The 139,140-nt window shown below is 35.4% G+C and overlaps 5 protein-coding genes and 1 long non-coding RNA gene across 13 annotated transcripts; 2 read left to right on the top strand and 4 right to left on the bottom strand.

The window, feature by feature from the left end:
• Positions 1-1,294: 1,294 nt before the first annotated feature.
• Positions 1,295-10,147, bottom strand: LOC138305106 (catalase-like). 2 transcript variants are annotated; one of them, XM_069245508.1, is made up of 12 exons: positions 9,971-10,147; positions 9,430-9,601; positions 6,449-6,559; positions 5,928-6,058; positions 5,724-5,774; positions 5,408-5,587; positions 4,851-5,042; positions 4,377-4,529; positions 3,834-3,972; positions 3,339-3,490; positions 2,705-2,866; positions 1,295-2,367 (listed from the first exon to the last, which is right to left on the bottom strand). In XM_069245508.1, the coding sequence occupies exons 1-12, from the start codon at positions 10,025-10,027 to the stop codon at positions 2,344-2,346; spliced, it is 1,524 nt and encodes a 507-aa protein (XP_069101609.1). In that variant the 5' UTR covers positions 10,028-10,147; the 3' UTR covers positions 1,295-2,343. The 2 variants fall into 2 exon arrangements, with proteins under 2 accessions (XP_069101609.1, XP_069101614.1); XM_069245513.1 differs by lacking the exon at positions 9,971-10,147 and adding an exon at positions 9,736-9,848.
• Positions 10,148-13,132: 2,985 nt separating this feature from the next.
• Positions 13,133-26,866, bottom strand: LOC138305097 (catalase-like). The gene is made up of 12 exons (XM_069245500.1): positions 26,708-26,866; positions 26,106-26,277; positions 19,679-19,789; positions 18,173-18,303; positions 17,721-17,771; positions 17,209-17,388; positions 16,432-16,623; positions 15,816-15,968; positions 15,219-15,354; positions 14,683-14,837; positions 14,237-14,398; positions 13,133-14,084 (listed from the first exon to the last, which is right to left on the bottom strand). Exons 1-11 carry the CDS (start codon positions 26,762-26,764, stop codon positions 14,237-14,239), a joined length of 1,500 nt encoding a protein of 499 aa, XP_069101601.1. The 5' UTR covers positions 26,765-26,866; the 3' UTR covers positions 13,133-14,084.
• An 11,726-nt stretch (positions 26,867-38,592) lies between these two features.
• LOC138305069 (kinesin-like protein KIF25) lies at positions 38,593-58,631 on the bottom strand. Of its 5 annotated transcripts, none has more exons than XM_069245483.1 (14): positions 58,500-58,631; positions 50,858-51,046; positions 50,294-50,536; positions 49,985-50,073; positions 48,565-48,607; positions 48,372-48,424; positions 48,023-48,097; positions 47,606-47,755; positions 47,147-47,308; positions 46,593-46,762; positions 45,091-45,105; positions 40,464-40,625; positions 39,878-40,033; positions 38,593-39,629 (listed from the first exon to the last, which is right to left on the bottom strand). In XM_069245483.1, the coding sequence occupies exons 1-14, from the start codon at positions 58,566-58,568 to the stop codon at positions 39,439-39,441; spliced, it is 1,767 nt and encodes a 588-aa protein (XP_069101584.1). In that variant the 5' UTR covers positions 58,569-58,631; the 3' UTR covers positions 38,593-39,438. The 5 variants fall into 5 exon arrangements, with proteins under 5 accessions (XP_069101584.1, XP_069101580.1, XP_069101575.1 ...); XM_069245479.1 differs by lacking the exon at positions 45,091-45,105 and adding an exon at positions 43,184-43,204; XM_069245474.1 differs by lacking the exon at positions 45,091-45,105 and adding an exon at positions 41,352-41,396.
• Positions 58,632-58,857: 226 nt separating this feature from the next.
• LOC138305052 (tubulin--tyrosine ligase-like protein 12) lies at positions 58,858-82,965 on the top strand. 3 transcript variants are annotated; one of them, XM_069245464.1, is made up of 15 exons: positions 58,986-59,123; positions 59,435-59,572; positions 61,577-61,740; positions 66,949-67,113; positions 67,974-68,010; positions 68,261-68,420; positions 69,510-69,643; positions 70,294-70,484; positions 73,806-74,024; positions 75,581-75,692; positions 77,252-77,403; positions 78,222-78,306; positions 78,901-78,969; positions 80,760-80,898; positions 81,094-82,965. In XM_069245464.1, the coding sequence occupies exons 3-15, from the start codon at positions 61,604-61,606 to the stop codon at positions 81,243-81,245; spliced, it is 1,752 nt and encodes a 583-aa protein (XP_069101565.1). In that variant the 5' UTR covers positions 58,986-59,123; positions 59,435-59,572; positions 61,577-61,603; the 3' UTR covers positions 81,246-82,965. The 3 variants fall into 3 exon arrangements, 2 of the variants coding, with proteins under 2 accessions (XP_069101561.1, XP_069101565.1); XR_011205658.1 differs by lacking the exons at positions 59,435-59,572; positions 81,094-82,965 and adding an exon at positions 80,345-80,506 and having other exon boundaries at positions 58,858-59,123; positions 80,760-80,899; XM_069245460.1 differs by lacking the exon at positions 59,435-59,572 and having other exon boundaries at positions 58,858-59,123.
• A 7,353-nt stretch (positions 82,966-90,318) lies between these two features.
• Positions 90,319-116,238, bottom strand: LOC138305043 (probable inactive protein kinase DDB_G0270444). The gene is made up of 5 exons (XM_069245453.1): positions 116,109-116,238; positions 95,324-95,440; positions 94,018-94,629; positions 93,138-93,766; positions 90,319-90,723 (listed from the first exon to the last, which is right to left on the bottom strand). Exons 2-5 carry the CDS (start codon positions 95,403-95,405, stop codon positions 90,706-90,708), a joined length of 1,341 nt encoding a protein of 446 aa, XP_069101554.1. The 5' UTR covers positions 95,406-95,440; positions 116,109-116,238; the 3' UTR covers positions 90,319-90,705.
• Positions 116,239-117,158: 920 nt separating this feature from the next.
• Positions 117,159-118,633, top strand: LOC138305037 (uncharacterized). The gene is made up of 2 exons (XR_011205657.1): positions 117,159-117,407; positions 118,255-118,633. It is a non-coding gene; the product is annotated as an uncharacterized lncRNA (long non-coding RNA).
• The last annotated feature ends 20,507 nt before the right edge of the window (positions 118,634-139,140 follow it).

Genomic DNA, 139,140 nt, shown 5'->3' with positions numbered 1-139,140 from the left:
ATTAGTACTAACGAGTCCCTGTGGTGACAATGACATCCCAGATATGATTATGTAAATGGTGCGTATCTAATTAGTACTAACGAGTCCCTGTGGTGACAATGACATCCCAGATATGATTACCGGTATGTAAATGGTGGGTATCTAATTAGTACTAACGAGTCCCTGTGGTGACAATGGCATCCCAGATATGATTACCGGTATGTAAATGGTGGGTATCTAATTAGTACTAACGAGTCCCTGTGGTGACAATGACATCCCAGATATGATTATGTAAATGGTGCGTATCTAATTAGTACTAACGAGTCCCTGTGGTGACAATGACATCCCAGATATGATTATGTAAATAGTGGGTATCTAATTAGTACTAACGAGTCCCTGTGGTGACAATGACATCCCAGATATGATTATGTAAATGGTGGGTATCTAATTAGTACTAACGAGTCCCTGTGGTGACAATGACATCCCAGATATGATTATGTAAATGGTGCGTATCTAATTAGTACTAACGAGTCCCTGTGGTGACAATGACATCCCAGATATGATTATGTAAATGGTGGGTATCTAATTAGTACTAACGAGTCCCTGTGGTGACAATGACATCCCAGATATGATTACCGGTATGTAAATGGTGGGTATCTAATTAGTACTAACGAGTCCCTGTGGTGACAATGGCATCCCAGATATGATTACCGGTATGTAAATGGTGGGTATCTAATTAGTACTAACGAGTCCCTGTGGTGACAATGACATCCCAGATATGATTATGTAAATGGTGCGTATCTAATTAGTACTAACGAGTCTCTGTGGTGACAATGACATCCCAGATATGATTATGTAAATGGTGGGTATCTAATTAGTACTAACGAGTCCCTGTGGTGACAATGACATCCCAGATATGATTATGTAAATGGTGGGTATCTAATTAGTACTAACGAGTCCCTGTGGTGACAATGACATCCCAGATATGATTATGTAAATAGTGGGTATCTAATTAGTACTAACGAGTCCCTGTGGTGACAATGACATCCCAGATATGATTATGTAAATGGTGGGTATCTAATTAGTACTAACGAGTCCCTGTGGTGACAATGACATCCCAGATATGATTATGTAAATAGTGGGTATCTAATTAGTACTTAGAGTCCCTGTGGTGACAATGACATCCCAGATATGATTATGTAAATAGTGGGTATCTAATAAGTACTAACGAGCCCCTGTGGCAACAATGTAAATAGTGGGTATCTAATTAGTACTAACGAGTCCCTGTGGTAACAATGACATCCAATAATAACACTTCTGATTATCAGTATTTTATTTTCTTAACATTAACATATATATTAATTATGATTAATATGGAATTGCTTTCATCACAGAATATCTCTGTATGCCCTGCTACACATGCTAATTACATCCAAGCCTTAATTCTCTGATGCCAAGTATAAAACCCAAGTAAATGTAGAAGCCACAAAGAAAACAAAATCATTTTAAAATGGACACATATACATCATTATAAAACAAAGTCATAATTTTAACAATCCATCGAGCTCTTGATGAATTTATACATCTCCATGTTTTTGCTTTGAAATATAGTATTGGTTCACTAACCAGAAATATGACTCATCGATGAAAATCTTAATCACAACAGATGCCTTGAAGCTGTTAAAAAATTCCAGAATGCTAAAAGTGAAACAAAAAGCAAACGTTTATGTACACTGCTATAAACTCTGACTACATTACATAGAATTGCATACTGTAGTATAAAATACATCCTGAGAGAAGATAATAGTCCATCCTCTGGTTGATATAAATCTTGACCTCTGACCTCTACCTAATCTATGTACTAGAGATACAGTTGTAAGCGAAGTAAGGACAATATCAAGGTCAGCTCACAATAAATATCAGTAGTGTCCTTGTAAAATATGTACTAGAGGAGTAGTACTGGGTACTTAATAAATTCTGCTTGTCTTCATAGAACACAATTATAGAATTTGATAGCACACTAATGATTTAACAGAGCCTGTAAGCAGTAGTGTTCAGTGTACATATATCAACATCATGTTCATTCAATATTGAATACACATTTTATGCTTCTTCCCCTGAAATTTCACTCAGCCAAAAGTTTTTTTCTGTGTAGAATTATACGAAAGCACTATAGTAGTTAATGAAACCCTATTTATCCCACTAATCAAATGACACAATTAAACACTGTTTGTGACTCATGATCTGTCACATTTAGTCATTATGTTTCGAAGATTTTTGACAGCGTAATCATCTCAGTCAATATGTAGGGCACAGACGGATTTCTTTTCTTGCAAAGTTTTGTCACGTGTCCTGATAATCTCTCTACAACTGGGCTGACATTCCGGACTGAAAAACAAGGAAAGACATGTAAATCCTTCATCAGAGCTAGACAATTGTTTTTACTCCATGAGATCACCGGTATCATAATAAAGTAATGACTAATTACAGTTGAAAAGAACAAACAGTAAAATCTTCAAAAGGACAGAGGAAAAGGACAGAGTTTAAGTAATCAAAACACAATCATGTTATAAGAAACACTTCAAGCACTAACTTGGTCTTATTATTCAAGTAAATATAAATCAAAGGAATCTTTGGTGTTGATGCTCCATCTTTCATACTTGTATGTCTCATTCAGTAAGCTATGTCAATACAAAGGATAAAGTGGAGTACCCTTTAAGTTTACCTGTTTTTTGTATGAGTCCAGCAGCTTCTGGATGCCACCGCCAAAGTCAGGATGGACTTGGGTGAAATTGTGGACCGTTCTCCGCTGGATGAATTCCTGGGCATTCCTTAAGTGACCTGCAATATTCTCCACCAAGCGACGGCGTTCCTCTGGTTTCAACACCTACAAAACAACAAATATTGCCTAAATCAGGAATACTAATTATGATTTAGATAATATTTCTAACATCAAATATAATTAGGAAGGCTACGGATGCATGTGACATGCATGAAAGTGGTGACACCATGTTTGGTTTTTTACTGCGTTTGTAACTGGTGACTATTTATGTATTTCATTGTTAGTTATCTCATAAATCATAATTGATATTACAGGTACAATGTATGATGAATTATTTAATAAATCTGGTTAGAAATACATACGAAAAAACATAAAAATATCTGTAAGACATATATGCTACTGCTTTCTTACATTTGGACAGGGTTGGACGTGAAGCAACATGACAAACAGGTTATTCAACATGTGCTCCGTCCCGTCTTTCAAGTTGGTGGCATAAACCTGAACATAATTTTTAATCACTTAGACCTTATTGATCACTAAATCATCTACATTTGAATGTTTAAGCAGAGTAACTAACCTTATTCCAGTAGACGGTGACCTGAGAGAAGTTGTCATCCTCGCCGGTCTCGTACCTCTGGACGTCCCCGGTAATGGAGAAGGAACTCTCCATAAATTGCTTGTTGTCCATAGGGCCAGAGAAACTGTTGGGGAAGTAGTTGGGTGCATTGCCTAGAAATAGATAGATGTTTATTACAATGTGACTGTGTTACAATAGCATCAACACAACAAAGTCAATCATGTGTTATGAAATCCTTATTAGCATAATGTAACATTGCATTGGATACTAATTCCTAAACATTTATTACAACTTAATCTCAAGATATAAACAAGACATTTTATGTCCAGTATTGCTTACGTGTTTATTGGTTATAGAGAACTCAAATTATGATTTAGGTTATTTTAACAACATATGAATTATGATATTCAACATAAAGAAATATGGATATTTTACTGAACAATAACATCTCACAATAAAAGCACTGTTATTCCAGATCCCATATATATAAAGTACCTTGGTTGTCTCCCACACACTGGGGACCATCTCGCTGGTAGTTCTTGGCCTTGGTGTTAAAAGGACAGTTGACAGCTAACTGGAGGTAGTTACTGCCAAGTCTGTGTCGGTGGGTGTCAGAGTAAGAAAACAAACGGCCCTGAAACATCAAATTATAGTCAGATAATAGTCAAAACATACAGCCCTGAAACATCAAATTATAATCAAATAATAGTCAAACAAACTGCCCTGAAACATCAAATTATAGTCAAATAAAAGTCAGACAAACAGGCCTGAAACATCAAATCAAAGCCAAACAAACGGTCATGAAACATCAAATTATAGTAAAAAAATCGGCCCTGAAACTTCAAATTATAGTCAAACAAACTGCCCTGAAACATCACATTATAGTCAAATAAAAGTCGGACAAACGGCCTGAACATCAAATAATAGTCAAACACATCAAATCAGATTCAGTCAGATTTCTTTAGCACTGGCTAGTAACAAATGTCTTCAATATAAAGTAAAGTATGTATTTATATTCACCTCTTCTTAACGTCTTACCTGTAACATCTTGTCCGGACTGGCCTCGATACCTGGGATCAAGTGGGCAGGAGAGAAAGCAATCTGTTCAACTTCAGCAAAATAATTCTTTGGATTTCTGTTTAACACCATTCGTCCAACAGGGATCAGAGGGAACTCACCTTGTGGCCAAATCTGAAACACACAACATGGTCAGATGAAATATCTGAAAATCTGAAATATACTATACAAGAAAGTCAGCTGTCAAAGAAGATTAAACCATGAACCCACACAGTCAAGTTTGCTGGTAGGCAGTAAAGTATTTTCACTTTATACATGTGGGAATGGACAACCTAGTCATCTTACAAAATGTTGGGAATTAAGCACAATAGGAGCCATATTATAATTAAAGTCAAAGAGACATCAGAGGTCAAAAGGTTATATTCCATGTTTCAGTTAAAGTTGTCTCCTATAATCACAGGTAAAAGGGTGGAGGTACTTAAAACAAAAACCTACCTTTGTGAGGTCAAAGGGGTTGTATCTGAATTTTTCTGCCTGCTCAAAGGTCATGACCTGTATGGACAATGACCACGAGGGGAAGTTACCCTCGGAGATGGCGTTAAAGAGATCACGGATGGCGTAATCCGGGTCATTCTTGGACAGCTCAGCAGCCTGGTCAGCCGTCAGGTTCTTAATGCCCTGGTCAGTCTGTTAAAGTACAATACAAAACACTAAGTAATCATGAGTAATTGTATGTATTTCCTTTTCAGAAGATTTTTAGTTTATTTTTTGTGTGTATAAGATACCGACTGGAAGAGAATCAAGAAGAAAATACTACACCAAAACTGATCATTATTTGTATGATGAAAATATGTACTGCTTATTAAACAGATAATTCTAGGAAACATCTTCAGTAAGTTACCATCATGATAACATTTCCTACCTGTTATATCTGCTACCTGTTCAATAATATCATTATCCTAGTGATGACAAGCTCTTAAGTAATGAGATCAATCATTATCTCTCTCTGACAAAATGTTAAAAAGGCTTTACGTAGCCTATTGACGGCTTACCTTGAAATGGAATTTACAGTAGACAGGTGTGCCTTCTTTGTTGACCATCTTGAAGGTATGACTTCCGTAGCCGTTCATTTTTCTGAAGCCATCGGGAGTTCCTCGGTCAGAGAATAAGAAGGAAACTTGATGTGTAGTCTCAGGTCGGAGGGAGATGAAATCCCAGAACATATCAGGGTCCTAGTTAAAGTAAGAGAAAACAAACTTACACACTGAAGAGAATAAACAGTTGCAGGGTTAAAGTCAAAATATTGAAACTCTATTATCAAATTGTTCACCTTGACAATACAATCAATAATACTTATCATATTCTTACCTTCAGATGAGTCTGAGGGTTTCTCTTCTGTGTGTGGATGAAATTGGGAAACTGAAAATAAAAGAACAAAATATATGAAGATCTATTTGACAGTGTAATAGAAGATTTTATTAGTTTTTTTCTCGTAAAAGTAATAATGCAACAATCAATAATCAAAACCTGCTCCTACAGGAATATTACAACTATTACAGAAGCACTACCTACCAACATGGGGTCACGGATGAAGAAGATTGGCGTGTTGTTGCCAACTAGATCCCAGTTTCCATCTTCTGAATAAAACTTGACAGCAAATCCCCTAGGGTCACGGGCAGAATCAGCAGAACCACTCTCTCCTCCTGCAAATGAAGTGAGGTAGACTTTTATTTTTATATAAAGTACATTGTTTGTCGCACTCATGGTATTTAAAAAGAACAATATTAATGAATGTGGAATGAAATTTGAATAAAAAGATATTCTTATTTATCATTCTACTCTATGTATCGTATTAAAACAATGCCCAAAATTTTAGAACAAAATGTTATCTTGACTATACATACCGGGTACCATATTTCCAATTATCCTGGGATGGGGGTTCAGAACAAGATGAAATTTAACACATTTGCTCATGCATATACATGTAATCTTTATGAAATAATCTTAATGTTTACGCTATATCATACTGGTAGTACTATGCATTGTGTGCCTATGAAACATTTTTTATATATGATACCAGCTGACTTACTTACCGACAGTAGAGAAACGGACACCAACTGGAGTCTTCTTGCCCACAAACTCAAATGGCTTGGCCTTGCAGTAATTGGAGATGTCATGTGTAACCTCGAAATATCCAAAGGCACCTGTCCAATCAAATGGTATATTATATTTACAAACTAATGTCTAATCATTAATGATATTATCAATATCATTTTCAAACTTATTTGTCTGTGTCGTTTTTCTTTTTGTTGTTGCTTCAAAAATAAAGGAGCACTTATACAGTTGAAAAAAAAATCATCTAATGTATTGATAGTGATTGAACCAGCTCTATGTGTATGACTCAGTACGCATGTTAATCTGAACCTAACCAGGGATAGAAACTAACTTTTTTAGTGTATTAGTCCAAAGGACTAGTAAAAATTTAATCTACTAGTCCTGTGGCATTGCTTCTAGTCCTGAGGCGGAAGGCCTCAGGTGAGTCTTGTAGTGACGAACAGCGAATCGCAAGGCGATTTGCCAGGGGGGTTGGTGTGAAAAGGGGGTCGGCGTCCCCCCCCTTTCTGCTGGGGTCTCCCCCTGAAAATAATTCAAAACCTAGATGCCCTGAGATGAGTTTTAGCATATTTTTACAGCAATACAAAACATTAAATAGAAAAGACAACTAGTCCACGGGACTAACAGACAGAAAATTTACTAGTCCTTCAGATTTTTAACTAGTCTCGGACTAAGGGACTAGTGTTAGTTTCTATCCCTGCTAACCAAATCAACTTGTGTAACTCTCTATCAAATACTGTGTAGTAATTTTTTTTTGTTATTGTTTTTTTTTGTGAGGGGGGGGGCATTTTTTAATATATTTTTGCTATCTTAACTAAAAACAAAAGTTAAATAGTGGTTTTAAAGCAATTCAACTTTCATGGTGTATATATGATTCAATAGTTTCTGAATATTTTGCCTATCATTTTTTCGCAATCATAGCAATGCTCTGTGGAACCACAAAAATATGATCCCCTCTGTTATAACTGGCTATACTGTAAGAGATGAATACCATTTGAATAAAAACTTAAAACAGTAGTGAAACCAGAAGTTAAGGCCATTAAAACACCATGTAATCAGGACTAGTCAAAGATACTGCATATATATATATACATGTTCATGTGAAGTGTAGGAACAAATACGGTAGACAAGATAGACTGTAGATAAGATATAACATAATGTCCAGTTACAAACTGTTTTACTAAAGGCTGATAATGATGAAATAATTCTTATATTTGTATGTTAATTCTTATGTCTTAGCTTTTCATTACCAGTAGTTTTACCAGGTGATGGTGAATAAACACAAATTGCCTATGATAAAACAGTGCTCCTTTTTATTTTTAAATTATCATAATTTTAAATTTGAAAAGAGAGTTGAACTGGAGAGAGTGTCTTCAATCTTGCTGATATGGTATGTAATTAACTCTAAATTAAGTTATTAAATAATTTGTAAGTTGACTTGTATAATGAAGTATAGTTACAAAACTTATTCAAAGTTCAGTTATCACAGTACACAGATACAGCTATATATAGTCATATCAGGGCTCATCCAGGTAAACAGGTGATACAAGGTCAAGGTCACTGTCCTCACTATGTATACCCAATTTATGTAACTCTATATCACCACATACAAAGTCGCTTACTTCACCAGATATTCAATATCTACTTTGGTAAAAAGTCGCTGAAGCATGACATCGGGTAGAAATTAAATCTACAATTTACTTATACACCTTCAGACCAGTTCATCCTTAGTTATATTGTTCAAAATATATATAGTGCTTGGAATTTTAGGGCGATAAGATTGTTTTCTAATGATTTATAAAAAATCATATGATATATCCAATCCTGAAACAACAAGATCTTGAAGAGGGGAGAATTTGGTACTTGTATGGGAACTCATGATGTGTATTTGGAAAAAAAATTCAGCCAATTCATTCATGTATATTATGATTACATTTGTACTACATTTTTATCAAAAATAATTTAACATACAAACATATACATCCCAAATCCCAATTGTGTCTGATGTTCAGAGCATATTTTTATTCATAATTAATGTATTTAAATGTGTTTCACACCTTTCTATGGCAAAAGATTGCCTTTGAAACAAGACTTCTGGTAGCAGCTGGTGGCTAGCTCAACGTAAGAGATGCATGCTCTATTTTGTCAGGAGCACTGAATAACATTTCTCATTGAAGTGCACAATAATGACTTAACAGTTTATTTCTGAGCTTTATGATAAAACACAATCCACCAATACTTTGTGGTGTCTCCAATCGATTATAATTATCACAGTGTGAAAAAGTCTGTGAATCCAATCATTAACAAAATTCTGATCATGATTTAAAACTGGCTGTGAGATAATATCTTTAAGATACAACTGTGAGATAATATCTTTGAAATACAACTGTGAGATAATGTCTTTGAGATACAACTGTGAGATAATATCTTTGGAATACAACTGTGAGATAATATCTTTGAGATACAACTGTGAGATAATGTCTTTGAGATACAACTGTGAGATAATATCTTTGAGATACAACTGTGAGATAATATCTTTGAAATACAACTGTGAGAATATCTTTGTGATATAGCTGTAGTGGGAACTCTTGTCTACTTATTTTATCGATAGTGCTGGCTTACTGAAACGATACAATACTTTTGAGCAAGAAACCCCTTCTGCAGAAATTCTAAACCAAACCTGCAGTTATCTCCCTTCCATTATGATTGGTGCTGTTCTGTAAGTAGCTATAAATATAGGGATACACATTTTTATATGCACACTGGCATGGTGTGACTTTACCAAATGCCAGAACCCTAAAGATGAACAATTTAGGATATATATCACAGTTTGATATGAGTGACCACTACTCCTATCAAGTTTTTGAGGTTTCGAGCCAGACGTCATATTTATAACCTCCAAATGTTGGACATTCTAATTCAAACAAAGGTGTATAAGTCACTAGGTGGAAATACTAACCTCCACCCTTAGCGTGGACAACTCTTTCTGGGATTCGCTCCCTATTGAAATGAGCCATTTCATCGGTGAAAGTGAAATCCTGGATAAGGACTGGCCCCCGCGGCCCTGCGGTTAGTGTGGCTGTCTTGGTGCCAACAGGGGCACCTGTTCCTGTGGTCAGGACATCAGGTTTCTAAAAATCAAAAATAGGTTAGTTTAAAGTTCAACAAGCCTATATTTCACCCATAGGTATTTAGTGCGTTGGTAAGTGAAAGACGCACTACAGACTAATATATAGAGATTATTTACAGTGGTTCTTTGACTTACCAGCGTGCTAAATACCTATGATTTCACCATAAACAAAACAGTAAAGTAAATTAGAATTGTGTTTGACACGTTCCTTGCACAATCATATAGCATATATGCCTGGACGATTTTACGCAGAAAATGGTAAATAAGGTTATGTAAGCCTACGTGTCTAACGGACTAGTTCACTGGTGCTGTCAGCTGTGTAGAGTAGGTCATCAACCTGCGTCCATGTGTTGTTTACTTTCTTACTTACCGATTGTGCTTTCTTGTATTCTGCCAGCTGATTCGTAGCTTTGTCTCTGTTTGCCATCTTTGCTGAATTATGTCAGACCGTGTTCTTGTGCAGAGTCGAAGTCCACAACCTTTTATGCAGTGGACAACTTAAGTAACACTGCTGATAATAATATCAACGCAGAGCAAGGGTCATTCCGAAGGCTTCCGAACGAAACTTTAAATCGTTTGAATGAAAAGTCAGATGACATCCGAAAGATATTAGAACTCTCCTATAAAGGAGGGACGATAATAGACCGGCTAGCCCCATTAAATATCTAGCAGACGAAATCGAACATCCAGACAAAAGGGATCGATAGCAAAACATAGATATACGTAACACACTGTAGATCAAAACAACAACTTACACTTATCAAGCCAGCTTCCCTCAGTTCAAATGACGTTTTATCAAAGCGGTCTAAATTCCGTAGAAGTTTTAAATCATTAGAAGACATGAGTCGTATCAAATTTTCAAAATCTGTTAGATGGTGGTTAATTGTACATCTTTATGACTATTAAAGAAATATTACGGAACACTGTAAAATGAAGTTGGTTTCATCCTCAATTTTATTACAAAATTTTTGTGCATAACCGCAGAGGACGGGGAATCTTTTTTACCCTACCAGCCTCAATTCCTAAACTGTTTTACTGTCATTATCTGACCTACTTATCTTAGTTGTAAAAAGGGCTTTGAATGTACCTTGTATCGATTTCTTGAATAATAGTTTCAGATTACGTTTAAACGTCCTACTAGGATTGGCATTTCCTTTATGACATTAGAAACATGGGAAAACCAAGAATACGTTCTATTTGCATGTATATTTTTACTGACAGCCAGTGCTTCTTTCACCAGGACGTTGATATCATTTTGTGAAATCCTTCTTAAATAGCATAAAGCTTGTGTATAAATTTACGAAACAATCTAAAGTAAGCTGCCCAAATTCAGCCCTGGGAGCTATTAATTTGCTCGAATGATGTTTTATCAAATAAGGAAAATGGGTCAAACAATGCCTTGTTCGAGTAAGCTCTTTTGTTAGCATTTGCTATCTTGCTATAATAATCAGCATACCAAATTCCAGTACAGTTGTTGACTGGGGTTGAGAGCAATGCAGATGATTTGTTAAACCCAAACACAAACTGTTAGTCTACCCAAAGGCCCAACAAATTATCTGTTGCCCGAAAAGCCAGTCGATGACTCCATTGACTCAAAACATATTTTGACGTCACTAACATTGTCCATGTGACTCCGGTCTTCATTTGTGGTATTTTTATCAACAGAGTTTATATAGAAACTATTTTATAGGGACATACCAATTAATATTATAGATTCTGTTATACAGATCTGCTCGTTTTTAAGTTTAAAAAAATTCTGATTTCACCAATATTAACTTTGGTTTTTGGTTTTATGATATTGACCGGTTAACGTCTAATCAACAACAAAGTTCTAAAGATGATGCGAGTGCGTATGTGTTTTGGAGACTGCGGTATGTTATAGGCACATTATTTTAACTTCCCTATGGGTTTTTTCTGAACCCTTATCACGGAACTTTAAAGAGGTAACATTTCATAATCTGGGATGAAAGTTCGGATATGACGTAATCAAAATGGGTGGAAAATAGAGAATTTGAACAAAAACGAAAAAATGACACGAGACCTATTTTTTCATTTATTAATCAAATGTGACAAATGAGAGACCAAAATGATGAGAAAGACGTCTATTGAATATTTGAGTATTTACCATCTCCAATGATTTTCACTTGTAAATATAAGTAGTCTGGGTCCGTTGGATTAACAATAAATAAAAAAGGTTTCAATGTTACATTAGATATTTTCTAGAAATTTTAGTTATATGAAAACCTAAGTTTGCAAATAAAAGAGCAATCGTAGTTTATAAAAATGTGTTTACCAAGTTCTACATTCTACGTATCAGGAAACATCCTTGGGAGAAGCGGAACAGAGTTTGTAAATCTTGGTTCTGACACTGGGAGAGGAGGGATTGGGCACAATAGGGGAAATAGAGGTACATGTATGTTTTTAATTGCTACTAGTCATAAAAAGCTCTATGGATTGTACAGAAACATCGTGGTGAGGGTGAGATGGGAAACAGAGGAAGTGAAAACCTCCCAGAAGGAGGGATGGGCCCTTGGGGGGGGGGGGGGGGGGGGGGGGTAAATCCTTTAAATATCTACTTGGCATAAAGTTATGCATCGGATGTAACCGGTCAGAAACATCATTTTGGGATAAGAAAAAAAAGTCTGTATACATACTACCTAGTAGTCGTGGTTCGTAACTTCCCCGTATTGGACAGAAGGGGGAAATAGAGGTAAGAATTCTTTAAAATCCTGTACTCATAGCATTGCTTGACTAGGAAAAACAGGTGAGCAATAAGGTCCTCAACGCTTCTTGTTCCATTTTCTTTAGTTTAAACCATTTTGTATTTTCAATTAAGTACATATAAATCACAACATATTATATCTCTAAGTACAAATGTCTATCGCGTACCTTTCTAAATCGACTAATCTCAGTGTTAGACGATACTTTTAAAACATATTTATTACAATGTCGCTAGGATTTTAAAAGAAATACCGACAAAATGTTTAAATATAAAACATATCTACAGACCATGCCGAACACATCTTTGTGTGATCAGCTTTACTTTAACACTGCAATCAACGTTTATAGCGAACTATTTTAACTTCCTGAGTTTTAGATAACTTCCAAAACTACTAAAAACCTAACGAGTGCAGGATTTTCATTTCAGAAATATTCGTCAGTGATGAAGATATTTTGGAGGTTTAATCTTGGACATCTTGAATTCAGACACGTCCAGTTTCTCAGCTGGGCGTTCAGTGAATATGTCCCGAAATTGCGTGAGTATTGAGTATCCTTTACGAAGACAATAGCACATCCCTGAATGTCTATTCTCTCTCCTTGCAATGTTTTACTAGCATTGTCTTCCATGCAATATTTCGTGGCTCTCCGAAAAAAGAAGGTTTTTGTAGAAGTTTTTCACGCTTGCTTTTCTAGTTATTCACAGGGCGACTGGTATACAGATATACATGTATGGGGATCAAATATATTGACCCAGGTAACCTACACTTGATGTGAGCTTGTTACATGTTTTAATGAAATATAAGAAAACGACTTATTCTGTTGCCGTAACCAACTGCTTTATTAACGTAAAATATATATTAAACATATCTAAAATCATACATCACCCTATTAATTCATAGATTTGTCATTTATCAATATTCGATTTATTTTTTTTCTCAATAAACTTATAAATATTTATTTGAAAATTCTTAATTACAATAACACGAGTTCGATAAACATACAAATATGTGGATAGACTACTGAGCCAGACAGTATTCATAAAACCAAAAAAGTATTCTGTGTAAGAGAAATTGAAAAAAAGTTAATACATTATCAAAACATATTTGGTGTGAAGTCCAATTGTACAGGTTATAACACTGTACCGAATCACATCATTGAATTTAGTGTAAGATATATTGCTTATAATTTACCAGATTTTCACTCGCGCGGTTAACATGGTAGTTTTGTTTCTTTAATTATACATACTTAATATAAACCAAGAGATAAATTTCATGTCTAAAATTCTACAATGCCTGAGCTTACTTACTTCAGCATATACAATTATTTGTGTTTAATTATGAAATATCGATATTAACAATTAATCTGCTTATATATAATGAAATGATGATGAAGTCATTCAATAAGGTACAACAATATTTTATAAATCTGTGTCCGTTATTCACAATGTTGCAAGAGAATATTTAACACAAACGAGTGCTAATCGTTTTTCTTTTAGTTTCTGAACAATACAAAAGACATTCAGAAATGTGTGGTGTACTTTGAGTCACTGTTAATAAAGTATATGTGCATCATACATATATAACATCCATATTTATACATTTTGGTGGTGATGAATCCTCAAACGGACTGTCAGTAAAACCATTCCTAGTCAGGATTGTTGTCAACAAAGTCCGCAGTCATTATCGGACTGTGACGAATCCTTAGTCAATAGTTAATCCACTATAATTATCATACACTGCTCTTGTACGGGAAATACCACCAACCTGAAATAGAGTGTTAGATTATCGATTAGACTGCACCTCAAACAAAATAATTGAAGCATGCTATAGATTTCATACACGCTGTAATTTATTCTTAGAATGTACAATGTCATGTAGTAAAGCAGGTCTAGTGGACCTTTTGTACAGATAACCACCTAGTTCTTGTAGGAGTCCAGCAGTTTCTGGATACCACCGCCGAAGTCAGGGTGAACCTGGGTAAAGTTGTGCACGGTTCTTCTCTGGAGGAACTCCTGGGCGTCCTTCAAATGACCTGCAATATTCTCCACCAAGCGACGGCGTTCCTCGGCAGTCAGCACCTACAGCCGGGGATAATTGGCAAGAGATAAGGACACATTGTAATAGAGAAGAAACAATGACATAGTGTTAGCATCAATGACAATAATTTTCAAGCCCAAAAACTTATGTTTAGATGTCTAAGAACAGAATGACAGTTGCCATGTTAGAATTCTTGCTGTGGCCTTGGGTATTGATGAGGGACTCGTTAAGACACCACGGAATTAAACCATTTTGACGCTACTTTATGGCCTTAAAACAAGAAACTATATACAGTGCAGATTAAATAACCTATAGATCATGATACCTTGTTCCAGAACGTCGTAACCTGGGAAAAATTGTCCTCGTCGCGAGTCTCGTATCGTTTAACGTCCCCACTGGAATTCTTAAAGGGACACTCGAGGTACTTGGGATCGTCCTGTGGGCCTGTGAAGCTATTAGGGAAGTAGTTTGGAGCGTTTCCTATAGCGAAATTAATTAACACACATTACCAAATGATTTTAAAATACAGTGTATGTATGGAAATCATTCTCGTAAAAAGCTCTGGGAAAATTTGCTTTTATTTTGCTTTTGGTTTTCGCAGTTCGTGTTCCCGAATTTCTGATGTGTGACGTTTCCCTTTCAATGTCCTAGCTTGTTACTTTTGATATACATGAACTCGTGCCCTGGGCATTATACATGCATATCAAATATTCTTTTATCTGATGTCCTTGTTCTGGTGTATGAGGATTTAGATATGCACTGGAGACATTTTACCTTTTAACCTTGTAACTCCTTTTGTGATTTTTTAATAATGGTAACATTCATCATCCCGTAACCACAAGTCTGTGTGTATAACAATACCTTGGTTGTCGAAGCACTGCGGTCCGTCCCGCTGGTAGTTCCTGGCGCTGGTTTTGTAGGGACAGTTGACAGGCAGTTGGAGGTAGTTACTTCCCAGTCGGTGTCGGTGGGTGTCCGAGTAAGAAAAGAGTCGACCCTGAAATATGTAAAATATGAAATGGTGAATCTACTCATTGATTAATCTATAAACACTTTGAAATATTTTGTTACTATATGCGCAATCATGATTCAAGTGGAATAACACAATTTGCCGAAGGATGCAGGTTGAGGAAGACTATGGATATCGTGTGGTCGACCGCGATGGGAGATCACGGGCTGTAAGTGCTGCTGTCTTTGATCCATTTCTTTGAGATTGTTATAGGTAAGACAGATTCGGTCGATGAAGCAGATAACGCTGTTTCAGAGCTGCAGCTTCTTTTGTTCTTGTACTTTAAATTACTAAAGATTTGCTGTAATTTTTTATATTTCATAAAAAACCAGAGTGTTTTCAGTTACAGTTAAACAAGATTCTAGTGATGCTTCTATTTTATCCTGCCTATTCGCTTCTATTTTATCTATCCCCTTTTAAACCAGAGGAGCTGACACCCGAGATCTCACCTGTAACATCTTGTCCGGACTAGCCTCGATACCCGGGATCATATGAGCAGGAGAGAAAGCGATCTGTTCCACATCCGCGAAGTAGTTTGTTGGATTTTTGTCCAGAACCATCTTTCCGACAGGAATCAAAGGGAAGTCTCCTTGTGGCCAAACCTTTAAAAACAGTCGATTGATATTCATTTTGATGTTCACTTAGCAATGATAGACATATTCCGATGCAGTGGAATTTTAATGTAATAAAGCTTAGCATTGACTCAAAGAAATTGAAATAAAAAGGAAAATGGAAACCATGATGTAAAAGAATATGAATGTTTTTTGTTTTGATTCTAAGGTGATGGAAGTCGTACCGTACATGTGTTAGACCTGATAAACAATACAGCAAACGCCACATTAGTGTACACAGATGACGCTGGGGACAGGCTTTAACAGGTAAGTGTTAGAAATAATACGAATTTTGGTTAAAACCTATTGAAAGAGATTGTGAAGTATTTCAGGTGAGCGGTTGATGATTTTGAATAAATGGATATAAAACTCCTAGTATCATAAATGTATCCTTTTTGCTGTAAACAAAATGTAAACTGGAAACTAGTTTTGGTAAATGGGATATAATAATCACCTTAGTCAGATCAAACGGATTGTATGAAACTTTCTCTGCCTCCTCAAAGGTCATGACCTGGATGAAGACTGACCAGGAGGGGAAGTTACCCTCAGAGATAGCGTTAAAGAGGTCACGGATGGCGTAATCCGGGTCGTTCTTGGACAGTTCAGCAGCCTGGTCAGCCATCAGGTTCTTAACGCCTTGGTCAGTCTGTCAAAGATTCAGGAAAAAATCACAGCTTAAGTAACTTTGTCTTATTTGGTCGATACTAAACCAGATTAATGTTCTACGACATATCCGATTACAATGTCTTGGCTACTTCTTTAGAGACGAACATTTTGTCACACATGTAGGCGTGCTATACGTGTAATTGTCATATATTCTATTAAACCCGAGCGGTAGTTTAACATCACATTTCCCCCCAGTATTCCGTCATGGAATAGGTATTCTAGGTATTCAATGGAACGCCATTATTTTGTGAGCGAAACTCGCGTCGTTTTCTCTGAAAAGTATGACGTGACGCTCGCAAACACATGGCGTCACAATCAAAACCCTCTCACATGGGCAGATAACTCTGTAATATGCAAATATAGAATATTTTAGTATAGACGGTCATTATCATCCAATAGCTACTTTTTTACAAAATCTTTATTCTGTAATTTTTTTAGTATTTGAGTATTTTTCTTTATTTTATTAGTTATCTGCATGCATAAAAGATAGCTTGGACTGACCATATTTTAGTTCCAATGTTGATATAACATTCCGGAAATATTTTGTTTTAGAAAGTCGGCTTACCTTGAAGACAAATTTGCAGTAAACAGGTTTGCTTTCCCCGTTGATCATCTTGAAGGTATGACTTCCATAACCATTCATTTTACGGTAACCGTCGGGAGTTCCTCGGTCAGAGAATAAGAAGGAAACTTGATGTGTAGTCTCAGGTCGGAGGGAGATGAAATCCCAGAACATATCAGGGTCCTAGTTAAAGTAAGAGGAAATTAAACTTGAACTTATCAGGATCATAGATAACTTAAGGCGAAATAAAAAGTCGTACACATAAAAATATTTCTCTATTCTTGTATGTGAAATAAGAAAATACACACATACTCGATATGAAACGATTTGTTTGAAGTAAGCACTGACAAAGAAATCATATCATTTGTTTAAGAAATGTTTACGCCTTATTGACAATGTGTTTGGGCTATAGGAGACAAATGTATTCTTTTGTTTGTCTCGTTTTGATTCTTGTGATGGTATGAAAGATATCTTACTCATCCGAGATTAAAACATAGTGAATGGTTACAACATACCTTCAGATGGGTCTGTGGGTTTCTTTTCTGTGTATGAATGAAACTTGGGAACTAGGGAAAAAGAAGACACATTTTATTCATGTATTGTATTATTTAGATGGACATATTTTTGTTAATTGAAATCACGGAATTATAAGCAAAGTGAACTTTTCTGAGTGTTGTTACTAGTAATAGGACAGTAGTTTGCAAAAGACAATAGAAATGGAAGAATACATCAAATATCTCTCTTATCATTGATTGGTTCTATTGATCATCATGTATTAAACTAACGATAAAATGATGATAGTAAATAAGAATCTGGTTATTTTCCCTTTGCTCTAGGTAAACCCATGCATAGCATTGATCTACTTCTTGTTAACCGAAGTCAAGAGACGAGCCCACATAAGACGACCCAGCGACGGACCAGCAGATTTAAACACACGGTTATATGGTAACTTGGGTGAAATACATACAAATATGGGGTCACGGATGAAGAAGATGGGCGTGTTATTGCCGACCAGATCCCAGTTGCCTTCCTCTGTGTAAAACTTGACAGCAAATCCCCGGGGGTCACGTGCAGTGTCAGCAGACCCACTCTCTCCTCCTAATAACAAGTAAGTCACATCATTTCAAATAATTTTTTTCCTTCACACTCGAACATATCCACATAGAAGCAACAGACACAAGTTAAATACCAATTTCCTTCTATCATGATACTAACCAATGACTCTATGACCGTTGCCAAAGAAATTGAAGATATTCCTTATTTCTTGATGAATAATTTATATTTCATCAAGTGGATGGAAACTTTGATATTTAATATTCTATTTATTTCATGTTACGTCTCTATTCTAGGTCTAACCTAATACCAGTAGTCTACATGTATTTCAATCAGACGCAATTTTCCGGCTTGCTAATATTGCTGCTTAACACATGCGGAACACTTCTAGGAAAAATAACATTGATGATCTTATGCAACACAATTAAGCTCAAACAATTAGAAATTAAAAGTTAGTAGGACAGACGCACGGAATATTATATTCTGGTTTGATATTAAAACGAACGATATTTTCACTGCAAATGCTGTATTCTGATTGGTCAATAGTAAGTGAAAATGTAAAAAGTGATATTTTTACTCTGGTGAAACATATCTCATATATTTTCACCATTAAACTTTATATTATACTCCGAAAAATGTAATAAAAATGTTCAACCTGCAAAATGAGTGTGGAATCTGGTTAATTTTTGTCGGTACTGGAGATAACAGTCATGATATTTTGACTCCAAACATTGTTTTTGTACACTAATTCCAAGCAGACATACTGTATTAATTTATAAACATACGCCCTGCAATCACCATAAAGACGACCGTATGAAAGGCCACCTATCACAACATGTATAGTGTTGACAATGCAACGGAAGTTTATCCATTATCAAGGTAACAATATGAAAACAATTTAGCGCTGGTAGATTAACATCAAAATAAATTTCTCTAATATGTTTGCAAATATATTTCTTCGATAAATCGTGAATGACGCGAGACTTATATAACAAAATAGCTGGGGAACATTATAGTTACTATAATGTATGGCAGACAATCTTGTTATAAAGTATATAAAGATAACAAATGAAAAACAGGAAGATTTGACAGTGGATAGTATCGCTATTCAAATAAGTATTTTGCTTACTTTTGTCAAGTAAGCTAACCATGTTGAAAATATAATTGCATCGTATGTCGTAAAGATAATGTTAGAAAGTTCTGAGAGCAGTACCGATATACAATAATGATCCGAATGGTTTTGATGAAGAGTTTTGAACCACACAAAGGATAAAATGTATTACAATAGTATCAAGTACATTTATATTCAATTTTTCTGTTTACCAATTTATTTTAAATACTACTAATAAGATATCTTGTTTTAAAAGTTTCATATTATATTCGCTATACACTAGCCTATTGTTTCAATGATGATACATACCCACTGTAGAGAATCGAACAGCTAATGGCGTCCTCTTGCCTACGGACTCAAAAAGCTTGGCCTTGCAGTACTTTGTAATGTCATGAGTGACCTCAAAATATCCAAACGCACCTATAGAAAACAGAGTGTAACTGTTAATAATTGATATACTGATTAGTATGTCTAGGAATGGTGTACATTGTATAATGTACATATAATATAACAATAAAGGTGCTTAGATGAAAGCACATTCAGGCTGACGTCTCCTAGAACTTTTATATGGATACTTCTACAAGGATTCCATCTTATTGCTGTAGCATTCAGTCTCTTAAACTTATTACAGTTTAATTATTGTTTTACAAGCTACATACTTATTCACGATTCAACAGTAATCCCTAGGATTATCCATAATACATATGTATTTTTGATCAAGTTCATTCTGCTTAACTGTACCAAAGGTCTGTGATTTTTAGGCTTGTGAAAGTATCAGTAGTTCAAACAGGGGACAAGACCTTCAAAATTGAAAACGTGTGACGATAACTTTTTCATATACATTTTACTAAATTTGTAGTATGGCGTTCTACAATATTTATTCATTGCTTACTCGATCGCCAATCAAAGACCTGCAGATACTTCCTTTGAATATTAGCAACACAGTCAACCACTGTGTACCTTTATACAATTCATCTGATGTACATCAAAGAATTAAATAACTTGTATCTTCTGTTGCCTCCACTTTAACTATGAGACAGTCCAGGGGTGGATATAACGTCAGTGATAGTAACCCGTGGAGTATTGAGGATGTATTTATGGATGGGTATGACAAAACAAAATTTTGCTATGCCGTGCTCCATCCCAGACACATATTTGCCTCGTGCAAAGACTTAAAAAACGACGTTATTGGTTACGTCACAAGTCGTGTTAACAGATAATTTGGACAAGAGCTAAGTAGTATGTAATACAGATATCACGGACTCCTATTACCCAGGTAACGGCTGTTGACTGAACCAATACTATTGCGATACAATTTTATACTATGCATGTGTAATATGACATGTTTACCTTTCATCCTTAGTTAGAGTCATAAATGGTATCATAAATAGCATATGGATAAACCCTGAGTATACATAAATCTAAAACACCAGTACGAGTAGTATGTATCAAAGTAGGACACTAAACAAATGATGTATTAGGTTAAACATATGTGACAATATAGTACGGGAGTAAAGAATGAGGGCGATGGTGAAGGTTTGTGTGATTTAAAAAAATGAGGGCTGTCGGGATGGTGCAGGTTTGTGTGAATTTCAAATTGAGGGCGATAGTGTAGGTTTTGTGTGAATTTAAAAAAAATGAAGCAGTCGGGATGGTGTAGGTTTTGTGCGATTTAAAAAAATGAGGGCTGTCGGGATGGAGTAGGTTTTGTGTGAATTTAAAAAAATGAGGGCTGCCGGGATGGTTCCGGTATGTGTGAATTTAAAAAAATGAGGGCAATAGTGTAGGTTTTTTGTGAATTAAAAAAAATGAGGGCAGTCGGGATGGTGTAGGTTTTGTGTGAATTAAAAAAATGAGGGCAGTCGGGATGGTGAAGGTTTTGTGCGAATTTAATAAAAAAAATGAGGGCAGCCGGGATAGTGTAGGTTTTGTGTGAATTTAAAAAAAATGAGGGCAGTCGGGATGGTGTAGGTTTTGTGCGATTTAAAAAATGAGGGCTGTCGGGATGGTGTAGGTTTTGTGTGAATTAAAAAAAATGAGGGCAGTCGGGATGGTGTAGGTTTTGTGTGTATTTAAAAAAAATGAGGGCTGTCGAGATGGTGTAGGTTTTGTGTGAATTTAATAAAAAAAATGAGGGCAGCCGGGATGGTGTTAAATTGTGTGAATTTCAAATTGAGGGCAATAGTGTAGGTTTTTTGTGAATTAAAAAAATGAGGGCAGTCGGGATGGTGTAGGTTTTGTGTGAATTAAAAAAATGAGGGCAGTCGGGATGGTGTAGGTTTTGTGTGAATTAAAAAAAATGAGAGCAGTCGGGATGGTGTAGGTTTTGTGTGTATGTAAAAAAATGAGGGCTGTCAAGATGGTGTAGGTTTTGTGTGAATTTATTAAAAAAATGAGGGCAGCCGGGATGGTGTTAAATTGTGTGAATTTAAAAAAATGAGGGCAGTCGGGATGGTGCAGGTTTTGAGTGAATTTAAAAATGAGGGCAGCCGGGATGGTGTAGGATTTGTGTGAATTTTAAAAAATGAGGGCAGTCGGGATGGTGTAGGCTTTGTGTGAATTTTAAAAATGAGGGCAGTCGGGATGGTGTAGGCTTTGTGCGGTTTAAAAAAATGAGGGCTGTCGGGATGGTTCCGGTTTGTGTGAATTTCAAATTGAGGGCAATAGTGTAGGTTTTGTGTGAATTAAAAAAATGAGGGCAGTCGGGATGGTGTAGGTTTTATGTGAATTAAAAAAATTAGGGCAGTCGGGATGGTGAAGGTTTTGTGCGAATTTAATAAAAAAAATGAGGGCAGCCGGGATAGTGTAGGTTTTGTGTGAATTTAAAAAAATGAGGGCAGTCGGGATGGTGTAGGTTTTGTGTGTATTTAAAAAAAATGAGGGCTGTCGAGATGGTGTAGGTTTTGTGTGAATTTCAAATTGAGGGCAATAGTGTAGTTTTTTTGTGAATTAAAAAAATGAGGGCAGTCGGGATGCTGTAGGTTTTGTGTGAATTAAAAAAATGAGGGCAGTCGGGATGGTGTAGGTTTTGTGTGAATTAAAAAAAATGAGGGCAGTCGGGATGGTGTAGGTTTTGTGTGTATTAAAAAAAATGAGGGCTGTCGAGATGGTTGTAGGTTTTGTGTGAATTTAATAAAAAAAAATGAGGGCAGCCGGGATGGTGTTAAATTGTGTGAATTTAAAAAAATGAGGGCAGTCGGGATGGTGCAGGTTTTGTGTGAATTTAAAAATGAGGGCAGCCGGGATGGTGTAGGTTTTGTGTGAATTTAAAAATGAGGGCAGTCGGGATGGTGTAGGATTTGTGTGAATTTTAAAAAATGAGGGCAGTCGGGATGGTGTAGGCTTTGTGTGAATTTTAAAAATGAGGGCATTCGGGATGGTGTAGGCTTTGTGTGAATTTTAAAAATGAGGTCAGTCGGAATTGTGTTGGTTTTGTGTGAATTTTAAAAATCGGCAATTTGTTAAAAAATTGTTGATAGATACAACCACTGATAATAAAAAGATATAACTCTATGCATGTTTCACGATGGAAAAGCATGTGATTAACTACGTAGCAGTTGATTATCATTCCTGTTACACACTTTTCAATGTATAAATACCTAAGCGGCTTCCGATTGGCTTTCAACTTCGGCTTTCAACTTCAACTTTCATAGTATATTTTTAATTGTATATATAACAGGTAGATGTTTATTTCAAGTATAATCACCAGAATGTTATCTCTGTATTGGGGTGTTATGTTTACAGTGGCTAGTTTTCCTGAAACAACTGATCATCACGGTATAAAGATAGAAGGGTTATGGGGATAACAAGTTCCCCAACACGTGACTGTTATTTATCATGTTGATCTAAACTTTCGTGAGTTAATTTTCAAATTTTGTAAAGACACTTGCGAAGGCTCGTGTCATTTGAAAATGAACTCGAATTTGATAAACATGATAAACATTAGTCACTTGTTAGGATGTTCTTTTTGACGTCTGACTTCGTGGAACAAGCGTTGAAAACAACTTGACCTACTATCTGATTATGTACTAAATGGTCCGAATTGAAAATTATACTGTAGGCAATGCCTGTGTCTGACTATGCATAGCTTACAGATAAAGATACTTTTTGTGGTACCGTATCAGTCTGTACTTGTTTACTGTTGGTACAACGATCTTCTAACTCAGCGTTTTCAGATTCTAGATCCATTTACGTTACTTTCGATATCGATATATTAAAAAACATACAAATGTCAAGCCAAGTTATCACCCAGCACTGTTAATTTACATACTAAGTATATACGCTACAAGGAAAATTTGTTCATAATTTTTCCTTCTGATGCTTATGTTTTATGGCAAGTCAAGTTATTATTTTTGAGGTTGTAATGATGATTATATACCGAAGAACCAACAAATGATGCCAGTAGTCCTTATATACAATTTTTCCCTTTATGAAATATCATATCATATTCCAATATATCATGCAGTATGTTTAAACCCACTATTGGATGAGCATTGCTTCATAAGTAAATGATGATCACTATATATACTGCTGAAATTTAATACGTGCCAGACCATCAACACACCCACCAGTTGCTCTGATCCGTATTTAACGCTTGGTCCCTCAGTCAAGCTAGATACAACAGTACAGTGATTTCTAATTAAGCATACAATTTCCATCGCATAACATGATTTGTCAGGCATCTAGATTTGTTAAGTTGCATATTAGCAGTGAACACCTCTTTGTGAGTCAATCAGTCATCTAGAAGATGTCATCATCAGAGTTACTCAAATAATTTTAAGGAATTAACCTAGAACCTAATTTAATCAGTACTATATAGGAATCAAACGCTTGGTCATTGAAGCATGAAATCATATTCAGGAGTTATTCGTAGCAAAAACTAGAAAAAATGCCAATATTTAATGATTTTCAAATCATCAAAATCGTTAAATGTTAACTAGTGTTGATTACCGCCATTGACCAAAACAACATTTTAGCAGTTGATGATCACCATGAAAAGATACATGTATTGCTTTATTCTTTTATTTATGTGAACGTAATGTTTCATTCTTACCAACTTTTCCTTATAGACACAAATGACTTTTAGTTAATGAATATGTAATTTTACCTATCTAACATATCTATAGATAAAGTTTACTGAGGCATGTGTTTTTCCAATGTACAATTGAATCCAATTTCAGGGCGGGATGTTAACACGCTGACAAATATTTATAGTAATTAAGATACAGCCCCGAAGGCTGCGAAATAGCAATGATCTAATTTTCACTTAACAAAAGGTCTTTATATCTTAGATGCTTTATAAATACGAGCTCACACCTGAAATAACTTCTGATAGGACTCGTAGTCTAACCAACCACAAAACCATAAAAGATAGATTTTCGGAGTAAAATATCTCCAAGACAAACATCGAATATGAATGAGCGAACTTAATTTGACAACTTCGTAAAACTCTAAATCTTACTCCGATTTTATTTGAATAATGTTACCTTGAATAACTTACATTTTATAACGTGTACATGTAACATGTCGATCTGTTAAGTATATTGATAGTATGTAATAAATTTTTGAGTTATGAACAATGCGAGACCTATATTTCATATTCTCCTTAACGCTTCTTACGGTAAATGTCCTTTATATTTGCTTTAATTCTTTTGTTTGACAGCATTTAATTAATTTTTACACTAGGGACGCAGAAATTCTTCATAATTTTCGGGCATAATGACATGGTTATCATTTGTAAAGTAAACAATCTTTCGTTTTCGTAAATGGAGCGTATCCAAAGTGACTTATGCATCTCGATATGCACGAGATACTTTGCACTGAGGAGTAATAGTCATTAAGAGATCTTATCTCCTAGAATGTACTGAAAAAACATTCTTATGTGACAAATGTGACGATTTTAGTGATAGAGCCAAAACTCAAATATCCTTCAAATATTATGTATTTAGAAATCAATTATATTTATTAATTAATTTTCGCAACGTTGACAAAACGTAAATGAAATTTTGCGGCTTATTTAAAATATATTTAATTTCTACGGACTTGCGCATGCTTGAAGTTCTAGCCTGACGAAGTAAGTTGATATATTCCAAGGATCTATCAAATCACACAATATACCAAACTATCGTCGAGTTATCATATATATTAATGAAAGCTAAAAAGCGTGTGTAATTAAATACCATCAAACTTTAATCTCACTTACGTCACTATTACACACCGGCTTGTCGCTGTTCAGATATATCTGTGTTATGTATTTTGAAGGATGATTCGGGAAACATGTGTTAGAGGCCCGCTTACTCTCTGTACAGGTGAACAGGCGATACAAAGCAAAGCAATTTACCCTTGTTACTTTACCTAAAGTTATTTCACTGCGTGTATAACCATGATGTCGTCAGGATTCATCGAATAAACATAATCACTCGAGTGTAAAAAAGAAAGCACTTTACGAATTTAACATCCTGCTATAAGCTCAAATGACGAAAAAAAAATATTGGTTATTGGGAAGCGACATTAATGTGTAAAACATGTAGCAAAAAAACATCCTTGTAACCTTTTGATGTTTTTTGCTCTGCTTTTCGTCAAGGACAAGCAATGTCATTGAAAAAACCCCAACAGAAATTAAATACTTCATAGCGTATCTAAAGCATATAAATGTTACCTAAAAATTTTGTTGATAAAAATCTTATATTTCAAATTGCGTTCTAAAATGAATCAGGGGTCGTGAAAGGTCACAGACCTGCTCCCTTAGCGTGGACGACTCGTTCTGGGATACGCTCCCTATTGAAATGAGCCATTTCGTCGGTGAAGGTGAAATCCTGGATAAGGACTGGCCCCCTCGGCCCTGCGGTTAGTGTGGCTGTTTTGGTCCCAATAGGGGCACCTGTTCCTGTGGTCAGAACATCAGGTTTCTGCAAAATAAAAAAAAAGTTTTATCTATTTTGCATACTTTAGTTTGGATCATCTCTTAATTTACAGTGAATAAAAAAAACAACAAAAATATATTGAATTTAGCAGTCCAACTTTCACTGGCTCCGATATATGATAGACATTCATCTATAATATCCAATGCTAGTATCAGGGAGTCTAAAGAAACTCGTACGTGTGTTACACCAGGCCATCTACCAGAATAAAAAAGTCTGGTGTCTTACTTCATCACATGATAAACTTGCTAACAGTAAGAAAATAATGATGAAGTTGGTAGCTAATAATAAGTTTGTTAACATTCAGTAATTCTACTCCGCTATTATATCATTAGTTACCTGACATTTCTATCTATTATAACGTTCAAATGTTGCTTTGAACAAAACAGTCTATTTTACTGATGATTTATACACATACCGGTTTTGATTTCCTGAAATCATTCAGTTGTTCCGTAGCTCTGTCTCGGTTCGCCATCTTTACTTTGCTTCTGTCAGGCCCTGAATTACGCCCGTCCAGTGTCGCAGCCGCTAAAGTAAATGATAAAAAGTTTATTACTATTCATTGCTATATGACTCTGTTTCGTGCTATTTTTAGCTCCCAACCAGTGTCGCAGTGTATTCATCCATTTCAGGATCCTGGTGTATTAGTTTAAGATTAGAAATGTTTCTTTCTTCTAGAATTATACAAATACGGCAGCACATATGAGAATGCACATTTTGTATTTTAACAGATCAAGCAACGTTTGAACAGCTGTCATCGTGTCTGTAAGACGTTCGTCCATCTGTAAACGGTATTTATTGTTTGTTCTTCTATTGAAGGTGAGGAAGATAAGAGTATGGAAGATAAGACATACAGACACTAAGTTTCAGATGAAGTCTGATCTTCTGAGAAATACAAAATGACAAATAAGTGGAACGAGATAGTAACCAGATAAACCTGCGGTAATGGACTTGATTCTGATATCCCTCCAGCTCGAGCAACAATTAGACAAAGTTGGGTATGAGCACTATGAACACCTTACCAAGTCCAGTAACATGCTTCCTGCTCTAAAGGATAGTATAACTGAACTCTACCAAGTCCAATAACACGCTTTCTGCTCTAACCGAACTCTACCAAGTCCGATAACATGTTTCCTGCTCTATAGGATAGTATAACTAAAATTCCTACCAAACTTTTACCGTGTAGCAAAATAAATCTCTTTCTCCAATTCAACAGTTTGATTTACCCTTTTTCACGATTGTGTAGCTACCAAGCAAAAGAAATGAATGCATTTATTTCTTTAAAAATTCTAAAACATTTCTTGAAGCTGGTTAAAAGCATCTCCACAACCTATTGATATGCATGCTGTATCGAACGTTATCACTTCATTTCAAAGTTGCACGTTAAACTCCTGCTTGGGGACACCGATGGAATGGCGAGTAAAAGAAGATATAATTGACGTTAATTCCAATCGAAGCACATGTCTTAATTTCACTATGCATTTACTCTAAGTCAAACTAATTATCAATCACTAAACAATCAATGCATCATTTTAATCATCCATCCTATGAGTCGAAGCATGAGTTATTTTACAGTATGGTAAGTGTACGGTGATACCAGTAAGTATGAGTTATTTTACAGTATGGTAAGTGTACGGTGATACCAGTAAGTATGAGTTATTTTACAGTATGGTAAGTGTACGGTGATACCAGTAAGTATGAGTTATTTTACAGTAAAGTGTACGGTGATACCAGTAAGTATGAGTTATTTTACAGTATGGTAAGTGTACGGTGATACCAGTAAGCATATGAGTTATTTTACAGTATGGTAAGTGTACGGTGATACCAGTAAGCATGAGTTATTTTACAGTATGGTAAGTGTACGGTGATACCAGTAAGCATGAGTTATTTTACAGTATGGTAAGTGTACGGTGATACCAGTAAGTTTGAGTTATTTTACAGTATGGTAAGTACACGGTGATACCAGTAAGTATGAGTTATTTTACAGTATGGTAAGTGTACGGTGATACCAGTAAGTATGAGTTATTTTACAGTATGGTAAGTGTACGGTGATACCAGTAAGTATGAGTTATTTTACAGTGTGGTAAGTGTACGGTGATACCAGTAAGTATGAGTTATTTTACAGTATGATAAGTGTAAGGTGATGCCAGTAAGTATGCGTAGTTTACAGCGTGGTATGTTATTGTGTTGATGTATAGACTCTAAAAGCATCTCTATACACTGAGAAAACATATCCGGGTACAAAGTCTAGCCACCCAGGTATCTACTTTCACTATAAGAAATGCTATGACAGCTTCTAGATGTTTACCTCTTGAAACAACAAGTAGGTGTTTTAATAATGCATAGCAACCATCACATGACTCGTATTTGAAGCATTCTTAAATTGTAAATTATGATATACATTGATGTGAGTTAAGGTCCTTAAAATGTGGAGCCCCGAATCTGGTGTAATATTTAAAGTACATGTCACTTTTATGTTCCTTAATGAAGGGTAGTAGTTCAAACCGAGGAGAGGGATGATACATCATTCGTTTTCAGTCTATTATTAACGCAGGCTGTGTAAGTGTAAGATGCCAGGTGTTTACCTCATGGCCCGGCATTTTAATTGTTTCTTATAATTTTAATTACTTACTGTATGTGGCCTATGAATAAGACATTTGACAATCTACTTGTGTTATCTACTCAAAGATAACATTTCTTGTTGATTAATTCGTTGTAACACATGTTTGAAGCGGAAATGAGAATGCAACCATTGAAAATATTGTGGATGATATTCTTTGTTGGTCAGTTAGTCTAATGTCATGTATGTGTTTAATCTCCTTGTGTCAATTTTGTAAGCTACTGATGTAAAAGTTAAGAAAGATTTCAAAAGCAGTGATTAATGTCATTGAACATCACTTGAAAAGTAAAGCTATTTGTATAATTCATAATTGTAAGCTGTTGTATTTACATGATAAGCTGTATCTTTTATATATTGTTTTTTTTTTCAGATGTCATTCAACTTCGAAGTAGGCTGTCATTATGCTGTTGAGTTATAATATTGATTAATACATTGTTTTAAGAGTTGGTTGCATTAAATTTTATCTTCAACTACTATTTGAGTACCAGATGTACCATCAGTACATATATATAGGATTTCTGTGAGTAGAGAAGTCGGGTGTTACACAACTGCCAACAACCTTTATGGTTTCTTATAAGTGACATTAAAATTAACTTTGTATCTCGTCATCTGAACTTCCCATTCACGACTTTTTTAACATTTGCCCCGAGGCATCATAACTTACTATCGATAATTTAGCGAAAATGTATATTGTGTAGGTTATTCTAAAACTCAGTCCATTACATTTCCTATAACAGACATCTGGCAATAGACATCATGAGTACTAGTAATTGGTTTCTATATACTGATTTTTAGCTCACCTAGCCCGAAGGGCGGGTGAGCCTATGTCATGGCGCGGCGTACGTCGTCCGTCCGTCAACATTTCGTTTACATCGCTACTAGTCATAGAGTTCTGCATGGATTGTAACCAAATTTGGCCAGAAACATCCTTGAGGAAAGGGGAACAGAACCTGTATAAATTTTGGCTCTGACCCCCCGGGGGCCGGAGGGACGGGGCCCAATAGTGACATTTGAAAATCAAAGTACTGTAAGTACTGAAGGAGGTGTTATTCAAAATCATGAAAAAGACATGTAATTTTCACAATTTCAAAACTATATGGTATTTTGTTAATTAAGATAAAGCATAGAACAGCTTCCTCAAAGTCCATGCACATACCGGTATTCTCCAATGATCTTATCCCAAAGGAAGTGTTCAATGCTGCAAATTATGGCAAACATTGCATCAGGTTTCTTAAGTTAACTGTCATGCTTTATATTTTCTAGACGTAATGTTTGAAATAAATTCCATGACAAAATATCTATAAGTAACAGTTTGCCTTTTACTAATACTGCACTAGGCTTTTCCGTCGGTTGTTTTATACTTGAAATACTTCACCAGTCATATATACTGACCTTTTCTACCATCTGTTTTCATAACCATGCCCTTTTAAGTCTTTCGCTAAACTCCTTGGATGTTTCTATACCTTTGTTATTTTTATATATACATTACAAAGATTCATTGTGATTGAAAGAAAATACAATGGTTCAATAGAACGCATTGGTCACTTGCTACCTGGTATTTTCGATCTATTAATGCTACCATCTAAGTATAAGATCCAAAGGACAATGGTCAATATACTGTATAAAAAGTCATGAATATAAAAATACATGTACTAGTTTTTTTTTTAATTCATACAAGGTCACATATAAGGACAAAGTTGGATTCACTTAAAGAGACATGAACCTAAATAAATTGTAAAATTGAGTAAAATATATATTTAAGACGCATCAGATACCTTACGAAGTAAAATGTATCAAATAATTATAATGGAAATTCCATCTTTCTGTATTTTGAACCGGCCCGGTCGAATTTTGCAGACTGCAGTGTGATAAAAAAAGTAGTGTTGAACTTTAGTGACCTCCCAAATGCACTGCATAAATTAAATGAACGTAAACAAAATGGTGGGTCGAAAACGTGGGTGAAGCTAACACAAACGAATTTCGATAGAAAACAGAGTATATCAAGAGTCAGTAACGTGCGCGATTGGGAAAGTAGGTACATATAAATGGATCGTTGTAATGCAAGAGACAGAAGCAACTTTCCAGTTAATACTTGCGTGATGTACATATATGTGCAATTAAGTCAAGAACCTCCCCGTCATATGAAAAGTCTCGTTTGAATTCTGACTTATCATTGAAGTACGCTAAATACAAATTGTTTTATTACTAATATTAACAAATATGGCTTCTACTTCATATGTCAACGATCGTAAATTAGAAAATCGATCAACTTAAAATGTGGAAAACTAATATTCATTATCGTGTCAGCAAGTTTGTTGTTCATTATAATCTCGCTTTCGACCAGGTTTCGTTTTTGTGTTCCCAAAATAGAATATGACGGTCTATTTTTATCATTTTTGGGGTAGGTATTCCCCACATTTTCCTGTCGTTTTAGATAACCAATCATTGTAATAAAATATTCAAGAAACATCTGAAAACCATATCTGAGCATACAGAACAACTTATTTTAGGTTCATGTCCCTTTAATACCAGTCCTCTTAGCTATAATATTGACAGGAAGTTGTTACAAATAGCTTATTTGAACCCCGTGACTTATTTGAACCCCGTGACTTTGAATAAAGGTCAATGCATTTGATTCAATTTTTGGACATACTTTAAAGCCCCATTCTTTGTATTAAATTTTACAGTTCTAATAATGTATAAGATCATCTGCACTAATGACAAGAAGTCAGTTCAAAGTATTTGGCTATTTTATTCATCCCCTGCAGTCTAATTCAATGGGTTTAATCAGAGATATTCCGAAACGTTTGTTTTCGCGAAAAATTTGAATATTAATACGTATCGGGATACCTCTGACTAAACCCATTGAATTACATTGCAGGGGAAGTCACTCTAATCGCTCTTCACTAGAACGTTGCTTTCGATGTCACAAGTCAGAAAGCGCCGGTAATTTTGGATTAAAATATTGCGTTTGAATATATAGACATCGTTTATATGCTTTTGCATGGTATGTATGTGATTATGGATTATCGGAGGACTGATGCGTGACTATGACTCTAGGAAAAAAGGTATACTATTGTGAAAAAAAATAACTTTAATCGAGGTGGGGGTAAAAAATCCAATATGGCGACTGTCGTCCCTTTCTCTGTTTTATAGTAAATATCCCGATTTTTAAATAATTTTTCAAATCTCGTATTTTTTGGAAAATATCCAAAGGCCTGTCATATATACTCATCAGTCCATCCTCCAAATACAAAAAAAATGTATGACAACGTCCATTTCCATTGAGTTGGCCCCCTGTGGCCATTTCCTCTCAAAATTCGTTCTTTAAGGCCTATGGAAGCTATGATATCTATTTACAATAAGCTAGGTGACTATAGTGTATCACATTAAATCATATAAATGATTTGGTTTTGTAATCGCAAGGATACATACTGCGGAAGTTAGGATTGTGTTTACTTCATCTCGCACTTCAGCTGAAGAAATATAAACAACCTGATAGAACAGTTACCGTAATGTAAGCTACCGTGATGTAAACGTTGACTATAACTGTTACAACATAACTGTAGATATTTAATTTTGGAAAAAATATTGCAGTTTTTCCTCAGTCATGGTTGCAGAAACTGTCGCCGCGCATGCGTCAAGTAGAATGAATACCGGCGATATAAAAACACATTTAGGGTACTGATGAAGTGAATCGGATTGCTTTTGCTAATAATCAAGTTTATTATTTACAATCAGATTCAAATTTTATAAGCAAATAGACTACAATACTAGATCTAGCACTACGCTTGTACTAGACACTGGCCGGTTCACTGTTATAAGTCAGAAGTCAAATATTTATATAATACCGTATTTCCCGGAGAATAAGTTGCGACTTTTCCCCCCTTAAATTCGGGATCGCTACCTATACACCAGTGAGACTTATCTGTGGACGAAAACCAAAATCTGACGATGTTTTTGAATTATTTCTACGTCATGATCCACACGTGAAAATCGTAAGTTTTACTCGCCGCTTTAGTAAAGTTATACATCATAAAAAAATCGCCGTAAAAGTGTTTAAAAGATATAATATGTAATGAAAATATAATAAAGATGACAATAATTACGTACCAAATGCATTTTCAATCGTACAATTGTTTAATTCACGGAAAAACGGCCAACTGAAGCGTGGTTGTTTACTATCACAACACAATGGCGGACTGAACTCGCTATCGATTTTCTGTGGGTTTGTTATCGAGATAATAATATTTAAACGTCAAAAATGATCAAATATCAAATTAAAGGTTTAATATATTATTTAAATATTATGTTTGGACAAGAAATGTTCGCAGACACCAAGAAAATGGTCTTCTGAATGACTGCTAACTTGCACACGTCTTACACAGTTATATGTCAACAGGTGTATTTCCCGGAATCCTGTCGTCGTGATATCAATGAAATAATCAGCAATCAAGTTATACATGTAAATAACATGTAATATAGAACATAATATCAATTTTATAAGCATCCCACTGTCGTAAAAAGCATCTTTTAATCAATCTCTGCAGCGTCAAACCCCACGACGTCATATCCGGAAGTTTACAAAAATAAAAGCTTGGGTATTGCATTATGGATCAGCTTACACTCTAAACAAAGTCGATAATACAGTAACTCTTTACACAAAGACATATTTTATACACATGATATATCAAAATAAAGATATAATACACTTCTATGCGAACTGAAGACAGTATCTTAAACCGGCGTATTGAAATGTTAGCGAGAGTAAGCATGAATTCGAACTTGCAAATGTATTACACATGTGTCTTTCCCGGAATTCTGTCCCCGTGATTTTAATGAAATACTCCAATCAACTTTATAAACGGAAATAACGTGTAATATTAAATATAATATCGACAATATAGACATCACACAGTCGTATAAAAATCATTTAATCGATCTCTGCAGTGACAAACACCACGAGGTCATATCCCGAAGTTTGCAAAAATAAGGCTACGGTAATGCATAATGCGATAGGCCTACGCCGTCACTCTAAACGAAGTCAAATTTAGGTTACGATGCTAATCTTGATAATACATTAAACTATTACACAACCATATGTTTGATACACAAACTATATCAAGATAGTGATACAATACAATCCTATTCATAATGAAGACTGTATTTTAACCGGCTTACTGACATACGAACGAGAGTAAGCGTGGATTCGTACGGCCGCCATGTTTGTTTACACACAAGTAGGCTTACGTAATGGCAGAGTAAACAACAAACAGCAACATGATCAAATCCATTTTTACTCAAGATATTCACATCATTGTGAGTGTTATTTGTTATTTATTTCTATTAAATTTACAGACAGTTTTAGTTAGTCTAATCAATCGATAATCATTACCGTATACGTACTTCATCAGAGATCCGTCAGAGATCGATCATACAAATCAAGGATTTATAAGTGAGATCTGATATACGTCCTTGTACAAATGTATGTACTCAAACGTGGGTAACATGAATATTGGGGGAAAATAAATTGATGATCCTGTTGATACATAAAACTAGATAAGCCAAATAAAAAAAGTATGTGTAGCAAATGTGAAGCATGCGAGAACAGGCAATCCCTGACAGTTCTTGACCTCTGTGCAATACACAACGTTACAATACACAGTGTAAAAGTTATCTCCCGTAGTTACGAAGATTGCCGATAGGATTACCAAGGTATAGTGTTCCGGTTATATTGAGAAACCTGAGTGATTTTATAATGGATGGTGTATACACACCTCCATAAAAAAGAGGTAAATCCTATAAATCGCTAGTTGTCCTAGAGTTCTGCATGGATTGTAACCAAATTTGGCCAGAAACATCCTTGGGGGAAGGGGAACAGAACTTGCATAAATTTTGGCTCTCATCCCCCGGAGGCAAGAGGGCCGGGCCTAATAGGGGAAATAGAGGTAAATTTTATAGGTTCTGCATGGATTGTAACCAAATTTGGCCAGAAACATCCTTTGGGGAAGGATTACAGAACTTGTATAAATTTTGGCTCTGACCCCCCTGGGGGCAGGAGGGGCGGGGCCCTATAGGGGAAATAGAGGTAAATCCTTAAATCGCTACTTGTCCTAGAGTTCTGCATGGATTGTAACCAAATTTGGCCAGAAACATCCTTGGGGGAAGGGGAACAGAACTTGTATAAATTTTGGCTCTGACCCCTCGGGGGCAGGAGGGGCAGGGCCCAATAGGGGAAATAGAGTTAATCCTATAAATCGCTAATAGTCATATAGTTCTGCTTGGATTTTAACCAAATTTGACCCAGAAACATCGTTGGGGTTAACGGAATTCGTATAAATTTGGCTTTGACCCCCTGGAGCAGAAAGAGTGGGGCCCAATAGGGGGATTAGAGGTAATATTCAAATTCCTTCAGAAAAGAAACAATGATCCTGTATTCAGAACATTCCTAGGCATTACAAACCAGGTGAGCGATATAGGCCCTCTGGGCCTCTTGTTTTATGTTTCATGCTTTGCAAAAAGACTTAAACGCGAATCCGTTTATCATTCGACGGAGGGACCATGGCTCCCGTGTGGTTTGGGCTCACCAAATGATACTCTGACACTAGCCCTTCTTTTCTGGGTTACTAGTTCGAAACCAAGTTGACAGTAACCTTAGTATAGTGGTTTTGTTTTGTGTACTCTGATTGCTGATGCTGGGTGTCAACATAACGCAGGAGGAAGCCCTTCACAGTTGAACAATTCATACAGAATATATATTATATATATACTGATATCGTATTTCGGTGTAAATAAAGGTGCGTCATTTGATCGGAGATGAATTTGAATGTAGTGTCATTTTAAGGTAGAATCTGAGAATAGACTTAGACACCATGTGATCGAACTTTAGACGTGATAATGCATGCTAGCCGAGTAAAACTCGGTTAGAGGATTCATATATATATTAAGAAAAAAATATATCAACACGGCATTCCTTTTCGCTAACGTTTTCAGGCCTTTCAGGCCATCTTCAGGCGATTGTTTATTTACTTTAGCTTAGATACAAGATGACGTCATAGTAAATGTAAATATAGGTACAGGTATCACTATATTATTAAATTATTATAACTAATCAATAATGAACATATTAATGACCATTCAACAATGGTTTAAATAATTTTACAAACAATTTTTCTTTGCAGAGTCTGTTTGTAATCCCAGCGTCTCCCATCATGTAAAATGGGAATATAGTAAAATAGCCTTTACCACATGTGTCGAGGTGTGCACTGAGTGGGATTTTCCGAGTTTCTGGTGAGCGCATTTGCTGCTTATGAACTCGGACTCTCTCACTCAGTGCATTTCCTGTTTGTCCCATGTAGAATTCTTTACAAGTGGGACATACAATCACGTAGATAAGGTTTTTGCTTTTGCAACTCAAATAATTATTAGGCGTTACTTTTTTCCCAGTCTTTAAAAGAAGATTGGTCCCTTCGTGGATGTAATTGCAGGTTCCACATCGTGTCTCCACATTTCGTCACCGAGTAGGTGCATCCCTCTGAATCATTAAATCGTGCACTTGTAAGTATCCTTTTCAAATTTGGCGGCTGTCGCTTACTTTGAAGGATTTCAGATTTCTTGACAAGTTGTTGCATCTTTTGGCTTTGATGTAAGATTGGAATTATGTCTTTTGCCGTTTCTACGATATTTTGATGACAGGGGTTATGTGTGACCACGAACGGTATATTTTGATTCTCGTGGGTGGACTTTACTTTCCGTAATTCATTAATGGGTATGCCTTAAGCCCGGTCAATACTGTTGTTTATTAAAGCCACACTATACGTAACTATCAACAAAATTTCAAGTTAAATTCGACTCCGATATTGTTAGTATTTGTAGATGTAGTTGAAATTAAGATATATTAAAGAATATTTGTAATGATTTTTTTAATAACTTTAGTACAGCAGTTGCTGAAAGTCGATACATGTAAACAAACTGGTCGCCATAGAAGTTACGATTATTACCGAACGGAAGTCGGAAAGTTCGTGACCCGTTTTCGGAAGAGTTCGGACAGACGTTACGTAGTAACGGTAGTCACATGACGTTCTCGGCAACGACGTTACAATGTCGGCTAACTTCGGCTTGTTTGACTAAGTGGGACCCACCTAGCGATGTTTAATATTTATTTGATTTTTATCAAAATATTCCGAATCATAATCGCTCATCTTGACTTCGATTTAGTCCTGTCTCTGCATGATTTACAATAGGATTTTTTTTCAACATTCTCCTAAATCATGAAAAAAATAAGAAAGATGCGGATATTGGGCCTTTAATGCCATGGGATAATGTTGTTTTCTCAAGAAATATCGGAGTTCATTCAATCTCTATTCTCGTTTGTCATAGTCGATCACAATTGCACATATACGTCTGGCGAGGCAGAAAGGTATGTTACGCTTTGTGTGAGTTGGATGACATGACCGAAAATCTAAATATTGGTGCGTATCCGTTGGCTTGTAGTACACATCCGTTCAAATGAATTTTCCCGATTTTTGCACTAAAACATCTAATAAGGCTAGATCTGTTTCGCTTTGGTCTATGGTGAATTGAATTGACGTGTTTAGGTTATTCAACATGTTGTGAAATGTTACTAAATCTGTTTTTGACCTTGTCCAAATAATAAAGCAATCATCAAGATATCTTTTCCAACACATTTTTACGTAGTTGACGAATGTCTCGCAAAAGTTTGTCCTCAATTTGTCATAGAGCTGTTGTTCAAGATATCCCATCACCAAATTTGCGTATGTCGGAGCGACTTTGGTGCCCATCGCTGTCCCAGATCAAAATAGAATTCATAATTGAAGCTTTGAAACTGATTCTCCAGAATAATTCTTTTTGCTTCAATGGAAAACATTATCTACAAACCAACGGGACAGCTATGGGCACCAAAGTCGCTCCGACATACGCAAATTTGGTGAAAACGTTAGCGAAAAGGAATGCCGTGTTGATATATTTTTTTCTTAATATCTACTGATGCACAACGTCTTTTAAAAGTTTAAATATATATATTATAAATACATATATATTATATATGTGTGCATATTATCCTAATGAGAAAATAATTGTATCATATAGTTAACTCGAGTGAATACGATCTGAAGGCGACAAGATTTTAAGCCTCATAGACGATATGTATACTCGTTCTAAGTTATGTAGGTAGATAAAGCTATTTAAAGAGTAGGTCTGATGCACAGCGCAGTATTTAAAATACTTCCACATCCGTCTGAACTTCTTCCGATTTTATTTTAGAGCAACTCGGTGCTTCAGTCCTGTTTCAAAATGATTTGGTGAAAGGCCCGACACGTTCCAGAAACAAAATATAAAAGTTTATCTTTAATACTTATAACGTCAGCATGTTTTTATAGATTACCTAAGATGAAGTTACAACACCAAACAAATGTACTATTTGTCAAACAGTGTCTAATGAACTTTGCATCAGTCGATCAGATCCTTCTCATAAAGATTTACTGACCAATATTATGAAACTTCAGCATTTGTATTTCCTTTACATCTCTATATATTATAAGGAACACTACTGTAAATGTCTACCACTATCCATAAGTCTCCGTTACCCAAGTCGTACTAATAGCCGTTTGTTGATAAATTCAATACACAAATAATTGTTAGTAAATAACAATTAACACATACAGTTTACTTCATTTATTTATTTATCACATTTTTCACATTAATGTATATATAATATAACATAAAAAGGAATATCACAGTCTACATGATTTTGGACGGATTTTACACACAAGTTGACTGAACATGCCAATCATAAGCAAGAGTAGTAGCAAGTGCCTTTCTGGGAACAAAATTCGAAGCACATCTATCAACAGGTGAACACTTTTTCTTCTATTGCTTATAGAGTTGGAACACTTTTCTGATAATAATTCTAATATATGTATTAGGTACATTTTCCGGTGATATTCAATTCAAAGAGTAGGGGCATATTTTGAACGGTTTCCATACAGCATGGACAAGGTTTTGAATTAATTTTTGCAGCAGGAACAGTTTTGTGAACAGAATATTTTCAGTAAATTTCACTTGGCAAGAATATGATTTCTGAACAGTTAAACGAAACAGAAACAACAAAATAAGATGGGGGTGATATAACAGGTATTCTATCCAAGATCCTCAACTTGTATCTGACGCATTTAGGGAAATTGTCAAAATATTAAATACAGCATCTCTTGAAGATGGATTCCACATATATTCATCAGCTAATTTCAGGATTTATACCGTAAATGTGATACAACAGAAAGCTGTATAACTTTGATAATTGAGCATGGTCAATTACTTATGTCAACTTTAAGGTTTGGACTTTAAACTGGTTGCAACTAATATCCTCCCAAATCCAATCTAATCGTTCAACACCCTGTGTCTTTGTTAGATCAAGTATGGTACTACTTAAACGATGCCCTCTTACTTGTTACACAGCAGCTGGGGTACCAGACTTCTCATCAACTTCTAAATAATGAAAACTATACAGTGTCCTAGCTTTTCCCTGTTTTAGGTCGCTGTGTTTCTGCATTAACTTTCTCTGCTGATGATGGAAGTCGGCGCTTGGTTGGACCTCTGGCCACCTGTCTGGCACGTGTACCAAAGCCTAGACATTGGAGGGACTCGGTGATGTACCGCTGGGAGGGGGACACACACAGAAGGACTAGCAACTTGGCATCACCACCTAGACAAGGTCAATGGGACATCAACATTATAAAAGGCTCATACACAGTATAAAGAGGAAATTTGCACTTACAACAGGACAGAAAATACTATGCTTGAAACTTTGCTCTTTAAATTTACTAACTTAGATACCGTACTTAAGGTTTTCAAAGTTATGCTCATGAAATTATAAAGATCCAGAAATTTATATTTTTCATTGAATGTACAGTATGCAAACTTATAACTTATTTCCAATTCTGTGTTTCATACCTATGGAGTCCTGAAGGAGATGGGTAAGACGACTGTTTCTGTAAGGAACATGACCTCTGTGTTCTGACAAAGCTCCAAGGACATCAGCCAGTGCAGACAGACTCTTGTTGATATGAGAAGCTTCCCTCAGGGCAGCCCCTGTTACACCGCTCATCCCTATTCACAGGAAATAAATATGGAAATGAAACAAGATTTGTGATGAAGATATATGACGTGTATTGAAGGTTGGTGAAGATACCTAAACCATCTTTCTTTGGCAGGCAATTCACATTTGTGAATTTCGCAATCCAAGTCAATTTGCGAAAGTTTCTCTCCCCTAATTAAAATCTACAAAAAATTTATTGATATGAATTACCATCAGTTTTTCAATCTACGAATTTTAATCTTCGTAAACTGGTTTTGAAACGAAAATCGCGAAAATTTTCTGGGCACAAAAGAAAGTTGGTTTACAGTAAATGAAAATAGTTTCACTACCACTACCTGTCACCTGTTAATATTGATATGGTGATATGTACTCAGCAGAGGCTAAGAGGTACTATATCTAGAGATTTAAAACAAACCCATAAGATGAAAAAACAGTACTTACCAACACATTCACTGCCAGCCAGATCCACCAACTGAAGTTTGGTCCTAATTACTGCCTGACTCTCGGCTGATGGAGCTTCAGGCCCAGGCCCACTTATCATTGACATTGGAACAGACATGGAACGACCCCTAGCATCTCGGCTCGACGTCTGCTGCATTGCCCCTTCAATTATTATGTGAAATTGAAAAAATACATCACCTTGTAATTCTGGTCAATCATGTTTAGAATTGTTACTGATCTGTAAAAAAGAAAGGATTAAGCAGTATTTTCCCTTCATTCTTCACATTTTAGAAGCCATATTCAGTGTTATTACCTTCAGTGTATGAAAAGATAACTTTCAATTGTAAAAACTCTTAAACATCAACATCAAATCCATGATTTTGAATAAAACTTGAAAGATAAAATTTCAGTTTACTACTGAAGCCATTGTAAGTTTCCAAACAGTCACTTTATATAATCATGAATATTTTTGGTATTAGATGTCCCAAACAAGTAAAACATCACAAAGAACAAGACTAACAATTACATCAGAATTCATATACGAATGTACATGTTTAACGAAACAAACAGTTTTTAATCAATTGTGATTCAAACCCAAACAGCACCCAGTGACATAAATAGGTACATGATAAGTGGATTGTACTTTATAAAAGGTTTTTTTTACACAGACACATGGCAGAAAAATCAGCAAAGGATCACAGTCCAATGTCAGGGGAATATATCCAAGTTGGGAGACAGCTAGTGTATCAGTGAAATACATTATTGGTCTGATGGACAAAACCTTAAGGCTAGCTTTGGTAACAGAGACAGCATCACACATAGCTACAAAGTAAGAGAAAACAAAGGTTTGACACATCTGGTGGACAATTTCAATATCCAGTTACTCACAAATCCGAAAAACATTTGGAATCCCCATTTCATCCTTAGAATACCCTGTAATTCATCAATTAACTTCAAACGTTAAAAAGATGCATTTTGTAACTAGCTTAAAGCAAAGAAAGCATAAAATGGGCATTATCTATGATGGCCCACTGTACTGTAGATATAATAAAACTTGGCATGAACTGGTATATAATCAAACTCCAATTAAGTGCATTAAGTACTCTATGTCTATTACTGGTTCAAATGAACTGCATCTATTTTTCCAGCAAAAAGGTCAGTGTTACAATTATGCACAAAAGGCTCATGGGCCTTACACTACATCGCCTCACTATTGGAGATTGAGAGTAATTGTCTCATTTTCATTTCCTTTTCTTGACTGGATGTATGAAACATACCATTTGTTTTGTTTGATTTTTGGTTTTTTGTTGTTGTTGTTTTTTTTTTTTTTTTTTTTTTTTTGGGGGGGGGGGGGGGGGGGGGGGCAGATTTAATCCTTTTTCAATGTACTTATCATAGCGTTGTTTCAGATTGCTGTAATAGTTTCAGATTGCTGTAAATTCATATCAAGCCCTTATGAAAGACACATTCCAATTGCAAATGCAATAGACTTGATGGGACTAATTACTATCTAGCTTTCATATTTCTATATACATGTAATCAAAATCACACTATGCTGAAGTACTAAATGAAAAATAAAAACAAGCGGCCCATGGGCCTTAACGGTCACCTGAATTCTGAGACAGAATGATACAAAGACATACCATATATAACACTATATATTGGCCCACCTTGCAGCCAGTCAGTGATTGTACATTTGACTTTTTAATCTATGAGGATTAATTTGGTTCCATCAAATTTGTGAATTCAAAAGATTTTTGAAAATTCAGCCATTTTGACCCCTTTTGGCCACCCCTCTGGCCCCTAGGTGTTAGCCAGGACCAATATGGATATAATGTTAAAATGTTATTCCAGGCTAATAATTCTAAGACTCATTTCTTATGAAAACAAAGCAAATAATGTTTTAGCCTATTTAACCCCTATTGGCCCCGCCCCAAAAGCCCCTGGGGGTCAGTCATGGCAAATTTGTTAATAGGATTCAATGGCCATCTCATAGGGAAAATTCTGACAACATTTGACTATTTCCTATTACAAACGACCAAAAAATGCTAAAAAAATGTGTTTTCCCTACATAAACCATAGTGAACTTAACCCCCTCCCCAGGAGGAAAGGTGAGACCCCTGGGTCATATAATTAACACTTTTTGTAAAAGACCTTAAGACCTTTCTATCAATGAAGAGTATTTGATTCTTCCACATTTGTGAGCCTTTCGACCCCTCCCACAGCCCCCTGCGGGTGGGAGTCATATAATTCACAATTTTGATTAGTGTTATAGGTTTGTGCAAAATTTCATTGAAATTGCTTCAGTGATTTTGGAGAAGAAGTCGAAAATGTAAATTGTTTACAGACATATGATGTACGACGACGGACAAAAGGTGATTTGTCTCATGTGACCTAACAATAACATATATGGGTAATTCTACATCTAGTTCAGTATTTATATATATGAACAACTAAATGTGTGTAGATGTCATCTATAATTATCTCCATTAAATACAAATACTGTAGTCAGTATGCAATTCAGTAAGCATACATAAGTCTTTCCTGTATATTGTTTACTTCTGTGTGACTAGCAAGCAAGCAAATTAATTCCTAGCAGCAGACAATATATTTGTATACCAAACATTTCTCTGCAAAATCCAGTCCACAAAATCAGGTTATTAAGCAATTAGCATTCTACACCGCTGCTGAATTGCTTTAATTGGTTTAAGGACACTTACCAAAATCACCATAATATAAACCTAGAGTTTTATGGTGAAGGTTATCAGACATTTCTAAAACTTTACATACTTCCTCAAGTTAAAACAGTTAACTTAAATGTCTTTATGTTATGATTTAAGAAATGATAATCTCTTCTATCAGCTATTTCATTCAGTTTTATGGTACTCTGTCTCTGTAACCTTACATGGATGTGTTACCAGGTACTTAATGTAAGATCTATTGTAAGATCTATTGTAAGATTTTGACCCCTCACTTTAACAATCAAACACATACAAGTGAGTTGATGTACTCTTAACTAGCTTGTACCACATATACTCATGTTTTATTTTTCTAAAATACTTCAATCAAATGTTATTTTGTGAATGTTTTCATTGCTATTACATGTACTACTGTGTATTAAAATGTTATTTTGTGAATGTTTTCATTGCTATAACATATACTACTGTGTATTAAAATGTTATTTTGTGAATGTTTTCATTGCTATTACACATACTACTGTGTATTAAAATGTTATTTTGTGAATGTTTTCATTGCTATTACATATACTACTGTGTATTAAAATCGTAGAAATGATCATTTGAGACTTTACTGATGCTCTGTAATATTATGTTAATCTACTTTTGAACAGTGACATGAAGCGTGCAGGTTATCTTTCCAATACAAGAAAGAGCCCTGTGACTTGGGTGCTGCTTATTTACTGTAGTTCAGTTCCTATGGTGATCTATACCTCAAAGATGGGTTCCCGCTTATATTAGTGGTTTTTTTCAACCACGAAACCAAAAAATTTATTACTGTGTGCATTTCTTGTGGATTTATTAGAGGAAAATCAACAATAAAAATGGTATCAGATACTGCAGACTATTACTCCACAGTCATTAATTTTCTCAATCGGATCTTGAAACGAATAAACTGGATCATCAGCATAGGCATTCCATTAGGAATGTCATGTGATAAGAGAAAATAGAGTCAACAAGGTCAGAGATAATGTATACAGGTTTTACATCTTGTTAGTGTTGTTACTCTTATGAATACGTAGTGAATTTTATTACCAGGCAATATCTTTTACACACATTACATTAATTTCACGTCGACAATCCTCAAATAATGTGACTATTCTATGATCCAGTAGAGGTCATGCATCGTCTAAAGGCCAAAAGAAGGTAAAAATAAAATGCACAATTAATATGAAAGAAATTGTGTGTGTTTTGTGGCAAAATTACATCAAAAAGAAGCATACACTGCTGGAAAAAGAAATTACTATTATGCAGTAATTATGTTTGTACGTGTATATATACATGTACATTTTGTACATGTACAGATACGTGTCTGCTGGTATTATATTTCGTACCCCTTCTGTGCCCCACGTGGAAAGTTGTGCCTGTAGGACAGAAGCTTTGCAACTTCAAGACGATGTTGCACACCTTTTTACTTCCTGATAAGTACCCATCTTTCTAATTCGTTATTAGGATAAACACTTCCCCTCTGTTGTAACAGATTGGAATTAAGACAAGAGTTAACAGCATGACGTGCATACACAGGTCTCTAAATGTTTGCCCGATCGAGAACTGTCGGCACAATCCATACATGTAGTTTTGTATTTATTTGTGGGTTACTAATAAATCAAATACAATTATATATATCTTAATTACTTATACACTGTACTTCAAATTACTTGGTAAATTTTGTATATAAAGTTTATAACTTTAGGCATTGTGGAAAAATAGAATTTTTCGTAATCCTTTTCTGATAAGTGACTTTGAGAGCAACTTATGTGGGAACCCATCTTTAAACACCATACGTTTGTGTCGGTGATCAAAAGAGTGTATGAGTGAGCGAGATGTGATAATCATATACTAATTACTAATTCATTATAGTTATTGCAATGATCAGGTAAAAACAGCCTTACCTTTCATGTGTTGCTCTGGTAAATCAGTTCAATTTTTTTATTTAAATTATTTTGATAGATATTTTTGACATATAGTTTTGTTTCAATTAATCAATTTGAAAGTTTTTTCATTCACGCAGAACATTTCATAACACATTTTAGTGAAGATATACAAATTTACAGCAAAAATAAGAAAAGCATCAGGACAACCAAACAAGAGGCCCAGTGGGCCTGTATCGCTCACCTGGTTTTTTGTTAGTAATTATCACAAGACTCTGACAATTAGAAAAATAAGCAAAATTGACTCCCAAAGTTTAATTTTGAATCACAACCATACAATGATGCTATTGATACCATACGCTAAATAAATATGCTATCCAATACATAGGTTCAGAGACAAAGTAGTTTATATGAAAATAGTAGCCTAATTGACCTTTTTGACCTCGCATATATTGCCGTTTAAGGCCAGGGGGTCAGCCCTATCATTTGTACAATTTCAAATCCCAACCCTATAAGGATGCTACCATTGCATTATAAGTGCTCTTCCATTCTTAGTTGCAGAGAAGAAGTCGTTTATATGGAAAAAGCTAAATTGACCCCTTTTGACCCCACCCTTCAGGCCCCCCGGGGGGTCAGCCCCATCATTTGCAAAAATTTGAATCCAAACCCTATAAGGATGTAACCATTGCAATATGAGCGCAATCCCATGTTAAGTTGCAGAGAAAAAGTCATTTATATGGAAATTGACCCCTTTTGACCCCGCTTCTCAGGCCCCCGGGGGGTCAGCCCCATCATTTGCACAATTTGGAATCCCCACCCTATAAGGATGCTACCATCATTGCATTATGGGTGCTTTACCATGCTTAGTTTCAGAGAAGAAGTCGTTTATATGAAAATAGCCAAATTGACCCCTTTTGACCCCGCCCCTCAGGCCCCCCGGGGGTCAGCCCCATCATTTGTACAATTTTGAATCCCCACCCTATAACGATACTACAATTGCATTATGAGTGCTATCTCATGCTTAGTTTCAGAGAAGAAGTCGTTTATATGGAAATAGCCAAATTGACCCCATTTGACCCCGCCCCTCAGGCCCCCGGGGGGTCAGCCCCATCATTTGTACAATTCTGAATCCCCACCCTATAAGGATGCTACCATTGCATTATGGGTGCTTTCCAATGCTTGATTTCAGAGAAGAAGTCGTTTATATGGAAATAGCCAAATTGACCCCTTTTGGCCCCGTCCATCAGGCCCCCGGGGGGGGGGGGGGGGGGGGGGGGTGGGTCAGCCCCATCATTTGTACAATTTTCAGTTAGTAGCCCATAAGGATGCTACCAGTCAAATTTTGTTGAAATCCGACCAGCGGTTATGGAGAAGAAGTCGATTGTTGACGGACGACGGACGCCGGACGCTGCGGTATCCCATAAGCTCACCTCGGTCCTTTGGACCAGGTGAGCTAAAAACTGGAGATATGATCTTCTTCCTTTTGGCCTTATTTCTTCAAGTGTTCAAGTGTTTGTACTCACCGTCCTGGATGGAAGGTTTAGAGAAAAAGCTAGGGGCCTGGGAGTTGACCGTTAAAGTGACCACCAGGTGGGACCGACTTGAATGGTCATGGACCAGTGTAGAAGATTCTCGTCTAGCCTTCAACCCTCTCTGGACCAGACACATGACGTCATACACATTGTCAACTTCCCTGTAGATAGACAATCAGAAAATGTGGCTTCACTGATTTGGCACCATGTTGATTTCTATTTGTACTTTCTGAATTCCCAAACCTTAATTTGTACATTTTGAAATTGTAGCCCAAAAATTAATACTAAGGATGAGGAATTGTATACAAACAAAGGTCTATAACTTTAAATAAAACTGCCTCGTTTTTTGTTCTTGATGATTCATAGCATATTTCAGTTTTGGGAAGGGCTATGTGAATTATTGGCATTGCATTGGAAAAGGGGTCAAACTTTGTATAAGGGATTTTTTTCCATATTTCAGCTAAAATCACTGTTTTCTTCAAGTAACACTTATGAAAGACTTAAAATGGAAGCATCAAAAGAAAGTATAATAATGAATGACCTACTTGAAGGTGATGGTTGGTAGATTGATGGAGTTGTCTACCCCTGTACTGATATCATGTTTTATATTGGCATCGCTGCTGAGGAGGTCACGAATGTCATTGTTATATATCTCCACCACAGATACCTCTATTGTATGGTGTCTCTCAGGCTTCTCTGAGATCAATCTGGAAATTATGGAAATCATCTAACAATAAAACATGTAATTCACAATAATATTGAAATCAAATCAGACATATCTGTCATTAAGGATTTCCATTTTGCTACACACCAATACATAGAGTTACCTCTCTTGGGGACAGAAAAGGACTATAAATTGTTAATTTTGCACAAGATAATATGTCCTTGGCTGAATTTTGTCACATCTTTATGATGTAACAATTACATTAAGTATACCTAATTTAATAAAGCAAAATAAAGTAAATAAATCAAATAACTTGTCCCATTATCTCTCCCTCCATTACCTGAAGAGTTCTCTAGCTGCACGAGGGATGACACCCTCATCAGGATGGGGCTCTGGGGATGCATTGTAATCCTCATTCTTGTGACTTCCCAACATTGTATGAGTCTTACCACTCCCAGTCTGGCCGTATGCCATGATACAGATATTGTACCTGTTACAATATTATACAGTTTGTAGTGGGAATAAGTTCAGATTCATTCACTGAAGATTTGATAATATGCAAGCATTGATCACCCAATCAATTCTAGATTGAGTTCTAATATGAATGCACAAGTTTACAAATCTCTTCATTTTATACTCTTTGTTAGTTGTTATAGGTGTTCCTCATATTTCAAGATATATCTTTATTTATTTGTAACTGAAATTTATTGCTTCGAGTGTATTTAGCAATATAAACTCCGAAATAATTTGTACTTACCCATCCAATAATGATGTTAACATTGGCTGTACCTCATAAAACACATTGTCCTGGCTCTCCTTAGGGTCATACACTCTGAGAAAAGTGAACAAATAAAACAGGTTTAATATTAAATTACAGTCCAACGTAAAACAATGATTGTACACAAATTTAATATATTGTTTAATGTATACATTGAGGGGACTTCTCCCTGGACACGACCAACATGTAGTTCTGAAAGAATTGATAAAAAGAGGAGATGCTTATTACTGGTAGAATATGCTACTGTACAATTCACTGTGTAGATCTAATATATTATAGACTAGATAATGAGATCTATTTCCTAAGTCATAGCATTATATTTACATACCTTTCAAATTCAAATACTTTATTATGTTTGGCTGTCCGTACACATGCATTTTCCTGTAAAATAGAATTAACAAATGTGAGAAGTATATTCGGTTTATCATACCTATACTGTATTTACATTGAAACTTTGGAAATGGTCACAAGAAAGGAAGGAATAGGAAGGTTCTCTAGACTATCAAAGAGATTGTACTTACATCATCTACATAATGCACCACCACCTCAGACTTTGTTCCGACTCTAAAACATACAATGTCATATTCAAAGATTACACATAGCTGGTTTAGCAATTATTATCGATAGGATCGATGTTCAAGTGGAGTGTTTGATATTTAGGCGCATATAAATGAACTAAAAGATTTCCTGTAAAAGAATCTAAAATTTTCAACAGTAAGATGAACAAGAGGCCCAGAGGGCCTGTACCGCTCACCTGGTTTGTAATGCCAAGTAATGTTCTGAATACAGGTTCATTGTTTCTTTTCTGAAGGAATTTTAATATAAACCTGTAAATCCCCTATTGGGCCCCACCCCTCCTGCCCCCAGGGGGTCAGAGCCAAAATTTATATAAGTTCTGTTCCCCTTCCCCAAAGGATGTTTATGGCCAAATTTGGTCACAATCCAAGCAAAACCCTAGGACAAGTAGCGATTTATAGGATTAACCTCTATTTCCCCTATTCGGCCCCATCTGTCCTGCCCCCGGGGGGCCACAGCCAAAATTTATGCAAGTTCTGTTCCCCTTCCCCCAAGGATGTTTATGGCGAAATTTGGTTACAATCCATGCAGAACTCTATGACTAGTAGCGATTTAAAGGATTTACTTCTATTTCCCCTATTGGGCCCCGCCCCTCCTGCCCCCAGGGGATCAGAGCCAAAATTTATACAAGTTCTGTTCCCCTTCCCCCAAGGATGTTTGTGGCCAAATTTGGTTACATTCCATTCAAAACTCTATGACTAGTAGCGATTCAGAGGATTTACCTCTATTTCCCATATTGGGCCTGCCCCTCCTGCCCCCAGAGGGTCAGAGCCAAAATTTATGCAAGTTCTGTTCCCCTTCCCCCAAGAATGTTTGTGGCCAAATTTGGTTACATTCCATTCAGAGCTCTATGACTAGTAGCGATTTAAAGGATTTACCTCTATTTCCCCTATTGGGCCCGCCCCTCCTGCCCCTGGGGGATCAGAGCCAAAATTTATACAAGTTCTGTTCCCCTTCCCCCAAGGATGTTTGTGGCCAAATTTGGTTACAATCCATGTAGAACTCTATGACTAGTAGCGATTTATAGGATTTACCTCTATTTCCCCTATTGGGCCCTGCCCCTCCTGCCCCCGGGGGGTAAGAGCCTAAATTTATACAAGTTCTGTTCCTCCTTCCCCAAGGATGTTGGTGGCCAAATTTGGTTACAATCCATGCAGAACTCTATGACTAGTAGCGATTTAAAGGAAATGTTGACGGACGGACGACGGACGCCGCGCCATGACATAAGCTCACCGGCCCTTTGGGCCAGGTGAGCTAAAAACAGTTACCTTTTTGCCAAATATTGAAAATATCTACTGGTAAACTATTTAAAAAAGTATCAAATCTGTTACATGCTTGCACATTTTGACAGGAAACTTTTTTTACCTGCCAAGTGTTGAGGGGTCCTCTAAACCGGTATCAAACTCCATCAATGGTCGAAGTCGACAGTGAACTCTTATGTTACCCCTCAGTTCCTATAAGTTTTTCAAACAAACATACAATTACATTATGGTACATTTTAATGAAGGCTAGAACAGAAGCATTGTTCTTATAAATATTGTTTTATAATGATGTAAAAGGGATGTCATTGATATGTTTGAAGTTGGGAAGGGGGATAAATATAAACATAATTGCTAATATTGGTAAAGACTAGAGTGTAATTTTATATAATAATTAAAATGTGTTGACATATACCATGAGTGTATTATGGAGTTCCTGTCGTCGTTTTTTCTCCTTGGCATGACGATCTGTGATATCTTGGAGTGCTGTATTCATTTGCTCTATCTTATCTTGTAGGACAGAGAGACTAGAGGTTTGGGACTGGAACATGTGACGGTGTCGATGGATCACTGTAGAAGCTCGATCAATCTGTGATCCAAAGTCTTGTGGTATATTTGTGGCAATCTTATGGACAGCAGACAAGTCTACTCGTAATCGCTGGAAAATTACGAAATTGTGCATAATACATTCAGATCAAGATCATATATTGTACTTACATCTCAAATTCTGAACACAGGAAGCCATATATTTGGTTAAGATGTTCAAAGTTTTTTTGTTTTTATTTATCATTTTTAATTTGTTTCCTGATTTATTAACAGCCAGTGTCATTAAAGGACATGTCAGGTTTTAGAGTGAAGCCACAATACCTTCGAAAGAAACCTTATTATGCATTTGGCAAAATCTGGCTTATACATGTCATGGTTTCTAAAAATAACTCATTGAAAGAATGTTATATGTACAAGTATAATGAAGGCTTACATTAACATCTTGCTTCAATTTTGTTGCAGATTGAGCTATTGTTTTCCTAAACTTTTGTTCGGAATCACACTGGTTCTGTAGTCCAGACATGTCCTCCCTGTTCTTCTGAAGTGAGCCTCGAAGCTGAGCCAACTTCAGATACAGCATCGCATTCTCTGTTTCCAATGTTGATATCCGCTCATCCTTGGTCTGAAATTATATTAATAAGAATTTAAGGTTGATTGTAACTTGTATTCAAGTGACCTGTCAAACCTATTTTCTTAAGAAACATGATGGTGCATACACAGCATACATGTCTTCAATTTGTTGGATGTTTGTATTGGATTTTATGTTAATTTTTACATAGTTTGACCACAATATTATTTAATATGACATCTTTATCAATGTACTGATCCAGTCTTCCAGACAAGTAGATTTGGCAGTCAGGCAAGTGAATATTGACAAGACACTTGTCAATCGGACAAGTAAAAAATTCTGATGCTGATTATGACCTGGACATTAAATTATATATTATACAATCTCTTTTTCACTCAATATATAGGTGACAATCAACGGGATACAGCTAAATCAACACATTGTATATACATAGTCTGATATACTTAATTATCTGGAAAATATTAAGGGCAAGTGAAAATGCTGTTTAGACGAGTGCATTTCAGAGGAGCACTTGTCCGACGAACGGGTACATTTCAAAGTTTTTCCATTGCCTTGGTTTACTGTGATATCATATTAGAATACATTTGTGTACTGTGACATCATATTAGAATACAATGTCTACATCATATCAGAATGCAATACCTACTTTGATATCATATTAGAATACCGTGTATAATGTGACACCCTTTTAGAATAGAGTGTATAATGTGATATCCTATTAGAATACAGTGTATAATGTGACATCCTATTAGAATATGGTGTATAATGTGACATCCTATTAGAATACAGTGTATAATATGACATCCTATAAGAATACAGCGAATAATGTGACATCCTATTAGAATACAATGTATAATGTGACATCCTATTAGAATATAGTGTATAATGTGACATCCTATTATAATAAAGTGTATGATGTGACATCCTATTAGAATACAGTGTATAATATGACATCCTATTAGAATACCGTGTATAATGTGACATCCTATTAGAATACAGTGTATAATATGACATCCTATTATAATACAGTGTATAACGTGAAATCCTATTATAATACAGTGTATAATGTGACATCCTATTATAATACAATGTATAATGTGACATTCTATTAGAATACAGTGTATGATGTGACATCCTATTATAATAAAGTGTATGATGTGACATCCTATTAGAATACAGTGTATAATATGACATCCTATTAGAATACCGTGTATAATGTGACATCCTATTAGAATACAGTGTATAATATGACATCCTATTATAATACAGTGTATAATGTGAAATCCTATTATAATACAGTGTATAATGTGACATCATATTAGAATACAGTGTATAATGTGACATCCTTTTAGAATACAGTGTAAAATGTGACATCCTATTAGAATAGTGTATAGTTTGACAATCTATTAGAATACAGTGTATAATATGACATCCTATTAGAATACAGTGTATAATGTGACATCCTATTAGAATACAGTGTATACTGTAAATCATCAGTGTATATAGAATCCTATTACAATACAGTGTATAATGTGACATCCTATTAGAATACAGTGTATAATGTGACATCCTATTAGAATACAGTGTATAATGTGACATCCTATTATAATACAGTGTATAATGTGACATCCTATTATAATACAGTGTATAATGTGACATCCTTTTAGAATACAGTGTAAAATGTGACATCCTATTAGAATACAGTGTATAATGTGACATCCTTTTAGAATACAGTGTATAATGTGACATCCTATTAGAATACAGTGTATAATGTTGACATTCTATTAGAATACAGTGTATAATGTGACATCCTTTTAGAATACAGTGTATAAATGTGACATCCTATTATAATACAATGTATAATGTGACATCCTATTAGAATACATGTATAATATGGACATCCTATTAGAATACAGTGTATAATGTGACATCCTATTAGAATACAGTGTATAATGTGACATCCTATTAGAATACAGTGTATAATGTGACATCCTATTAGAATACAGTGTATAATGTGACATCCTATTATAATACAGTGTATAATGTGACATCCTTTTAGAATACAGTGTAAAATGTGACATCCTATTAGAATAGTGTATAGTGTGACATCCTATTTGAATACAGTGTATAATATGACATCCTATTATAATACAGTGTATAATATGACATCCTATTAGAATACAGTGTATAATGTGACATCCTTTTAGAATACAGTGTATAATGTGACATCCTATTAGAATACAGTGTATAATGTGACATCCTATTAGAATACAGTGTATAATGTGACATCCTATTAGAATACAGTGTATAATGTGACATCCTATTAGAATACAGTGTATAATGTGACATCCTATTAGAATACAGTGTATAATGTGACATCCTATTAGAATACAGTGTATAATGTGACATCCTATTAGAATACAGTGTATAATGTGACATCCTATTAGAATACAGTGTATAATGTGACATCCTATTAGAATACAGTGTATAATGTGACATCCTATTAGAATACAGTGTATAATGTGACATTCTATTGAAATACAATGTATAATGTGACATCCTATAAGAATACAGTGTATAAGGTGACATCCTATTAGAATACAGTGCTGAGTGTGACATCCTTTTAGAATACAGTGTTGAGTGTGACATCCTATTAGAATAAAGTGTATAATGTGACATCCTATAAGACTATAGTGTATAATGTGACATCCTATAAGACTATAGTGTATAATGTGACATCCTATAAGACTATAGTGTATAATGTGACATCCTATTAGAATACAGTATATAATGTGACATCCTATTAGAATACAGTGTATAATGTGACATCCTATTAGAATACAGTGTATAATGTGACATCCAATTATAATACAGTGTATAATGTGACTTCCTATTAGAATACAGTGTATAATGTGAAATCCTATTAGAATACAGTGTATAATGTGAAATCCTATAAGAATACAGTGTAAAATGTGACATCCTATAAGACTATAGTGTATAATGTGACATCCTATAAGACTATAGTGTATAATGTGACATCCTATTAGAATACAGTATATAATGTGACATCCTATTAGAATACAGTGTATAATGTGACATCCTATTAGAATACAGTGTATAATGTGACATCCTATTAGAATACAGTGTATAATGTGACATCCTATTAGAATACAGTGTATAATGTGACTTCCTATTAGAATACAGTGAATAATGTGACATCCTATTAGAATACAGTATATAATGTGACATCCTATTAGAATACCGTGTATAATGTGACATCCTATTAAAATACCGTGTAAAATGTGACATCCTATAAGAATATAGTGAATAATGTGACATTCTATAAGAATACAGTGAATACTGTGGCATCCTATTAGAATACAGTGTATTATGTGACATTCTATTACAATACAGTGTATAATGTGACATTGTATTAGAATACAGTGTATAATGTGACATCCTATTAAATACATGTATAATGTGACATCCTATTATAATACAGTGTATAATGTGACATCCTATAAGAATATAGTGTAATACTGTGACATCCTATTAGAATACAGTGTAAATTGACATATTATACAGTGAAGTGACATTCTATTACAATACAGTGTATAATGTGACATCCTATTAGAATACAGTGTATAATGTGACATCCTATTAGAATACAGTGTATAATGTGACATCCTATTAGAATACAGTGTATAATGTGACATCCTATTAGAATACAGTGTATAATGTGACATCCTATTAGAATACAGTGTATAATGTGACATCCTATTAGAATACAGTGTATAATGTGACATCCTATTAGAATACAGTGTATAATGTGACATCCTATTAGAATACAGTGTATAATGTGACATCCTATTAGAATACAGTGTATAATGTGACATCCTATTAGAATACAGTGTATAATGTGACATCCTATTAGAATACAGTGTATAATGTGACATCCTATTATAATACAGTGTATAATGTGACATCCTATTAGAATACAGTGTATATAATGTGACATCCAATTAGAATACAGTGTATAATGTGACATCCTATTAGAATACAATGTATAATGTGATATCCTATTAAATACAGTGTATAATATGACATCCTATTAGAATAAAGTGTATAATGTGATATCCTATTAAAATACAGTGTATAATATGACATCCTATTAGAATACAGTGTATAATGTGACATTCTATTAGAATACAGTGTATAATGTGATATCCTATTAGAATACAGTATAAAATGTGACATCCTATAAGAATACAGTGTATAATGTGACATCTTATAAGACTATAGTGTATAATGTGACATTCTATTAGAATACAGTGTATAATGTGACATCCTATTAGAATACAGTGTAAAATGTGACATCCTATTAGAATACAGTGTAAAATGTGACATCCCCTAAGACTATTTTGTATAATGTGACATCCTATTAGAATACAGTGTAAAATGTGACATCCCCTAAGACTATTTTGTATAATGTGATATCCTATTAGAATACAGTGTAAAATGTGACATCCTATAAGACTATTGAGTATAATGTGACATCCTATTAGAATACAGTGTAAAATGTGACATTCTATTAGAATACAGTGTATAATGTGACATTCTATTAGAATACAGTGTATAATGTGACATTCTATTAGAATACAGTGTATAATGTGACATTCTATTAGAATACAGTGTATAATGTGACATCCTATTAGAATACAGTGTAAAATGTGACATCCTATAAGACTATTGAGTATAATGTGACATCCTATTAGAATATAGTGTATATTGTGACATCCCATTATAATACAGTGTTGGGTGTGACATCCTATTAGAATACAGTGTATAATGTGACATCCTATTAGAATACAGTGTATAATGTGACATCCTATAAGACTAGTGTATAATGTGACATCCTATTATAATACAGTGTATAATGTGACATTCTATTATAATACAGTGTATAATGTGACATCCTATTAGAATACAGTGTATAATGTGACATTCTATTAGAATACAGCGTATAATGTGACTGACATTCTAAAAGAATACAGTGTATAATGTGACATCATATAAGAATACCATGTATAATGTGACATCCTATTAGAATACAGTGTATAATGTGACATCCTATAAGAATACCGTATTTAATGTGACATCCTATTAGAATACAGTACATCCTATAAGAATACCGTGTCTAATGTGACATCATATTAGAATACAGTACCTCCTATTAGGCCTAGAATACTGTGTCTAGTGTGACATCCTATTTGGATACAGTGTATAATGTAACATCACATTAGAATATATAAAATGTGGGAATATAGGTCACTTGCCTTATATTTTAGTGTGTGTGCCATAATTGCTGTGGTCCCTTTCATTGTTTCCATCTGTTTGATATGACAACGGTAGGGTAGGGCTATGTATATAAACATTCCACGTGTGTTTCCGAATGTGTATTGTGATAGAGGCTATCGTTTGTATCCTTGAGCAGTCTAGATTAACTTGGTGTTTACCAGGATATCGGTGAGTTGCCTGATGAGGTTCCGCGCTGACTGCGCATATGCCACAGATTAGACCAATCAGAATGGGTGTGCGACATCGCAAATAGGACCATGGGAAGGGGGTTATAAAAGGGGATGCACAGCTAAAATGGACACCTTGCATGGCTGGATAACCGACCAACACCCAGGGAGAGATATCTTTCCTACCTCAGGAGCTGATAACAGCTACCACACAGTGCTGACAACAAGCACACGTACATTAGTGCGTAAACGTTAGAAAACATGGGGGTGTGTACATGTTAGTTAGGGAGTGGGGTTGTTGCTTGTGTTTACCGGGAGGTGAGGGTGTAGTGTATATGTTTATAGGTATAGGAGGCGGGTAGATGCACCGTTATCAATAGGTCCTATATAATCCTATAGGGGTGTACCTATACTGAAACCGTTTATCTTTGTGTATTACTTTTACTTACTTTGTTACCGTTTATATGTATCACAGTTTAATTGATCTAGTTATATGAATAAATCTCCATTTAACTTTATGTAAGTGTTTGTTGATGTGTAGTTAATTGCTCCGCCACATCCTTAAGAACTTGGGATTAAGCTGCCTGTAATCAGCTACATGTGTGCGTGTCTCTCGGGATTCGTCTGCTGACCGGTGTCGTTGGGATTGTAAATCAAAACTATACGATCACAACATTTGGGAACTGATCTATGACGTCCTCTCGACGCTGGTCCCGGGAGTGGGGGCGCGCTATTACAAATGTTACCTATTTATTATCGCAATTTGTTATATCAGAAACATACAATGTATATTAGGTATCAGTACAATACATGTATGTTTCTGGCTATCTGTAGCTCAATGTCAGGACAAAACGGATTAAGCTTAGATTGAAAGCTGTTTAAGGTTCATGTAATGGCTTTAAACAGTGATATTTTGCAAGCCTAAAACGCATTACTGTGCTGCAATTGAACAGAACTAATTTCATTAATTGTTGGTATATACCCTGGCTAACTGTCAGTCTTACTGTTGATATGTAATTTGTGGAGCTGCGTGTAAAATACAGTAAAATATGAGAAAAATTTATAGTTCTGGAGAAGACATAGAACTCGTGTGAATTGCATTGATGGAACCAAATAATCATGCCATCGTGTTCAGTTGTGAATATGCCAGGTACTCCAACAGTTTGTTTGGCAAAATCGGACCAGCAAATAGCGCAGGAGCCTATTGTTGTAAATGCAAATGGCTGCTATAAATGGCGGATCGAAAATATCGCATATAAGAAGCCATCTCAATTGATACAAATGTTTTTATAGACACCAAAAGGTACTCTGAACATAACAAGAAGACTCTTCACGAAAAAAATAGTTCAAACAATCTGTTTGGGGCGAAAAATGCAAATTTCCGGAAAGAGCCTCAAAGTCCACATTTTAACTATTTTTTTCGTAAATATTCTTCTTGTCATGTTCAGAGTACCTTATAGTGTATATAAGAGCACTTGTATCAATTAAAATGTCTTTTTATATGCTATATTTGTGATCCGCCATTTAAAGCAGCCATTTGCATTTACAACAATAGGCTCCTGCGCTATTCGCTGGTCCGATTTTGCCAAACAAACTGTTGGAGTACCTGGCATAGTCACTACTGAACACGATAGCATCTTTATTTGGTTCCATCAATGCAATTCACACGAGTTCTATGTCTTCTCCAGAAATATACATTTTTCTCTTATTTTACTGAAATTTACAAGCAGCTTCACAAATTACTTATCAACAGTAAGACTGACAGTTAGCCAGGGTATATACCAACAATTAATTAAATTAGTTCTGTTCAATTGCAGCACAGTAATGCGTTTTAGGCTTGCAAAATATCACTGGTTAAAGCCATTACATGAACCTTAACACCTTTGTACACTTTGTATGTTACAGCCAAATAGTAGAAAATAATCAACATAAATCATAGCTCGATGTTAGTATATACTTACACGCATATCCTTTTCATAATGCTTAATCTTATCGGCATAAAAGTGAGTTCTGTCGATACCCAGGGGCATGTTGACATCTTCTGCTGTCACTTTCTCTTGAATAAAAACGCGTCTGAACACAACAAAATAACACTCGGAACACAAAAATAACAAAACCGAAAGGTTCCGAGTGATTTTAGTCCATTTCTAATTTTTAAACATAGGATATTTTTATCTAGATAAAGATAAAGAAAATAGTAGAATTTTAATTAAGTAAAAAAATATGGCTGCATTTATTTGACTTTCATACCACCGAATATAGATACTGTAATGCGTTATACGGAAATGTTACTACATACTAGCACTCTAAATTTAGTCAAGCCATCTAAACTTCCTTCCGGCGTGATAGAAAAAACGTGGTTTACTCTCATCTTTCAGCTGTTTTTCAGTCTTTAGCTTGTTTCACGTGGAATAGAATAGCTGATCGAAACTTTAAACACAAACATTATGTCAGACAATACAGTAAATGGCGATGAACTTGATGAACAATTTAAAAATTTTCTAGAACAACATTTAAACCAGCTTCAGGCGTCAGGCGTTCCAAGTATTTATTGGAAATCGCTCTACGACAAACTGAAAGGAGACGTGAGTGCGCAACATGATAGTTTTAATCTTCTATTCATTTATAACAGTTCATTTTTACTGCTTTTAATTCAACTCGTTTCAAAATGTACATTTCATAAATGTGATGTGACAAACAAAGTGTTGGACTGTATAAATTTTACAGGTTGGACACAACCCTGCAAATGGGTAACAGTTACCCATTTGAATTTAGCTGGACTGGGTCGATCATCGGTGACCAGGTAGCTCAGTTGGTAGAGCACTCGGCTAGTGTTCGAAGGGTCCCGGGTTTGTATCCCGGTCTGGCCGCTACATTTTCTCCTCTCCTGTTACAGACTTGGCGGCTTGGCGCCCAACTAAATAACCCACTGTGGTGATGTTTGAAAGGGTCTCGTGTGTCTTCGAGGGCGAAGACTTCGAGAAAGGAGGGAGGAGGGTAGCGGGATTGGATTGAGTCGATCATCGGTGACCAGGTAGCTCAGTCGGTAGAGCACTCAGCTAGTGTTTGGAGGGTCCCGGATTCGAATCATCGTCTGGCATTTTCTCCTCTACTGTTACATGAATAACAGTTACCTTTTTGAGTAATCAATAATTACCAAATGAGGAATTCCAAGACAGAAAAATGCATGGTGTTTTAAACTTTAAACTTAAACTTAATAATTTTCACATGACACCATATGACTAACATTACTAGGTGAGACAATGGGAATACTCTCAATCGACAGCCAGATAATTTATCTTTAATTTGGTATATGATACAATATATATCATGCCGCATAAATGTCACTAGGTATCCAGAAACATCAGAAAACAGCCATATTTCAACTGGTCAGACACTGTGTCCTCTGAGGAACAAGCCAGGGCTCTAATCAGTAGAGTACCAAACTTTCATTCTTTTGAAGCTGAAGTGCTGACATGCAGTGTTTTTTCGAGCTACCCATTAGAACCCTGACAGGTTCATCGGAGGACACCACAGTGTCCGACCAGTTGAAATCTGTCTGTTTTCCGAAGTTTCTGGATACCTAGTTAGCTGCAATATTGTAACTCAAAAGACTTTTTGACAGAAAATGGTGTTGTCTTTAGAGCTACAATTGGTGCCTATTACTGCTAATGGAGCAAAGTAATGATTATGCAAACCATTATAAAACGTTTGTTTGCATTTTTATCGTACTTGTTTGATATCGCTTACCTACTAGGCAATAAAACTGAACCACATAAAATATTGAATTCCCATCAAGGCATTATTTTTTTTACATAATATATATGAAGGTCTTTCTGACGAGAATTTATACGGCAAGTCCATAAATTGTGAATTTGACGTCTTGTGAGCGGTACGGTGGGTATTAAGAATGGTAGTTCTGTTTGTTTTGGACAAAAATAATATGTAAATGAATGTATACGTATAAAATAATTGGAAACCTACAAAAAAGTATAGAAAACTATGCCCGAGTGATTTTCGGAGGCAGTGCTCCACTACGACACATAGGTACCAATTCGTACCCGGCCGAAAGGTATAGTAGGCCGGGTACGTATATTCGTTTTAGATACCTAGTGTCCTTTACACAGCATGATGTATATTGTGTCATATACCAAATTGAAGATAAATTATCTGGCTGTCGATTGAGAGTATTCCCATTGTCACATGATGACATCTTATATGGTTTGTTAATAATCATACTTTATGAAATTGGGTGGTGTTATATGGCCTGTCGAATTATAGACCTTGACACAGTTTTACATATATTTATAGAAAAAATGTCTATAGAGTCAAACGCCTGTGATTAGACCAAGTCCATATGTCTATAGAGTCAAACGCCTGTGATTAGACCAAGTCCATATGTCTATAGAGTCAAACGCCTGTGATTAGACCAAGTCCATATGTCTATAGAGTCAAACGCCTGTGATTAGACCAAGTCCATATGTCTATAGAGTCAAACGCCTGTGATTAGACCAAGTCCATATGTCTATAGAGTCAAACGCCTGTGATTAGACCAAGTCCATATGTCCTGCTTTAGATGGTCCCCATGCTGCTTTAACTACTACCACTACCATTTCAAATATCTTTTAATACTGTCTGAGGCTCTGAGTCATTAGTACTATTTGAATTTGTGATGATTTTTTATCTAGCCAATTGATATTGTCATAATGTCAGCTCAATTTTATTTTAGTGTAACTTCACGTACAATACACTATATACATGTAACTTCCATACAACATTGTAGGTCTCATCCCCCCCACCCCCAAACTACTTTTGGGTTGAAGGGAGACAAATACTTGACAAGGGTATGGTGATATCTGAACCTTTGTTGTGTGTTGAGTTATTAAAGTGAAGACCAAAAAGGGAGGGAACCTTAATAGCTTGTAGCAAGAATGCTGCATGGTAGATAATTATCAGGGTATTCAGTTGGGTGGTGTTAAGCTATTGGATTACACAATTTTCTGCTTATGTCTAATTAAATAAAATTATTTTTATTTAGATTTATGATGCTGGGGAATCCTTCAAAATGTTATGCTATGAAATGGAAAGTGATGATGAGGAAACAGAAAACAAGGATATTGGAAAAGATGGTGAAGAAGAAATAACTAATTACAAATGGATGATTGAAGCAATGAAAGATGTCCAGAAAGATGATTCAAACAAGTCAGTACATGAAGGACAGACATTATTTATTATTCTGTAAATTATGCCAAAACAAAAAAATGTCTTTTGTCCGTGGTCCGTGGTCCGTCCGTCCGTCCGTCCGTCCGTTAACAATTCTTGTTACCACTATTTCTCAGAAAGTACAGAAGGGATCTTTCTCAAATTTGATATGTAGGTTCCCCTAGGACTCTAGTTGTGCATATTGCATTTTGGGACCGATCGGTCAACAAGATGGCTGACAGGCGGCCATCTTGGATTTTGATAGTTAAAGGATTTGTGCAGTCAAAAATGATAATTTCAGTTTATGCTGGAAATGGCTTTATTAGACCGTGTAGAAACCTCTCCGTGCCGCGCGCGACCGGAATAACAGTAAACCTCCGATATCGAGGTCAAATTTTCTGACCACCCGATTATGCATATTTTCTAGCTCTAAACCGTGTGACGTCACAATAGTCCGTGGCTTATAGCTGGACTATAACTGATGTGCTATCACTTATATCGACGGTCACAGGAAAAGCCGATCAAAGATTTTTTTATGATTACTTTTGAGTGAAGTTAATCTTACAATAACTTTGTCTCGAATATAAATAACTAACGAGTGAAATTCGATGTTTCAAATACTCTGATTTATGCTCTAATAGCAGGTATCTTCGTGTAATTATGAAAGAAAATCCACACAGAAATAAAAGTTTCAGATTTTTTGTCGAGGAGTTCAGCAACGAGTAAGCTTTAATAAGATAATATTTTCCTGTAGTCTGTATCTTTGATACATGGTGAATTACAACGTTTATGACTGTAAAATGAAATTTTACGTAACAATTTAAGAAATCCCTAATTAAAGCATCAAGGATATGATGCTTGACATACGTACACACCGATGATTGATCCTGTGTTGTGTGTTGCTAACCGAATAAATCGATATACATTTATTGCAATACCGTAAAACGTTTCAACATGTGGTAGAAATAATTTACTTTTGATATTATATAAGATCAAATAATAGAGATATTAAGCAAAACAAACTATTTTTTCAGACCGTGCGGTCGCTTTCAATTTTGAAGAAATTGAAATTTTTAATCGATATACAAGTAGATACACCGATATTATAGATATATAATTAGCCATGCCTTTGGTTTGATGGTTATGTAATACCTTGACCAGGATGTTGTTTACCTGTACACACCGCCATTCATCGAGCTCACCTGTAATTACCTGGCCGCGGGCAATTTGCTGTTCGGTGGACTATATCGGGTATTTGCTATTGTCTTACTGTCAATCAGGTTAGGACATCCGTTAATTGGATTGTGATTTGAATTATGGAAACCCCGTGCATCTTTGCTCTAGGTTTTTTTATTGTCACCTCCAATTTTAAAATGAAGATGTAAAAGCAAATGGAAATAAATATACCTGATCATACCTAGGAATATATATTACATACACACACATATATATGTCATACACAGGTAAAACAAAAATGGAAGATGACTTATTCCGCAACAAAAATGGTTTTAAGAACTATTTCAACTAAAGGTTTCCGTAATTTCTAAGGAATTAGTAAAAATTCTAAGGATGTATTTTCACCGTTTCGAATCTAAATGTACATGTGTAGTCATACAAGAAGGGCTACAACATTATCACACTAAATATACTTATTTAAATATCACTTAGTATATTTTTAAAAAGGTACATGATATTATATCTATTTATAAAGCCTGTATACAAGTAATTTCAATTTTCATTTGAACACTTTACGTCGTTACTTTTTGGATTATACGATCAATTTTCATATATCATACTATTAAATCTCGGTATGATATACAAAACGATCGACAATGAATATACTATTTTAAGGATTTAGTATACCTTTTAAATAATAAATTTGAATTTACACTTAAACTGTAATTTAGGAACATATATCAGAAATACCATTGATCTATTTCTGCTTTTAGTAAACGTTATGGATAAAGTTTCAAAGGCAACAATATAGATATACATATTATTTTCGGTATAAGTTCGGTACTGTTACTCCAATATCACATAACTGATAACCGTCCACATTTTATTTTTACTCAAAAACTGTGCCGTGTTTGCATCGTTATAGCAGAAGTTTGAAATAAAAACATGGATTCTAGATATATTCATGCTAAATTTTGGGATTTTACTCGTAAAAAGATAGTGTTTCATCATACTGTTTTTATTACACTGAAATTTACATCATATGCTATCTAAATCTCAGTCCAGACTGATCCGAACATCATTTTGATATCACTATTAAATTGGACTGATTATCTAATCTAAAGTTAGATATACGCTTGTTTGATTTTTAGCCCACCATCATCAGATGGTGGGCTATTCAAATCGCCTTTCGTCCGTGGTCCGTCCGTCCGTCCGTCCGTCCGTCCGTCCGTCCGTCCGTTAACAATTCTTGTTACCGCTATTTCTCAGAAAGTACAGAAGGGATCTTTCTCAAATTTCACATGTAGGTTCCCCTAGGGCCCTAGTTGTGCATATTGCATTTTGGGACCAATCGGTCAACAAGATGGCCGACTGGCGGCCATCTTGGATTTTGATAGTTAAAGTTTGTTACCGCTATTTCTCAGAAAGTTTTGAAGGGATCTTTCTCAAATTTCACATGTAGGTTCCCCTAGGGCCCTAGTTGTGCATATTGCATTTTGGGACCAATCGGTCAACAAGATGGCCGACTGGCGGCCATTTTGGATTTTGATAGTTAAAGTTTGTTACCGCTATTTCTCAGAAAGTTTTGAAGGGATCTTTCTCAAATTTCATATGTTGGTTCTCCTAGGGCCCTAGTTGTGCATATTGCATTTTGGGACCAATCGGTCAACAAGATGGCCGACTGGCGTCCATCTTGGATTTTGATAGTTAAAGTTTGTTACCGCTATTTCTCAGAAAGTTTTGAAGGGATCTTTCTCAAATTTCATATGTTGGTTCTCCTAGGCCCTAGTTGTGCATATTGCATTTTGGGACCAATCAGTCAACAAGATGGCCGACCGACTGACGGCCATCTTGGATTTTGATAGTTAAAGTTTGTTAACACTATTTCCCAGAAAGTACTGAAGGAATCTTTCTCAAATTTCATATGTAGGTTCCCCTACGACCCTAGTTGTGCATATTGCATTTTGGGACAGATCGGTCAGCAAGATGATCGACAGGTAGCCATCTTGAATTTTGATAATTGAAGTTTGTTACTGCTACATATCTCAGAAAGTACTGAAAGGATCTTTCTCAAGGTTCATATATAGTATGTAGTAAAAGTTTGAAAAGCAGGGAAAAGATCCCTCTTTCTGTTGTCAGACATAGATCATTCTTTGGTGGGCGCCAAGATCCCTCTGGGATCTCTTGTTTGAGATGGTGTAAATGGAATGTTTTGAAACTGAAAATATCTACATGATAAAGCTAGAATAACCATTTACTCGAAAAACTCAAATCGTAGATCTAACGTATACGTATATATGCTGTATACATGTATAGTACTATGCTTACCTTGTGTAGCCGCGGACTACTCTGACATCACACGACCACGTGACCACCTAGCTCATTATCTCTGACCCGTAGTCGACACTACCGGTAAATCACGACCAAAACCAACCGATAGCGCTAAAAGCTAGGCGATTCGTTGGGTGGGACTTAATTTTTTATTCATCCAAAGCAATATTCTGACGTATTATAAAAAAAAAAAATTTGGCTGCACAAATCCTTTAAAGTTTGTTACCGCTATTTCTCAAAAACTGCTGAAGGGATCTTTCTCAAATTTCATATATAGGTTCCCCTAGGGCCCTAGTTGTGCATATTGCATTTTGGGACCGATCAGTCAACAAGATGGCTGACAGGGGGCCATCTTGGATTTTGATATTTAAAGTTTGTTACCGCTATTTCTCAGAAAGTACTGAAGGGATCTTTCTCAAATTTCATATGTAGGTTCCCCTTGGATCCTTGTTGTACACATTGCATTTTGGGACCGATCGGTCAACAAGATGGCCGACAGGTGGCCATCTTGGATTTTGATAGTTAAAGTTTGTTACCGCTATTTCTCAAAAAGTTTCAACTCTTCAAATTGAAGTAATGCTATCTACTAGGTTTGTGAAATTTGACATGAATGGGCTTTATTTATAGATTTGGGCTATACATAAAAGTAGATCAGTAGATTTAGATAAATATAGAAGGGTCTTAATCAAATTATGTCTCTAAGATGAGTTTATTTTTTGGACTTTCTCAACATTTATAGTCTTTTGATCTGACCAAAATGAACAGGAACAATTAAAAACTGTTATATGTACAAACGTTGCTTCATGCAATGCAGAAAAAAGCAAGAGTGCAATTTTATGCATTATTTAAATGAAAATTGTGTTTTTAGCTCACCTGGCCCGAAGGGCCGGTGAGCTTATGTCATGGCGCGGCGTCCGTCGTCCATCCGTCCGTCCGTCGTCCGTCCGTCCGTCCGTCCGTCTGTCCGTCCGTCAACATTTCCTTTAAATCGCTACTAGTCATAAAGTTCTGCATGGATTGTAACCAAATTTAGCCACAAGCATCCTTGGGGGAGGGGGAACAGAACTTGTATAAATTTTGGCTCTGACCCCCCGGGGGCAGGAGGGGCGGGGCCCCAATAGAGGAAATAGAGGTAAATTCTTTAAATCGCTACTTGTCCTAGAGTTCTGCATGGATTGTAACCAAATTTGGCCACAAACATCCTTGGGGGAAGGGGAACAGAACTTGTATAAAGTTTGGCTCTGACCCCCCGGGGGAAGGAGGGGCGGGGCCCAATAGGGGAAATAGAGGTAAATCCTATAAATCGTTACTAGTCTTAGAGTTCTGAATGGAATGTAACCAAATTTGGTCATAAACATCCTTGGGGGAAGGGGAACAGAACTTTTATAAATTTTGGCTTTGGCCCCTGGGGGCAGGACGGGTGGGGCCCAATAGGGGAAATAGAGGTAAATCCTATAAATCGCTGCTTGTCCTAGAGTTTTACTTGGATTGTGACCAAATTTGGCCATAAACATCCTTGGGAAAGGAGAACAGAACTTTGGCTCTGACCCCCTGGGGGCAGGAGGGGTGGGGCCCAATAGGGGACTTAGAAGTTGATATTAAAATTCCTTCAGAAAAGAAACAATGAACCTGTATTCAGAACATTATTTGGCATTACAAACCAGGTGAGTGATACAGGCCCTCTGGGCCTCTTGTTTTTAGTATATTCCTGGTAGACCATGCCTGGACATATAGAACTGAGGAAGCCAGGCAACATTTGAAAACTATCCCAGGTTTACTTCAGCGGATGTCTTCTTTGATGGGAGTCAAGGTCAATGGAAGGTCAAACTCAGAAATAGAAGATGATATTCTCACAGAAATGTGGAAGTAAGTTTCCTTAAAAAAACCTACAAAAAAAGCCAAAATAATCAAATTATCAAGTTTCCTTAAAATAACCTACAAAAAAGCCAAAATAATCAAATTACATGCAGACAAAGTTGTTGTTTTGAAAGCAGAGGCCATGATCATTGAGTACTCAGATTGGTGGATTTTAGTGGAAGATTTGGTCAGGACCAATCTCATTAAAATACATATCCTTATTCTCATTCCATTTTATAGAGGATCTGACAACATCTTATTTGGCAAGTTAGGGGTCACATTCTGGTGACCTAGCTTTTAAATGACTAATCAAATGACTATCTTCAAAGGCTTTTTGCAATGACCACTTAGTTTGCAGAGCTTTAATAATAATTTTCTTTTATGTAATTATTTCGCCCACAGAGCACGACGTACAATATAATGTAGCTACATGCATACACATGCTGTGACACATTGATGTTTTCAGCTGGAGAAGACGCATTTGAATTGAAGTACAGGGAATATAAAGGTCGATCATCAGAATGTGACCCATCATCAGAATGTGACCCATCAGAATGTGACCCATCAGAATGTGACCCATCAGAATGTGACCCATCAGAATGTGACCCATCAGAATTTGACCCCTAATGGGGTGTTGTTAGATCGTTTATGAGCCAGAGTAATTTAAATCAGATTGAGTTAGGACTTATAATAATTAATATTTAAAATCTATTTTGAATGTATTAGTTGTCACACACAGAGCCTTCAGTTTTGCTATGGCATACTCCAGGGATTGATATTATGTTCCAGGGTTTTATGAAATTGTTAATGATATTGATTTTTACTTATACATGTAAAATGTATATAAAATCCTCTGTTTACCTTAACAGATATAACCAGACTTACAGCTTTGGAAACTTTGAAAGGGTAAGCTTGCTTTTAAAATTATCTTTGTTAGTACAATGAGGTGATGAAAATGATTTAAAGATGTGCTCAAAGCCTGTATCATATGATGGCATGAAAATCAACTACATATGCATAATCATGATATTGATAATAACACACATGTTCAGTGGCTCTTTTAATATTCTGTGTACCTAATCAAGTAAATGATTTACAGCAGAATTTTGTCAAAATTACAGGTCAATTTCCAGCACTAGTCTAATGTTGTTTACAGGGTGACAAGGCTGCTATGCCAGTTTGGTACATTATGGATGAGTTTGGTTCCAGAATACAACATTCCGAGACAGCAAACTGCCGAACAGTTCCATTTTTCTGGATGACCTCAAAAATGTCCTACACACTGATGTGGCTTAAAGAAGATGTTGAGGATGGAGGTATTTTACTTAAATAGATGTGGCTTAAAGAAGATGTTGAGGATGGAGGTATTTTACTTAAATAGAGGATCTTACATATGTGGCTCTTATATTACATGATGCCATATGCCAAAGTTGGATAGATTTCATATTAGGCAACCCCGAGTGGATTATTCTATTGATCACATAACTCTTATTAATGAAATATTAGTTAAACTTTTAATTTCATCTTTTTATAAAACAATTTCAGATGTGAAGTTTCCGTCAACGAGACAATTATGTGATGTCATACATTGGATATTTATGACATAGCCGTATGACACAATCTTGTTAAAATACAGATCATTATTATCACTACGTTGATAAGAGGATCAGACAACATCCCATTAGGGGTCAAGTTCTGGTGACCTTTGGAAATGGCCAATCATATTGCTGCTGCCAGAATCTTGACTGGGGTTGAAATAGTTTGAAAAAGCTGTCGGAATTATTTTTGTGTACATAGTCATCTCGCCCAAAGAGCACAATTAAGCTATATGTATATATCTACTGGGACGAAATGGAGTTATCAATTGACATAACAATGTGTACATAATACATTTGATTTGAAGTACACGTGGCAAAAAGGTCATCTGAACATGACCCCTTATGGGATGTTGTCAGATCCTCTGTTGAACGTAGTGGTTACAAGGATCTGTATTTTAATCAGATTGCCATATGACATGGCTGGGCAGGCCAGTTCTGTGATAAAACTACTTTTAACCAACTTTCTTTTGCGTCTACTTACTCAGAATTTCTAGAAATTTTTATTTGTGTAAGTGGTGTGAGTACATGTATTAATTTGTGAAGATAAACTTGGGTCACGAAATTCAGCAAATTAAATGTGAAAGACAGTTGGTTTACAGTAATGCAAAAATAATGTATAAATAATATCCCATGATAGAAAAGATGGATTTTGATTATATATTAAATACCAACATCAATTAATTTAAATTTTTTAAGTACAATAATTATTTTTAGTTGTTTAAGTATCATAGTCCAAATTGGTAATGTCATTCCATATCCATATCTTTCCTATATTATTCATCACTAATATTTGTTGTATTAATATAGATGAAATTACAAGAGATTATGCTGAGACAGAGGAAGATGGTGACATTAAAAAAGCTAAGCTACTGGCATGGGAGCCTTGTGATATGAAGTCAATAAGTTACGAACAGGGGGAACCAGATGAGGAGTATTTTTTTGTGAGTATCTTGTATTCTTACCGTACCAAACAAATGCTCAAGTCTTGAAATTTATTGCTTTTACAGAATACAACTCCCATTGGGAACAGGATGGAGACTATGAATTTGGGACTTCTCCATCTGTCTAGCCATCTGTCCATCCAACCCTTTTTTTGTACCTTTGACCTCCATTTCAAAAGAGGTTTTCAGGCTGTCTCTTCATTTGAGGCACTAAAGCAGTTACTTTGTAAATAACTCTATCTAAGCAAAGGAAATGCAACGGTATACAGTAAAATACACTTATAACAAACATGCTTATAACATATTCATGGTTTTAACGTAGTCTCTGTCAAGGTTATTATTAGAAGTTTGCAATTTGTGTATAACGAACTATGCTTACAAGAAAGTGATTTTATTGGTGTCCAGAGGTTTGTTATAACCATGTCGGTGGGGGACTTGAGTTGAAGTTGATGGATTTACCTTTTTGGTAAAGGTATTGTTAGAGAAGAAGCATCAACATTAAAGGTTCTTAAAATCAATGTTTACTAATTTTGTAAAAAAAATATAAAGATCAAAATTTTCAAAGAAATATTTATCATTTCTGAAAAGTGCAATATCAAAACTGAAGTAGCTGCTAATTATTAGATTATTTTTGATTATGTTTGTTTCAGAGATATGCCGTGAACGAAACCTTACCAGACCCTGATCAGTCATATCCTGGTCTCCCAAAGGACAGAAACGTCCGTATATTTGTGGAGTATGGCTCATTGAGGGACCATCTCACTGACAAACGGTTTGAGATCGTCGAAACACAGGAAGAAGCAGACGTCATATGGACATATCAGTCATGGAAAGATTACAAGTAAGTATCCCGAATATTTGTTTACCCATATGATTAATATAAATGCGATATCATGGCATCCATCATCCGGCCATCAACAATCAACTTCTTATTTAACAAAATTTGACAGGTAACATCTCTATGGGGTACTGACTGAAAATTATACATGTGGCTGACCCCCTGGGGGCCTGAGGGGCGGGCAAAAAGGGGTCAATTTGGTTATTGATGCTGTGAAACAGCAATCATAAGTACGCTTAGCGAGCCTGAACACATCAAAACAACAATAATAATCCGAGATGAAAATTAAATACTGTTTTGTTACTTTCACACCCTAATTGGAGGTATAGAATAATAAAACACACATGTACAATAATTGTCACAATGATAATCGATGTGTACAATTAAGCAATCCGTGATGTTTTCCGATGTTTACACAGAGCTATTTCGTTTTGATCTTGGTTCAGAGATTGTGTATTCCCGAAAATCACACACAACGCCTTCTTAATATATTCCCCCGCAATAGATTTTCTTAGTTTTTCTATCTAGATGAATGGTACAAATTTGATGCTATAAAAGATGTTTAATTTAATATATTTGTTTTAATGATTTATACAAAAAAATAAGATTTTAATGTGCTTGCAAAAGTCTTTTATTTGGTAGACTTTGCGAACTACATCTGTTGTAATTACTACGCTCTCTTCCATCTAGAGATGTGAAATCTCAAGTTACCTTCCTTTAAAAGTCATTGCTATTAGGCCTTTCATTGCAGGAATTTTTCATTTATCGCTACCTTTTTAGCTTTTAATTATTAAATTAAAATCAAATCAAACAAATACATATAGAAATTATACATGAGGTGTCAATCTCTAGACAACATTAATTCCATCTTTCTTTTTTTCTGAAAACATGTACGGCCGTAACACTGCTATATTACCGTAGTAAACCAAACTACTGTATATCTGATGAAATTACTACGCTCTCTTCCATCTAGAGATGTGAAAGCTCAAGTTGCCTCCCTTTATATTACCGTAGTGAAATTGCACTGCATAGCACTTGCTGTTCGACTTGTTCCAGCCGTGTTTAAACAAACATACACAAAATATTTGCAACAATGTTTCATAACATCAAAGGATTGTTGTAATAGGTAATTAAATTATGACTTTTTATTTGACAAAAGTATCTGGCCATGATTTATAAGCCAAAAGTCGGCAAAGCAAAGTGATACACTTGCAAGCAGCCATGTTAGTCTTTCTAACAAGGAAATCACTACATAATCTGGAAATCGCAATATTTCTGTTGTTATTATATGGATATTAATTAACTTATTTTCTTTTCTTTTAAAGACACATGGGTGAAATTGATAATTTCAGTAATTAATTGATATGTGAATATAGATTACTTACATGTATTAAATGAAAATGGCACTCAGTCTTTTACCAGATTTATTGGTTTAATAAATCTACTTATTTCAGAAATAAGAAATTTCAACATATGAAATATATTACAGTCATTAACCTATTTAACTTATGGTGGTTGAATCAACTTTAAAGGGACAATTCAGTCTAAGAGAACATTAAAATTTGTACATATTTCGGAAAAAAACCAGTTCTAATGGAAATTAGATTATTCGGTTTTACTGTGATATGCCTGAAAAGCCTATGGTTGTGACATGTGTGTAGATGTTCAAACTCGCTCGCTGTCCGCCATTACACATTGTGGTCGAACTTCTTGTATGCTGAACCCTGTCCCTTGCTCGTAGAGTAATGCAACTTTTGTCTAGAACTGCTCAAATCGCTCTGACAGTAGTGTGTTTACCTTATTAGGTGAATTGTCTTGCCTAAAAACCATTTCATCACCTTCTCGGTGGTTATGTAGTTTATTTGCTTAACGTGCGTGACTTTGGCTCATGCATGGGTACAGCGGCCATATTGTACCTACTTAATCGTATTGATCAACGATTTGATATTTCAACGATATTAATTGAAATACTAAACAATGACGTGGAATTTGTCAATATTTTATGTTATATGTTTCATAAGAAATGTAGAACAATACATTTGTGCTATATTTTGCTTCTTGGTAATGTAAAAGAATTAGCCTGAGCGAATTGTCCCTTTAATTACAGATAATAAATAGCTTTTGTTTAACTCCAAAATTCAACATTGTACATTATATAAATACAATGTTCTACAACGTGTTACCTAAATTTAATATATATATATATATATGATAAACCAATTCTTTTATTCCTTTTTTGAGTCCGTCATTCACAGCATCTATGAGTGGCCTTGGCACTTTGATTTTTATATGATTGACTTCTTCTCTGAAACTAAGCATGAGATAGCTTTCATAATGCAATGATAGCATCCTTATAGGGTGGGGATCCAAAATTGTACAAATGGTGGGGCTGACCCTCGCGGGGCCAAAAGGTCAATATGGCTATTTTCATATATAAATGACTTCATCTCTGAAACTAAGCACAGGATAAAACTCATAATGCCATGGTAGCATCCTTGTGGGGTAGGGAATGTATAAATCACTTCTTCTCAAAACTAAGCATTGGATAACATTCATTATGCAATGGTAGTATCCTTGTAGGGTGGGGATTCAAAATTGTACAAATGGTGGGGCTGACCCCCTCTGGGGCCTGAGGAGCGGCGCCAAAAGGGTCAATTTGTCTATTTTCATATAAACGACTTTTTCTCTGAAACTAAGCATTGGATAACACTCATAATGCAATAGTAGCATCCTTATAGGGTGGGTATTCAAAGTTATACAAATGGTGGGGCTGACTCCCCAGGGGCCCTCATGAGGGGCGGGGCCAAAAGGGTCAATTTGGCTATTTTCATATGAACGACTTCATCTCTGAAACTTTGCATTGAATAACACTTATAGTCATATGATATTGGGGATTCAAAATGAAACAAATTGTGGAATTAATTTTGTTATTTCTTTAGTTTTTGTGATAATTAGTTAACAGGTGAGTGAAGTATTTCTAATAACTGTTGAGGAAAAATAAAATTCATATTAGGTCTTAGCAACCCATATAAAGAAGAGCTTGTGGTTGGCATACATGTACATATACTTATCAATGCTAAGAACTTATCAGTTTCTTTTTGTCTGGGTACATTTTAGCAGAAATGAATGCCAACTGGAAGCATTTATTAAATGATTTGAATAAATTTAATTCTAAGTAAATTGATCTAAAAGATAAGTTTGCACTCCATTAAGAAATGTTCTAATATACATTTGTCTGTAGGAATACAGTATTGTAGCTATGTAGTCTGTTCTTTATAAGGTAAGGTTTACTGGTTGGATAATTTATAAATAATAAATTTGTAGGAAGTTGAGTGAAGAATCACCAGGGAAGATGATTAACCAATTTCCTCGTGAGTCTGTGTTGACGGTGAAAGATTTGCTGGCTGTCGTGTGTCGACGTGTAAGTAAAGGACACGAGGACCCGGACACTTTGGAGCGCGATCCTGACTGGCTACCTATCACATACAACCTGAAAACAGAACTTCACAAATTCGCCTCCTACTTCCAGCATAGAGAAGAAAAGTAAGAAAATAGGATTACTGCTCTCTTAGGCCTAAATTTTCTGAATAGAAATTATATTCTGTTTGAATATCTTAGTTTAGTGTTTTTAGCCTATATTCATTACATGCACAATACAAATTAGTGGTGTATATTTAAGCATTTAACTCTCTTCCTGGCATTTATGGTCTATGTAGAGCTTTGCTGACAATCTTCATAATGCACATTAGCGAATTATGAGATGATTGTCAGCAATTATCTGGTCAACGGTCGCGTTTTGGGTGTCAGTTATACCCTCATAGACTTCACTTTGTCCTGGTTAGTTTACATAGTGGAAGTGGCAAGTGAATGTAGATACAATTTTTTGTGTCTTACTGGCAGTAATACTCACTGCCCTCCCTACCAACCCCTATCCTTCCTCCTACTTTATTGAAACAAAAATCAAAAGTTTCTTTAAAAACAATAATGATAAAAGAAAATTGATATCAATGTCCTAAGATGGTAAAAACACCAAATAAATACCAGACAACCTTCATAATCTATGTAAGCAGTGAAGATAAATTTCGCTGCTTTGCCATCTGGGATAATGATTATCAACTAACGCGCGGTAATTAGGATGACGGTGGAAACATAAAACAGCCTACTTTATGAAAGTGATTTCTTTCAATCAAATTTTCCATAGGTCAATGATAAGTGTAGATTGAACGATTAGCAGCTCTACAAAATGACCAATCTCATTTTACATTCCAATTTTAGAAATTTGAAGCTGTTTCGGAAAGTTAGTGGGTCTTTAATGCATGCACATCTAAATTTTGTTTTATTTTTTATTTTTCTATATCTGATATATTCTCATACCCAACCTATCAATGTAAATCTAAATTCTGAAGCTCTCAGTATCTTACAGCTTGTTATATTATCATTGCTCTGTTCATCTTTGATTCCTTTTTAGCTCACCTGGCCTGAAGGGCCGGTTAGCTTATGTCATGGCGCGGCGTCCGTCGTCCGTCTGTCTGTCAACATGTCCTTTAAATCGCCCAATAGGGGAAATAGAGTAAATCATTTAAATCGCTACTTGTCCTAGATTTCTGCATAGATTGTAACCAAATTTGGCCACAACCATCCTTAGGATAAGGGGAACAGAACTTGTATAAATTTTGGCTCTGACCTCTCAGGGGCAGGAGGGGCGGGGCCAAATAGGGGAATTAGAGATAAATCCTATAAATCGCTACTTGTCCTAGAGTTCTGCATGAATTGTTACCAAATTTGGCCACAAACATCCTTGAGGGAAGGGGAACAGAACTTGTATAAATTTTTGGCTCTGACCCCCCGGGGGCAGAAGGGGCAAGGCCCAATAGGGGAATTAGAGGTAAATATTCAAAATCATTCAGAAAAGAAACAATGAACCTGTATTCAGAACATTACTTGGCATTACAATCCAGGTGAGTGATACAGGCTCTCTTGGCAAGAGGGGCCTCTTGTTTAAGTGATAAGAAAAATAGTTACATATATGGCTAAAATTATGCCTATGTTAGGACTAGATATGCTACACACCATATAAATAAAAGCTGATTCTGCTACAGAGGATTGGACAACCATTGGATATGTAAACCATGGAATCTAGCCAGGGGTCTGGACATGCACATCACCAACAACCTCGACCAGATCACACGTCTCCCGGACTCGGGACCAAAAGTAAGTATTCATTATAGGACTTGATAAAGTAATGGATGCCTCAAAATTTCTATTTGTCTACATGGTTATAATCTCTTCTCTGGGAACTCTTCTCTTCAGCTGAGAACCATTTTTCCAATCTTGAGTCTCGTTTCCACTTTGGTTTTCAGGTATACATATAACACTGTGTACTAAAAGACCTGGGAGTTTGGCTAACCTTTTTGTCGTCTTGTTCATCACACATTGTACACATGTATTGCTGCTAAAATTAACCAGTTTGTGTCGTCTGAATGAATGACAGTTTATTATGACATAACATTAGAGTTACCTCCCTTGTGGCACACATGGATCTATTGCTAATTCTATAGTAAATGTTAATGAAATAAAAAGTTTTAAACAAACCTCAGGCCAATGATAATTAAACATGTGCAAAACACTTGCACTTGCAGAACAAAATTTCCAGTCATACTAAGCTTGACAGCTCTTTACATGATATACAACTGAATAGGTCTGAAGTAGAAAACACCTGACCTGTATTTATCATATTCTTGGAAATTTCTACTTCAGCCCTATTCAGTTGTATATCATGTAAAGAGCTGTCAAGCTTAGTATGACTGGAAATTTTGTTCTGTTGGGTGTCCTCAAAATACATGTAGGCTTCAGTGAGATAGTACTTTAATGTACAATAGACAATACATATAGTTCTAGAGGAACTTACTAGTACTTTAATGTACAGTAGACAATACATATAGTTCTAGAGGAGTTTACTAGTACTTTAATGTACAGTAGTCAATACATATAGTTCTAGAGGAGTTTACTAGTACTTTAATGTACAGTAGACAATACATATAGTTCTAGGGGAGTTTACTAGTACTTTAATGTACAGTAGACAATACATACAGTTCTAGGGGAGTTTACTAGTACTTTAATGTACAGTAGACAATACATGTAGTTCTAGAGGAGTTTACTAGTACTTTAATGTACAGTAGACAATACATATAGTTCTAGGGGAGTTTACTAGTACTTTAATGTACAGTAGACAATACATATAGTTCTAGGGGAGTTTACTAGTACTTTAATGTACAGTAGACAATACATATAGTTCTAGGGGAGTTTACTAGTACTTTAATGTACATTAGTCAATACATATAGTTCTAGGGGAGTTTACTAGTACTTTAATGTACAGTAGACAATACATACAGTTCTAGGGGAGTTTACTAGTACTTTAATGTACAGTAGACAATACATATAGTTTTAGGGGAGGTTACTAGTACTTTAATGTACAGTAGACAATACATATAGTTCTAGGGGAGGTTACTAGTACTTTAATGTACAGTCGACAATACATATAGTTCTAGGGGAGTTTACTAGTACTTTAATGTACAATAGACAATACATATAGTTCTAGAGGAGTTTACTACATTATACATCCTATGTGATTGAATAAGTCTAACTTTAAGACTGTTTTAGACTTAAGACTGTTTCATGATCTTGCCGCCAGATCTCATTGCCTACAGATCCATGATTTTTTATTTTGATATTCTGTGTGTTAATTTGACACCAAATTTATCTGTTAATAGGTAGCCTGTAAATACGCAGAGGATCCCGTGTTGTTTTTCCGTGAGGAGGTGGGCAACGTCAAGTTTGATATCCGCTATGTCGTCCTTCTTTCCAGCGTCAAACCCCTCAAACTGTTTGTATATCGGGTGTTCTGGCTGAGATTTGCAAACAAGTAAGTAAACCGTAACATAAGATAACTCTAAATACATTCTACAGTAGTCATTATAAGGATAAAGGACTAGGCATAATTTATGCAAAGTTACCATGGTTATATAGCAAAAACATAGTTTCTGTTAACAAAAATATCAAGTCTTTATCAGGGGCGTATTCAATATTTCAAATGCAGCAACTTCATTTCTAAATACTTAATTTGAAATTTGGTAGATTTAGGGGCCAAAAAGAGCCATTAACATATCTAGTCCTTTACACTAAAATTTTAAAAGTGAGGGTCTGTAACAGAACCTTTTCTAATTATTATAGACAAACAGCAGGCTTGCCTTTTTGAGAACTTTTACCATAATAGCTGTTAATAACATAATGTTACATTCCATTTGTAAGTTATCAAATTTAGTTATCCGAGTCATAAGCAGAGTGCTTTGCTTGTAGGTTTTGAAATCAAACCACCCTTTAATACGGAGAAATATTCAGACTTTGGATATACTATTATTAACCTTTCCAAAGAAAGAATTAACTTGCATATTGAAAAATATATCAAATTACTCTAGTTGTAAGTACATGTCATGATATTGAAGAATATTGTACCTGAGCAAAACTGTGATAAGATTTTACTTGTTGAAAAACTTTTTGATATAAATACTTAAATTTTAGATTAAAAGGGTGATTCACTGTGAAAAATGTTGAAATTTAGCAATTCAAATTACTTATTACTCAAGTTGTATATACATGTAATGATATTGGAATATCTGAAAACAAACTGTGATGAGATGAAAAGTGCTCTGATTTGAGTGTTTTGTTTTCTCTTTTGAACAGACCATTTTCCTTGGACCACTTTGATGAATATGAGAAACATTTCACTGTAATGAATTATGTGGAAGGGGGAATTAACCTAAAACAGGTAAATATATATATATATACAGGAATTATCGTAAATGTGTACCCTGCAGGCAAGAGTTCAAGAACTGTACCTACTTCCCCTATTGCATGATCTTAAAAGGCAACTAAATGTAGGATCTTATCTTTTCTCTTCTTTCTAACTAAGTTTCTTCTACCTAGTATCTCCCTTGACACCACTTCGCGTTTGGCCTTTTGTTGAATGCCCCTGTGAAGAAGGCTCTAGGTTCTGTCCCCTGACCGAGACACATGATATTCTATAAAAATCTAGTTTCTGCTTCTGCTTAGCCCTCAGCATTAAGGGAGTACCCTGTTGTCAGTATAATGGGACCGGGTGGGGTGTGCTGCTTGGTGTCTTTGGCAGCATGCTTCAGTCATATAGCGCTATAAAAAGGGCAAAAGTTTCAATTTAAAATAAGCCACAATAAGAATTTACTGCAGTCTTTCAAAACATGCACCACACACTTCTCACACGCTACTCACTGCATACATGGGAGGCCGTCCTTACATGATTCTGGCTGTTAATAGGACGTTAATTTAATCAAAAGAACAAACAAAGATCATAAATGTGTTAACTAATGTAGTGATGATTTTTCAGATTCACTACGATGACTTTATACCCATGTTTGAGAACCAGTACCCGGCCTATCCCTGGGACGGAGTGGAGGTATGTATTTATAGAACTTGTGTGTCTGGTAACACCAGAAAACTTTCCAGCTGAATTCAGTTAAGATAATCAGATTTCATAGGAAGAAAGGTACATTGACTGTAGTGTGTCCATCAGAGATATTACAGCGCCGTTACAACAAGTGTTCGTGTTTACATTCATTCACTCAATAGACACATTGGCTGGTAGCTGATCTAGTAGGCTGGTAACTGATGCAGTAGATTAGATTTTAGGTGGCATGTAACGAAGGTACTGATTGGCTGAAGCATGGGCAGCCTGACTGATTGCCCCCTGACTGACAACATTGAGAAGTAGGCGGAGCCAGCAGATCTTTGATGTTCATACCCGACTCTGTTGTACAATGTGTTTGATCACGTTGTGTACTATTTATTTTTTACAATGTATACATTCAATCACTGTATTAAAAATTCGAAATTGTTTTGTTTCACTAATTAAGCGAGTGTTTTGAGGATGTTTTGTTCATAAATTATTGGCAATTTCTCTCAATTTCGGGGAGTAGTCATACTGTAGCGTAACGTTATGTATCTACCATCGTTCCAATGGATCAAACTTTTCATCGTGTTTATTAATGTGTTGGGTTTAGATCTATTGTATCCATTCTAATGTTACATGTAATGTCACAGCCGAATCTAACGTTAGCTACTGTTGTACCTTCTGACTGACTTTTCCGCTGCAAGGTCCGTTTGGAGTGGAAAAACAAATCAGGTACGGCTGACAATAGATTATGTCTTATCAGAATATATTCCGATCAAACACAGTTTTGATACATACCTGGATGTTACATGTATTAGGGGATGTTATTCTAATTGTAGACTTTGAGTTTGTATGCATTGCCTAAATATTATAATTTAATTTGAGTTATATTTGAGGTAATGTTCTCGGATGTTGGCGCATGCGCGGCGGTAGTTTACAAAATGTAGGTTGATTTTAGCAGATTCAAATGCATCTTTCTGATTAAATACTGGTGACAAAGTTTAAAAAAATCTACGCCTACAGCTGGAATAGCATCCCCTACTAACATCCAGGTATGTGTCAAAGCCGTGTTTTATCGAAATATATTTTGACAAGACATGGTGGTCAGTTGTACATTGTACCCGATTTGGTTTCACACACCTTGCGGTAAAGTTACATGTATAATTAGTCAGAAGCAGGTGATTTCTTTTCCGTACAATTTCTGACTGACTTTTCCACTACTACAGTAGCTCTTTCCATACGTACTTCACTGATTAGCGCTGATTTAGAGTCTATACATGAGGTAATTAAAATGTATTTGTGTAACCTATTTAAATTATGAAGCTTACGATGCCGATCATTTTATGTAGTAATCGACGACAGACATTTCGAACTGTTTTAGCTCCGCTCCTACATTGAAGGGACAGCCAATGAGAGCCATGCTTACACAGCTTATTGAATGTTGTTGGCAAACTGACTAGCTACCATGCAACCTGACTAGCTACCAATCAAGCGAACCACCTACTAGACTGGCCGTCACACATACGCTTATTGTAACGGCGCTGTAAGAACTAGAAATTATAGTATATGATACCAACAAAAAAGCTCAATTGTAAGATAAAATGTATTCAAGGCCAAATAGAAGATGCCAAGAACCCCTAATTAAATGGAGATCATAGTTTTTATTACTGGATTTAACAAGTAAGACTTAACACTATCATATGAATTAAAATCTTTACAAACGTTACTTAGTATGATCAGCAAGATAAAAAATAGCTGTGAATTGTGAGTTAACATGTATTTATGTTGAATTCCAGGAAAGTATCTTCCAGATGTTTCGGGAGATATTCCAGGGAGCTACAGCTCTCCCTCCTCCCCAGGGGATCGCCCACAACCCCCAGTCACGTGCACTGTATGCTGTTGATCTATTGCTGAGATGGGGAAAAGGCCAAAAAGGTTTGTTTGTTTTATTATAGTTGCATGACAACAAATGACTTTGGAATCTGATAATTTACAACCTTAACAGGAGTTTTCCTCAGTATATTGCTATAACTAGATTAATTGTACACAGTTCGTTAAAATGAAAAGCATTTAAGACATATTGAGAATACAGGATATCTGTAAAGGATCTATGATTTACCTGTGTTGTAGGTGAGAAGGTAATAAGACCAGTGTTATGTGAGGTGAACTTTATGCCAGACTGTGATAGGGCTGTGAAATATCACCCTTTCTTCTCTAACGATGTGTTCAGCACCCTCTTCCTGGATGATACAGAGAGCAAGTATGTGACACAGCTCCTCTGAGGAACTTATGTATACAAATATTGGAATGGAATACAAGGAAGTAAAAGGGGTGACATGAACTTACTACAAAGTCATTTTATTTCTGAGGGAAATTCTAAGAACTAACAGAGGCAATTTCAGAGAGAAGTAAATGGCTTCACTTGAATGTATGCAGGACTGTGTAGAGGAAATGTTTAAAAGCAAAATTGTTCCTTCTGTCTTCCACCTTACACCAGATAATTTTCCTGTGAGTGCATGTATAACTATATATACACATATAGTATCCCCCCACATCCACTCCCTATGGGAGATTACTCTGATAGCTTTCATGAAAATGACAGAGTTGCTTCTCCTATCTTATTGACAGAGTTGCTTCTCCTATCTTATCAGTCTCTTTGTATGCTTAATATAATCATTAGAAGTGAAAATGGAAGAAAAGCATGTTTTAGTGCTAATCTATATAACAAAATTGTCAAAATGAAACTTCATTTAAGGAAGGGAGTTGAATATTTTGAATGATTTTGTTTTTAACTTGGAAGCAAGATAAGCTATCTTTTTATTTCACAAGTGCAATAACAGATATTAGCATGTTTTATATAATATTAAAGTTGATTCATTAAAAGGTCTTTGGTATATCAGTATTTGAATTAATGGTTTATTATCTACTTCCAACATATATAGTTGCAAGATTTTCTGACACTTTTTCAAAGCATCTTTCACAAAAAGTTATCCTTAAAAATGGTTAATCGTTTTTCATTTAAGAAAATGTTGAGTTGGTAAATGCTGTTTTAGTAGTTATATCAGGTTTACTTAAAGAAGCAGGATGTGTCATCATATACATCAATGAAATAAGTGAGACCTGAAGACCAATAGTTTAACAATGTTGTTTTACCAAGTGCTGTGTTTGTACTTGGTGTGAATATGCCCTGTATGTGGCAGTTTCCTTAGACTACATGACTATACATTGTAGTATAGACAGATTCTGAGGTTTGACTGTATCTTTCAGAGGATTTGATCCCAAATATTCCGTTTTTTAAGATCTGTTATAGTTAAGAGCAAATAGCTACGCACAATTTTTTTTCCAAGATGGCAAAAGCTTTGGCTAGAATATTAATGTGAGAACATTCAGTTCTATTGAAATTAACATATATACTATATACTCTATAAGAACTGCTACATTGTGCTAATTTCATAACATGTATTCACCCTCTCTTTGATATTAGGTATTTTGATTTATCTCCCCTGGTTCAAAATACAAGTTATCTCCCCTTAATTTCATATTATATTAGAATAAGTTACTTCCCTTTTGGAACAGCAGTGTTGCTGATCTTTCGCTTTTGGTGGGAGATTCATGACTTTCAGTGTGTCTCTCCATAATGGCGTGTCTAAATCAGCCTGAGACTAAAACCCAGTGTATTTACAAGTGTTCATCCACATTCACTGTCCACAACACAGACTCGAAAAGAAAAAAAAGAAATGAAACACTCCAAAAGGATCACATATTCTAGTATATGAAGGGAAACTCATGACAGATAATCTACATTTGTATGCTGTATAGAAGCTATGTTTGAAGCAAAAAGAAAGTATATGTATATTGCCCTGACAAGCTTGAGTATGATGCATATGTTTGTAGTTTATTGTTATGTTCCCATCTTAACTTTGGATTTTGTTTTGTTTTGACCTTTGGTAACTGTACTTTACAAGGTCAACAATGCTATTTACTGGTAAAATGTTGATATTATTCCTATGTTTTGTTGTTATTTGTTTGTGGTGTTTTTGGATAAGTGAGATGTTAAAGTGAATAGTCGGGCAAAGAAAACCAGTCTAAATGCGTTCATTGGCCTTTCAAAAGTTCTCACATATTAATACGATGGCCTAGTTCTGCTTAAGTTTTCCAGTTCTGACCATTAAAGTAAAGGAAAGTTGAAAGCATTGAAAGCGAGGCTGCGTGTAAATGTAACCACGGACATAGTCAGCCGGGAGGACGTTTTAGGATTCCTATTCTTTAAATTAATTTCTTCCTACGCAGACAGTTTTGGCGAGAGATTTTATTTTTCTATTTCATAAGAAATGATACTGGATACATTCACACCATTTTTACCGACTTTAGCCATCCTTGCCCGACTGTTCACTTTAAAATATACCAATAAATAATATTATTTAAAGAGCAACACTTAATACTTTGTTGTTATGCGAGTACTGCGGTAAATATATTGAATAACTGTATGTTAGATATGTAATTAACCATAAATATAACCATTTGTGGTGTTTTTATCATCAGAACATTAATGTCTGATTAGAATCTTCAAAATCACAAAACAATCTATCCGGCATAACCAACATACAGCGCTCCCTCATAGTCTTAGTAGGGAATTCTCACATGCAAATAATCTGTAAAATCTGTCTTTTTGAGATAGAAAAGTAGAACCAGAGAAAAGATTATCACAAGTTTCTCGTTACCCGTCATATAAATATTAAACGTTGTTAAGGTTTATCGTCTCTTCGCGGGTTTTTGCGTTGCCCACGTTTTGCACGTGCTGTATGGATAATGTCCAATCTGATGTTGCGATTGCATTGTGATGAAACACATACATTTGTACGTAAACGTTTCGCTGAAACATATGAAAGGATGACTTTTACAGGACTGCCTTCTGATATACCAGGTACTCTTGTATATATATTGTTGATGTCATATCGTATACGGTATATTCTACACTAAACTCGTGCCATCATTCTATCGATCGCTACCAATCGTCATTATCGTCTGTCATCAAATGCGGAGTCTTATAAAGATAAGAGCCATAATTTACCTATTTACAACGTTTATATTCATGTTTCATGAAAAGTTGATCCATAATCAGATGAAAGTATTCTAGATAGTCAAGATCCACGTGTATAAGTTTACTGTAATTGCTAATCAGGAGTCTATGTATGTATATATTGTCCTCTGGCAGTCGTAATCTCCTCTCTGTTGTACGATTGGAATGCAACTTGCCGATATTTTATAGAACAGCGGACATTTCGGCGATAAAATACGTCTCGTTGTCATTGAGTTATCAGGCGGCCGTGCAACTAAATCTAGAACGTCATTGCCATCATACTACCTAACAAATGCGTAATAAAAAAAAATATCTATTATGTTCGAGAACATATTTTGATGCAGCCGTTCAAAAAACAACAAATGTCTCTTACCAACCAGAACAAAAAAGAACTATAACTACATGTGTGGAAGACCACTTCTTACTTTCGATTTGTTATCGGTGATTGAAGAATATAAGCTTAGTGTAATGACAAATGCTTTGCGGTTTTGATTCGCTTATCACGACTTTAGAAAAAAAAAACTCAGCGAAGTCAGAAGGAGGACAAGTCATTGAAAATTGACTTCACCATATTCTTATGGACTCAGAATTTTACTATAATTACTCAATGTCCATGTTCTGCATATCAGATTAGACAGAAAATCAAACGGCCGATAACATCCACTGATGAAGCTGTTGTAATTGTTGGCGTTTGCGTTCTATGAATATTTTTTTCCACGTATACGAAAATGTTCAGTACACAAATTTGCACAGAATGGCCTTGAACTTATAAACATATTTTCCTATGCTTTCCTTAACCTTTCCATATAGGTACATGTGTTTGGACAATGATTCATTGCAGAAACGACATTTGACGCTGGTATGTTCCATCCCAACGTCTGATAACAATGACGATGAAAATCGGAGCCAGAGTGGCGATATATCCGGCTCTATCTGCCATTACTGTCCACATGTTCACTTTGACCACACTGAGAGCCACCCATTACCGATACTAGTGTAAGAGACGGTTTATAAATCGACCATTTCCGCCAGATAATCGGATTGCCTTAATTGTTTTAGACAGAAATAATGTACGCCGGTAGGGTTCGTACAGTTTGCTTTCAACATCCATCCCTTGTATGTGTTAACCTAATAACATTGACTGAACTCGTATGTCGGAGCTAGACTTGACAGGTGAATTCCAGGACGGTCCACCGTTATCACTAACACACGATAGGGTAATCGTCGAAACCGTTCGCTCTTTAATATCTCTAATAAATATAAGTGCAAGACGATTCATTGACTGCTGTAGATCTTTCTAGAAATGCCACGCTCTATAAATTGGACCCGTGCTAATGACAACGTTAAAACCATAGTAACGTCTACCGTGACACCACACCCTTTTGCGTCATCCATTGTATGATTTATATAAAACTGTGCCAAGTTGCAATACAGGAAACACTATACATGGTTTCATTGCCGTTCTCGATACAAATGACGCTGTGTCTGTCAATAACATCTGCAATGACAAACCTATATTTACACAAATTCTATATCAGTTTCACATCCCCGAAGCGTTGGCTTCCAATTATCAAACGTAACAAGTTATTATTCAAGCCATGCTTGTATAATATTTCAGTTGTACCTTTTGGTCGTTGCAGCTTGATGCAATAAACGAGGTCTGTGAGCGTCTTGTGATAGCATTGCTATTGCTCCATAAACACGGATCCCGTAGTTACCGTCTAAGTCATGGCCCGGGGTAAACAGCCTGGTTTGGCTGACTGAACTTTGGCTGAAATCTGCATCAAAAGGAAGCCTGTCTTGGCTTGTATAGATGGAAATGACGTTTTGAATTACTGCAATGAGGTTCTTTACCAACACAACATAACCGGGTGAATACACTGAGAATTATGTTTAGTAAATAAATTGATAACTATCCATATTATTAATTTACATTTTTTTATTAATTAAGGCGTCACTGTTCAGAAAGGATACCTGTCTTCAAGACTATTTCTTTACAATATCCGCCTGTAGGAAGATAAATCTTAATGGCAAACACAAATTCAAAGCTACAACACCCAAACTACTTTGAAATGCTCAAAATTTGCATGTCATTGTTAAAAGAAACACAAATACAATGGTGTTTTGTTATTTTACATTAGTTACGGGGCAGACGACACCATGGCACGTGCATATTTTCGTAATGACGTACGCCACCACGTGATTTTCATACCAAAACGCGTTATAGTGTGCGTAGAATACTCTGCGAACGGAATGCCATCGCTACAGCCGCACGGCTAACAAAAGTATAATTTACATATTAAAACACGGGAGCGGCTTCAACCTTATTCATTCTAGAGAACATCCTATTTTTATTCCCTAGACATCTTTGGTGCCGTCTTTTGTTTAGTAAATGCTTTAAACAATGCTTTGTGATGGCATGCACTTTTTCTTTTTTAAGCATTATTTTGAAATAAGCCGAACGAAAGATTTAATGTTGAGATCCACACAGTATGTCAGTTTTACCCAAATATGTTAAAACAACGACTGATATGACTTCTTGGGCCTTCTGAGTTCCCATCTTCTGCCTACAATGTGAGGTTCAGATTTTTTTTTTTTTTTTTTTTTTTTGATTCGCAGTTGTGAAATTGAAATGAAGTCTAGCGTAAAACACAGCATTTCGCTGTCGTTTGAAAAAGGCTAATGTTGAATCGTTGCCTGATTTAATCAATAAACGACTAGGGCTTCATCAGAATTAGTCTTTTGTGGAATCTCGGTAATGCCTGTCTCGGATAAAGGTGATCATGTTGGGTTCCGTTTAACGAGGTCTGTGTTAATGCCTGGCCATGCCGTCTGTTAGATGTGACACCCACACCAACACAGCTGTTGATGATACTGTTGACTCGTGCAACATAGGGAGACATCTCGCTGTAAAGGCAATATGTTTTTTTATCCATTCGATACTGTCAGATACTACTAAATAAACGTTTATGAATAACCTCAAATTGATATCATGCATGTACTTGGCAATTGTAAGTCACATTTAATTAAACGGTCAACTTTATTTCCAGTATTTTCATAGGTTAGTCCAACATGCCTGCTTCTTTCGTAGTCACGTGCAAGAGGAATGTAGTATAAAGGTTTTGTCAACCAAGAAAATGTTATTTTACTCATCGTAAGCGAAGTCGATTGTTAATACGATGTGCAAAAAGTAATGATTCGTTGGTGTAAAATGAATTTTAGTGCCAGTTGCAAGTGTGTTTATCTTTTAGAAGCTGTCTGTCTATAAATTACTGAATATAAAAAGATGTAGATAACGGAATAGACTACGTCACATGAATTTGTTAGTGCCGAAACGTCAATGCTCCCGATAGACGTAATCCACCACTGCCAGTTACGGTCCGTCACCAAGGTCCTTGCACATTTCTGAACGGTTGCTGGCGTGGCAATTAAGTCACATTGATAAATACACTTAAGCCTCTTCGCTGGGTAATCTTTAGATTTCTTTTTACGATAACTACTACAGGTGTCTCCAAAGATAAACCCACGCTTTTACGATTAGGTGCTGGTTCAGTTCGCAATAACTGTAACTTCAACTTTCAAAGAATGTGTGTTTAAAAGGAAAAGGAAAACTGATAAAGTGTAAATGACAAAATACAAGATTATGTTTCTATCGAATAGAAATATGATAAGACATTATGAACAGAGACAAGGATTAATGAATCGACAACGCTTTGTCCCGTTAGGATGGATTCACACATTTAATGATATGGTGTCAGTTCGTGCTGCATTCACTTTAAAAAGTATCAAAATCACTACTCCGCAATTTGTAATACAACGAATCCGTATTAAAAAGTACAAGGGGTTTATATCCATGGTTTAAGATGTCAAATTGAATATGGGAGGTTTGACATCATCTTGATGTAACGGTGATTAAAAATTAAAAAGAATCAATCGCAATGTAATACACTAAATGGCCTTGGCATGACGTAATAGAAGCGCACGAAGGCGTGTCTATTTTCTGTAGATCAGGGATTTGATATTGATTCTGAGACATGTTTCTGTGGTTTCTCATCACTTCAACAGCTGCTAATGTCGTCTGTTTCAACAGTTTAGCGCAAATAAAATCTATATATTGAATTAGCATCGTGTTTCTATGAATGATTTCTAACGGTCGTAACCTTTTTATCGCGCTGGTTAAGGCTGTTTCTACATACTTTGCTGTACCCAAAGGTTTTTAATCATCGCTTATATTCCTCAATAACTCCATCTATTATCTAAAATTAGTCTGAAATGTCTGTAAATGTTATATAATAATCTTATTGCTTAATTAACTTTGAATAGACACAGATTGAAACTAACCATGGTTGTTAAAAAGTGATAAAATGGTTCAAGATAATGTGAGCAAAGATAATAACGATCGTTATCTGAGCTGTAAAATCTAAAACGTTTCCTTTAATGTTCGTCACTTAATGAGTCTGAACAGACAGACTACGTCCAGTTATTTTAATGAAATTGTTCAGAATAAGACAGGTAATGAAACGCATTTTCCTGGTTACCTAACTAAATAGAACACATCAACTGGTCCTGTTTAATTAGCTTCCTGATTTGGTTTGAGACTCGGGCGAAAATATTTTAGGATTCTCATAATCTTGATTTACAAGAACAATTATTTGAACCTTTCGAATGTCCCAATTTCTACTCTGATTTGTTTTCTATCCACTCATATAAAATAGGTGCAGTGGGAACATTGTCGGATTATTATCTCCCAAATAAGGCCCCAGTTTCATTAACACCCGTTAACTTAAGGAAATTCCCTAACATAACAAGTCCATAGGGAAGCATTGCAGAATTTAAGGAATGTTTTTTATTAACTAAGAAACTTCCTTAAATTTTGTAATGCTTTTCTAAGGAGTTATTAAGGTTAAGATATTCCTTCAGTGAAGGATGAAACAGGGGCTATACTTCCTCTCTGGAAAAAATTCTCAGCACTTCGCTAGCTTAATACCCGCTTACTAACTAGACTTACATACATGTACTTCGTCTTCGGAAAAAAGTGTGAGCACTTCATTGGCCTAACACCGTTTACGTGACAAAATATTTCTTTTAAGAAATAAGAGAAGAAAAAATATTGCCCTAGCACCCATTATTAGTGATTCTGGCTAAATTCTTGTAGTGAGCGTTGAGTCCAACAAACACTTAACAATCTAACAACAAAAGTTGTTCGTCCGTACGTTTGTCTATTTACCCCAAGTTGTTTTTTTCGTCCGTTTTTAATTTCATTCGTTTCTCTGTTCTTTGTATTGTCTTTCTGTATTTGCAACGGATTTCCAAGATTTCCAGAATATTTGGAGAAAAAGGAAAAAAGATAGTGAATGCAATGAAATTTTTCGTTTGAGTTTTGAAAGTATTCACCACGGGTACTGATGTGATTTTTGTAAAGGACCTGTATATCCATTGTTGTTTGTATTCACGGTAATTCGCCAGTCGTTGTTTGTATTCACGGTAATTCGCCAGTCGTTGTTTGTATTCACGGTAATTCGCCAGTCGTTGTTGGTATTCACGGTAATTCGCCAGTCGTTGTTCGATATCTTTGCTTTGTCTTCGTTATATAATCGTTATATAAAGTAAACAGATATGTCATTGGAAATTATAACATTTAAACTGAAATAACTTTTTTTTTCTTGTGTTTTCTCTTTCATTACGAGTATTAAACAATTCTCTTTTTAATCACTGCTTTAATTTTCAAATAAAGTAATGGAGAAAATATGCTTATTCGTATCTTGTTATTACATGATTTTAACGTTTTGAAGCGTTATTCTAGACGAATGGCAATATATGGGTCTAGCAAATATAGATTATTTGAGGACGTTAACACAAAAAAGACCCGTGTTGTCTGATGTTTTGGTTATTCTCGTAGTATGCTTTGACCCCGCCAAGCCATTTCTATTTTTGCTTCACATTAAGAAAAAAGTAGTATTGTGGCGTAAGTTGGTTGTGCCAAGCCCAATGCTACATTATTCTAAGTAAATAACTGGTAATGCTGCTGGTTTACGAGTTTATATAATTCAGGCAACGATTCTAAATATAAGTATGTGTCAATAGAAATCTGAAGTTGTAAGTTTTCGATAAAATTTTGCAATTTGTTGTACTTTCCTGTGGTCAAAGTTCAGTTAAAGTGAAAGGAACATGTGCAACGCCAAACTTCTCATTACCTGTTCAATATAAAACAATAATGCAGAAGGTATCAAGGCACAAAGGCACTGCTTTAGTTATCAATAAAACCAATAACGACATAGAAAAGACAGACATTTATTAAATTTTAACAAGGTGTGTATGCACATTATTATTATGGATTTTTTCACAAAAATATATTTGATATATATATATCGTTATACATTTCCTCGATGCACAACAAATGCTATTTACAAAGGAATCAATACTCATATCTGGAATCTTAACAATAAAAGTTATTGGCGGGGCATCACCAAAATTATTCAATCAATCTTTCACAAAACCAAGAAGCGGAATGTTTAGAAAAAGAATAAAATACCAAAAATGAAGATATTGACAAATTTTGAAGCGGAGTTTCGGTTTTATTTTCATCAAAACCAACACATCCAGTAATTCATCATCTCGTGGCGCCAACTCTCCAATCGGGTCACGTGACATAGGCGTGGGCCTTACTCCCATTCATAACCCTGGAAGAAAAAATATGGTGTAAATCGCCTAAACATTTTCATGTGATTGATTCAAGGAAACTGATGTATAAAAAAGTTAAATAACAGTCACATGTCAGATAAACCAACACCACAGATAGAACCATACATTGATTTATGTTTTGTAAGACGGATGTCCGCTATGCTAAAGACACGTCAACATGGGCTGTAGCACCTCTGGCCGTAAAATATTCCGTCTCTTTTACCCTGAAATCAGCATATTTCACCAAGCAAACACACCACTGGTGTCATAGAATGCCTCAACGCTGTCTATAACACATCTATTGCTTCCGAAATAATAATAAAAAGAAATATAAAAGAAAAACACGTCGGTTTTCAGTCTGGAAAATCATCAGGTTTTTTTATTATAATCAGGTAGACGCAGTATTATTGAATCTATCGAAGATCGAGAGGTTAACTCACATAGCAACAGAATCAGGGATGGAGTCCACACAGACCTCTATATAGAATCGGATGTGCACTGGACATAATCATAAGTCTACAACAACACGCAGTGTTTGGTTGTCAAGCTAGAAGAAGCGCTTCATTATTCCGAGTCGTTCGCGAGAAGAGGCACAGGAGTACGTGTTGTGGCATATAATAAGCCAATGTCTTGTTATATCTTCAGAGACGGAAAGGAATTCATTGGTAAATCAAATGGTAGTCATATATAGCTATATCTTTAAAATATATTTCACTACATGAATTACAAGTTCAAAATACTTTCAATTCCGGCCTATTTAAGGGTATTCAATTTAGCTGTAATAAATATGTACCTTAATACGAGGTTTTGATTGGTTTATTGCGCGTTAAATGCACTACTATGATATTGGAGAAACTTACATGAATAAAAAAAACAAACGATCGGATGGAATAACAGCTTGAAGCGTGATGCTGGCGGCAGGGAAAATAGTCCGAATGACGTCAATATGATCGGCACTTTCCTTGATCAAACTGATCCATTTATATATAGATTTAATACCTTTTTTCAGAGGATTGCGTCCAAGAGTTAACGAACCAAAACTGATCGAAACGGTGCTACTCAATGTCTTCTTCATACAGAAGCTCCTGGTATGCTCTACGTGACTATCATCGTTACGACAAATAGTCCACACGCACGCGAGATATAAGAACTTCCGTTTTCCGAACACAGGGCTAGTTATACGGCCATGATTTATGCCCTATGGGCATGTAGGAGTCGTTCGGTCGCCTCCGATAGGCCATAATGGTAGAGGATGATAGGCTTTACCATGTATTTACACACTGACTAACGCAAAATAGCATCGGGGTGATAATCACTTCTGTTTTAATGGTAATTAGCTCAGCTTAACCTTTCTGATCTGATTTTGTATTAGTTTTTGTAGATCATTAACAAAGCAAATTTGTATTGCAAATCATTGATTAAAAGGTAACAGATGTTAGAAGAATCTGTATCACGTTAAGCTAACTAAAGCATTGCCCTCGTTATTAAATAATGAATTAACTCCATGATACGTTAAAAATCAAAGTTCATCCATTAATCACCTCAGTGAATATTTCTGTACTCGTTCGTACTGTGATTCAATATTGAATCATAAATAATATTTACAAAGTATCAACATATATGACTTTTATTCAAAAGTGACGCTCTCTTTGCCACAAACCGTTTCCCATGATTTTAAGCTTTTGATGATAGCACTAATTGCACATATGTAAGTTCTTTTTTGTAGTTATATATACCTAATGGCAAATAAAAAAGATAATAATAAAATAGATAAAACCCTAAATGTTTTATTTGAATGCTTATCGAAGATGAACCTTGGTTTGGTGTTTGAGTGGCGTCATACCGAAAACTCCTACACCACCACCAATTCTAATTATTCTTCCACGGTGTCTGTCGGGAGTCATTAATCCTATACAGACATGCTAATCCCCTCAGAAACATAGACAAAGAACCGTTTTATATCACTTTACGCTAGTCTATTGGCCTCGTTCAATCACCTATTTCGTTTTCTTGCTGACTAGTGAAAAATCCAAGGACGTCATTCAATAGAGGACTGGCTGACATTGAGTGATTAAAAGTCTGTCGAAAATCACTAAATACAAGTTCAAATGCAATTCTAATGGAAACTAACTACATGCTTCTAGCAATTATATTAACGTCTAGGAAATGTTTCAATTGTCTTTTTGTACATTCCACTGTACATTTTTTCCCTTTTACGTTTATAAATTATCTAATAGATATGGTGCATTAAGAATGGAATTCCACAAAGTCTTTTCGATTATTTTTTTTAAATTACAGTCTTACCGATATGTGATTAATATTAATACACATTAATATATATTTTTCTAATTTTACATGTCATCATAAAAGTTACTGGTCTTAGTTGAGATATCATGCCATTGTTCTAATTTACCTGTAGATATTGCTCTCTGTCCTGCGGCTCTAATGCCAGCGCTCTCGCTAGTCGTACCAGGTCTCCGTAACTCTCCAGGTAGCTGCGCTTCTCTGGCACGAACGCTTGGTAGTGTGTGTCGGGTTCCTTTGAGAAGGGATAGAAGAATGCTTCCCTCTTATTACCCGGGACGAAACTAAGCATGTCCTGGCGTTTTGATGGCGTGAAGTAACCCATTTTGCCACCATACATTACAGGTGTGCCATACTCCTCCTCGTCCTCCTCGGCGTATGGTAAGCCCTCCTCTGCTGCTAACTCTTCCTCCAAGGCTTCCTCTGGATATAATTCATAGGGATCGTTGTCAAGAATTTCCTGATCAGGGATTACCCTGTATAGAGCATCCTCATCGTCTTGTTCTCGCTCTGGATAGAAATATGGAAATAAACTACTATCGCCATATGGTAATTCACGCTTTATTCGGTGGTTTCTCTTCATTTCCCGACTGCGAAGACGTGATAAGAGAGTACTGGAGACTCGGCGTCTGCGTCCGTTCAAATATTCTCCGTAAGCATCGGGGAAATAGGTGGGGTAGTGGGACAAGACATTTTGGTAGGTCTTAAACATGCGATAAGCTTCCAAGGGATTCTCTTCTGTAAATGAAAATGAAAAGTAAAATGAGTAACCAGCAACGAGATAATTGTATATATAATTACACTCATCATAACATATGGGTGAATCAAACGGATATGTCTTTATATAATGTAAACATATCTTAAGAAATGATTGATCAAAAGCAAACCTTTAACACATGTCAAATACAGCCATTGGCTATCCACGAAAACCAAGTATGTGTCTGTAATATTCACTGTCATGAATATGTAACAGATGAGACATATCCTACCTAACATTTGAAGTGACTGTTCGTTATTGTTTTCCTGTAAAGCGTCTTCTTCTGGTGTGTCTACCGAACTTTCAAATTGTTCTGGTGTATCTGAGTCGTCGGGTTCTGAGCTGACCATGTTTTCCTCCATCAGCTCCTTGATGGCCTCATTATCCTCTGGGGAGACTTCGTTATTCAAAACGGCCTCTTCTCCCTTCTGTTCTGGTTCTTCAATCACAGGTACTGTCTCTTCTGGCACGACAACCTCTTGCTTATTCTCATTATTTTCAGCCTGCTCGCTGCTTTCAGTGTTGGAATCAGAAGCCTCCTCGTTAGACGTTTCCTGTTCTTGCTCAACGTTTGGGACAGTTTCTCCTGCTTCCTCCGCGGCCACTTGCTGTGCCATCTGCCCCTCCTTAATAATGGCATTCAATTCTTCTTCTACTCGGGCCTCGTTATTATCAGACGACACCTGCTCTTGGTTCTCGTCCTGGGCCTCTGGGACAATAGCTTCTGGACTTTCTGCTACAACGGATCCGAGTTTATCCTCAAGTATAGACGGGTCTCTTTTCTTTTGAACTTCAGGTCCATTCTGTTGGTTACCGAAGCCAATTTGCTCTTCGGATCGTTTTACTGAAACAAAATTAAGAAACATCATATACTTGCAAAATTTCCTCAATCTATAGTGGAAATATATAAATGTACATAAGGTATATTTTTTTCGATAGTTCTTTTATTTCTTCTCCAGTATGAAATAGTGCCCTGTATTGGCCTATTGTACTAAGACGAGTAACGTTATAGGATCAGGGAATGTTGCTTTTCCGCAGCTGTTATTACTGTCGTCCTTTGTAACATTTCAGTGGCCTCCGTACAATCTTTTATTTGACTAACTAATTTATTTTTTTCATCTTCAACCTAAAGGTAATCAAAAGGCATTATAAGTCAAACTGTCGCAAAAGATTTGCTGTTGGAATATCGGCGTTGATGTTATGCGTTAATTTTTTTAATTGGTACATTATAGCAGAGATTTAGATAGCATAGTATACTTTTCATATTTTCAAATGTCCATGTTATGCTGATCCTATCAAAACTTACAAAACACCTTAGCAATATTTTCTTGAGCTGAAGATTCATAAATTCTATATTAAATAAAATCAATCTGATGTGATGTATTGAATATGTTGTAATAACTATAGTTCAATACAAAAATATGCATCAACTGATATATTTTGCCATTATTAGTATCAATTTCGAAATATAACGAAGAGCGCCCTGCTATTTACTGACAACATTTTACAGAGGTGGACTAAGAGTAATAGTGACGTACCGATTGTTTTCTCTTCGTTTTCTTCTAGCACCGGTGCACTCAGTGCCAATCCGACGAGAGAAAGTAGTACCGCCACGCGCATGCTGTCCACAAACCTGACAGTTGCTTTTGGAGACACTGTAACAAACAGGTAATGCATTCATTACTCAATGAACAAACTTGGTAAAATTGGATAGACATTGATAAATACATGTACAAGGCTCTTAGAATTAATAAATATCTTAAATCACCTTTCTTGAGTTCAATGTTTGTAATTAACATCCTAGTATTGGGGACAGTGAATCAGTTTATAATATCCTGGTAAGGATTACAATGTATAAGCCACACTGGTTATATGAACACGTAGTTGTAATGTCATACGCATCAACCACGAATATGGTACTGAAGAATTTCAAAGAATAACTTAATGAACAGTTGATCTTTTCAATATTGCTAATTGAACGTCTACGTCAAGTCTGACAAGTCAAATAAAACGCTGAATATTCATATACCGATGTGTGCAATCCAAGAAAAAACAAATCAGCTTGCCTTTTTTTAAGTACGGTGCAAAAGAAACATATTATCCCAATTATATGATAGTAAAAGGCGACTCTTTCGAGTCACTTTGACTCTAATTTGAACGTTCGTCTCGTCTAGGAAGAAAGTTACCACTAACCTAGTGGGAGGACTGAGATGACTAACTCTCGCTAGCAGGCTGTGTTAGACGTTAAGCTTCAGGTTTTTAATTGCATTAGAGAATCGAAGCAAATGAATTTTACTTTCAAAACCACATTTTTGTAATTCATTAATTGATTGAAAAGTTTAGACGTGAACCCATGTCCATACCAATTTATTCTAAATTCCACTTTGTTGCTAGCTTTTATATGCCATTCTTCAAAATGATGCTGCTGTCTTCAATCAAGGCTGAAACAACTCTCAACGGTATCCGCATGAACCAAAAGATATGGTGATTTGTTTTAAATAATTATTTCAACTGATTCATGCCTTATCCGATTAATTGTACTACTGAATGCCATCTGCAACATTGTATTTCTGCGGGGTATCGTTACAGGAACTTCCGGTACAGTGGATTCTGATTGTCTGTGATTGCACGTGCCCACCCACACTTCCATCACATGATTCCTAGAAGGTGACTTCTAAATAAACATTGTTTGTAATGACACAAAATCGAAATTCCTGTAAAAGTTTGATGAAAGACTGAATATTTTGGGTTTTGACGTAGAAGGTGTCATGCATGAGCAAACATATAATGAAAGCAGAACCATTAACGTTAACAGTAAAAGATATCAGCTGATATATCTGTTACTTAATCAACGGTGAAATTAGTAATGATGACAGTTGCTTTTTAAATCAGATACAGAATGCGGAATGTTTGGAATTGTGTATTGAATGTTACTTCTTAAATATATTTTTTTAATATATCAATATATTAGTATCACCGTATACATAAAAGTTACATTAATACATCTGTTTATACACTGATCGGTTTTGCACACAATCAATGAATAGCTATAACAAGGAATTTCTGCTTGGTACGGTTTTATGGTAATGTCTTCAAGTAATAATAGGAAGCAAGTCGTTAAAACAGTAATGTATCTGTAATACTACGCCAACACGATATGTTATACCTTCAGACAAATATCGTGAACAAAGCGCTATATAAATGGATCATTATCAAAATAATGTACATTATGCCTATTTCCTGACGACAACCAGCGTTAACACTGCAGTCTTTAGAACGCCATTTACGTGTATGTAATAATTTTATATTAGTAAGAGACCTTCATAACATAAATTTAGTATTGTTGTTTAACATTTTTAATGAAACTTTTTAAATATTTCATTAATGTCTCTAACTCGTTGAATAACAAATTAAGTCATCTTGATGGAATATAAATACCATTCAGTTTATCTAAAACTTTTAATTTTAGCATTATCGAATAGTTACGTACAAAGTCGAAGATCCATACTTATCAATAATTCATCACACAAGGTGCGTCATTACACGGAGAGCGGAGGCTATTGTTATAGGTAACAAACAACTTGGGTGTAGGAGGTTCTAAAAATAAATGCGACGCTGTATAACCAACTAGGGAAAGTATTAAATGAATCTATTTTTGTTATCCTGAGCTGAATAAAGTTACAAGACATCACCCCAAACAGGAGCCTATAAAATGGTATAATATAGCTAAACGATATCACCTCGAACAGAAACAACACCACCTTCATGTACAAGAATCATAATGCCATTGTCAAATAACACTACATCATTATTACAAAACTACATAAAATGACCAAAATAATTAAATCATAATTCATTTTACGATATATACGTTTAACCAAAATATGATACTATAAAATACAAAATGTTCAAGAATCATAATACCGTTATCAAATAACATCACATCATTATTACAAAACCATCTATGTACAATGACATAATTAAATCATAATTCATTTTACAATAGATCACGGTTAACCAAAATATGATACGATAAAATGAAACCGACATGACGGACAGAAAACCCGATACCTTATCATAAATCACTCATAACATCTCCACTTTTATTAAACATTGCATCTCTATGGCGTCAGGTTTTATCAGTCTTTTATGAAGTTATATGATCGATGGGTTATTTTATTCTAACGTCGTTTGGAAGCCGGCTGATGGATTTACATGTGCATTACTTCATTTTACTACAGAACGGCGGAGACGATGGAATGACATCGATATCAGACTCCATGTAATCAGGGTCCGTCAGAATCTTATGGCTGTAGTAGCTGTGAAGATTGACGACGGTATTAGGGACGGAAGGTGATAAAACAATAACCACTTGTACCGAACGGTGAGATATCGAGTCCTCGCAGGATGAGGGATGTTAAGAGATGTACAGTGGATAACTAATGCGAATTACGAAGATTACCAGCCATCTATTACTCTGATTTTGTTATTTTTTAAAAAAAAAAAAAAAAAAAAATCTTGATGTCAGAATCTTGTTGCTGTTAGGTAGACAAAAGAAACAAACTATATCGAATGAGCTGCCATAGTTTCTGAATCATAATAAGAATTACCATCAACATAATCATAGTCAAAACATTTTTGTCACAATGTCGACATCTGTAAATAATTGAAATAATTGTAGCTAGAAGAAATTTAGAAATCTAGAGGCATTAAGACATTCATCATTTTGCTGATAAGATTCTGGACGAGATTTCAATATCATTCTTGAACATTATTCAGTTGCCGAAGCCACATATGGATCTTCACGATATTTTCTAATTAAAGCAATTATACATCTACCCAGTTTCGCATATCAAGTCAATTATAGAAAATGTCAAATCCGGAAGCGATGGTTAGATTATTAAAACAGATACTTACACCTACTACATACGGGATAGAATACTTCAGTAGCATTTCATAGCCTCTCAAATCAATACATCGCTTTTAGACATGGCCATACTCAAGGAAGCTGTTTTCATTAGCTGTCACTTCAAAGTCGGTCGCGTCTCTAAATAGCAGACTATTGGATTGATATTTGTGTTTGCTTAAGAATTGCGGCCGATATTGAGGATATATTTGTCAGATTTATACTAGGGAAATGTCATTTGTGTCTTGGCTTGTCATCAAATGCCAGAATCAATCTGCCTTTCCGACAATTAATTTTCCATTCTGTTACATGTTTTTGTCCATTTTTTCCTCTTTTTACAATGTCTTTTTAATGTATTATTATTTTAAAACTTTGTCATTTTGTCGAATTAAGTACAAATATTTCAATAAAAATATGGGAAATTCCAAATATAGATTATACTTAAACAGGAATTTAAATCTCTCCTTTTTAAACACTTTTCAATAGACGTGTAGTCAAACCCGCAAATTATAAATAGGACTACATTGTGTAAGCGATAGCAAAACCACAAGGGCGCTCACATATTTCAATATCACAAAAGATGTAGTTAGGAGACCTAGCAAAACATAAAGTAACTTTAATTTACCTGTCATTGTAAGCGCTATTCCTTTTACACCCTCCCCCCAAAAAAAAAAAAAAAAAAAAAAAAAAAAAAAAAAAAAATCAGTATTACGATGGAACAGCGTGCCAATGGTAAACAAACACGAACACGCACAAAAAACAAGGATTACTGCTTTAATTCTCGGAACTAAAGCCTTGTATTGTAAGCGGATTTTGGTACAAGTCATTCCATATATAGTAACAGTTTTATTATTACGTAATTCATTAGAAGGCGATACCAGGACATAAATAACGATACTCGGATGCGCGAGAAATCACCACTTCTGTTAAAAACATATTGGTGTTATGGTATTGTGTTACCACAAATAGTAGACAGCGTATCAATAAACGACACAAAAAAAGCTCATTTAAGAGACAGATGATTCGATCTACACAAGTTCAAAAGTATGTTGCTTAACCTCAAAATTGTGGTTAGTTAAAGTGCACTCGATGTTTTTTGATTTTTTTTCCGCTTAATATCCACATTTTTTTTATTTTAACAACATATCTTTAGCGACATGTTCTGCGTTCGGAACATCTTTAATAAAAAATGTTGAATGTATATTTAGTGGTCTAACAGTATGAATTGTATTTTTTAGCAGTTTAAACATAAATTAGACGCAATAAAAAGAAACAGAAAAAAGTCCCTCAGATTGATTTAATTTCTCTTCTCCTTGACCTTTTACACAATGTGAAACCTAATCAATCAATATTAATTATTCCATTGTTCATCAGTTTGAAATTAAATCAGATTTAACGACTTTCCAGGATTCCACATCGGTTTACGTGACACGGAAGCTTCGGATTTTCCATGACAACCAATAGCGTGAGCAGAGGCATCTGCCGGAATTGAAGAGAATTTTAGATTTATTGTTAAAGTACATCTCAATATGTATATCAAAGCGGTGTTCTCCTTGTAGGGTTTTATTTCAACCTGATCGATTTTATGCCCTCGAGATATGTCAACCATTAGCGATATATCCCTACCTTAAACAATCTTGACGTAGGGGAATGTCGACGGCGGTCTTGTAATTAGAATTTATTACATTTAAACTACATTACAGTGTAAATGCGTGTTCATGCTATTTGTGTTGTCTTTTATAACGCCTACAATGTTTTATCTCACATGGGAATTAACATCACTATAAAGAAATCGTGATTATTTAAAAATTGTATTTAAAAATTGTAAAACTAAAAATGTCTTCAAAATGTCACCACCTTTGCATAAGTTGGAACGAGGGACGACGGACATGAGTGATGCGATTTGTTCTCCATTATAATACAGGGCATGGCATTAAAATATGGTATCACTCATTTAGGTCGAGGCAAAGCAAGCAACCGGTATACTGGTAATGTCACCAAGGTCTGTAAAAGTAAGTGTAACTATGAATCATCTTTATGGTCCTCTTGCCCACACAGGTAGGATATTGGTATCTGCCCACAATGTTTTTCTGGGCGTTTATAACTCTGTGTCAAAGTACGCAATGCTTTAGTCAAACCACACCCCACACGTAGGATGTCAATATATAAGTATTATTTAAAAGTTTAGGCAGGAGTTTTCCTGGCTAGACGATTGGGTGCCGTAGATCGTGAGTTCGAGGACAGGATAGGACACGGGTAGTAATCAAATTGTCACCCATTGTTAAGTTGTGTTTCTTTGATATGTCAAGTAGATTAGCATATATAATGAAAGATCTTCTTACTGTACCTAGAACAGTTGAAGTGAGTATAGCAGGCACACGGAAACCTATGGTTTAGATACATAGATGCAACAGTAAAAAATATACTTTCCTTTGAGACGAAATGTTCTCTCTTTCAAACCCCTTTCATTTTATATCTTTTTATTAATTTTTTTTTCATCAATTTCATTGTTATAAACTGTTACTTCTAACCTACAATATTAAAATCGCTAACTTTGTACTTAAGGAAACTCACCCGATATGTATGGAGTACCGGTATTGGTGATACTATTTCTAATGTTTGTGGTCAGGTATCCCGACCACTTGACGTCGGGACAGATCAACAATGTCATTAGCGTGGTCACCCGTCTGCAGTCGAGTCGGGTTTAGCCACATAGATGTATATATATGTAAGATTCTATTCGTGCAATTACACCTCGAGATCAACATTCCTCGTATCGACACGCTAAAGAATCGAAATACAATTTTAAAGTGTGCATCTTTAACCCCCCAAAAAATCGTCTGTAGAAAAAAAGTTGTAAATTGTGTTAATATATACACAACAAAAACTGAATTTAGCATAAAGGGGTTTAATCGCTACTCTAACAAAATAGGACTCTAACACATAATATATATGTATGTTCCTGCACTTTACACACCACTTTCACCACTCACACCATATACTTACACAAACTAAACTACAAATGACAACATTTATATAATTACCCAACATATTTAACAAGACTCAAGCGATGCAGTTAAGGTTTCTTGAAACATACCAAACTATGTCTAACATATACTAATCACTAGCCTATATGGAGACCGTAGGTCCCAGTGTATATGGTGGGAATCGGATGTCCCCTACTGAATGGCTACCGAAGGTACCAGAGCCTAAGTGGGGACCGTAGGTCCTCTGAGCTGTGATGAGATGCTAAGAAGTTAAAGAAACAAAAGAATTTTTTTGCACATCTTATATATGTATGAAAATCCGAATGGGGATTAATGCCGGATAACTGAACAGAAGGAATCTGGTGTACAGAAACAGTCCCATGCCGATAAGTAAGAAACTTGCTTTCTATTGCAGCATTTGGTCACTGAATACTAATTGAACTTGAAGAAATTCCGAGGAGGAATAGTTGAGGCTAAGCTGGGGATGGTGGCGGGTTAGCCTGCAGGAATTGTTTAACTCTGAATTGAACAATAAGAGCACCCTATGTCCTGACAATTTCAAACTGACGCTACACAATTAGGCCAGTTGCATCTGTATGTCTGACGTCATGCATTATACGTGCCACCATTGGTTCTTGCACATATTATAATTACAACTATTTATAGTTTGGCCCCTAGTGAATAGCGGTCCTTAGGAAGGTTAGAGAGGACAAGCCTGTTGATTGGATCTGGTATGCATACTAATTTACATAGAAACAGAAGATTTCTTGACCAGGAAAAACTGGCACTTGTCTAGACATTGACCTCAGCTTGAACCAAACAACATGATAAGAAAGAGACTGCTTTAGTATATAATTAGTGTCTATTGAAATGTAGCAATGTAATCTAGGTTAAGATTTGTTTGCTGTGTACCAACAGAAATAATAAATTTTAATTAAACCTAGATAAATTTTAATTCAAACCTTGCGTTCCCGTCAAAACACTCTAAATGTCAAGGACAAAGTTATTAGATCAAGGACTGAAATCTGCATGAACAAAACCATTAAATTGTTTGCGTAATATTTGTGTTTATGAACAACATCTATCATCATAAATAGAAACGATACCATTACCTAGTACAAATATAACAGATAAATTATTGGCGTTTGTTCTGCCAACAAACGTCATAACCAATTAGAGTGTTCTATGCAATGAATTATTCGCGATTGATGGTCAATACCATTAACTGACCAGAAAGGCCATATCTAAAATGTTAACAATTGTAAATTGTCCAGCACGTACGTGTTGCACGACATCGGAACCACGTAACGTGTATGGTGGTGATATATATCGGTTTGTACGACACCGGAAGTGGTTATCATTGGGGGAAAAGGTCACTACTTATTTAAAGTAATTTGATGGATTAAAGAATTTAGACCATTGTTTGACAGTTAATGTTTAATTAAAGAATGTAGGTCATTCTCATAACAATTAATCTGTGATTAAGGCCATTTAATCAGGGTAAGTATTAGATTAGATACAATGGATATATCATGTTGGAAAAAAGTAAAATGTCATTAACATGTATTGCTGAACTGATCTTAAAGCATTTGCTTACTAACTTATAATTTAAGGAGACGAATTGCAATGACAGAAAATTCATTGCAATTTCGTCATTGGTTGAAACTGTTAATATATAAATGGAATATTACTGCATGGATTACTGAGTTTGACATGTCCTGTCCTTATAGTGTTGTCTGAATGAATCATATAACGGCAGTGCTTGGAATCTGTTTACACAGGAGACAGGCGGAAATATCGCCCACGAATACCAGGGCGAGCTTACAAAACGATGCTTTGGTATTTATTGTGGTAAAGTGATAATTGTCATAACGTCATAACGTGGACACAGAAACCATTTCACAACAAACTTTATATTAATTAACACATTTAGGAAAAATTCACATGTTACACAGGCTTGGCAATAGTCGATTTTTAAAGAATTTTGAACTGATATCAATGTTTACGATAATGTATTTGTGGTGGATGTCACATACTCTCATATGACACGTGGTTACTTTTATGTAAAAAAACCAATGTTGGACCGAGTCATAATTTCATTTTAGTGGTCGGATTGCAAAGTGGTAACACCTTTGCTATTCACCAGTAGGGTTTGACTTCCCAACCACATATTGAGAGGTCACCTGCCCGACAACGTGAGTTTTTGTGGGGTTCTCCTGTGTCCTCCCACCTCTCAATTATTGATTTCTCTTGTTTCTCATTTGCTGCACAATAGACAAACATGACTTTTTATGCTGTTTATTATTTAGTTGTTTTCGCCTTGTTGTAAAATCAACCAACCTTTCTTCCCTTAGTTTATATCCAGTCTTTGTCTACAAATCAATTTTATCCTTTTTTAGTATGAATTGATATTGTTTCCCGAACAGCTAATTTGATTTGCCATCCCAAATCAATGGTTACACCAATAGATGTCCGCACAGTGTAATCTGTGTACGGAGTATATTTCCCCGGGGTCCCTCCAGTTCATCCCGAGGGTCTGTCATTAGCACGTAATCATGTCAGGCCAAATCATACACATACTGAAGATACAACATCTCACGTACCGTAACCATGACGCTGTGTTAATTATGTGATTCAATGTGATTTTACAGATATCAAGTCATATATATGATTTATGGGAATATTTGGCAATTTCGTTGTTGTTTGTCATTATGAGATTAATTTTCATACTGAAGAAAGAATGGAAAATCAATATTGGCATTGTTCATCATAACGGGGAACGCACAAGTTACCAGAGTTTCAAAGTGATCTCAATTAAATTCATTTATCCAACAGCAGATAAGATTATGAATGAAACACCAGATGCTAATACAATACTTGTTCACTGAGGGTCCACAGAATATCCAAAATAGCTGTTTCATTTCAATGAAAGTAACTTGATTAATGATATAAGGTATCAACAATTGGTCCTTGGCATTACGGACTTATTAATAATCCTCACGAATTACGGACTTAACAGTCTACGTAGTGAAGTATTACTCAAGTTAGAATTCTTTCCTGTTAAACTTCCAGCTGACATTATCGACTTTGGGCATATTGATGAAATTGTAATGTATTTTATGCAAATAAAACCAACACAATTTGTAGTCCGTGTTTGAATATTTAAGGATTACCTTGAATAGGTTTTTATGTTATGAAGATATAACACAAAAATCTGAGTGTACACTAAATAAACTCTTCAAAATCACTTATTCATTTTGGAGCTGATTTTCTATGAAATCAGTACGCCGTTATCTCAGCCAATCAGAAGCGACGTTACAAACGGCGACGCCATTTTCTCATTAATTGGCCGATAACTTTTTATAAGCCAATGTAAATACCCGTTATAATTAAATCATACATAGTTTAAAAACATCAATGTAGTTGAGTCAGACCAACATTAATATTATCAACCGCTTGTAACAATGCGATCCGAACCAAAGTGAAATTATTCTTAGAAGATAGTAGCTCGATAGAACATCAAATGTTCAGTATGACGTTACTATAGCGACAATCTAAAAGGAAAACGATTCTAGGCGAAAATCAGATGTTTAAAAGTGACAGCGGCAGACTGATCAAAGATCAACGTTGTTCCATTTTCTGCTTGGTTTCTTTCAAGCCATTTCGTGTCTAAATATAAAACACAATCAATAAGCTGCCACCAATATTTTAGCCTAGGTAATGAAACCAGTGTATATATGTTCAATACGCTTGTCCGGGTAAATTTACATGATTATACAGTTTCATTATCCAACGTAAAGATAATTGATATTGTCCTTGTATAACGTAGGAGTAAGATAGGATAAAGCATTGCCTACGTGGTCCTAATATATGGATAACGTTTTACATGTAATGTACCTTACTTTACATTATTTACATATTAAACACATATAACAATAGCCATGAATTTTATTCTTTTAGCAAGAAGACAAAGTACGACAACTATTTCCAGTTTTATTTAGTTATATAAATTCAGGAAAAAAAGAAAACTTTTTTGTTTTCTTGTTTCTTTTTACAGCTATGTTCTGCACAATAAAGCAATAGACAATTTGAAATAGTGACCAAAAATGGCAACATTATTTTATTTTCATACAATGTTTTACTAAATGTATTTGGTCGTTAAAAGCTGTTCTTGTTATTTAGGACAATGCTGACGATATTCAGTGGTTTGTTTTACGTCTATTCTCGTCTTTAATGGTATGAAACTGTTAAACAATACATATATATCGTAGTCGTGAATTTAAGGGTAAAACTATTAGCTCTGGCTCATTACCATGGCTATAGTGGATAAAGATTTCGTACAAGGAATTGTATACCTCTTTCCAAATGATCTAAATAATGATATTATATTTTACAAATATTACAATTCATTGAATCTGAATTTACATGATACGCCTTACTACATAAAGCATGGCAAAGAGCACCAGAAATAGCCAATTTAATTTGCCACATACCCAAAAAATAAATTTTAATTTCTGATTACTAACCTCAAAAAAGAGGATTATAGCTCCTATAAATCTAACACGATTGCTTGATCAAACATTGATCCGCAAATCGTAAAAACAAAGTGTCGTTTTTTTTTAAGTAAATTATTCGGAGTGTATAATTACATGTCATTCCAGAATGTAGTTTCCATGGGTACAGAAAATTGCTCTCTAAAGCTGTCCAAATGTGAGATAACTTACGATGGGCATTGTCTTCTATATTATGTGGTTTTACAGCCGGGGTATTATCGTTTTGACAGGGTAGACTTAACGTCATTTTTATTGTTTATTGCATTTATCACTTTCTAATCGAAAGTGTTGTATGGGTTACAGGATAAGGATGCTATAATAGATGGACGGATCAATAGATGTTTAATACAGAATGATACTGCCTTAAACTAGTTATCCTAATATAAGTAAAGAACTTAAAAACTGCGTATTTATCTGTTTATTTCTTATTTATAAATCACATTCTGGATGTGATGGATAAAATATATTCCCATTCCACATTAATGACATTGGTCATGCTAGAAATATTGACCTTAAAACGTTCGCCAAGCGGAAATTGCTTGAACATAATGGGGATTGAGCACCAAACGATAAGAAAGTTAATCGTCCTTTGTCTCTTTACACAGGCTAAATAGGACATTATAGAAAATCGATGGTGGACATGAAAGGCTTCCTTTAGTAAAGAGTACAAAACAGCATCTCCAAGGTCTTCAGTCGTATCAGGTCAACGCGTTATATTCGGTTTCCGTTAATAACAAATCCTGACACGTCCTAGATCCCAAGCGACCACATTCAGAGGAGGAGGAAGCAGGACGTTCTTAATGTCAACATTGTGCCCCCTTTTGAATTTGTTTCGAATTGTTTTGTTTTAACATCAATGTAAGGGCTTTAATTTTTGTATTAACTGAATTAGGAGCATACCTTTAGAGATTTTCATCTGTGTCTTAACTAGTCATTTGAACTATTTTTTTATTAACACAGACATGTGATTTGTGAATATTTATCATGGTTGCGATAAATTTAAAACCAGAAAGCGTGATTTCTATCACGATAGTTGTACGATTTATACAGTAGTTCATGGAAAATACATGATGTACATGTTTAAGTATAATCCGAGTTGACAGCCGAGGCCGACGTGCTCATGATACTGTGTGATGTTTCCAGTAACGCTCCCTAAGATAAATTATTAATCGTATAATGTGTTTTGAGCTTAGTCTCCCTTAGGAAATCTGCCATATCGATTCCATACCTATGACCCGTCACATGTCACTGCTGTTATACAATGACACGTGACAGAGGCCAGAGCGTCGGACGGTCTTACTGTCAGGCGCCCTGTTTTTGTCTACATAAGTATATTTCTAGTGTTTCAGTCGCGAAAGGCACGGACATGACTTGCGAAAATTTTAGTAAGTATAACAAAGTTCCTTATAGAGAAGAAAAATTAGAAGTAATGTCAGCAATAAAATCCAGTTCAGTTCAGTTCTTGGCATTTCGTAGGGTCAAGGCAATACCTTGTTTTTAACCAATATAGGTCGTGTCACATGTTCAGATAAAATGTAGTATATGTGTATGAAAAACTCAGTGAGGAAATAGACTAATAATAGGATCTCCAACATATGACAAATCTGTAATGAGATACTGCACTTTGATACTTCAATTTGCTTTTTGCGAAATATATAAGGATAACCTCAAAAGAAAAAATGTACACTTTTAAGGACGCCGATAAAGATTTCGGTGTATTTTTCTATTTATTTTATCTTTATTCAAAGGATGCGTCTACCAGGGCAAGCCTCCTAGAAGGATTATATATAACTATTCCGGATTAATGCTTCACCATTTCTATGACATGTTTACATTGTCATTTATAATGATCGCTAATGGACCAGATACATCTCTCTCACAGTTAGCTTCCTCACAGTCAGTTTACGCTGCTTGGCTGATCAAACAATCCTAGAATGATAATCAAATACCAAAAACACTTTCATGTTAAATATTTTCACACTTGGTATTACTATTCCGTTCCGATAATGATAATTACGGAACATTCGGTATAACTCAGAAACCTATTAATCGAAATTGTGACTGTCGACATCATTCTGTGTATTGGGAGTTTTGTTTATCAGTTTTATTTATAAGGGACCCACAGGAATTTTTTATTTCCGACTGCTTCTTAATAACCATGAAAAGGTCAAAAAATATAACCAACATTTCGACTATTGATCTGAACAGATTCTTTTGACAATAAATTATTTTACAGTTACATTTTTCACTGTTTAAATGGTGTGAAAAGTGTTTAGTTACTGTGTATTTATATAAACCTTTATTATTGCAGATGCGGGTGCGACCTGTTGGGATTTTTTTTAAACGATCATGATTTCACCGATCGGATAATTTTGGAAGGATATCAATTTCAAGTTTTAGAATTTAAATGATAGTCTGACATTCTCAATATGACGACATTTTGGTTAGCAACAAATATAGGGTTTACTCGCCATATTATTGTCATCGGCAGTTGATAGTGGTTTATAAATCTGGAATGACGCTTAGAATCTTATTGTTTCCTGACTAAAGGTAAGTGGAAAATCTAATTTTAAAACGGCTCGGGATAGTGGAAAGAAACATGACAGTACGTACTTTTAATTCATCCATTAAATCCGTATTGTCTTAATGCTATAAAAATTAGTAATGTATGCTTATCCCGCCCCGACAGAAAAAAACAGCATGCTATTGGATAAGACTTTTAAAATTTAAAACCATGATTGTTCTTTCAGAAATAAATTTTTCAAATGAAAAATGCTTTATGAATAAATTGATAGTGCCTTAATTATTCCTTTATTTTTATGTTTAAGTTCAAGACAATATTTTACAGATATGAATATAAAAGAAGGAATAGGAAAATAACTTCTAGGATAGGAGAACAAAAAAAATTAAACGTTGATACATCATAACATTAACGGAACAGATAGCTGCTAATGATGTCTTCAATTAATAAACATTCAAAATAAACTTTGCCTCGCATTTGTTTGTTCGTATTTGAACGCAATAAAATGTCAATATTTTATGTAGCTTTAAATTACATATTCATCTTTATTGTTAACTGCTTCTTATTCAGTAATTCGTTCTTAAAACAGTAAAGTGAGAATAATACAGTGAAACACGTTTATATCACACACGTCTAACAACAAACGTGTGGTTATAACGTAGTAGTTATAGTACGTAACCTCTACGATTTATATAATATTTATATTTCCAAAGTTACCAATTTAAAATGTACACAGTAATTATCGTTTTGCTGGAGTATAACCGTTGGTCTTTATCCAAACAAAACAAGGAGAAAAAAACAGCTAAACAACAAACGAAATAAAGTACAACGTAAACAAAACAAGCTATCCTAAAAAAAAAACCGACAACTTGATGGTAATGAAAGTGTGTGGTCAGTGAACTGTAACATACACCCGAATCAATACTACCTTTGGGTCTGTGTTTATTAACGTATTCTAGGGTATCGCACCTGTTCGCATCTTACCAATGTACTATAATCAAATACGACTGCATTGGTCAATGGCCAGTGTCAACAGAAAGTGACTATATATAGGACGGTGGTTTCACGTGCTATATTATTTACACTTAACCTCATGAAGATAAATAACAACAAACAAATAATGCCAGCTTGTATGGGATGTATATCAGAGTTTATTGGAATAAACTATTGTTTAAACTTAAATAATCATATATAATAAATACTCGAATTTAATATCCAGGGTCAAGAAGTATGGCACGTATTATAAACGTATATGTTTGATATGAATCATTTTATACAATTTATTCGATCATAAAACATTTGATTTGTTTTTGAAAAGTATTGAATACAGCCTTTAAAATCAATTGGGTTCGTAAATATTTTCTTGTTTAAAACAAGTTGAAATGTAATTTTCGTTATAAAAAGTACCAACAGATAGTTTATGATAGCTCTAAAGGGCTCTCTTAATGAGATGAACATGTTCTGGAATCCCTGTGAGCACATCTTTGATGTTCCTTCTGTACAAGGAAGTATACACCAATACATCCCTGACCGAATCTTATAAACAGACTGTCGTGTTATATTATCTCTATATTATAATCACATTTACGTTACTGCGGCGAGTGTCCATACGGCTGTGTAATTAATTGTATATATGCTTTGGAACATGGTGGAACATGTATGGTGAACTTATAATTATGAGGTATTATCGACTATTGACCGACAGTGACCTTATTTTCCACCCAGGATCGTTCATCAGCACCATACAGTGTATCCCACTGGATACTACCGACAGCAGACACTCCGCCATGTGGAATAATAATATACTGGTTAGACTTTTTTGTCGCAGTTTGGTTTGCATTTCTTAAAATTGTGATGATTTAATAAGGACGACTTTCTCTTTGTATTGCATGTGGACATTAATTTTGGCTGCTGTGGTGTATTTCTTTTCAAAAACATTTTTCTTTGTATTCATTTTTATCATTGTAAATATAGAAATTAGGAAGTTTTATCATATAACAAGGTAGGCTAACTACAGTACCGGTCCATAAGTATGAAAACGTCATTTTCCTCATTGGATTCAGTGCTAAACACATATTTCAAAATGATGATTTAATGGGGTTTGCGATTCAATAGCAAAGACATTTTACATAGTAAAAGAAAACATTCTGATTTTTTTTCATATAAAATAATTTTTGTTTGTGATCTAGTTTGTAGTGTTTTCTACTTTCTATGACGTCATTTCTTTCTTTACCAAACCATTACCAAAGTAAGTTTTGAAAATAAAATAGGTAATGAAACACACAACAGATAACTATATTAATATATTGTATAGAGAAGTATTGTACGATAGGACTTACTGTTTTACATGTTATCCGTATTCTATTTGTAACGTGCATTAGTATGACGTGTTATCTTTCTGGATAGGGAACGGCATCTGTTTTTGTCTGTCTCGGATCGAAACACGAGGAGCAATACTGTTTGTTTTTAAACACATTTTTATTGTCGTAAATTATTGACAACAGGGATTGGACACAAGTTTTGCCAACTTAGTAACGTCCTCTCCCGAATACATAATATTAATATATACATAATGGACAGCAATGTAGACAATAAATATTTATAATATGAATCAAAATTTTCAATATTAAGAATGAAGGAGAAAAGGGAAAGATGGAGGAGAATGGTTATTTGTTATTGATTAACTTTTAATTATTGGTAAACGTGATAATTGTGTACATAGTTATCTGACTGGCTGGGAAACACCGATCGATTACTTTCATAAAACGTTGTCCATTATACACTTTCCATAGAAAACATTACACTGGCACTAGATACAACTGATTTATACTGTTGAAATAGGTATAACATGCAATTAATTAATTAACTAAGATATAGGATAGATATAGGAAATGGGATAGGAAGCTCATAATGTCAAAACCTGCCAGTACTATCAATATCAATTTAGCATCATTTTCTAGAACTGCATCTCCTCTTAGTAATGTATCTTGTAAGGAAAAAGTAATAAGAGTCTTCGCACGTGAATCCACATTCACAGCGTGCTGAAGGCAAAAGATTGGATATGAACAGATCGTAATTCAAAGTACTTGCTCTATTTCTTAATCTACAATGGAGAATATTAAGCCGTCTAGTACCAAAATTTAGGAAACACAAATTGGTTTCTGGAAGGAAAGATTTAATTAGATTTGATTTGAAGGTATTTAAAGTTGGAGAATTTCTCATAGATAGATCTAAATTATTCCAAAGAGAAGAAGTTGAAGGAAAGAAAGAGTTTAATGTGTGTTGGAGTCTATAACGATGTTGCCTCACGTCCTGGAAATTTCTTAAGTCATAGTTTGACAGGACACCGATGTTTTCTGGTAAGATATCTCATAAATATGAGGGAGCAATGTCATGTTAAATATTATAAAAGAGGGTTAATTTTCTTATCTCTCTCCGTTTAGATAATGGAAGCCATCCAATCTCTTTATAAATAAACTCTTTTTTGGTATATATTGGTAGTCCTGTAATAATACGGGCGGCATCAAGCAAAACTTTTGATGATTAAATAGTGCTATCTTACAGAAGCATACTGTTACAACATCCAACATGATTATCAGTTTAAACCTACATGTATGATACTGAAAATAGAAGACTGGTAACAGATAGGAATGGATGCTATCACGATTCGCACCCGTTCACTACACAGTCTCATGGATTGAGAGTAATACGATTCTGTAAGAGCTTATCTCGTTGTTTACCTGTATATGGTTTATTAACCGCATCTCCACCTTGTGACAGTAATGTTACACACACCTGATCCTCTCTACGCCATACCATTTTATAGAATATTTAATATTGATTCAGGTAAAATCCCAGGCTGTTTAACAGGAAATTTATCTAATAGGTAAATGGAGCATGACTGAGAACAAATATATTTCAGCTCAGTTGGGATTTAGATGGAAATGATCGTGACATCATTTTTCTTAATCTATAGCTTCACACCCAAAAAATAGCCTGAGCCAATTTCAATCAAACACATTAAGATATTCAATCAATATGTTTACTGTGTGCATGCTCATCTTGAATATCTGTGTTGTTATTCTAAATGTTGTTGTAATCACTTTGAAGTTTGATAAAAGAAACAAAGTAAAGTATCAATGTTGACAACTGATATTAACACGTGAACTAAACATTATATATAAATCGACATTTAGTCATCAGGGTATTGGTATTTGTATAAGTGTGGGAGGACACTTTCTTATCTCCTAACCGGTAACCATGTACAAGGTAAACATGGCTAAGTAGGCCATAAATCACGACGGAACTCTCTAGAGATGGAGGGAGTGTACGTCTGCAACACGATTTGTGACATCACGGCGGGAACTTAACATATAATTGCATAAAAGGGAATCAATGTATTTTTGAATGGTTTTCCTAAAACAATGAAGGTCCGAATTTAAATGATATAAATAAGACAAAAAGGTCGAGGAGAAAGTAAAAATAACCGAACTAGTAGTCCTTAATAATAATACGTTGGCGGTATAAGAAGATAGTGTCTCATGAGTTAATTGTTCTTTATGCATTTGAGCCATTAAACAAAAACATCCAACCTACAACGTAAACCTACTCAAACTGTGAGCTGAAACGTTCTCAATAACAAATATCCGCCGACAATGTCGAAATGGTCTCAGCCTTTAACCTTTGAGGCACCAAAAGGACTTTCTAATTATGTTGGCTCCTTCCATCTGCCTAAAATATCCGGAACCAAAGAAGAATATCCGATTAAAGTCCGACGCACCTATAAAACTTCCTGCCTCACGTGACCAGCTCAAAGCAATCGTCTTTATCTGCAGGCAAATGTAGCCCGTTTTTGCTTTGAGTGTAAGACCAATATCGGGCAATTTTGTTTTTCGAAGGGGTCCACATTCTGCTTGTCGTTTTGTAAATGAAGACACGGAGTCTGGAAATGTCGAAGGTGAAGCTAAAATTATGTCTTGGCATATGATTGCAGGTTGTCGGTTTCGACGGCGTCATAATGCTGGCCTTTGTAACGACAGTGCTGGGATTGAACCAGTCACGTGGTGCATTGGAATTCACTAGAAGGAAAGTCCCGTATTGAAGGATTTACAGTACCGATATTTAAAACGGTCATGGTAAAGAAACAAATTCACGGTAGCATATTTAATAACAACATCAAATTCTAATATTACAACTAATTGTCTTAGTCGAATGTTTAATAAGGCATGAACCATTACATTCCAACAACACGGTAACATTAAATTTGAACAGCACAACTAAATGTTTAAGCCATGAAACATCATGTTCCAACTTATGATGAGATAATACATCTTGATAGTGCATACTATCCACTTTTCTTCAAATTCACCAAACTTCCCTGTTTTTACTATCGACGGTACCACATCTGAGCCGCCATTAGCTTCATGGTGTGGGTTGTATATCATATCATGTTCATATCGCGGATATTCCTTAACATATAATCCCTTTGTGGAGTATATGTTCAATGAAATAGCTGGTATTATGTTTTGGCATGAAATGAAATGTTAGGAACGTTTTGGAGTATTTTATAACTTGAATAAAATATTCTATGTAATAGTTATGTTTATATCTACAACCTAGTTTGGAGTGATATTTATTTGAAAGTTCTGAATGATGGTGGGTCGGTAAGTGGAGATATTTCTGAAGATATTTTACTAGGCAATACATTTTAGTTACAGCCCATCTTCGTTGACAGATGACGTTAAATAACGTTGAGTTGATAATTTCTTATCGTCATTTCATTGACATTTTGCTTTTATAATGCATTTATGTTTTTAAATGGCCCATTTCATAATTTATCAATAATGAATTTAATATTATGAATTAAACACTAAAGTTTGGTGTTCATTTTTTACTTTCAATTAAAAGGAATTGAATATTAACGGTTTCATTATCAAATTATGACTTTTGTAATTGAGTCAATGCATTTTTACTGGTGAAAATATCACTACACCTTATGTGCATTTGTCAGCATCTACACATTCATATTAACCTGTCTACATTTCTATCGGATGATAAACGGATACAACTATGTAAAAATATGTCACACAACTCGTGATTGTTGGATATGGAATTTATTCCACACTCGTCAGTTGTTTTTTTAAAGTTACAACAAACACTTTAGTTTTGGTTTTAAAGAAGTTCACACAAAAATGGATAGCTATAGCATGTAATGAGGAACTTCTTATTTTACAGTAGAATAGTGATAGTGTTGTTACCGTTAATCGAAATATTTTTTATGATGTAGCTTTCACGGCGGTCTAGTACAAGTATGATAATGGATGATCATTCGGCAGGTTGTTGGAATGCGTCAGAATGTAATTATCTGAGACAGTTAATTGGAATACATCACTACTACAGCTATCGGCTGTTATGCATTATTCATGTTACGTTTTATGACACAATCATTGATATTTTATCGACGGACTATGGTTAACAATATTGACATACGTTATAGAGTGCATATCTTCAAAATAAACGAAATCACGTTTACAGAATTTGTCTCACTACGCGTCAAACATACAGTAATGTGATACAGAGTAGATTCAACAAAGTGATTCAGGCTGAATATTTCTAAAGTTAATACATTACGAACCGTTTGTGATGTATACTAGAACCCCGATAGTGTTCTGTTAGTGGTCGATAGTAAATAAATGGTTCTTACAGTGCTGTGCTTACCGAGGCGAGGCCTTCCATTTCCTGGTACAGTACTATAACGACCTTAACCTCCAGAAGTGTGCACATTTCATCAAACTACCTTGCTCAATAGGAATTAACCAAAGCATGTACCATATAAGTATCAAACCCTCATCAGCTAAAAACACTTTCTAATAATACCATACACCCTGATATCCTGTACCTAGTTCATCATAACAACCTTCAGGATAACATATACTTACTAGGTTAAATGAAATATCACAAATCGTGTCCTCAACCCACGGATTCCTTCCCAGCGGATACATACCATCTCTAACGCCAACGACTCCCCACGATACCTATAACCATACCCCACTCTATAGCAGCCCCTGGGCTCACATCGTAATGTGTACCGTGTCTCGATTCATTACAATGCTTCATGGTTAACGTCCCCTGAGACAGATCTTAACGGGTAATAATTCCTGATACATCTCAAGGCAGCCTCCAAAACACATACAACTAAAGATCTACATAAAAGCCGTCTTCTAACATTACATGCACGATACACAAACATCATTATTTTGTATTGATGGAAATAGACCAAAGGCTATGATATCAGAACAAAATCACTATACATTACCATTAGTTATAAATGTCAGACATGATGAATTCGTTTCCTACCTTTTTCTCCCTGTTTCCTTGTGATAACCGTTTATATATTCCCACAGCTGATACTAGCAGTGTTCTCCCGATAGTGCCTTCTCTAAAGATGGATTAAAATAGGTAGAACTGCAATATCGATTCAGGTTCACTCCTACACCAGCGCATGCGCAGAATAACCATTATGCAAGATGTCTTTGGTATGAACCTATCGATCTGCCTGTTCCTAATTATCAATTAGTATACGAGAATTACCTCGCTCGCGACACTGGACAGTGGTGGTACATGGACAGGAGGGAATCATCGCCATTATCTGGAAGTATCATTAGGAGACCAGTAGCCGCCATGTTTTACCATAAATCCAGATAAATGTGTTTGTTTGTTTGATGATATTTAATCCCCAGACAGAGACTATCTGTGTAGATTTGGTACATTGAGTTACGCCTGTGTTGGTGGAGTAAGGTGTAATGACAATATTTAGAATGAACAACAAAAACATAAAACAGTTGCAATCTTCTACTCACCTTAGCTTCACCAAGGAGGAGGACGTGATCAATGCTGGTATACGTGTCTGGGAAAAAAATAGGATGAAATCAATGTTGACGTAAAAGTTTACCAAACTGTTTTACATGGCAGATGATGTGATTGTAAAACAAGTTAATCTATCCCAGAAATCAAACATACGATATTTTAGGGACAAAAATAAAAATAAAAACAAACAAAAACAAGAACAAAAACCCCATAAAACTGTAAAAGCATCCATTCATTTGGAGTATGACATGCTTGCTATCACTCTCAGATCCAATATAGCGTGAATTTCACACCACTTGTTGTGAGAAGTTCGATATCTGTGTGTGAACAACAATGTAGTATTAAAGCCGCATGATCCGTATCTTTCAGGGTCCGTAAAACAAACAATGACAAGATATGGTGTAATAGCCCTAAAAAGTTATGAACTTTCCCCAAATTACAAGTCTAGAAAGTTAAGGGGTCCAAAGATATAAATATACAAAATTTTATTTTAGACTTATGCACGGTCCGACAGAAAGTCAAAAGTGAATGCCCCAAAGCTTAGAAATGCTACTTTGCGCATGTCCGGAAATAAAAGTTGTTTACCGCAATGGAGCGAGCTTTGCAGTGAAAGCTCGCCGGCTTAGAATCAACTGCTGATTCGAAGTGAATAAGGAAATTATTTAAACTAAGAAATGTTGTGAATTGCTGAGAATATTATATGGAAACGAATTCGAGCTATGACAACAACTATGATTTATGAATGATCTACCAAAACCACATAAACTGACTTCTCTTCGTCTCTATAAGGTGAGTGGGGCCCCGAAGGGGTAACAGTTATATTCTATAAGTGTTTGGTCGCTTTTTGGAATTGGTACCATAGTAAAATAGATATTAGAAATCAGGAAAAGTGTTGATAAATTGGGGAACATATTACAGATTTAATCTTGGATTACAACAGAAGCATTAATAGAGTCGTATTATACGCGTTTCCTTAAAAGATGATCGCATTCTTCAGTGTTATACATGTACGATATACATGTAGCTACTGTTACAGGCTTACAGCGTCAGGAGTGTGATATCTTTTCCGATATCTATTTGTGTATTTATGTATATCAGTGATATATATCCTTTTACTGTATGCTATGGATATTACTGTATTAAAGAAGCCACTTTCAAACTTACAAATGTACTTCATCAGTGCTCGCGTGTGTAAGATTGTATTTTTTAGACTTACAGTCACTTAGTCACGTATTCGTTATCCTATCTGCTGGTCTTAATTATATAAAATTCACACCAATACATCATAAGTGGTGTAAGTAAAGAATAGTAATTGACTTTTAATATATGTATTATATATTATGTCCAATACATTTAGGCTTCATAAATTCTGGCACCAATTAGTACCATTATTCTTCACATGAAAATGCCTAGACCCCTGTAATTCAAGAAATGACTAACTTGTTAGTATCTAGTGAGGTTTGATTTTGATAAACGTGTTCAAAAGATGTGTAATTGTTATAAATTTGTGTTTGACAGAAAACAATTGGAACTAGTTTGTTTTACATGTAGGCTTACACTGAAAGATTATGTACATGCATGTATACAGTATTTATCTATGTACATAACTGACATTTACTCCATGTTTTCTTTATAGAATGTATGGGACCTTCAACCGGATGACAGAAGTGCAAGATGTGATGGCAGTTCGCCCAAAAATAAAAGGGAAAAACAACAACATGTATCTCTGAGATCAAAACTGACAGTAAAAAATAAAGTCTATTTGTAATGTACCCATTATGAACCAGAAGGAAATTATTTTCAAGAAGGAAGGACAGAACAAACCTAGCATAGTTCTTTACTATTATCACCAGGATATTTTCAAATTAATTTCTTCTTCACACAAATGAAAAAAGGAATACTAATGATTATTGCATGTTTACATACCTAGTATGTATAACTTTTGAATAATTTATATGGGACAAGGATGTAATTCCAATTTATGAACACTAAACCAATTAAAATAATAAATGTCATTTGTCTGAGTTGTTTAATTATGTAGTGTTCATTTTAGAAATGTTCAAATACAGAAAATAAATAGCAAACAAGACTGGAGCTAGATCAAAGGTTATTTGGGTCAAAAGTCAGTGTCAAATCTCAAGATTTTGGCTCTATAGATATACATATATCCCTATGTGTAATAAAAAAAAATCTTGTTGTTGTGTAATACACAGATTGCACATATATATAAGAATATCCATATATCTGTAGAGACAATAGCCTGTGATGCATGTTGTTAAATTGCATTATTCATTATTGACTATTTTAAGTTGCAAAGTTTTGATTGAATTAGAAAGGAATAGACTGACAATAACTTCTAATTAGTCCAGGTCAATCAAGGTCTACATGTATAAGCTCTTAGCAACTTCACTTAGTGTTTGGAGCAAGATTACACTACAGGAATTAGTATTGCTTGAATATATAAAAAATAAACTAACAAAATACAACTAATAAAGTTAGATTTTCCACCAGGTTAGACTATATACATACTGTAACAGGAGCGAGACGGGCCCAGTTTGTTAATAACTACAAACTACACCCGGCTCCCTACCTGTGTGTTTCAACCCAGGTTCGTAGGGTTTTGCTTGATCTTTGCCGGTGAAGGAAAACGAGACAAATACTTTTAACACGTAACAATATTTATTTAGGACATTTTACATATTAAACGATGTTTTACACAAGACGTAGGGCCCAACAACGATGAGACTAACACATATATTTACAATATATCCCCCGTCAACCCCTCCATACCCCACCTACAACCCTACCATCCTATACCAGTAAACATGCCCCCTTCCTGCTTCCTATATACCCACCTCTATCTAAAACTTATTAGGTTCAGGAACTCAATCCTTCAGTACACCGCAATGAAATGGATAAAACACCCCTATATATACCCGACTATAACAATACATGCACGATCGACCAATACGAAGACGGAACACAACACAGGCGCTCGATACAATGACATATTGTGCACGACAGCTACACGTGTACAAGATACACACGCACTCTTACAACTAGCACAGGACCACGACACCATATATATTCCCATAAAACACAAACTATTTACAAGCCCTGCTACACATACTAAAAAATGAATTTTACTGCAATTACTCTGATGACATGAGAATCACATGCTATGGTCAGCTTATTTACTACTGGATACTATTTTGAACTCCAGTCATTTTTTATTGACTTAAAATTCAATGCACAATATGTGTACATGTACACTATACAATGTACATTGTATATCTCAGAATGTTGCTATTTGTGCATGAATATGATTGTATAAGAAACACATAGGTCTTTCATTATACATGTTTCTGATTCATTTGATTCAGAGGCAAATTCACGGCTGGACATCATATTATATGGTAGCTATATGGTTCATTGGCAAGCTATCATACACATGTACATGTACATCACAAATTTAACCAAGGGAGCTGTATTCATTATCTACATTATCAGAAAATATATACATAATTGCATGTTAGACATTCAGAACTTTTAACAAACATTAAACTGCCTTATTGCAACCTCAACCCCATTCTTTCTTTTTTTTTTCTGTAATCCTTGAAATCATATAACCAAATGTTTATAGTTTCACCAGAAATTTATCATCATGTTTTTATCGAACATGGAGCTTTTCCAACATGAATATCAGAAATATACATACAATAACATGCATGTATTAAGTTTTATACTCGTTTATGGCGGTACATGGTGATTTTTTAACTAATAGATATGTATGTATACTTGTACATTGTATACACATATGACATTGAACAAAAATGCATATTATGTCAAGTTTGCTCTCCGTGCTTATTTTACTTGATTTATTATTTTATTTTATTTGGACCTTTATAAAACAAGTTATATGGTTATCCAAGGCAAGTCAAATATCGTCTGAGATATTTATTTTTAAACCATTTTCGTCTCTATATAGTACGATGTGTCTTGTCTGTTTCATCATTTATCAATTCCATTATTTATATATCTGGTACATGTTTGTACAATTTATTATCTGGTACATGTTTGTACGAAGTTTAAATACCGTTCCCACAAAAATCCCTCCGATGGCCCCCGGAAATTAGGCAAAGCATAGTCAACCGATCGCCGTATTGTAAACACTCAAAATGACCGAATGTAAGTATTGTTCACACGACGATAATGTATATATATTGTTCTGGGGGACTCTTTAACTTCATCACATAACAAAACATTCACTTGTTCATGAAAAGTAATAAGTTCTTCCGTAGAAGTTCCTGCTAACATGAACGACACACTTTTGACTGGGCACGCCATTTCGTTTGGTCTGGAAAGTCACGTGATCGTCTACGATTGAAAATGCATATTCAAACACTCTCGATATCGAATTTTTAATCATTAATTTCTTTTGAACTCGGGACTTTTTGGGTGTGTAATTAGGGGAAAGTTGATAACTATTTATAATATATGTACCCTAATTTTCTTTTGTTGATTTACGGACCCTGAAAGATACGGATTATGCGGCTTTAACTAGAATGTTAAATTCGGGATTTTGTTTACTAACGGGAAATCTTCCGTTACCTGGCCCTGGCTGTTAGGGAAAAGAGCGATCCGACATAATATCTGGAAAAAAATGAGACATTGAGATCACAACTACCACTAGGAAGTGATTTTATCACTGATAAGACCAACAAAAAGGTGTAATAGAACATCATGTAATTTATTTTTATTTACACGAACATATTTCATCCCCCTACCGGAATCCACGAATCTATACATTCGAGTGTCCTATTGATCACACTAGCGCTGACCACAACCCTATATAAAGAATGTCTTTCACACGTCCTGTCATGTTATACGTACGTTCCTTAGGGCCAGATGGCTTGTCATTCCAATGTATTATTTGGCCATTTATAAATCACTAATACGTATGTACAGTTCCTGGCTCACGATGGCAGCATCACCAATGCAACCCGCCACTTGCATTGTCGGAGCTTTCCTGTGCCGACTGATTATTACTTTTCTTATGGTGATGTCCAAGACTAACTCGATTCCCCCCTTTGTGTCTTCCCTAGTCGGGGATATACCATTCACATTGTATGTATAAATAATTGAGTGCCATAAGAGGAATATAGCAAATGCCAATGGATTGATTGCCATGGATCTTTTAAATTTATCTCTTATAAACATTGTGTAACCGACATATTGATATGTTTTCACGATGAAAAGGGAAAAAAGAACATAAAACAAAAAACAAAAACAAAGCCATTTCAAGTAGTTTGTGGTTTAAAAGAAATTATTTAAAGAAAAAAATTAATCTCAATCAGTCAAATTCACAATGCAGAAACAAATCAATAAACATCATATATGCTTTTCTCTGGAATCGTAACAAGAGTCTTTGCCAATTTATATCGCCATGTTCTCTTCATTGAACATACACTTGTAAAAGCATAATCAGGTGATCAGTTATATGAAGCCATGAATAGAAAAATATTAGTAGTGTTTATAGAACCCTCTTATTTTGATATACACGACAGTTAATTAAATAAGTTTAACTATTTAGCTAGTGTGAACGACTAGTATATAAAGAATCTTAAATGAGTGTTCATTTCATATAAGAGTATATGAAACTCGTCTTAAAAGTTTTTAATTTTTTTTGCGAGCCTTGTCGAGCAAAAATTAAAACTTCGAGACGATTTTCATAAAATCTCATAAGATATGGACACTCATTTAAGATCTATACATCCCTCCTCCTATTTGAACTTTACATCTCATTGAATGTCAGGAGTTTTCAAACATAAACTGTATTTAGTATTTTGATAAAAACATATATTTCATTCGGTGAAGACATGTGCAAAACAAGAGAATATAAACATGAATTTTTATACAGGCATCAAATATCAGATATCGTTGTTCATAATTAAAGAGTGGACGATCAATTTCGAAGAACATCATAGGTTTTGATAAAATCAAATTGTCCTGTAGAATCTTTTAGGTTTTGTTGCCTTGATAAAATCAAATTGTCCTGTAGAATGTATTTGGTTTTGTTGCCTTGATAAAATCAAATTTTCCTGTAGAATCTATTAGGTTTGGTTGCCTTGATAAAATCGAATGGTCCTGGAGAATCTATTAGGTTTTGTTGCCTTGATAAATCAAATTGTCTTGTAGAATCTTTTAGGTTTTGTTGCCCTGATAAAATCAAATTGTCTTGTAGAATCTATTAGGTTTTGTTGCCCTGATAAAATCAAATTGTCCTATAGAATCTACTAGGTATTGTTGCCTGCCTTGATAAAATCAAATTGTCCTGTAGAATCTACTAGGTTTTGTTGCCTGCCTTGATAAAATCCAATTGTCCTGTAGAATCTACTAGGTTTTGTTGCCTGCCTTGATAAAATCAAATTGTCCTGTAGAATCTACTAGATTTTGTTGCCTGCCTTGATAAAATCAAATTGTCCTGTAGAATCTACTAGGTTTTGTTGCCTGCTTTGATAAAATCAAATTGTCCTGTAGAATCTACCAGGTTTTGTTGCCTGCCTTGATAAAATCAAATTGTCCTGTAGAATCTACTAGGTTTTGTTGCCTGCCTTGATAAAATCCAATTGTCCTGTAGGATCTACTAGGTTTTGTTGCCTGCCTTGATAAAATCAAATTGTCCTGTAGAATCTTCTAGGTTTTGTTGCCTGCCTTGATAAAATCAAATTGTCTTATAGAATCATCTAGGTTTTACATAATGTTATTAATCTATCACTATTCAGTTCTCCTTTTGTCCATGTTTTGTTACCGTACCGTTGTAATACTACATGCTTTCTGGGTACGTGTCGGGTTACATACCAGACAGTGTAATACCTTTATGTGGTAACGGTATGTGTTTTAACTACGGTTCGGGTTACATACCAGACAGTGTAATACCTTTATGTGGTAACGGTATGTGTTTTAACTTCGGTTCGGGTTACATACCAAACAGTGTAATACCGTTATGTGGTAACGGTACGTGTTTTAACTACGGTTCGGGTTACATACCAGACAGTGTAATACCTTTATGTGATAACGGTACGTGTTTTAACTACGGTTCGGGTTACATACAAGACAGTGTAATACCTTTATGTGATAACGGTACGTGTTTTAACTACGGTTCGGGTTACATACCAGACAGTGTAATACCTTTATGTGATAACGATAAGTGTTTTAACTACGGTTCGGGTTACATACAAGACAGTGTAATACCTTTATGTGATAACGGTACGTGTTTAAACTACGGTTCGGGTTACATACCAGACAGTGTAATACCTTTATGTGATAACGGTACGTGTTTTAACTACGGTTCGGGTTACATACCAGACAGTGTAATATCTTTATGTGATAACGGTACGTGTTTTAACTACGGTTCGGGTTACATACCAGACAGTGTAATACCTTTATGTGATAACGGTATGTGTTTTAACTACGGTTCGGGTTACATACAAGACAGTGTAATACCTTTATGTGATAACGGTACGTGTTTTAACTACGGTTCGGGTTACATACCAGACAGTGTAATACCTTTATGTGATAACGATATGTGTTTTAACAACGGTTCGGGTTACATACAAGACAGTGTAATACCTTTATGTGATAACGGTACGTGTTTAAACTACGGTTCGGGTTATATACCAGACAGTGTAATACCTTTATGTGATAACGGTATGTGTTTTAACTACGGTTCGGGTTACATACCAGACAGTGTAATATCTTTATGTGATAACGGTACGTGTTTTAACTACGGTTCGGGTTACATACCAGACAGTGTAATACCTTTATGTGATAACGGTATGTGTTTTAACTACGGTTCGGGTTACATACAAGACAGTGTAATACCTTTATGTGATAACGGTACGTGTTGTAACTACGGTTCGGGTTACATACAAGACAGTGTAATACCTTTATATGATAACGGTACGTGTTTTAACTACGGTTCGGGTTACATACAAGACAGTGTAATACCTTTATGTGATAACGGTACGTGTTTTAACTACGGTTCGGGTTACATACCAGACAGTGTAATGACTTTACGTGGTAACGGTACGTGTTGTAACTACGGTTCGGGTTACATTCCAGACAGTATAATACCTTTATGTGGAAACGGTACGTGTTTTAACTACGGTTCGGGTTACATACCAGACAGTGTAATACCTTTATGTGATAACGGTACGTGTTGTAACTACGGTTCGGGTTACATACAAGACAGTGTAATACCTTTATGTGATAACGGTACGTGTTTTAACTACGGTTCGGGTTACATACCAGACTGTGTAATACCTTTACGTGATAACGGTACGTGTTTTAACTACGGTTCGGGTTACATACCAGACAGTGTAATACCTTTATGTGGTAACGGTACGTGTTTTAACTACGGTTCGGGTGACATACCAGACAGTGTAATACCTTTATGTGGTAACGGTACGTGTTGTAACTACGGTTCGGGTGACATACCAGACAGTGTTATACCTTTATGTGGTAACGGTACGTGTTGTAACTACGGTTCGGGTGGCATACCAGACAGTGTAAACCTTTATGTGATAACGGTACGTGTTTTAATTACGGTTCGGGTGACATACCAGACAGTGTAATACCTTTATGTGGTAACGGTACGTGTTGTAACTACGGTTCGGGTTACATACAAGACAGTGTTATACCTTTATGTGGTAACGGTACGTGTTTTAACTACGGTTCGGGTGACATACCAGACAGTGTAATACCTTTATGTGGTAACGGTACGTGTTTTAACTACGGTTCGGGTGACATACCAGACAGTGTAATACCTTTATGTGGTAACGGTGCGTGTTGTAACTACGGTTCGGGTGACATACCAGACAGTGTAATACCTTTATGTGGTAACGGTACGTGTTTTAACTACGGTTCGGGTGGCATACCAGACAGTGTAATACCTTTATGTGATAACGATACGTGTTTTAATTACGGTTCGGGTGACATACCAGACAGTGTAATACCTTTATGTGGTAACGGTACGTGTTGTAACTACGGTTCGGGTTACATACCAGACAGTGTAATACCTTTATGTGATAACGGTACGTGTTTTAACTACGGTTTGGGTTACATACAAGACAGTGTAATACCTTTATGTGATAACGGTACGTGTTTTAACTACGGTTCGGGTTACATACCAGACAGTGTAATACCTTTATGTGGTAACGGTACGTGTTTTAACTACGGTTCGGGTTACATACCAGACAGTGTAATACCTTTATGTGATAACGGTATGTGTTTTACAGTGTAATACCTTTATGTGATAACGGTATGTGTTTTACAGTGTAATACCTTTATGTGATAACGGTGCGTGTTGTAACTACGCTTCGGGTTACATACAAGACAGTATAATACCTTTATGTGGTAACGGTACGTGTTTTATCTACGGTTCGGGTTACATACAAGACGGTGTAATACCTTTATGTGATAACGGTACGTGTTGTAACTACGGTTCGGGTTACATACCAGACAGTGTAATACCTTTATGTGGTAACGGTACGTGTTTTAACTACGTCGGGTTGTTTTAACTACAGTTCGGGTTACATACCAGACAGTGTAATACCTTTATGTGGTAACGGTACGTGTTTTAACTACGGTTCGGGTTACATACCAGACAGTGTAATACCTTTATGTGGTAACCGTACGTGTTTTAACTACGGTTCGGGTTACATACCAGACAGTGTAATACCTTTATGTGATAGCGGTATGTGTTTTAACTACGGTTCGGGTTACATACAAGACAGTATAATACCTTTATGTGGTAACGGTACGTGTTTTAACTACGGTTCGGATTACATACCAGACAGTGTAATAACTTTATGTGATAACGGTATGTGTTTTAACTACGGTTCGGGTTACATACCAGACAGTGTAATACCTTTATGTGGTAACGGTACGTGTTTTAACTACAGTTCGGGTTACATACCAGACAGTGTAATACCTTTATGTGATAACGGTATGTGTTTTAACTACAGTTCGGGTTACATACCAGACAGTGTAATACCTTTATGTGGTAACGGTACGTGTTTTAACTACGGTTCGGATTACATACCAGACAGTGTAATACCTTAATGTGGTAACGGTACGTGTTTTAACTACAGTTCGGATTACATACCAGACAGTGTAATATCTTAATGTGGTAACGGTACGTGTTTTAACTACAGTTCGGATTACATACCAGACAGTGTAATACCTTTATGTGGTAACGGTACGTGTTTTAACTACGGTTCGGGTTACATACAAGACAGTGTAATACCTTTATGTGATAACGGTTCGTGTTTTAACTACGGTTCGGGTTACATACCAGACAGTGTAATACCTTTATGTGATAACGGTACGTGTTTAAACTACGGTTCGGGTTACATACCAGACAGTGTAATACCTTTATGTGGTAACGGTACGTGTTTTAACTACGGTTCGAGTTACATACCAGACAGTGTAATACCTTTATGTGATAACGGTATGTGTTTTAACTACAGTTCGGATTACATACCAGACAGTGTAATACCTTTATGTGATAACGGTACGTGTTTTAACTACGGTTCGGGTGACATACCAGACAGTGTAATACCTTTATGTGGTAACGGTACGTGTTTTAACTACAGTTCGGATTACATACCAGACAGTATAATACCTTAATGTGGTAACGGTATGTGTTTTAACTACAGTTCGGATTACATACCAGACAGTGTAATACCTTTATGTGATAACGGTATGTGTTTTAACTACGGTTCGGATTACATACCAGACAGTGTAATACCTTTATGTGATAACGGTACGTGTTTTAACTACGGTTCGGGTTACATACCAGACAGTGTAATACCTTTATGTGGTAACGGTATGTGTTTTAACTACAGTTCAGATTACATACCAGACAGTGTAATACCTTTATGTGGTAACGGTACGTGTTTTAACTACGGTTCGGATTACATACCAGACAGTGTAATATCTTAATGTGGTAACGGTACGTGTTTTAACTACAGTTCGGATTACATACCAGACAGTGTAATACCTTTATGTGGTAACGGTACGTGTTTTAACTACGGTTCGGGTTACATACCAGACAGTGTAATACCTTTATGTGGTAACGGTACGTGTTTTAACTACGGTTCGGGTTACATACCAGACAGTATAATACCTTTATGTGGTAACGGTACGTGTTTTAACTACAGTTCGGGTTACATACCAGACAGTGTAATACCTTTATGTGATAACGGTATGTGTTTTAACTACGGTTCGGGTTACATACCAGACAGTGTAATACCTTTATGTGGTAACGGTACGTGTTTTAACTACGGTTCGGATTACATACCAGACAGTGTAATACCTTAATGTGGTAACGGTACGTGTTTTAACTACAGTTCGGATTACATACCAGACAGTGTAATATCTTAATGTGGTAACGGTACGTGTTTTAACTACAGTTCGGATTACATACCAGACAGTGTAATACCTTTATGTGGTAACGGTACGTGTTTTAACTACGGTTCGGGTTACATACAAGACAGTGTAATACCTTTATGTGATAACGGTTCGTGTTTTAACTACGGTTCGGGTTACATACCAGACAGTGTAATATGTTAATGTGATAACGGTATGTGTTTTAACTACAGTTCGGATTACATACCAGACAGTGTAATACCTTTATGTGATAACGGTATGTGTTTTAACTACGGTTCGGATTACATACCAGACAGTGTAATACCTTTATGTGATAACGGTACGTGTTTTAACTACGGTTCGGGTTACATACCAGACAGTGTAATACCTTTATGTGGTAACGGTATGTGTTTTAACTACAGTTCGGATTACATACCAGACAGTGTAATACCTTTATGTGATAACGGTACGTGTTTTAACTACAGTTCGGATTACATACCAGACAGTGTAATACCTTTATGTGATAACGGTACGTGTTTTAACTACGGTTCGGGTTACATACCAGACAGTGTAATACCTTTATGTGATAACCGTACGTGTTTTAACTACAGTTCGGATTACATACCAGACAGTGTAATACCTTTATGTGATAACGGTACGTGTTTTAACTACGGTTCGGATTACATACCAGACAGTATAATACCTTTATGTGGTAACGGTACGTGTTTTAACTACGGTTCGGATTACATACCAGACAGTATAATACCTTTATGTGGTAACGGTACGTGTTTTAACTACGGTTCGGATTACATACCAGACAGTATAATACCTTTATGTGGTAACGGTACGTGTTTTAACTACGGTTCGGATTACATACCAGACAGTATAATACCTTTATGTGGTAACGGTACGTGTTTTAACTACAGTTCGGATTACATACCAGACAGTATAATACCTTAATGTGGTAACGGTACGTGTTTTAACTACGGTTCGGGTGACATACCAGACAGTATAATACCTTTATGTGGTAACGGTACGTGTTTTAACTACAGTTCGGGTTACATACCAGACAGTATAATACCTTAATGTGGTAACGGTACGTGCTATCTTCTTTCCTACAAACACGTTCAAGCAAAACTTCCCATGTCGACAAACAAAACAGGAATGGCAGTAATAATACTGAAGTCATGTTTGTAACAAAGGAATGTGGATTTAATGTTTCAGGGTAAATTATTTATTGTTTTAGGCTCTCAGCAACTCAACGATGTCTTTAATTTACATATCTCTGTCTCGCTTGACTGAACAGAAAACTATCGGGATCAATCAATACATGTCATGGTATTATTCTACGACAAATTCCCCACTCTGACAGACTCTATATTATCATGCTTCTACAACCGTAGAATAGTGAAATTCTCTATTTAGTCAGAATTCTATTTGTAAATTCTCTTTGCCGAAGACTTCATGTCTTACAAGACTTTTCAATGAGAGAAACAACACATTTAATCTCCGCACCATCATTCGTCTTATTTGATTGGTTGAAACTACATATATCATCGGACTGTTAAATAAGAAACGAATGACAAAAAACTAATTGTTATCGAGACTAATGAAATATCCATATCTATCAAGAACAATAGATTGTATTATGTCAGTAAACGTAACAATACTAACAGATTTATATTGAGTGTATAATTGTATAACACATGTATTCGATCAACCAACTAACGACGACTGTTCTCTTGGTCATGTTGTCTTGTTTGATAAGTGCGTTTGTCTTCGTTTACACGGTCTTGACTTCATCATTTAATAACACTGTTCCCAGTAGATATTGTGTTTCAGTCATTTTTCGGTTTTATGGAACGAAAATAAATCTACATGTATTATTAGGGTTTTTTTCGTTATTGGCCAAGCGCTTTCTTAATGATTACTTACCACATCCTTTTTAGTAAATGTACATTAAAACATCGACTAAATGATAATTTGTAATTCATCCCATCAACCAATATAACTACTATTTTCGTCAAACAATACCCACAAAATACTAGACATGAATCATGTTTTTTCTCATGTGTTATTTTCCGTGCATTGCTAGCGGGTCATATGCATGTTGTTAGATATTTCAAATAGAAACCCCATCAATTATAGTACGAATGGATATATGACCTTAGAAAGAAACTATGAAGCAGCAAATCACTTTTTTGTGGAAACCACTTTGATTACATATAACATTCAGCGGTACAAAAAAAAGGTGGGAGAGGCTCTGTCTCTATGGAAATCCTACTCCACGTACGCGTGTATCACTAATATAAACAAATCTGTTAGGATACGTAAACTGTGTTCTGTCACGGACCGCACTGTCACCGACACGCGCCATCTTTATTCAGTAGGGATGTAAATCACTCCTGGCTCCTAAGTGTGCGTGGAGCTGAAGCCTACACAAAGATAGATTCTTTATTTGTCACTGCACTGGTAATCCCAGGTTATCTGGTACCATTAGCTTATACCAGAAAAAAACACCAACTTTAGTGCATACTTTATCTCATTTTCACATCATAAAAAATGATAATAAAACGAAAAAAACGTGCCATTGGAGAACATATAATCACCATTTTATTATGTATCTCCATAGTTCTTTTGACACTTTGTTAGACTCAATTCATCTTTAAACATGGGCGAAGCTTGGTAGGCTTTCACCACCACAAGACATCATTTGTGCCACGATGGCATTAAATTGTGTATATTGATTGTTTTAAAGGTCTTTCTCTCGAATCGTATTTCATTCACATTATAAACGGGGTGTAAGTCCTAAACGGAAACTAGCTGTCATCTCTTTGCACCAGCAAATAAGGTTCTACATGAAAGGACAAGAATGTGGCATGGATGAAGTCCATACAAGTGTGTGCAGAAATGGCGGCTTTCTGAAGATGAAGACCAATTGTATTTTATTTGACCACATTAGTGCTGATTTTTCAGAAACACTGAAAAGCTATATCTGGTGGCAAGTAACTGTGATGATTGGCAAGTATGGGGCAAACGGATCCCTATTTTATTGTACAATGCGTAAAGAGCCATGAACAAGGTCAATAAAACAAGAAGACGATGTTTTATTTGGTTTTACAACGGGAATACTCAGGTCAATTGTTTATACTACTGACATCTTGTAACGTTATCAGTTTACGTCGCCCAAATTCTATTTTCACTGTAGCAACAAACGAAACAATAATTTCATTCATTGATAGGAAGCAGTGCAACATGCAATTGAAATATTCTGCAGTATACATTACCCATTCAAAAAAGCAAAAAACAAGTATACAGGTAAACAGTCGCATTTTTAATATGTAAGTTAATGTTTTGAACGAATTGAAATCGCAATAGGCTTCAACTTTTGATTTATATACAATGGGATTGGGCACACGTTTCAAACTTCTGTACAGCCCTCTTCCGATATGACTTTACTAAAACATATAATACATAAGATGACATTTAAATGTTTTCGAAGAGAGAAAATAAAAGAAGGGACATCAATTATATAGGGATTGGATTTCGTTTTATGTTCACCATGCTTGTATGGAGCAATTCCTCTAAGAATATATTCTATGGGGCGCGTTAGCGCCCCATATTGAATATATTCTTAGAGGAATTGCTCCATACAAGCATGGTTAACATAAAAACGAAATCCAATCCCTATATTTACACTCACAAGACTTTTCTTTTATATTTTATGCAATAAAATCGTCATTTGAAAGTGACGTAATTATTCAATAAAAGTCGGTCAAAAGTGGGAGGAGCTTACTCAATTGAACAGCGAATGATGACTCTTCACGTAGGATAGAATTATTCATCCGCGACGAAAAAAAATTCAATATTTTAATGTAAAATGAACATGACAAACAGAGTAAATTTCAGTGATAATTTTATTTAATCATATCAGAACTTTAAATAGGTATTCAATTTTGCTAAAAGTTAATATATAGCGTAATAACATAAAGTATTTGTACTCGGCCACATGTGTGAACTCGGTGACCGTTATTGTGAAGCGAGGCGAGGCTGACGCACGCTTACACACTGGAGTTTTCCGAAGTTGTCAAAACACCGATGTTCAAGTAGCTAAATTTGTTTGAGATTGTCGTCTGACTTGACGATATTACATCCTTCGGAGCCATGTGATATAATCTACGCTTAGATCCATCGCCATCTATAGATGAAACAACTTCACTTGTGTTCGATGGATACAATGTATTTGTGGTGACGTGTGACTGTCAACACGTGGATTACAAGCGGTGCATGTTTTATAATACACATGATTAATTTCTCAAAGAACAAAGACAAGAGAATATGTTTATAACTGACCTATCTCTGTCAGTGGGTCTCACGCCAGTCAACCCAAAAGACTCGATCGTAGGACACAGACACAGAGGTAATGTTTACATCTGACATCCATCATTTTTAACAAAAATGAAAGCGCTGCACGTCGCCCCGGTCGGGATATTTTTCCCGTTTCTTTATACAATTGTTAATTTTAAAAATGTTTGTATCATATATAAATATAAAACATATATGTATTGTTTACATTTTCCCCAAATTCTATGAAAAACAGCAATATACACGTAATGTTACGTCAAAATGTAAACAAAGCCATGTGTTTCTTTTAAAAAAAGTAGCCCCTTTACGTTGCATAGAATATTTTCATACGCAAGTTCAAAGTTCAATGTTACCATGCAGTTATGGTAAACAAAATCGGCTAGGCTAGTACTTACGTATAGTGATTAAGCCTAACAAGTGTAAATATATAGGGATTGGATTTCGTTTTTATGTTAACCATGCTTGTATGGAGCAATTCCTCTAAGAATATATTCTATGGGGCGCGTTAGCGCCCCATATTGAATATATTCTTAGAGGAATTGCTCCATACAAGCATGGTTAACATAAAAACGAAATCCAATCCCTATATTTACACTCACACGACTTTTTATTAATATTTCATGCAATAAAATTGTCATTTGAAAGTGACGTAATTATTCAATAAATGTCGGTCAAAAGTGGGAGGAGCTTACTCATTTGAACAGCGAATGGTGACGCTTCACGTAAGGTAGAATTATTCATCCGCGACGACAAAAAGTTCAATATTTTAGTGTAAAATAAACATGACAAACAAAGTAAATTTCAGAGATAACTTTATTTAATCAGATCACAACTTTAAATATATATAGCGTAATAACAAAGAATTTGTACACGGCCACATGTGTGAACTCGGTGACCGTTATTGTGCAGCGAGGCGAAGCTGACGCACGCTTACACACTTTAGTTTGCCGAAGTTGGCAAAACACCGATTTTCAAGTAGCTCAATGTGTTTGAGATGTCGTCTGATTTGACGGTATTACATCCTTGGGAGCCATGTGATTATATAATCTACGCTTAGATCCATATCGCCATCGATAGATGAAACAAATTCACTTGTGTTCGATGGATACAATGTATTTGTGGTGACGCGGAACTGTCAACACGTGGATTATTAGCGGTGCATGTTTTATAATACACATGATTAATTTCTCAAAGAACAAAGACAAGAGAATATGTTTATAACTGATCTATCTCTATCAGTGGGTCTCACGCCCGTCAACCCAAAAGACTCGATCGTAGGACACAGACACAGAGGTAATGTTTACATTTGACATCCATCATTTTTAACAAAAATGAAAGCGCTGCACGTCGCCCCGGTCGGGATATTTTTCCCGTTTCTTTATACAATTGTTAATTTTAAAAATGTTTGTATCATATATAAATATAAAACATTTATGTATTGTTTACATTTTCCCCAAATTCTATGAAAAACAGCAATATACACGTACTGTTACGTCAAAATGTAAACAAAGCCATGTGTTTCTTTTAAAAAAAGTAGCCCCTTTACGTTGCATAGAATATTTTCATACGCAAGTTCAAAGTTCAATGTTACCATGCAGTTATGGTAAACAAAATCGGCTAGGCTAGTACTTACGTATAGTGATCAAGCCTAGCAAGTGTAAATATATAGGGATTGGATTTCGTTTTGATGTTAACCATGCTTGTATGGAGCAATTCCTCTAAGAATATATTCTATGGGGCGCGTTAGCGCCCCATATTGAATATATTCTTAGAGGAATTGCTCCATACAAGCATGGTTAACATAAAAACGAAATCCAATCCCTATATTTACACTCACACGACTTTTTATTAAAATTTCATGCAATAAAATTGTCATTTGAAAGTGACGTAATTATTCAATAAATGTCGGTCAAAAGTGGGAGGAGCTTACTCATTTGAACAGCGAATGGTGACGCTTCACGTAAGGTAGAATTATTCATCCGCGACGACAAAAAAGTTCAATATTTTAGTGTAAAATAAACATGACAAACAAAGTAAATTTCAGAGATAATTTTATTTAATCAGATCAGAACTTTAAATATATATTCAATTTTGCTAAAAGTTAATATATAGCGTAATAACAAAGAATTTGTACACGGCCACATGTGTGAACTCGCGATCGGTGACCGTTATTGTGCAGCGAGGCGAAGCTGACGCACGCTTACACACTTTAGTTTGCCGAAGTTGGCAAAACACCGATTTTCAAGTAGCTCAATGTGTTTGAGATGTCGTCTGATTTGACGGTATTACATCCTTGGGAGCCATGTGATTATATAATCTACGCTTAGATCCATATCGCCATCGATAGATGAAACAAATTCACTTGTGTTCGATGGATACAATGTATTTGTGGTGACGCGGAACTGTCAACACGTGGATAATTAGCGGTGCATGTTTTATAATACACATGATTAATTTCTCAAAGAACAAAGACAAGAGAATATGTTTATAACTGACCTATCTCTGTCAGTGGGTTTCACGCCCGTCAACCCAAAAGACTCGATCGTAGGACACAGACACAGAGGTAATGTTTACATTTGACATCCATCATTTTTAACAAAAATGAAAGCGCTGCACGTCGCCCCGGTCGGGATATTTTTCCCGTTTCTTTATACAATTGTTAATTTTAAAAATGTTTGTATCATATATAAATATAAAACATATATGTATTGTTTACATTTTCCCCAAATTCTATGAAAAACAGCAATATACACGTACTGTTACGTCAAAATGTAAACAAAGCCATGTGTTTCTTTTAAAAAAGTAGCCCCTTTTCGTTGCATAGAATATTTTCATACGCAAGTTCAAAGTTCAATGTTACCATGCAGTTATGGTAAACAAAATCGGCTAGGCTAGTACTTACGTATAGTGATCAAGCCTAGCAAGTGTAAATATATAACTATGGAATATAATCTTGAGAATCGTGACATAATTTGATTCTTTGATCAACATATTTTTTCAAGGAGTTTTCTTCTGATGCAATGATTTGATAAAGCTGCTAAATCACTTTGAACATATAAAGATTCTCTACTACTATACGATGACAAACCAGTAGTTAACCGTGTAGCTTAGAAAACACTCAACTAGGGCAATTGAGACCTAACATGCAGGACAATATTCGACAACCTCTACAACGCTTTAATTTGGTTACGGGTGGCAGGGTTACCATTTGCACAATGTTACGTCATTTCTCTAGCCGAGCCAAAATGTTATGTCATGACTTAAGTATGAAGCATCAGCTTCTCACTACGCGTGATTTCTTTGTATACACTGGTATGGACTTTTGTGTGAGACTGGTAGGCCTATGGACTTTTGCGTGATTTCTTTGTGTAGACTGGTATGGACTTTTGAGTGATTTCTTTATGTAGATTGGTATGGACTTTTGTGTGATTTCTTTGTGTACACTGGTATGGACTTTTTTGTGATTTCTTTGTGTACACTAGTATGGACTTTTGTGTTATTTCTTTGTGTACACTGGTATGGACCTTTGCGTGATTTCTTTGTGTACACTAGTATGGACTTTTGTGTGATTTCTTCGTGTACATTGGTATTAACTTTTGTGTGATTTCTTCGTGTACACTGGTATGGACTTTTGTGTGATTTCTTTGTGTACATTGGTATGGACTTTTGTGTGATTTCTTTGTGTACACTGGTATGGACTTTTGCGTGATTTCTTTGTGTACACTAGTATGGACTTTTGTGTGATTTCTTTGTGTAGATTGGTATGGACTTTTGTTTGGTTTCTTTGTGTACACGAGCATGAACTTTTGTGTGATTTCTTTGTGTAGATTGGTATGAACTTTTGTGTGATTTCTTTGTGTATACTGGTATGGACCTTTGCGTGATTTCTTTGTGTACACTGGTATGGACCTTTGCGTGATTTCTCTGTGTAGATTGGTATGGACTTTTGTGTGATTTCTTTGTGTACACTAGCATGGACTTTTGTGTGATTTCTTTGTGTACACTGGTATGGACTTTTGTGTAATTTCTTTGTGTACACTAGTATGGACCTTTGCGTGATTTCTTTGTGTACACTAGTATGGACTTTTGTGTGATTTCTTTGTGTACACTAGTATGGACTTTTGTGTGATTTCCTTGTGTACATTGGTATGGACTTTTGTGTGATTTCTTTGTGTACACTTGTATGGACTTTTGTGTGATTTCTTTGTGTACACTAGTATGGACTTTTGTGTGATTTCTTTGTGTACACTGGTATGGACTTTTGTGGGATTTCTTTGTGTAGACTGGTATGGACTTTTGTGTGATTTCTTTGTGTAAACTAGTATGGACTTTTGTGTGATTTCTTTGTGTACACTAGTATGGACTTTTGTGTGATTTCTTTGTGTACACTAGTATGGACTTTTGTGTGATTTCTTTGTGTACACTGGTATGGACTTTTGTGTGATTTCTTTGTGTACACTGGTATGGACTTTTGTGTGATTTCTTTGTGTACACTGGTATGGACTTTAGTGTGATTTCTTTGTGTACACTAGTATGGACTTTTGTGTTATTTCTTTGTTACACTGGTATGGACTTTTGTGTGATTTCTTTGTGTACACTGGTATGGACTTTTGTGTGATTTCTTTGTGTACACTAGATGGACTTTTGTGTGATTTCTTTGTGTACACTGGTATGGACTTTTGTGTATTTCTTTGTGTACACTAGTATGGACCTTTGCGTGATTTCTTTGTGTACACTAGTATGGACTTTTGTGTGATTTCATTGTGTACACTAGTATGGACTTTTGTGTGATTTCCTTGTGTACATTGGTATGGACTTTTGTGTGATTTCTTTGTGTACACTAGTATGGACTTTTGTGTGATTTCTTTGTGTACACTAGTATGGACTTTTGTGTGATTTCTTTGTGTACACTGGTATGGACTTTTGTGGGATTTCTTTGTGTAGACTGGTATGGACTTTTGTGTGATTTCTTTGTGTAAACTAGTATGGACTTTTGTGTGATTTCTTTGTGTACACTAGTATGGACTTTTGTGTGATTTCTTTGTGTACACTAGTATGGACTTTTGTGTGATTTCTTTGTGTACACTGGTATGGACTTTTGTGTGATTTCTTTGTGTACACTGGTATGGACTTTTGTGTGATTTCTTTGTGTACACTGGTATGGACTTTTGTGTGATTTCTTTGTGTACACTAGTATGGACTTTTGTGTGATTTCTTTGTGTAAACTAGTATGGACTTTTGTGTGATTTCTTTGTGTACACTGGTATGGACTTTTGTGTGATTTCTTTGTGTACACTGGTATGGACTTTTGTGTGATTTCTTTGTGTACACTGGTATGGACTTTTGTGTGATTTCTTTGTGTACACTAGTATGGACTTTTGTGTTATTTCTTTGTGTACACTGGTATGGACTTTTGTGTGATTTCTTTGTGTACACTGGTATGGACTTTTGTGTGATTTCTTTGTGTACACTAGTATGGACTTTTGTGTGATTTCTTTGTGTACACTGGTATGGACTTTTGTGTGATTTCTTTGTGTACACTAGTATGGACTTTTGTGTGATTTCTTTGTGTACACTGGTATGGACTTTTGTGTGATTTCTTTGTGTACACTAGTATGGACTTTTGTGTTATTTCTTTGTGTACACTGGTATGGACTTTTGTGTGATTTCTTTGTGTACAGTGGTATGGACTTTTGTGTGATTTCTTTGTGTACACTAGTATGGACTTTTGTGTTATTTCTTTGTGTACACTGGTATGAACTTTTGTGTGATTTCTTTGTGTACACTGGTATGGACTTTTGTGTGATTTCTTTGTGTACACTGGTATGGACTTTTGTGTGATTTCTTTGTGTACAGTGGTATGGACTTTTGTGTGATTTCTTTGTGTACACTGGTATGGACTTTTGTGTGATTTCTTTGTGTACACTGGTATGGACTTTTGTGTTATTTCTTTGTGTACACTGGTATGGACTTTTGTGTGATTTCTTTGTGTACACTGGTATGGACTTTTGTGTGATTTCTTTGTGTACACTGGTATGGACTTTTGTGTTATTTCTTTGTGTACACTGGTATGGACTTTTGTGTGATTTCTTTGTGTACACTGGTATGGACTTTTGTGTGATTTCTTTGTGTACACTGGTATGAACTTTTGTGTGATTTCTTTGTGTACACTGGTATGGACTTTTGTGTGATTTCTTTGTGTACACTGGTATGAACTTTTGTGTGATTTCTTTGTGTACACTAGTATGGACTGCCTGTCACTGATATGTGTTATCTAGTGTTAATTTCAAATCCTTTCAAAAATAATTAATCTTAATAAATAATCATACAATTTATATAAAATTGTTTGTTTGAAATTCATCACGTTTGTCATGATGTTGTACATAATGTAAAAAAATCAATGTTATCAACTCAAAAGCCAGTTACATAGCGTTTATCTTGAACTAATGTTAATAGTATGCAATATTATTACTCGTTTATGCCTCCGTATTTGGTGACTTCTTCGCTTTAGGAAAAGTGTGTTATAACGAATTATGTTGATCCATATAACTACAATTTACTCGATATGTAGGTAAAACATGATTTTAATGTTCTTATGGTTAGTGTGATACAAGATGAATTTTGATGTGAGGTACAACGTAACAGCGATTACAAAAGGTAATGTTACTTCAACAACATTTACTACCATAATCGCCTTTCACTTATAACCTATTGTTTCCCATTC

This window comes from Argopecten irradians, chromosome 1 (assembly GCF_041381155.1).
Source record: "Argopecten irradians isolate NY chromosome 1, Ai_NY, whole genome shotgun sequence".
In the NCBI taxonomy this organism is placed as follows: Eukaryota; Metazoa; Mollusca; class Bivalvia; order Pectinida; family Pectinidae; genus Argopecten; species Argopecten irradians.
This window is presented reverse-complemented; position numbering and strand designations above follow the sequence as displayed.

Bases quoted from the DNA above. Each gene is read 5' to 3' on its own strand.
- LOC138305106 (XM_069245508.1), bottom strand. From the start codon at position 10,027: ATGGCAAACAGAGACAAAGCTACGAATCAGCTGGCAGAATACAAGAAA. The intron at 9,602-9,970 runs GTAAGTAAGAAA...TTTGATTTTTAG, and splicing joins AATACAAGAAAGCACAATCG to AAACCTGATGTCCTGACCAC. The intron at 3,973-4,376 runs GTAAGACGTTAA...TTGATGTTTCAG, and splicing joins GTCCGGACAAGATGTTACAG to GGCCGTTTGTTTTCTTACTC.
- LOC138305097 (XM_069245500.1), bottom strand. From the start codon at position 26,764: ATGGCGAACCGAGACAGAGCTACGGAACAACTGAATGATTTCAGGAAA. The intron at 26,278-26,707 runs GTATGTGTATAA...TTTATTTTGCAG, and splicing joins ATTTCAGGAAATCAAAACCG to AAACCTGATGTTCTGACCAC. The intron at 17,772-18,172 runs GTATGTATTTCA...CTTTTTCCCTAG, and splicing joins TCATCCGTGACCCCATATTT to TTCCCAAGTTTCATTCATAC.
- LOC138305069 (XM_069245474.1), bottom strand. From the start codon at position 58,568: ATGCCCCTGGGTATCGACAGAACTCACTTTTATGCCGATAAGATTAAG. The intron at 47,756-48,022 runs GTAAGTACAAAT...ATATTGTAACAG, and splicing joins TTAACATCATTATTGGATGG to GTACAATATCTGTATCATGG. The intron at 40,626-41,351 runs GTGAGTAACTGG...TAATAATTGAAG, and splicing joins TCCAAATGTTTTTCGGATTT to GGGCAATGCAGCAGACGTCG.
- LOC138305052 (XM_069245460.1), top strand. From the start codon at position 58,986: ATGTCAGACAATACAGTAAATGGCGATGAACTTGATGAACAATTTAAA. The intron at 69,644-70,293 runs GTGAGTATCTTG...TGTTTGTTTCAG, and splicing joins CAGATGAGGAGTATTTTTTT to AGATATGCCGTGAACGAAAC. The intron at 75,693-77,251 runs GTAAGTATTCAT...ATCTGTTAATAG, and splicing joins TCCCGGACTCGGGACCAAAA to GTAGCCTGTAAATACGCAGA.
- LOC138305043 (XM_069245453.1), bottom strand. From the start codon at position 95,405: ATGCGCGTGGCGGTACTACTTTCTCTCGTCGGATTGGCACTGAGTGCA. The intron at 94,630-95,323 runs GTACGTCACTAT...ATTTTGTTTCAG, and splicing joins AAACGAAGAGAAAACAATCG to TAAAACGATCCGAAGAGCAA. The intron at 93,767-94,017 runs GTAGGATATGTC...TTTCATTTACAG, and splicing joins ACAGTCACTTCAAATGTTAG to AAGAGAATCCCTTGGAAGCT.